At 43.3% G+C, this 142239-nt stretch overlaps 2 protein-coding genes across 12 annotated transcripts; both read left to right on the top strand.

The window, feature by feature from the left end:
* Positions 1-34931: 34931 nt before the first annotated feature.
* Positions 34932-98444, top strand: mef2aa (myocyte enhancer factor 2aa). Of its 8 annotated transcripts, none has more exons than XM_069685638.1 (12): positions 38769-38905; positions 41384-41457; positions 57878-58090; positions 66051-66254; positions 82425-82559; positions 83860-84073; positions 85276-85335; positions 91029-91213; positions 92712-92735; positions 94237-94366; positions 94528-94651; positions 94839-98444. In XM_069685638.1, exons 3-12 carry the CDS (start codon positions 58037-58039, stop codon positions 95173-95175), a joined length of 1467 nt encoding a protein of 488 aa, XP_069541739.1. In that variant the 5' UTR covers positions 38769-38905; positions 41384-41457; positions 57878-58036; the 3' UTR covers positions 95176-98444. The 8 variants fall into 8 exon arrangements, with proteins under 8 accessions (XP_069541736.1, XP_069541740.1, XP_069541743.1 ...); XM_069685637.1 differs by having other exon boundaries at positions 41384-41509; XM_069685635.1 differs by lacking the exons at positions 38769-38905; positions 41384-41457 and adding an exon at positions 34932-35169.
* A 2654-nt stretch (positions 98445-101098) lies between these two features.
* On the top strand, positions 101099-132639 carry mctp2a (multiple C2 domains, transmembrane 2a). 4 transcript variants are annotated; one of them, XM_069685889.1, is made up of 23 exons: positions 101099-101197; positions 101782-102777; positions 103166-103246; positions 104101-104266; positions 106624-106766; positions 106863-106939; positions 107034-107148; positions 107236-107259; positions 109546-109722; positions 110386-110513; positions 110621-110807; positions 110895-110988; positions 111076-111178; positions 111281-111383; positions 111471-111572; positions 112203-112277; positions 112576-112695; positions 122395-122514; positions 123564-123605; positions 128226-128335; positions 128418-128527; positions 129624-129721; positions 131849-132639. In XM_069685889.1, exons 2-23 carry the CDS (start codon positions 101782-101784, stop codon positions 131900-131902), a joined length of 3225 nt encoding a protein of 1074 aa, XP_069541990.1. In that variant the 5' UTR covers positions 101099-101197; the 3' UTR covers positions 131903-132639. The 4 variants fall into 4 exon arrangements, with proteins under 4 accessions (XP_069541990.1, XP_069541992.1, XP_069541989.1 ...); XM_069685891.1 differs by having other exon boundaries at positions 101777-102777; positions 109549-109722; XM_069685888.1 differs by having other exon boundaries at positions 101777-102777.
* The last annotated feature ends 9600 nt before the right edge of the window (positions 132640-142239 follow it).

Here is a 142239-nt window from a genome sequence, read left to right as displayed (position 1 = left end):
AAAAGCAGTGAAATGGCCCTTTTTTCAGTTTTCACAAAGAAAATAAAGGTTTTGATGTTAATATGAACAAAATCGCCAGAATTAAAGTGATCAAAATTCAGGATTGTATCAGATAATTACCATTCATATTCTCATTTCATCTTCCCCCTATTTGTTAGGCTTTTCAGTGCATTTATTAGTTTGAAAATGACTGAACCACGCCATCTACAGGTGTTATGTCGCTTTTAAGGTGGACCGTGAAATTCCAATCAGAAGCTGTGAATCGGAAGCCAACTTCAGCCTATGGCACGCAATTAATCAAACTTTTTCACAAGCTAAAGATATGAGCCAGCCTTCGTTCAGGTGGTAAGCCTTCTACCCCTCCAGCTAACATTAGTTGGCACTTCTTGTGATAGCTTGGCTGTTTGATATTGATCAGGACAGTATAGAGATACCTAAAAGCTCTGAATACTTTTTGATATCTCCATTGCATTTCATATGCATCTGGGGCTTTATTCCTTAAATTGATTGATTTAATGTAAAGCAGACAAGATTTAACCGTTTGTTTGTTTTTTAAAATGAAAATTAGGAGCAGTAGCGAAGCCAATGTAAAAGTCCATAAGTCTTATTTTCTACGCTTTTAACAGCACCAATAATTAACATAAACATCTCTTGATGAATGTACAATATTTAACCTACAGTGGGATTACAGAGCTGATTTTGTAAAGTCTTGAGTCTGTAGCTACTCACTGTAGGAACATTTTGGTTTGCATTGTTTAAACGTTGTGGGAAAACATTTTCTTTTTCTATCTGTTTCCCAAATGGAAACTTTACTGAAATACCAATGTTTGTGACACAGGACAGAAGCATCATGTGCAGTGTTTACCCTTTCATGAGGAGTATTGAACAGTTTATGTGAGAACATGTTTTGAACTAATGACTTGTAGTATGCTAATTTCTCCACAAGATGTCAGTGTAGTAATAAGAGTCATGACTCCACATACTGTATGCTGTATGTGTTGGAGTTGAGCTCAAGGGAGTTTTATAATATTGTTGTGTTCTCTTAAGAAGTGATGGCTAGGATTTTGTCCTCACCTTAGGGCCTGCTCACTTCAAAGTGTTAAACTGGGGATAAGTAAACCCTAAGGCCATTCAGGTTTTTTTTCAATAGTATCAAACTGCATCCTCAGCACTTATCACTTTTTTTATGTTTTCCTCAGACCTCAAAGATGTTACTTATTTTTAGTTAACCATATTTTTGTCACTTATAGATTCCAAGAGCCTGAAATATGTGCAGCGCTGTCAATCAAAGCCATCCTATAGAGAAACATACATTCTCTGTATCCTTATCAGTTGATATAATGTTTGGGAGTGGCAACATTGACCTTAGAGTAGGTCAAATTCAGCTGCTAATAGCTCATTAGTTTCAATGGGTGGGTGCTAAATGGACTGAAGTCGGGGTAGTGAACAGGTGAGAGGTGCCACTCAATGAAATTGGCGAACAATGAACCTGAAAGATTTCCTTCTATGGTTTCATAACCTTTTGTAAAAGAGCACATTATACAACAGTGTTTTCATTTTGTTTGCAGTTCCCTGATATTTCCTTGTTAGAGATTAAATGTTTGATTTAATGTTATTTGCTTTGCTTGGCTCTGTTTTTCATCCAAAGTAAGACAGATTAAATCTTCTACGTCGCAACATTTATTAATTTATTATAAAGCAAAGAGTATATCTCTGTGCTAGGCAGTTTTGTAGCAGTGTAAAACTCAATTGTAAATCAATTTAAGTCAAGTCTTGTTTAATTCTTGAAGCGTCAAATCACAAAAAAACTTTCCTTTTAGACCAGAACCAGACCGTAGTCTCTATAATATTGGCAATAATCGTAAGTGTATAACTGTAAAGCTTTTCAGAACTAAAATACATGGTAGATACCTGTGTTCCACATCATGCTGTACTTTCAGAGACATTAATGCTGTATGTCAATAGCGAGCAGAGGAAATGTACATTTCCCTGTGAAAATATCCTTTCTTACATCAGTAGCCAGAATCCGTGCCAAACAAACTAGTAGTAACGTCTCAGTGGCTGCTTTGAGAAATTGGTCTCCGGAGACGGCTTTCTAGGTTAATTTATTCAGTATGGGGCTTGGACGTGTGTGTACTGTCACCACTTTTAAACCTGGGGCAGGGCACATTTTGTGTGCAAGACTGCCTAAGATAACTTCTTATGGCTCCTTGGGATGGCTGCTGCCGGTTGATTCTGGCACGCCATGAGACAACCCGCTTATTTGTTTGTTTGTCCCGTGAGTTTTTGGCTGGCCGTTGAGGGCTCTGTTTGGCCCCGGTCCCTGTTGGGCTTCTATTTCTGAAGCCCAAGTGGCTCTTAATGAAGCTGGTAGGGTTGGCATGGGCCCTCAGCAAACCCAGGCCTGATCAGACCCTTCTTCTTCTGCCTTGGCAGCCACACTCCATTTGCTCCCTCTGGCTTCCTAATTTAGTAACGGTGGGTAAAAATATGTGCTAACGAACAAGGTCTGGTATGTCAGGCTGGCGTCCAGAGAAGAGGGAGAGAGAGGGGAGAGGGGTGAGGAGAGGAGGAGAAGGAGGAGGAGGGGGAGCTGTTTTCACAGCAGGCACTCAGTGACAGGGCTAGAGTCACTCAGACCTTGCTGACATCTGTGTGTTTGTGTGTATGTGTAGACATTGCAGGGAGTGTGTGGGGGTGGATGATGAGAGGTGGAGGGCGAGCACTTAAAATTTCTCACCCTTGCCAAACTGCGTTCAAACACTTCTAATCGTTTCTCTGTTTTATTCCAACAACACAGTGAGGCTGCAGAGTAAGCCGTAGTGAACGCTGCAGATTGGCAAATTATTGAGAGTGTTTCATTTTTAAAGTCCTATCTAAGGGTGTTTTCACACTGAGCTGAATTTTGGGCATCATAGCATACCACATAAGATAGTAATTTTGGTTATTTTAAGCCCCACTGATAAATTCTCTGAATGAAACATTAAACTCAAAGAGCAGCAGTCGTCTGTCACGCTAGCTTCACAGGTTTCAAATATCCACTCCACACACATGAAGTCACATCTGTAACTTTGGTACAAATGTGACCTCATTTATTTTCGTTTTTTTAATAACATAATTTCAAAGTTGAGTCTCATTAAGCATCCATAAAAATCAAAATAACTCATGGAAAATCGAGTTTAAAAACAGCTCATTTCAACCATTTTCAGAGCACTTTTCAGAACAAGCTTTGATTGACAGCTCTCTGGCTCTGCACACAACAATTGGCTCATGTGCCAATCCTTGTTGTGCAGCCCCTTAAAATTCTGTTTGAGCCCTCAGAGTCAGAATCTAATGAGGAAGCCCAAAATATTAATTTTAATTGGTGGCTGAATGGCCAGAAACAAAATGCTTCACTATCCATTGTTAGCATGTACATGCATCGATTTTCCTAACTGTTACGAAGCTATGAACGCAATGCTAAGTGATGGCTGTGAAGGGTAAACTAATGCCTTATTATTACTGAACTAAACTAAAACTCTGACAGCGAAACAAAGACTACATGCCTATGATCTACACCCATCTACACCCATTTAATAAGGCCTATGCTATGCTAACGCTGGATGTAAACAGTCAACCACTGTGTTACTTTTCATATTTGGTTTGCAGTTAATTGCGTGATTTTGTAATAAATAACCACACCTAATTCATAACCGTTAATATAAAGGCTGACATAAACTTACATGACAATATTTCACATTTATATTGAAACTAATTTCTATCATTTTTTATACTACAATGATCAAAAGACTACGTTTCATAGTAAGAAGACTATTGTGGATTTGGTTTTACAGGTGACCTCAAAGGCTAATTAACTAATTAAATAAATCTCATTTTAAGTCATCACAAGGGCCACTCCAATTTACGACCTCTACGCCACTTTCAGAAGAAAAAAACCCAGGTCAAACTATAACAGTAAACATTTTGGGTTTTATGGTTGTGAGTGGATAGTTTAAAGTCCGTAAATGCTCACTGGATGATGCCTCCAAGCTTCTCGGTGCGGCTCTCTGCCTGCTGTAGGTTTAGCAACACACCATGCAGGCAGCGGAAGAAAAACACGTTTTAATGTATGTTTACCCTTTACGCCTCAGACGTTCAAAGATCTCCATTTTCCACGCACCCATTCCAACAAACATTAACGGTGAATGACTTTATTGAGGCCGTTTGAGTGGAAGACACAGGAGAAGTGGCGCCACCAAACTCTCTTTTAATAACACAATGGCTCTAAATATTTGATCCTGATTTCTCTCTAAAATGCTACGCCTGATTTGAAATGATACCAAAGTGATTGCCCTTAAAAACATCTATCTGTTCATTCATTATTTTAAGTCCACTTCCGACATGCAATTACTCCATTTTCATCTGACAGGACACTCGACTGCAGAAATTTGGCCTGAAGCACTTTAGCACTTGCCTTTCCTGTTCACAGTTTAAGAGGCTCGTGCAAACGTGGTCAACTTCACTTGTAAACCCAAAGCTTTGGATGGAAACTTAGCAACAGAAAAACAGCTGATTGACGTACTGATACTGTGGATTCTCATTTAGAAAAAATAAACCTTACAAAAACCTGTGCTGCTTTACAGAGAGTTATCGTGAATATGCAGTCACAGACTAGGCTAGGAAACACAGCACACTGTCCCCAGCGTGTGCAGGAACTGTTATTGACATGCAGTATGATTCATGGACCTGGTGGCAAGATTTTCCTCTTTAAGCTGAATCAGACTGAAAAGAAGAGCACAGCAACATTAACATTTCTCTCCCCTTGTCTAATTTTCATGCATGCTATAATGTGCATAATGTGTTTTGTTCCTCATTAAAGTAACAGAAGATATCCTACATTAGCTTAAATATCTCTTTGGAACTATTATAGCAGTTTCATAAAGACATAATTTGTTGTTGTTTGTTTTGGTAATGGGTTAACAAGGCAATTGAGACTAGATGTTATTACGACTTAATGTACAACTTTACCAAGCTACCTGCAGGAGCCACAATATCATTTACCCAATTATCAGATAAATGAGCAAACTTTTTCCAGTCAATCATTTTCTGCTCGAGCTTGTCAGATGTGTCACAGTTATTTGTTAAAACCGCACACTAGCACCTAACTTTTAAACAGCTGTCCCCACTTCCTGTTAGTTTGCCCACAGACACCTACCCCTCAGCAGTGAACATTCGACCCTCTCAAAACATACAGTATGTTTGCTTGTAAAAACATCCGTTAAATAGCTTTCTGTTCTGGAGTAGCACTACCTGTATGAGAGTCTGTTTTACCTGAGAAGAACATGCATTTATTTTCTATCAACTTTGGAAAACCGGCGCAACTCTTCGGCTGTTACACTGCACGAGTTCTTCACCGCTTTAACAAAGTTATCCTATTCTGCCTCGCTGTAAATCTGCCAATGTCTCCGCAGCTGCTGCACTTCAGATAAAGCATGACGTTTGGACGTGGAATACGTAATGTGTTTCAGTGCTGTAATCAAAATGTTTGTGCGAGTAATGCCGCTGTTAGGAGGTAGAAACAAAAGCCAGGCACTTAAGCCGGGCACCCCTTTCCTTTCAACCGACCGAAGCTGTCCACAGCAAAGACACGATAGTCACAGTACGATAAGATAAGCTCCCTCTCCCATCCAGCGGCATCGTTCCATGCCAGTGCTTTGTTCAACAATAGTTTTGTATTCAAATGTGAATTGTTCCCCGCTATGGCAAAGTCTTAGAATGGCTTAAACTTGTGTTTATCCTCACCCAAACCTTGGCCTAATTTGAAGCATACGCAGCAAACAAATCTACTATTGTTTCACCACTAAAGCTTCTTCTCGCCTCTCTATTCTATGTCAAAATCAAAGATTACGCACAGCTTTGGAGGTGATATTGCCATTCTTTGGTTAGACAATGGTGCACTAAACCAATAACTGTGTTTTGTGTGCTGACGGCGTGTATATTCCTTTATAACTGCCGTTTTAGCTGCACTGTGACAGGGAGATATGTGTGTGTGGGGGTTTCATCTGTTTCCAATGGCCCTGCGATGGAGCTTTAGCTGCTAAAACATGGATCAGCAAACATTCGCCAGACACTTTAAAAATTATGTAGAGGGAGTTGTCTGTATCTCTGCACCCTCAAACCAAAACACACACACACACACACACACACACACACAGTGCACAGCACTGCCAAGGACATCCCTACAAATGATGAGAGGAGGCTGCGGCTCCTTGTCCTTGGTTCACTGTGGTCCAGCCTTGCACCTGCTATCACCCTGTTTGTAACAAGGGGGAAATCTTCAAGTTTCCCATCCACTCACTCAGAGTTCTGCAATTCACAGTAAATGCGAATGCTCCAGAGAGGTCCAGCAGAAACACGTTTCACCTGTTTCCCAACTACAGGTGTAAAATACGCAGCATCTCTCCAGTAGAAAAGACAAACAGAGAGCTGCTAGCTCCAGTTTGCATGTGGTAGCTCAGTGCCAGTTTTTACAGTTACACAAACATCTGATTTTTTTTTGCTCATTTTACGCAAAATAAAATCTATAATTTATATTTAATGATCATAAACATGGAGCTCTGGAAAGATCTCAAAAATTATAATGTTTATTTCTCAGCCTAAATATCAAACTGTAACTTCATAGGACAGGCTAAAGTAGATTTATTCCCTTAATTTAAGGGCTGCCCTACACATGCCGACCCTGCTCACTGCAATCAAGGTTAAGTGAATACACCTGCTGTTTTGGGCAGTAGTGCTGAGATCGAAAAGTGGCCGACGGCATGCCACGGCATGTGCCACTGTGTGTGGTGGTAGTTCAGCAACATATGCCGCTGCCTACGGCATGCCACTAGGGGGCCAGCGGCATGTGCCGATCGTTAGACTGGCATGCCTATCCCCTCAGTGATATGCTACTCGTCTTCCAAAGGCAGGTGGCGCTCGAAAGTGGAAGTGAATATGAAAATGTATACCAGTGGTCTTGCTTTACGACATTTACTGCCGTAAATATATACATTTTTTGTCTTTTTGACAGCGCAAGTGCAACATGTAAATAAAGGAATGTTTACGTTGCTATTATCTGTCTTTCCTGTGTATTGAAAGTACGGTTGGGGTTGGTTGTACAGACACTCCAGTCCTCGTTGCACTGATCGCAGGCACGACACCCGATCTGCCGATCCATTTGGTGCATGTCCTTCCCCACTCTTTACTCCTCACATTTCCTGTCTCTCTATAGCTGTCTTATCTAATAAAGGCAAAAAAAGGCAAAAAAATAATCTAAGCAAAAGCAAGTATGGTGATAACTACCTCCATGATGTAAATGTCGTAAAGCAAGACGACTGGTATACATTATCATGTCATATGCCCTTCCACTTTCGAGTGCCATCTCCCTTTGGAAGACGAGTGGCATATCCCTTAGGGTATCGGCATGCCAGTCCACCTGGCCCCCTAGTGGCATGCAATTGGCAACGGCACATGCCACTGAACTACCAGCATGTGCAATGGCACATGCCGCGGCATGCCATTGGCCACTTTTCGATCTCACCGTCTTATACGGTTTTTGGTCTGAAATTGACTATAGGCCTTATTTTTTTATAAATATTTTCATGAGTAAAACTTCACTAAATTCGAAACATTAAAAATATCCAAAATATGAATTAAGCTCTTCAACTTACATTCTTCAACATATAGTAATAATTACCGTATTTACTTTATAAGCCTTCATATTAACAAGCATTCATACCGATGTACAAGAAATGCTGACGTTAGTGTTAACTTTTGTTTGTGCATGTAGTGAACCAAACACTTCTGGTTTTTGTGGTTTTCTAGCTCAGTTTCATAAAATACACACTGGGCAGAGTTTCGGTGATGTTTCAACTTAAAATGAAGTCTCTGCCACTTCTCTGGCCTGTCTCTCCCTTTCTCCACTTTGCAATCTGAGCGTATCAAGTCTCCTCGCATCACGTGTCCAAACATAAACTCATTGTGCGCTGGCGATAATCCTCCGTGCAGAACACAGATCAAAGTATACACTTACATGGATTAAACAAGGCTTCAATGCAACAATGCAAATAAAAATGCTTCCATGATATTTAAGGATAGTTATTCATGCTCCTTGAGGAAGCCTACGCTTTGATCACTTTGAGCAGGATGCTGACTCAAAGGAACATCGATTCCTTCTGCTTAGAGCTTAAATGAATTGCTCACACTAAAGACATGATCAAACCATACATTTTACTCTCTAAATCTGATTCCAGTGAGTGGTAGGGAAAGGAGAATCAAAGGGAAGCAGGGAGGTCCCTTGCCTTTGCCTATGAACGTGAATGAGAGGCTAAATGTCCGCCTGTGGTTCTCTGACCTTTGTGGCTCCTCTGCTGACTTGGTTCAGGTAAATGCAGGGTGTGTGTGATGCAGTGGTATCAATAATGGAAGAAAGGCAGCCGCCTCTCTTTGGCTGCTATGTGGGTCAGAGGAGGCTCTCGGTGGATGGGAGAGATTGATGAAGAGCACCAGGGAGAGCGTCGGAGTGCCTACCTCACAGCGGTGCAACCCAAACCGCTCCCCTGCACTCGTTCAGAGGCCCCCCTCCTGAGCTGCACCGCCTGGTGCTCTTTAAATGACCTTCAAATTAGCCTTATTTTTCAGGGCCCCAAACCCTTCAGGGTCCTTCCTGGAAGCGTGGAGGGTCTCGTTCTCACTCTCTTTCTCTGCCTTTTCTTTTGTCATCCTCCTGTTAACCACAGATGGAGTAGAAAACAACAGAGGAGTGGAGCATGTGGAGCAGAGGTCACTGATTTTCACTCCTGTTGTGTCTCTGATGTAACCAGACAAGTGAGCTCTTATGTGTTCTTGATTATGCAATTACACACACGCGCATTTTCCCGTTTCATCACACCTTCTCTTTCTAATAAATCCTTTTGTCGTACATCTTCATTTTGGCGTCTGCAGACAGTGATACATGTGCTCTTTTGAGATGTTTGTGTGCGTGATGGTGGATGGGAGTCACAGTGGGAGCCTTCTTCCACTACATCACAGAGCAACACTCTGTCGAGCCAGCCATCCATCACTACAGCTGAGGTTTATGTACACACAGCAGGTCATGCTGGTCCTCTGTCCCGACCTGATGCAGAGCTCTTGATTATCTATTTGCATTAAGAGAAACAGCTCTCTCTAATGGAGCTAAATGACGCAGGCAGCTGCAGTTTGTAACATAATGTTTTACTTTCAATGGAACGGCTCAGCAACGTTTAATTTCTGAACTTTTTCAGCAATTTTCAGGATGATTTCCTTCTAATTTAAGTTAATTATGATTGAATTTATCTGATGGTCTGAATGTTCACAGTGACTTTATGCAATACAGGCATATGTTGCAAACTTTTGGAACATTAGTAAAATTTTTATTAAACAGTGAAGCCTTGTCAACCCCCAAGAAGACAACACACCTCCACACAGTACAAGCGTAATGCATTTTATTTATATTTGTCATCTTCAATCTTGGCAATCTTTTTAGCAACCTGTTGTTTGTTTCACTGACCTTGGCACAAAAGTGCACAGGAAGGTTTACTCGCCAAGTAAAGATAATGTAGTGACTGCACCAGAGGCGGCCTGTTTCAGGAGCTAACGCTAAGCTATACACCAATCAGCCATAACATTATGACCACCTACCTATAATCGTGTAGTTACACCTATTGTCGCCAAAACAGCCCTGAACCGTCGAGGCATTGACTACACTAGACTTCTGAAGGTGTGCTGAGGTATCTGGCACCAAGATGTTAGCAGCTGATCCTTTAAGTCCTGTAAGTTGGGAGGTGGGGCCTCCATTGATAAGACTTTGTTTGTCCGGCGCATCCCACAGGTGCCTGATTGGATTGAGAGCTGGAGGCCAAGTCAACACCTTGAACTCGTCGTGTTCCTCAAACCATTCCTGAACCATTTCTTCAGTGCGGCAGGGCGCATTATCCTGCTGAAAGAAGCCACTGCCATCAGGGAATACTGTTTCAATGAATGGGTGTACTTGATCTGCAACAAATGTTGAGGTAGGTGGTACGTGTCAAAGTAACAAGCTGGGATGTACTGTGTGTTCTGACACCTCTCTATCAGAACCAGCATTAACTTTTTCAGCTATGTGAGCTACAGTAGCTCTTCTGTTGGATCGGACCACCCGGGCCGTTCGTCGCGTAGAGCCGGAGGTTAACTTGCTTGTAACTACACGTTCACATGCACGCGATGACTGCCCCTGTTTGGAGCGTCGGCTGTCCTCAAAAATTAAAGCTGCGCATACGCAACATGCACATGAACGGTAGGGGCAGTGTAGAGGCAGAGGGGATGTGACAGGGTCAACAAGGCAGCTGGGACAACAATGTCAAAGTTTTGAAGACAAACCAAATCTGCAATATCCAGATCTGAACGATGCTTCATTACCACTGCAGAGTTTAGAAGTCGTCGTGGAAACCGTCCGTGCACGGAGGAAAATGTTGGAGAAACGAAGCAGGGACAAAAGCTGTCAGTTTGTCTGCCGTGATCTCAGAGTTAAAGTAACAGTAATATCCTCTTGTGTCGCCATGTCTGTTGTTTACATCCCGCACATACGGCCTGAGCTCTTAGGTGTGCTCTCTAGAGGTATAATCCAGTAACATGCATAGTGCATAGACATATGTGTACAAGTAGTACAGATGGACCACATGACAGCTCCCTAAAAGTGAAGCCAAACCCTCTCTATCGCCCACTGCTGACTGGCTGCAGTACAGGTCATAAAGCCCGCCTCCTCCATGTTAACAGATTGGATTATTTATTTGATGCTTTCAAAAGGATGATTGACAGCTCTGTTGACAAATACAGCTCCTGCAGCCGATCAGTTCCGGATTATCAGAGTAGTGGAGGACGATCGGCGAGAGTTTGTCTGCCGTGATCTCAGAGTTAATGTAACAGTAACGTCCTTGGGTGTCACCATGTCTGTTGTTTATATCCTGCACACACGGTAGCTGCATACAGCCTGAGCTCTTAGGTGTGCCCTCTAGAGGTATAATCCAGTAACACGCATAGTGAATAGACAAGTATGTGAACAATTGTGAACAACAGTAATAACAGATAGGTTCATGACGCAGCCGGTTGTGTACATGAACGCAAGGTTAAAAAGCAGATATATCTCTGGCCTGAAAGACATTACTGGTCGCCAACATAATTGTCATTAGTTGCCAAGAAGACACCTTTTAACCCCCAGCAAAAAGGTGGATTATTCGATTAGTTACTGCCTTTTGGACTACACAACAACAGATATTATTGATGAAAAGAAAATTAAGATAAGGCCACAAAGCAGTCTGTTTTTATTCCAGGTTTCTCCTGCTTGTTTCTGACCCTCTTCCAAACATTTGGAGCTAATCCTCCTGCTATCGTGATGGAAAAAACGACAGACGAGATTGTAACTCACAGGCAGCAGGAGAGTTGGAGAGCAAACATCAAGGGGAATCAAGTTGGAAAACATAATAAGTCATGGTGTTAGCAGTGGAGTGAAAGAGGTGGTGTGAAAATAGGAAAGAGGACAACCAGAGGTGGGCCATGACTGATGGAGGAGTAGGATGGGGGCTTGTTGCTCCAGAAGGGCAAACCTGCTCTGATTGATCGGCTTGTATTTCAGAGAGGCCCCCGTGCCCATTTGCTTATGATGCTGGAATGCTTTGGTAGCATTTTGTAAAAGGAGTACACACGAATGATGAAAAGCAGCCGATGTAAGATGAAAAATATTGAGAGGGGATTAGGAAAAAGGGGCGAGTCGGGCCAGGGGAGCAGGATCAGGATGATATTTATATTATTTAAGCAGAATGAGTGCTTCTTAACTCCTGAATGCTGCCTGTTAATGTTATCTTTCATTTGACGAGGGAAGGGTGAACATGCTGTTAGAGGTCGATTTCAATTTCTTTGGCAGTTTTGGTGCTTACACTGCAACAGTGTATTAGAGCCATTGTAAATAGAGCCATAGGAGAAGAGTAATATTCAGAAGAAAGACTCGAAAATGCAGAGATGAAATTTTTCCAGAAAAAAGTGACAAATTTAGAGAATAAACTAGCAAATTTATGAGATTATAAAGTCATAGATTTGCGCATGAATCCTCTCTGGACATTCACCCAAGCGTAGAAAACACTGGTGGTCAGCCACAACCATGCGCGCCTGTGTAAGTAGCATCAACAGGTCAGAGCGCCAAAGACATACCAGGAGGGGGCCGTGAACCCCAGCTTACTTTTTTCGGGGGGGGTGTTCCCATAAACAGTATATGTCTAGTATTTGTTTCTCGCAAATTTGTTACTTTTTAATCTCGTAAATGTACTAGTTTTTTTCTCAGAAATTGTCCTTTTTTTCTGGCAAATTTGCGTTTTCTTAGAATATGACTCTTCTCCAACAGCTCTTCTTTTTTTTAAAAACAATGGCGCTAATACGCCGTCATATTACACAGACGTAACTCACATATGGTACATTAATGTTGATCACACAAATGACAAAGAAAATGATCTGTATCAGGTTCCGGAAATTTTTAAACACCATACCCATTTTAATTTTTTTTTTCCATAAATAGCTCTAGCTCTAGCTCTGTGAGGCTGTACCAAAGACTGTATATATAGATGGACAACATGACAGCTCCCTAAAACTTCTCTATCGCCCCCTGCTGACTGGCTGCAGTACAGGTCATAAAGCCTGCCTCCTCCATGTTAACAGATGGGACATGAGTCAAACTATAAAATCAAACTACACGCCAAATACATTTTTCTCAAACATGGTTTCTGTCATTATAGTAAGTTCTTATCATGCTAATTTACGTCCAAGTGTTAATTTTTCTGACAAGTTTATTTTTAATTAGTTATTTGATGCTTTCAAAATGATGATTGACAGCTCTGTTGACAAATACGGCTCCTGCAGCTGATCTGTTCCAGATTAGCAGAGTGGAGGACTTACGGTGAGAGGAGACATAACAAAAACAATCACTACAGTCATTGAAGTTTACATATCTGTGAACGTTCACCTCAGACCAACACAGAGAAGCTGTTCTGCTGTTAAACACGCCGGCGAGCGGGATCCTTGCTGTTTTTTAAGTGTACGTTTTGGTTAGCGTAAGTGGCAAGATGGCAGCGCCTATCACAGGGGCTATTTTGGCATCACTTTCGTACAATGGGAGCAGATGGAGACGTGTTGTCCATCTATATATACAGTCATTGGGCTGTACTTGAGACGGAACTAGCTTAACTGCTAATGTCAGCATGCTAACGTTAGCATGATGCTGATTAATGTTTATTAAATTAACCCGCTTTCTTAAGCTAATGTCATGATTAGCGCTAACCGCAAAGTGCAGCTGAGGTTGCAGGTATTTAGTCCTAAACTTAGGTGTTTTACAGATTCAATTTTGACCTTTTGAAGGCACTTGATGAACATGAAGTAGTTCAACTCATTATGGTGAAGTTTTAATGGCCATCACTAATACATAATATTTCAGGCTAAACTAAAGTACTGTTAACTAATACACAGTGACATGGCGAGAAACCATGATTTTTGTCTCATGAACTTTTTACATTTGCCTTGTCAGCTTCATATTCTCTCACTGCACTCCTTCATTACAGTGTTATAATGAGAGGCTCGTGTACTTGGAGGGTTTTACAGCATTAAACTTCATATCTAATCTCCACAGTCTCTCCTGAATAGCGTATGGCTCTGTTCCACCAACTACACCAGAAAGAAACACTTACTTTTGGAATGTGCTTCACTGAAGAGCTTTTCTCCATCTGGATAGTGGGGTTGCTGTTTCCTGACTGTCTAATATCCATCCTGAGAGGTTATTACAGAGAGAGGGATATCGTGGGGGCATTATCCTCAGCCATGGTATAAAAACAATCATGGAAATGTACTGAGCACTTTGTAAGAACACGACCAGCTGTTTGGCTGTTGTGAAGGAGGAAAGAGGATACATGCTGCTTCCACGTTGCACTTTTCCTCTGCCTTTGCCTCTTTGAACTTACTTCAAACATTAGTCAGTGTGTGTTTAGTGTCATGCCAGCCATGTGGATGGCATATGCTAACATTGCAACGGGGCTGGCTGGTTTGGGGGTGTGTGCGGTGACCAGTAGCTCTTTGTTACGTCCCTGAGCTGTGACTTTGATGTGAGGTGGGTGGAAAGGTGGTGACTGAGGTAAACGTGTGTATTGAAACAATTCAGATGCGAGAGGTGTACACATGAAAGGCCCCTCCGTGGGGCCCTGCTCCTACCTTACAGATGGTCAGCTTCCCTCGTCCATTAAATAATAACAGTGCTGCGATTTCTCCCCGGGCCACATGTGCTGGATCTGTATGGCGCTAAATGGAAACAAATCAGGCCGGCTTTACTCTTTAATTGAGCGCTGGAGTGTTTATTTTCTTGAGACTGTCATAATCGACTCCAAAAAAACTCTTCTGCGAGGGCAGATTAGCCCATTTAGCACCTCTAGACAGTGTTTTCCACATGAGACGAGTCTTAAGTGCAGTTCTGCTGGTGGCAAGACTTCCACACGGGACCGGCCACATCTTTACTCACTCCTTATTTCTGCTCTGTGATCTTGCACTTAGAGGCACCCCTTGTAAAAGCAGCAGTCGCAGGGAGGTCGCCCTGACATCTTTATCATAATTGCCCTAAATACCCCCATTAGAGAAGCTAGCCACTACCCTCAATAACACTAGTCATCCCTGGTAGCACTGGTGCATCTAATTGCCTGGGCCCTTTTTTTGAAAGATTGCCTGACATCAGCACGGTTCCCTGTGGGCTGGCCCCTCTTCATTCTCTGCCCAGCAAAGCATATCGTTATCGCAGCCAGCAAAGAGACCCGGCCTCCCTGCTCCTGGATAATTAACTGTCGGGCTTAACTGCATAATGGAGAAAAGGAACATTGGAGGTATGGTACTTATTCAAGCAGGCCTTAGAGAGGAGAAGTATAAGACAATACTGGGGTCATCCATGCTCGCCATTTTTCAGAGGGATGGGTGATAATGTAGAGGGATAGGAAGTCATATCATACGCTGAGGCTGGTTATGGAGGATTGGTTTCATATGATAATTAGGCCCATATGCTAATTGCTTAGGAAGCTTGATGAATTCCTCCACTCAAGTGCTGGCTCTCCTATCAGCTGTCCCCAACGTCCCCCACTTCAAAGGCTCAAACCATCTTTACATAGCACTTCATTCACTCGGTGTCTTTCCGCTTCACAACAACAGCACCCCATCAGTGTGCACGCCCTCCTCCAAAATTATAACAAACAGCAACAACAACAGGAGGGGGAAGCAAAGGGGGCGTCTGCCTTTGTTTGACATTTACAAGTCTGTTAGCGAAATGCAAGATGCACATCCTTGCGAGCGTGTGCGCCCGAGTGTAATTAGAACACGGCAGGCATGTGTTTGTCTTTGTGTTTGTTGTATGGTGGAGGTATCAAGGACAAGTGCATTAATGAGCACCTGGAGAGGAACAGCTTGTGTCTCCTGGTTAGTGTGACCGCGAGCAGGGCGCAGACTCCTTCACTGACTCAGATGACGTGACTGATGGAGGGGGAGGCTTCTGTCAGATCTGGGGCGCTCCCAGGAGCTGCAGTTTGTCTCGGCTGACAACAGCGGCTCACCAAAGGGGCCCCCGTCCCAGACATCAGCTGGAGAGGTGAGAGAAGGAGTCGTCCTTCCCTTTTTACTTAAGACACCTCCTTCTTCTCAAAATCCTTATATTTTCTTTGAAATGTGCATCTTCTTTAACAGTTATTCCTTTAAAGCTTGCTTCTTGCTTGTCTTTGTGCTGTTGCAACAACCAAACTTCCCCTCTGAGGATCAATAAAGTACTTCCTTATCTTATCTTAAAATAGCAGCTGCAAGGTGTTCAAACGTGAATGCATCTAACGTGCTTTAAGTGCAAGTCTCCAGCAGTGAAAGTCGGACCATATTAGCATCCTAAGTTTGGTCAAATAAGGATGAAATAAATATCCCACAAGTGTCGTATTGATATTTGGTGAATGGCAAAAGAACAAAGAGCTGGAGTCACATCCTCACTTACATATGGATTGAACAGGATACATATGGGAGCATGGATCTGAAACAGCAGCTGGACTGTAGAGTTTGGCTTCGCTTGAAAGTAAATGGAAAGGCAATGATGGAATAAGAACTCATAAAGACCGTCATCCAGTCATCAAGGCCACTTTACAATCATAACACTGTGTTTGTGCAGTGACATTGATAATAACTGTCTTATTAGATTTGCTCTGTGGTATTACATTGCACTAATAGAATTACATTCACACTGCTAATAGCATTACATTCACTCAAGTATCTCGCAACCTCATCAGTACACACAACAATGCCGGGGCTTGTTCCCTGAAGTAGCTCTGATATAAAATACACAAATATAAAAGCATCTGGAGCATCATGTAATCACTGATAGCTTTATGCAGCATACAGTGAATGGACATACTACTCATTTAAAGCCCTAAGTAGTGCTACAACTGTCTTTCATTCAACGAAAACAGTTGCAGCTCTAAGGCCTGCGTCCGTTAACCGCGTTTATTGCGCTGACAACGCCCATTTTCTATTCAAATCCACTGCTTTTCAGCGCTCAACGTCCTCAGCACAAAAACATCAGATGGAAATAGTTCATCTTTAGGAACTCTGCCGTGCTCGTCGATGTCACTTTTCCCTCACCGACCAATCAAAATCAAGAATGGTTGGGACTTCAGATATGAACTTTGTCAACAACAATGGCGGAGGAGAAGCTGATCCTTTTGTTTTTTAAGGGTACAATTTCCAGGTCTAGAGCTGCTGCCATTGTTTTCTTTATTAAAGAGCAGCTCCAGTCATGTTTTAAGACATACAAAATGCTCTGCTTGAAATAATAAATTGTGTCTTACATGTTTTTATGTTTAATTACCTTAAAAATCCTCCCAAGACATCTCCTCCTTCTCCCTCATTAAAAAATTCCCCAATCTGCATAGTCCCCGCCCACGAAGCAAATTTCCAACCACCCCCTCCATCACGAAAACAAAACACGTCTCTGCCGTCATTTAGTGGCAACTTGTTGAAACTTAGCTAGCTTGAAATTTAGCAATTAGTGGTAGATGCTAACGTTAGTCGTCAGCAGTAAGTTTGCAAAAATTACGATGACGGTTACAGCTGGCTCGCGCATCACCTAAGTGGTTGCCATAGGTTGCACATAATGATATGCATAGCGTCACCCAATCCATTAACGGGATTGGCTCCTTAAGTTTGTGACTTCTCAAACCTGCCAATCTGAAAACATGTTGTTCAGCCTGTCCTTGGTACTCTGCAGTTTAAAAGCAGACAGGCCCAGCCATGGAGATGACTGCTTATGTTGTCTCTGATATGTCTCGTAGCACATGAAGAACACCGCATGGAGATGTTTACAGGGTTAAACACTTGATTTTCACTGGAAGGGGTCTTTGAATATCTGCAGATATTAAGCATACAGAGCAATTTAAAACAAGCGGAAGTGCCACCAAACAACTTTCTTAAATGCAAGTGAGAAGCCTTAAGGTTCATTATGTCCATTTTCTGGAGCTTTTGAACATAAAGCATGATCTTCAGCCGCAGTTTGTGGCTTCTTTATCATTTCTTTTATTTATCTCATATATTTTCTGACTGCCTTTCGTTAATGTCGACTAAAAAGTGCTCAGAAAAGGACAGTTATTATTCTATGGCAATAGGAGGCCCAGGCCCAGAACTACTACAAAATAGACCATGCCCTTATAGTGGGAGTAATCTGTCAACAACAACATATGTGCTTTTATTTTGTAAGTGGAGGGGACTTTAGAACAATGACCGACATGTGACAAGTACTTCTCTGTAGTCACATTGAAGTTTTACAAGTTGTATTCGGCGATGTGTTTCCCAGGTTCCAGTCTGCTGGAGTCAGAGCTGCTGGTTTTATAGCTACAATGGCCCTCTACAACAGCTTGAGACACATGATACTCATTACAGCTGAGCATCTCTTCAATTGAAGCTCGGAAAATTGGAGCAGCACACCACGCAGTCCTTCTCTTCTCTTCTGTGACTCCTTTATTGCCTGTTTTTATTCAGCACACTTGGCTTTGGTGCACTTAACGCTGGAGCAGGAAGAAAAGGCTTAAGGTGTAGAGATTGTGTTCTGTTTTAACCTGAGACGGGCCTTCTGAAGTGCGTTCTCCACCTAGTCAGACTCACTTAGCAGCTTGGATCTGCTCTGACTGCGATGTGTTGATAGTAGAATATGAAATATGCTCAAGACGTCCGCAGAAGGTTATCGATACTTTCTCCTCACAGATCCTCCGCTGGAAATCCCCTGACGAGTCGATGGGGACATTTGTGCTTGTGTTACAGCTGCCCATGTTTACCATCCTTCACCTCAGGCTCTTTCCACTGAGACAAAGATGCTGGCTAGGGTGCAAATCCCACCTGGATGTGGCATTTGTAATAAACAACCTAGGGGCATGGCTGCCACCCTTTCTCTTTCCACTCCCAGGGCTCCTCCTCGAGCCCCTTCAGCACGCTTCCCACACTCCCCACACAGCCTCTCGTGTGTGTCCTGATTAGTGCCATATAAACTGTTGTGTGTTATTTCACAGGTTACATTTGACATGGCTTTTTTAACGCTTCCACACACATGCAAGCTCTCTCTTCATTACTGTGATAGCACATGAGGGAGAAGATATAGTTATTCAGGGAATTATCTGCCTCATTGGTGCCATATCTCATCCCGTGCTTTTCTGCCAAATGGCCGTGTTTCCATGGAGCCTGCCTGTGTTTACTGTGACGTGCCATGGCAGAGCCCTTTCTGGTACGGAGGGACTTAGCACACAGCAGTGGAGGGTATTTCAGTCCCCCGTTTGGAGTTTTGGGGCTTACTTCTCCAGCTCTCCCCTCTCCGCCCACCTGCTCTCCTCGCTGTTCCTTCACTGGGTGCCCGTGTGGCTCCGTGCTGGCGCTCCTGGCCCCGTTCTTAGACAGACATGGCTAATTGAAAGGGAAGGCTGCTCTCTGCTGATCGGCTCTGACAGCAGTGTCTTGCCAGAGGTGGGTGTGCCACCCCATGCTGAGAGTTTTCACAGCAAAATAACAGCGCTGTCGCGAAAAACGCAGACCGTGCCACGATTACCCGGGCAGCTTGCCAAAAGAGCCAGATGAATTTTTACGGACTGAAGAAAGAGGGGAAACCCACTTTGTCTGCTTTACGACTTTAGGGAGGAGAGCGGTGCCAGCATTTAGTGAAAATCGAACAGGCGTCCTCCCATTTCACTCAGGGTTAGAATAAAATGATACCACATCTTTTTGAGAGAGTGCAACAGTTACTGATGGTGTTTGATCACAGATGTACAGTCTGACAGTTTGTGCTGCTTTCCAACAATACAGAATAAAAGAGATTGTTCAAACGGATTTTAATATTCAGCAGTTAACAACTCGCCCCCTTGTCATTAAAACGCCACTGAAGTAAGAACAAACATAAACATGAAACTAAAGGATGACGGGGATTACAATAGAAAAGCTTGGATCAACTGTCCATTATATACTTAACGATTACCTTTCATTTTTATGTGTATCTAATGACAAAGTGTGTGACTTTACGAGGCTTTACGATGGCAGAACGTTGATTAAGCATCCGTACATGCTGATATTTATGCATCACAACTGAATCCTTACTTTCAACTGTTCCTTTAAGTCCGACTTCTATCCCTTCATCCAGCGTATCATTTTCACTCGCTCCAGGTTCTCGCACAAACCGCACCTCCTCTTAAACTTTTCTGTCCGCTCTTCGCCCGCTCGCAGGTCCTGCCCTCTGCCCATGTCGGAGGTGCCGTGATCCACTGTGACTTGATGCACCAGGACAGGCTGGGACCCCTCAGCAGGCCCGCAGTGGACAGCTGTGATTACTGCTGACAATAATTTATGGTCCCCTCTGATTGAAAACATGAGAGCTGGAGATAGAAAGGCAGCACCTTAAGATATAAAACTGAGGCCGCAGCTGCTGTCAGAAGCAGGACTCCTGCCAAGCTCTGCAGGCCTTCTGCCCATCCAGACAAACACGAGCTCTGATTTCGCTCTCTTCTCTCTTCCTTTATATTCCCCTTGTTTAAGTCCTTCTTAACAACTCCGCTCTTCTTGCTGACACTTCTCTTATCTTCCTTCCTCTATCTCCAACTTCAAGTAAGACCCCCCTAAACGTCCATCATAATAAGGAGGTGCTGCATTTGTAATAGCTGTGTGAAATGAGAAGGCACCACATTTATCCGCCCTGGCTGATCAGGTGTCTCCGCAGTGAGCCTCTCCAGCCCTGAGATTACCATGCTAATCCTAACAATAGCAACGTGCAGCTGGTTTGAACAACTATCTGCGCCATTGTTTATGTTGTCATCCCCGGCTGGATTGCACTCGTGAGGAGTAACCATTTTACTGGATTTGCATTTACTCTTCCAATGCCACATCCAGGGATAAAACGATCTACGTTGCGGGTATTATGTTCTATTTCTAAAGGAGGCCTTTAACTAAAGAGAAGGGCTCGCAAAGCTCTTGTGGATATGAAACAGAAATTAAACAATCCCTAAATGGAATTGGAAAAAGATTTAAATTGAATCAGACGGGATGAAATCTCAAAGACACTTATAAAATAAAAAGATTAAAAAACAGGTTCTCAAATAGTCTCTTTTTTTTCTTGTGTGATTATGATCATGTTCTCAAAGTTTAATACATTTCAGTCTGAATTGTAGTTACATAGAACAATATTGGTAACATATCCATTACCCTGGATTTGTTTCTTACTAATTCCTGCAATTGGTGCCATATTTTAAACAGTTTAGTGTTCATTCAACTCGCCAGTCCCTCAAGTCTGTTGGCTACCTGTAAAATATTGTTCCTAAATTTAGAGACGGAATATGTTTCCTCTCAGAGCACAATGGTTTCAGGGTTGTGTCAACACGAGAGGAGCGAACGGAATCCCCCCAAAATTCAAGACCCACTACTTTGTTGGTAACAAAAAAAGGGTCTATTTAAGGGACTGTATGACTGGGCAGAAGAAATGGAAAAAAACAGCCCTCTCCTATTAATCACTAAACAAAGTGACAGTAAAAAAAAAAGGTTAATCAGTCCTGTGAAAGACCGTCCACCTGTGCTGTATACTTTCCCATTCATCCAGCGCTTGCTGTGACAGACCACATCCCAAAACAGGATAAACAAAAAGAAAAAGATGGATGATGAAGTGACACACACAACAAACTGTTTCCTTAAAGTTATGTTGGCTCCATTAAGTTGCCGATCCCTGATTAACACAGAGCAGTGATGTAACAAATAGCCCCATCAGTGCATGCTCCACCCTTACACTCATTTTCATTTAACTTTAGATTTTGATGATCCCTCAGAACAAGGACACAGCTCTGCATTCAGCCGTACCAACTCCTTACAATGGGACATTCAAAAAGCTGCTATTCTCCACTTTAAACAACATCTTGCTCTGATTTGGCAACACTGAATGTGACCTGATCTCTGGAGAGTGGGTGGAAAGCGTATGACTGTAGCCCAGATGAACACAGGAACTCTTAACAGAAAGAGACCAGGGTTCACAATGAATGTGACCCTGTAGCACCAGTGCCAGTTTGTGACCTCAGATAAATAAGACGTATTCCGGTTTAGCTCAGTTGGTAGAGTGGCAGAGTTAATTTTGTTAACGAAAATTATGACGATATATGTTCGCCAACGACCTTTTTTCCATGACGAGATGTTGACGAGTTAAAAGTAGATCTTTGATCCTAAAACTCTGACAACACTTGTGTTTTGTTTTCGTTAATGAAACGAGATGGGGCTAAAATGTAAGTGGTGGGTTAGTCTGTCCGTCAAAATACAAGCCATGCTTTCCTGCAACTTGAATTAGTTGTGGTGCGTGTGCAGATCCCCCTGAATCCGACCCAGCCATACAGGTCATGATGTCTCAAAGTGGCAGCTTAACAACAACATGACCGTATCCATATTTATGCATATTTTCTCAAGAGAGAAAACGTCTTGACTGAAAGGGACTTTTTATTGACTAAAACTGGAGTCAGTTGTTCTGAGTTGTCCTCAACTAAAATTTGACAAAACATATAAAGGGTAAAATGCGACTAAAACTACGAAGCATTTTTGTCTGAAGACTAAGACTAAACCTGAAATAGCTGCCAGAATTAACACTGTATAGCAGGCGCACCATGTGCAGTGGCAACGCCCTCGACGCATCGGCCGCGGGCTGTACTCCAACTCGCAGCCCCTTGGAGTACATCATTCCCCACTCTCTCTTTTCCATATTTCCTTTCACTGTCCTATCAAAAATCTTAGAAAAACTAACTCAAACATAAAATATTTTCTGCTAGGTCAATTAATAACCACTCACAAAAGTTCGTTATTTGGAAAATTGGCTATTTTTTCCAAGTATTTCCAGTATCGGTTCATGTATTTGGTCCATTGGCAGAAGCATGGACGTGACAGCAGGGGTCGTCCATCACTGTGAATGAGACACTTTGTTAATATAAAATTGTAGTTCGCAAAAATATCTGTATATTATAAGGTACAGTATACGATGGCATAAAATTCTGAATAAAAACAAACCAGGCAAATGGACCTCATGAAAAAACACAAGTAAGAGTCGCTTTTAAAGAATTTTGAATTATTTTAAGGTCTGTTTACAATCGGGGCGGGAATTGCAGTGTAACTCACGATGCGATACGTGGCCCACGATAACAATAATATCACGATACAGTGATTCTGCGATAACTGATATATTGCAAGACAATCATATGATGATACAACATGACATCTGATGAACTGAAGAATACAAAATGCCCTTAAAAATAAGGTAAAGTGCAGCATTAATGTATTTATTCACTGTAATTTGGTGTCAGTTTCACAGATTTTTACAAAAACTGAGATTAAACAATGTTTCAGTCTGTAAATTAAATCCTCACTATAGAACAAACAGATTAGGACTTAGGAAAGTGGCTGGCGCATCTCTTAACTTCTCTCACCATTATCCGACATTATCCCGCTGTCTTCTTCTTCTACTTTTATTTTGCTGTCAACTTTTTCTTCTGGCCAATTAATCTCCGTTCACGTTACATGTTGTAAGCGCCACCGCGAGGAGTCATGAAGTAGTAGCGCTGTGAGTCAAAATCGCAGGGAAATCAGGACGATGATATATTGTATCAATATTTTGTCCCAGCCCTAGTTTACGCAATCTTAGCAAAATGAATATATGCAGCATTATGCCACACTACATTTTTATATGCACTATATGAGGGCAGAATGGCTTCTGATTTGTTTCTCAATCTCAAATCATATGATTTTGTCTCACGGACGCCAGAACCATTCATCACTTTGTCACCTCTCACAAGAGACTCAACAATGTCTATTAATCCAGTGGAAATTAATCAGACTGTACCGTTTCAACAGTCGCCTGCTGTACCATGTCAGAGAAAAGCAAATGAAACTCCACAAAAGATAGAACTTAGGCCTGATAAAATGGTCTAACATGACTTTTTAATCACATTTAAAATATCCATTATACTATTAGAGGGAAAATGAAGAGGCAGAGAATGAATCCAGCATTATAGCAGAGTTGCAGGTTTTTCATGCTGGTTGTTACCGGTGGCTTGATGTTTTTTAGCTCACAGAAGCCTGATGCTATCAGACCTGCTATCTCTGTTTCTCTCTCATCTCCTTCTCCCCCCCCCGCCTTCCTCGCTCACATTCGCTCCCTGCCACCTGCACACCCTCACATACGCACACATCGATGACATAAAAAGACTGCTTTCTGATGAATAAATTTGTATATTTTAGAACCTATCCCTGTTTCTGCAAGTATTCTCCAGAGGCCCTGCCTTCTTCTCTCCTGAGTTCCCCTGCAACCCAGTGGAGTCATTAGTCTGCTTGCTGTGTTGAACTCTTTAATCATCTGTGTGTTACATAAAAAGAGGACTATTCCTCAGTGACACACAACGGCATGCTCGGCTTGGTCGGGGCTTGCTTTGATGTGTATAGGCTGTTGTGTTGTGTCTGCGCTATAGGCTTCTTCAGGCTCAGTTTTTCCATTTCTCTGTGGAGGTGAGATAAGATGTCAGTCTTCCTCTTGTTGCAGTAAAGATGTGACTGTGAGTGTATAGTTTGCTTCTAAATAGGAGCGTTGTGCCTTTGTAGACATACAAAGGTGTAGATCCAGGTTCGTTGATGTGCCTGTGGTGCTTGGATCATGTTAATGTTTCCTGTGTGACAGTGAACTTGCATGTTGCTCCGATTGCCCCTGAATGACATTTATGTGTTATCTACCCTATATTTTGTATCTGCCTCTGACATTTTGGCTTGGAATAGTACAAATGCACCTATGAAAAATGTAGAATCTGTAGGCAGGGGTGTGGAAGTGTTCTGTTTTCTGTTTGTAGTACGCTTGTAGTCCGAGTAGTATTGACCAATCATGTAATCGGAAGGCTGCGGCGTATGCAGGAAAACAGTCTATGTGGAGAGCAAAAGCAGGCGGAGCGTAATCTGCTGTAATGACATCCCAGCTCCCGTCAGCGTCATCTGACAACAATTTAGCTTCTTATTAATCTCTACATCTACAGCAAGTTCAGCTAACAATCTGTTCTAGATCAAAAATTCAACTTGAGACAAATTCCCTTGATGCTGTGTCACGAAGCCGTTCAGCGTTTAGATTTATGGATCTGAACACACGGTCGCTTCTCAAGTTGCTAACTGGACTGTAAACAATGCAGCACACAAGAAGAAATTCTGGGCTGGAAGTTGTTCATTGCTAACCGCTGGCTAAACAGGACAATCCCCACGTTTACTGTTGTCCCCAGATGCTATGTCGTCATCAGACGATAGCCGATGGGTTTCGAGACAAGTAAATCAAGCCATCTTTGAAATTATTAATCTCCACCTGTCACTAAATGGTAAGTTACAACATGCTCTGATATCCATAGTTAGCAGTTAGCACACGTGCAATGTTAGCTGAGATGCCCTGTTAGCTTTCACAGCTAGCTCTGTAACGTTAGCTAAAGCTATAGTGTTATGGAGCTAAACTCTCTTAGCTAACACTCTACACCTCCCACCGAAGATGGATCATCAATGGCCTGAACTTTACTCCCACAGCCAAAAATGGATACGCTCGGTGGACACTCAACACTCGCATCCGTAAACACTTGGCCCAAGGACGATGCTAACTCTGTAAGTAAACAAGCCGATAGTTGCTTGTGACTTCTTCCTGGGAAGGTGTCGTGGAATTAATAGCATAATTTCCTTAATATTTTCCCGCGCATGATGCACCAAATTCAAACACATTATCAGATAGTTCACAGAAACTTAAATGACAAAAGTTCGGTTTTGGATTGAAGCTAATTTCTTTTGATGCAAACTTTTATGTATACAAAATGACATAGCTAGGCTGTCGTGGATTTGGGTTTTCGGTGGCTTTAAAAAACATGTTAGAAGGACTTGAATTGGATGTAAATTACATCTATGGTATTAAGTTAAAATGTTTTGTGGAAGTTAAATTAAAACTAAATGTACACATACATACACACACGTGCACATAGACATTCTGCATCAGTGCTCCGCAGGGATGGATGCAGGCGCCTGCTGCCATGGTATCAGGTTGCAGGTCTGTCAGACACAATGGTGAGGAGTTGCCCCGCGGCTCGGCCTGAGAGGGCAGAACAATGGAGCCGCAGTGCAGACGGAGCAGCAGAGGGCACGACGAGCCGATCTGTCAGCCTGGCAGGGCTGCGCAGGCTACTCCGGCCCCAGACCCTCTCCTCGCACATACAATGGAGAGTGAGAGGTCAAGAGCAGGAGGAAATGGAGGGGAATTCCCAGCATGCTATAATAAAATGGAGTCCTCTATTTTGGTGACCGAAGGAAGAGGACAAAGTTAGGCTACACCCAGAATACATCATAACTTTTACAGTGAAATCATTTCAGTGGGTCAGCGTGCAGCTGGAGATAATCGATTTATGGGTCAGTGGTTCACTCTCTTGGACCTCTCCTCACTGCTTTTGCATACAAGTGAAAGGCTTCTCTGTCTGACAGCTGAACTTGTACCATGAGACCGTAACCATGCTCTCGTCATGGCTATCAGAACTTGTTACTGTAAAATCTGGTTAAGACATTTTGAGGGGAAAAAATGTTTTCAACACGAGTCACTCTCTGAACTTTATTGGAATAATGTTAAGGATGTTGTAGCGTGCATCTATAGTCAGAATTGAATCACATCAAGCCATGACATCCTATAAAGCAGAGTGTGTCTGATCTCCTACACCACTTACAGAAAGAAGCATATCACTTTAAACCAATTCTGCTCTGAGTTTATGCAGCGCAGCCGTAATATCTCCATTCTGGCCTTTTATCTATCCAGCACATGTACACTGGCTCGATCTGTTAAGGCGTTTAGACGGGGCTGTGTACAAACCAGGTCCTGAAGACGGCTGCCCTCACAGCGGTGGCTGAGGGGGGGCTAGTGAAAGCCAGATTTTGTTAAAGCTCTTAATAAGGCACAGTGTGATATATAAGCCCGCAGGCGGCAAAGCTCTGTGTGCAAACACTTCAACAACTCGTGAGATAGGGCAATCTGTGTATGGAGCAGCGGATGGCCTAACATCTCTGTTATTTCACACACGACCCTATTTGGCCTCTCTGATATCCTTAATTTGGGAGCAGAATTTGATATAGTGCTGCAAATATTTGCTCAGGCACACATTAAATCTGTTTGCCTGGTATGTTACGATAAACAAACCGCAATGGTGTACTGAATGTAATAAATGTTAAACAGTGCATGCAATTATATACTTCACATATCTGGCCCTGCACGCTGAAAGCATGCTTTGTGGGAGCGCGCTCTATTTTGACAGATCGTTATTCCCCTTCCTGACCACCTAGAGTTACATTTAGAAATTAACTGTTTATGAGATGCCCAGGGTGGAAGGCAGATTTAAGCCCATATTTCAGTGTGAAGAAAATACAGATTTTGATGCGAACATTTCACAGTTTGAGGGAGCAGAGGATATATTCAAATGCACAGAGAAAACGGGCACCAATGTGAATGAGCTCTCAGCCACTTTAGATAACTCTCTATATATAATGCTTTTTATGACCAATACTGTACGCTATAATGACCTTTATCTCCTTTTTGTGAAGGCTTTTCTTTTAATCTCTCTGAGGCTTCTTCCTACCCACTGTCACATCTAATTCTTACAACTGTATGTACATGACAACACTCATGAAGAATATACAGGTATAGTTTACATCCGTGGTTCTCAACTGGTGGGTCCGGACCCAAAAGTGGGTCGCTTTTGCATGTGCTTGGGAAATAAAAGTTGCAGCAAAAAGTCAATGCTGCACTTTTAATTTGAAGGTCATTGGTTTCCATTCTTGAACTTGGTGTTTTATTTTGAAATAACCAAATGCTGTATGCTGCTTTCGTGTGTGACTTCCTGTTTGGAACGATCTGCTCTGTTGAGGTTGATGCGTGTTTGAAGCGGCCTCTGTCAAAAATAGACCCGGCGCGTATCTTTAGCGGAGCAGAGCGGAGACACGCTTCTGGGACATGCCAGAGACGGACAGCAGCGCGTGCTGTGGAATCACGATCATCGACTCCAGAGGTCGCGGCGCAGACGGAACGTGCCGGAGACGGATCCTGTGGAATCGAAGGGTTATACTGTACTTTTGTGATGTCGACATACTGTGATGTTTTGCGCCGTCTCAGGTCCAAACTGCACCATCATTGTTATCGTCATTAAGGAGGTTGTAATCTTTAATGTAGAATCTGTAGGCAGGGACGTGGATTTTAGGGATGGCAACTGTTCTGGTTCGTTTGTAGTACCCTTGTAAGTCAGAGTAACATTGACCAATCACGGATCAGCAGGCCACAGCGGATGAAGGAAAAACAGTCCGTGTGGAGAGCATAAGCAGACGGAGCGTAATTCGCCGTAATGACATCCTGGCTCCCATCAGCATCTATCTGACGATGAGTTACCTTCTTATTAATCTCTATAAACAGACATCTGCACGCTAACAGCTAACAATCCATTCTGGATCAAAAAGTGAACTTGAGATGAATTCCCTTGAGTTGTTCAGTTCAGTGTTCAGATTTCCTGACTTCCTTAAATGCATCAGAAATTATCGATGTGACCTCTGTTAAACAAGCGAGCATTTTAAAAGCAGTTTTCTTCTCCTCTTGAGAACAGACCTGACAAAGCTTCATTTTTACTTTTTACTTAACTGCATCATGATGTTGAAATTTCAGCAAAGGTAAGACCCGATTATAAACGGAAAAGGACATCTTGACTGGAAGTCTTTTATCGCTAATCGCCGGCTACACAACCGGAATGTTCACCGTTGTCCCCAGAGGCTATATTATCGCCAGACTATAGCCGATGGGATCTGAGATTGAGGAGGATGTGGTGGTTCCTGTGGCGAGACCAGTAGAGAACCACTGGTTTACATATCACTCACAACTAACATACATGTAGTTGTTTGTTTGGAAGGGCCCTAGTGGCATCCTCAAGCGCTAAAAAGGAGGCCAACGTGGGACTGCCAAAAATTGCAGTTCCTTGAGTGGCCACTTGGGGCTAGCTCCAAAAGCGAGTTAACGTCCATCAGGCCTCATGTTAAAACTTCTATCTTTAGAGCAGAATTAAAAATGTTTACTGCAAGATACATAACAAGATTTGTGTCTCTATAGCTAATGTACAATACATGATAACTGTAACAGGGGGATCATTTTTTATAAAACTCACCCGTTTAAACTACACGAAGACTTAAACTGACAGGTGGCTTACTGTCTGATGTCTGGTGTCACCATAGCTGATTCAGTCACTGAACTTAACTGCTCTGTTGTGTTTGATGTGTTGTTTCTTGGCTAGCTTCAGGCTGTCCAAGAAGTCTGTACTGCCTAATATTATAGGTAACCCCTCGATACTCTCAAGATCCAACCCAACATCCAAAAATTGACACTTCTGGCTCCAGAAAACCAACATGGAGACAGCCAAACTGCCAAACTTGAGGCTATAAAAATCTTTATAAAACCACTGGTTATGTCTATGTATGAGATGCGCTTACAATTTTTGATGACAAGTATCAGACAAATGAACACAATGTTATTTAATGTACTGTCAACTTTTATTTTCTCATGATCCACTTCAAGTCAAAAAATTACCTAATCACCCTCAAAGAAGTTCCTTAATTTAATACCGCCGCTGTGATTAATGACCTCATACTGGAGCTGCGAGAGGAAGCAGTGTGTGTGTGTGAGATCAGTAGAAAGTGGGGCATCAGCGGTCAGCTGTACTTGGATTATAAGTCAACATGCTTTTAGCTGCACTGCTTGCTGAATCAGCTGTTTCTTGGTAAGGATAGTGAATGATCTTAATCCTGTATATCTAGGTAACCTTCTCTGAAGGAGAAGGAGTACTGGAATAGTGCAGACATTATAGTCTAGACAAAAACTAGAACACATAAAGGTTTCATGCAAGAGTTTAGCATCCATTTTTTCTTGAGTGAGAGATCCTGACACATGGCTTCTATATATCGTGAAGAGGAACTGTTTCAGTGTTGTGACTTTTTATCCGTCTCTGGGAAATACATACACACCTCGCAGTTTCAGAGAGGCACCGCCAGTGTTTCTTACTTCTCGATAGTTGTTCTGAAGTAAGCTTTTCTCAGGATGGTGACAGCTTGCAGCGCTGGTGTGAGAGGAGGAGAAGACAAAGCACTCTGTACTCTGAGGCTGTGTGTGATTAATGACAGAGGTGTGTGTTGCAGTGGGCACCCTCGGAGCAGCTACAGATCAGTCTTCCTGTAAGACAAATCTGACACTCACCAACCCACCCGCCCCACCTGCTACCCCCTCACCGCCATCAAACCCTCGGCTCCTCACAGCCAAGTGCACCCAGCACGACATCGCGCTCATAAATCATCCCAAACAAAGCATGTTTAATCTGTGACGCGCAGGCCTGACACGCAAATTTATTACCTGTTGTAGGAAAACTGCGTGTGCCCCACTGAGTCAAGCCTCTATTTACCTTTGAGAAACCAGTAAAATACTGGAAAGACAAAGTCTGCGACAAAGGAAGCTGATGATGGCAGTGTCTTTCAGGCTGAATTCAGGAGACAAAGCCCCGCTTTACTCAACCATCCTGCCGCCTTTTCATGCCGGATGACATGCTTGCACGACTTTTCTCGACTGCACTTGCCAAAAAGATTTAGGGATTTTTCTCAAGCACATTTGTAAAACATGAATACCAAATTATCTCTTGTGGATTAGAGTTGGATAGCTCCTCTATGCCTGCTATGAGTCATAATGCTTAGTGAGAACTGGGCAACCTTCTACCTACAATTGTGTGATAGGGAAGGTTTTTTAGAAATCGACCGTGCAGTAATGGAGCATTGTGAGGGAATATCCATGGAATAATGTGCTTGGTGTCGAGAGGTAGCAGGAAAGTGTAGTCGCAAAACAAAAGTTTACATGAGGGAGAATGTTCCAACGTGTGTACACTGTATACGTCACTATATTTCAGGCCTCATTAATGTGCTATCTATCTCTCTTAAAGAACACTGTCTTCTCTAAATGCTGCCTACAGGTAAACACTGACAGTACATTCAGATATCTTTAGCCTCCTCGCTATACAGTCTGACAAACTGAATTACAGTAGTGTTAGCTTGACGTGGAATCGTAGCTAAAATGCCAGGAAGAAGAAGCAGCTGAAAGGCAGAAATCAGAGTGGTCTCTCCCACACATTCCCTCTGGCAGACTCTTGATCCTGCTCGTCCTCAACACGTCTTTACACTGTACATGGTGGGAATGAGAAGTGATGGCACCTGCTGACTGGCTGTGGCGATGTCAGAAACTCGCACGTACAGACACACACAGGACGAGGTTTCTGCTTATGATGCAATCATCAAGTCAGACAATCTGTGAAATTAGCCGAAAGCTAAACGCTGAAGAATAAAATGATCTTTATGCCACGTAAAACATTAAAGTTTCATCCAAGCAGAGCCAGAAAATGCACCATCAAGTAGGGCTGCATTATTATGGGCAAAATGATAATCACGATTATTTTGATCAATAATGAGATCACCGTTATTAATTATTAATTTTAAAGTAATAATCAAGATTTTCCTTTAAATAAATGTCTGTTAAGTCTCTATCTATCGCTGAATGAGGTAACACAATGGTGGTTGAGCCTATGGCCCACTGATGAAAGCATTTGCATTTGCAGTACTATGGACTGAGTATCTGTGGCGACATTCGCGGAAAAAATCCTAAGCTGCACCCAGTTAGTGACGTGTTTTCCATGAGCCAGCAGTGGTTGGTCTGCCAGAGAGGGTAGGCTGAGCTAAGAGGCTGCTTTTCCGGTCTCTGCAAGTGCTGTGAGTAAACAGTAATCTACTATGGCTGAACAAACAAAGAAAAGATCAATGACTACAGATACAACTTCAAAAATAGGTGAAAATCCAAAGAAAAAGAAACAAATTTGACGCTCAGTTGAAGGCAAACAGTCTAAAAAGGAAAGCGACCATCAGCGAGGAAAATCAAGAGTTACAACCGGAGCCAAACGTGGACGTCACACATGCAACACTGTCTGGATATCTGGGAAGTGTGCTCCCGTAATTAGCGTTTATCGCCATAGGTGCCGCCAAAGAGAACGAAACTGAGATCTTTCAGATTACAACTTTAAGGAAAATATTTTTTTTAATGTACTTTCACATTTAAATGGAGCAATGCTTTCAGTTCCATTTTGTGCAACTTTCCAACTCATGTACAAATGTAGCATCAAGCTAAGACTTAAAAATTAGGTTATTTAGCTGAATGTGGTGCATCTTCTCGAGGCAAAATAAAACTAAAATTGTACCAAAAAACTTTTTACCCAAAATTAAATTGACAGAGCAAAATCTTTGCTACGACTTAAAAAACCCCGACTTAAAATAAGGTCCTTTACCTGAATTTGGTGCACTTTAGCATTGGTGCATCATGGGTCATTTCAGTGTGTCTTTGGGAGTTAGGTAGATAGGGTGCGGTGCTGTACAGTGTCGCTGTTATGAATGTCTGACTTGACGCTGGACAAGTACTGGGAGTAGCGACGTAATTCCTCTTGGCCTTCATACACTCTGCATACTGCACTTTGTTCTGTTTTTTAGGTGGTTGAACAAGTTAGTTGTTCTGCTTTGCGGCACTGACACAGGTTCATCAACATCACTTCCAAACAACTGATGACGAGCCATTTCTAGGGACCAGTGTTTCGGTTTAACGAGTGACTCGCTCTCTTCCTGTTTTAGCGTAACAACAAGCAGCGTTCAAAATGCGACTGAGCCTAGGAACCTACATGACACAAGCCTACATGTTTGCACAAACAACACTTCAAAGACGTAACAGAATATTTTGAGATCACACTGAAAACAACAAAAAGGCATGCACGAGGACGGCTACGTATTCTCTCCCCGTTTTCAACAGCTGCTGTAACTACGACAACCACAGACGCATTCGGCTTAAAGTCACCAGTTAACATCGTCACTCGAACCAGAAACCGGTCTCTGTTGTTTACACTTCCACTCTAAACTGCCTCTGCAAGGTATGCATCCATGACATATGACCTATAAGTGAAGACAAACCTCTTGATCACCCCCTGGGGGGGTGGCTGTTAGTTTAGGGAGCGCTTGATATGATATGAAGCAGAGTTTTCTACGGGCGGAGCACACATTTTAAACATCAACATCGCAGTTAATCAGTTATTTAATCATGAAGAACCCAAAATCATGACTGGGGTTAATATTCGAGTAATTGTGCAGTCCTACCATCAAGGTATCGTGGTAAGTATTTTTCTCTACAGCTGGTTCTTATTTTGAAAAGACATTCAAAAGTGTCTTGTTCCATTTAGCTAACACAAAGATGTATGTTTGTAAGTATTAAATTGGCTAATATCCCCCAGAAACATACGACATTGTAAATTATTCCAGTCATTCCAGGTGATTAATGAAACAATACTTGAAATTAGGGACAAAATGAATAATGGTAAGAGCAGTTTCATTCCTGACCTTGTTCAATTTTTAATGAGCTCAGTACAATGGAGACTACGTTTTATAAATGGAGCTATAGGCTCGTGTGAATATTAGAGATAATTAAACAGTGCTGGTATTATCTGGATCTTTGTACATCTGCAGGAAACAAAAAAAAAGACAACCCATCAAGCAAACAAGACAGGATGGATGTTCGGGGCTACTCCACCTTGCAGTTGAAAAGCTTTCAGCAGTGTGATAAACAGAGAGGAATACTTGAAGAAACCCAGGAGACGGGTAATCCCGAGAGAGATCATCAGCTCATCACAAGGACCTTTGTGTGCTGTTGTTCTCTGCCTTCGGGAAGAGCACAGACGTTCTGCAAAACCTACTGCGGCGTGTCAAAGTTGTACAGAAGTGAGATATAAACAAGAGGAAGGAACATCACAGGGTGGTGGGAGAAGTCGTTCCTGTCATTAAACCTGTATAAACACGCTGGAAATGCATTGATTCGCTAAAGAACAGTTAACAGTTGACCACAAACCTAAGTGGCCGCTTCACTACTGACCCACATTCACTGGAGATCTCGTAGCGCCGTGTTTTCTGCTCCACTTTCCTCTGCGAAAATGACACCATGACGGTTTCCATTTCAAGTGTCATTCCTCCACATTAGCAGTTGTGTGCTGTTCAATGCTATTTGCAGCCGGCAGGCCTTGGTTACTTTTAATTACAGCGGGTAATGAGAGAAGAGATCCAGACAGTGAGACACGGAGTATTTTTAGATCTTGATCTTGATTATCTAACACATCGTTGCGGTCTCCTCAGATACGACTTTGTTGGGAGAGTTTTGTAGCATCAATACGATTCTAATCAGTGTGGGTGGAGAGTTTTATCACTTTGAAACTATCAATTAAACCAATCAACACATTTTAAAGTACTTTACTGAAGTAGCCCTTTTTGATTTGAATACTTGTACTTTTTATTATTAAAAGTAGCTCCAGATTCGATTAATTATCCCAATAGGTGGTTACATAAGGAACTACAGAGCGTGTAACTTTATATTTCAGAGTCACCAGAGTCTCAAAAGTCAGTGAAACCTCAGTATAGCATGTGTTGGCAGAGTTGTTCCCATGACTGTAGTGTGCAGCGAGTGGATTGGTAAGAGCTTTTCAGAAAGGCTGCTTTAATGAGCCTCAGATAATTGAATGTTATTTCAGAGCTCGCCGGTCAGATCGCCGTCTCAGTGATCTGTTGCTTTTGTCATTTACAAAATAAACATCTATTTCTCCCTTCGTTATCGTATTGTACATCAAACTTGACTTATATAGCCTAATAAAGCTGCGCTGCATGAGACGGGTGTTTTAGTCCCTTTTTTTTAATTGGAGAGAAAGAGTGTCTGGGTCTATTTGTGGTCTGGTGCAATGTTGGAAATGCCAGCTGTCGCGCATCAAAGCCGTGCTGGAACAAACCGTTATTTGGCACGTCTCTGCAACTTGTTGAAATAAATCACTATGTCATGATAAAAGCAAGTTTTCCTCTTAATATAAAACCTTAACACGGACGTTTGATCAATCGTGTTTTAAAAATATGTCGACATGAAAAGCCGTATTTTACTTCAAGTGAAAAATCACAGATGCACATTTTCTCTAAAATGTTTCACTTTGTTGTGGAAGCATATGTTAAAAACGTTATTTTTATTATTTTCAGCCTTCTGTGAGAGCAAGAAGAAATCCTCAACACCTTCCCGAGCTGTGACTGACAGCTGTGGCTGCTCCAGAGAGCCGTGAGCCAAGCCCTGTCGCATAACGCATGCCCGGCATGTCTATGTCCATCTGGGGTCCTACCCTTCAAACCACTGCACCCTTTGCTCTCTGCCGGCAGAGAGACCGAGGGACAAGAAGAGGAAGAGGGTGTGAAGAAGACGGGCCTCTTAGGGCTCCGAGGGAAGCATCCAAAGCCAGCTGGTCTGGCTTTGAGGTAAATCAATGGGCAGAGAGAAACAAAGGCAGCAGAAAGAAGACGAAGAGTTGTAGACAGAAAAAAAAAGAAGAGATAAAGAAAGTTAAGACTTGTAGGGGGAAGAGTGGAGATTGGAACAGCAGGTCCTGTGAAGACAACAAACAGGTGAGACTCAGGTGTCATGATGGATGCTGATTGCTTGCATATAAATTAAATGTGATGCCACTTCACACTTTTATGATAGTTATAGTGAGTCTTTGACAATATCTTATCTTGCGTGTTATTGTGTGAATTTGAGAATGTGTCTTACCTCATACACTGCAGCCTCCTGTTCAGGTGAAACTTAATTAGCTGCTTTAAATCACTGTTGTTTGCACTTTCACTAACACAACTGTTTTGTGTTGCTGGCATCACTCTGGGAGGATGGGAGGGGATGCACGCCGACACAAAAGTGCTGCTAAAGGAGATGCTGAGAGCAATTTGGAGCCGCTCTGTTGTCACTTGGCATCAGCCTGAACTCACTAAGAATCAGTGAACAGCAGAAACTTTCCTGACTGAAAACACTCCAAGAAAACAGCTGGGGACTGTTTCTGTCTAATTCTCTATTGTCACGACTTTTGTCGCTGTCTAAGGCAGAGGAAAGAGCAGAATAACACGCACGTGTGAGATGATACACAGTGAACAGCAGTCAAGCTGTTTTACGAGAAACATTTCCAGGCTTTACCACTTTAATATAAAGTCTGTCACTTGTAGACAGAAGACAAGTTGACAGATGTTAATTATAAGAATACTTCACTCACATGATGTTGCAGCAGTTTTAATGATGACCTTTATCTTCATCTCTTCATAACATGAAAATGAGAGCGAGCGTGGTGTTTGTAGTGAGAGAATTCGATCCAAGTGTCAAAGAAAGCATGTAGCTGAATATACATATGTACACATGGGGTCCTATTGTGGGTCTATGTTTTTTTGCATTTTGCATTTAGTCATCAGTGCTTTTGTGCTGCATTTTGTGGTTGTTTATTTTGTACCATATTTTGTTTTGCCATGGAAAGCAGCTAACTATGGTACAAATTTAGCATCCCTTTTTTGGGGCCTTTTATGCCTTTATTGAGAGAGAGGACAGTGGATAGTGTTGGAAACAGAGGAAGACACGCGGCAATAGGCCTCTGTACATGGGACGTGCAATTTAACCACTGAGCTAAACTGGCGCCCCAGAATTTAGCATAAATGTATTAAAAGTAAAAGTATCGGAGTAAAAGTTTAACACATGGATTACATCGCTGATTAAACATCAAAACTTGCCAAAACTCTCATTTAGTACTGATGAATTCATCATGAGTTACATAGGGCAACACAGTTATATTCAAGAGTGTCCCAGCAAGCAAGAAAAAGTAGTGCATTGCTCTACAATGTAGCTGCAACCTTTTGGTGCAATATTAAAGTGGTGTGTGTGGGCAGTATAAATCAAGCATCACTGTGGCTACATTAAGAACAATAACAGTAGTTTACTATTTGATCTACAAGTTGTTTTTCTTTCTCTCTGTATGGGCATCATATTATTTTAAATGTGATGTGCATTTGTCCCTACCTGGCAGAGAATATTATGTACAAAGTGACTTTTATATCTCTACTGACCTGTGAAAACCTGGCAGGTGAAGCTCTTGGGTGCTTTAACAGTGTTCTGCTGCAGCCTGAGTTTGCACAGTCAAACAAAAGTGGACCAGAGCTCAAGTAAACTGCAGGGAGAGTCAGCCCACACGGCCTCATGTGGCCGTAAAGCACGACCTCATTTAACCTGGTCTGGTGCGTGGCCAAGAGCCAAGGGCAGGATAATGCAGACTACATTTAATCAACTTTAAGCACTTATCTTTTAAACTGCACCAGTTTGTGTTATCAACTACGATATACAGTGAGAAGAATAAAACCATTAATACTTTGACTAATGCATGTTGGTGTGAATTCAGAAACTCTGTTGTACGGCCAATTAAGTCACAATGGACGGTTGTGACTCCTCGGCCTACAGCACTGAGGAATCAGGAGGGATGAGGAAGACTTGACACAGCCTTTCCCTTTGCGACTGGACTAACTAGTAAAAAGGGACCAGGCTATACAAGACTAATAAAAATGAGCTACATACTGCAGCAGCCATACTTTACACAGTGTTATAAACAGGATGCAATTAGTAGAGGATGTCTACGCCTTGTTTTACTATTCAGCCAGAGTAATGGTGCCATCAAATCACTGATTCTGTTTGCCGAAATACCAGATTGCTTTGACTGATTAACACTGACAGAGATGTGAGTATATTCAAACTTCAAGTGAGTTAGTCTGCTGACTCTTTGTAGTATCAAATTTCAAGTGACAGTAATGTGTTAATAAAGTCCTGTCACTTCAATGATGCTGATTATGCCTAAATCTCTCTGTAGTTCGCAGTATGTCTGTAGCGGTGTTCCCGCGCTGGTGCCCCTGTAGTGATTTATCTTACACCGCAGGTAAAACAGTCACAGTACAACAATTGTAATATACTTACATATAATAAAAAGTCCTACATTAAGAACTTTAGCCCATAGTCCACTAACCAATGCAAATTATCAGCAAAATGTAGAATAGAAAGCAGTCCTTATGGGGCCACAATGACCCCTGTCACTGTCATTTTTAATAAACATGCAGGCAGCATGTTGAATTTTTAAGTGGTCAAGGTATAACTGGTCTTAACCAGTATGTGTATGTATTTTTTTTATGTACGTATAGGGGCCTTTACAATCTTGAAGGCCTTGCTGTTTGACAAAAGTACTATAATTACCTTTAAAATATTGTGCAGTAGAGGGATAAAGTAGCAGGAATTTGCTATTATGATTGCTAAATGTGCTATCACTATTAACTTGTAGGTTTATACTGCTGAATTACTTCATAATAGTCAAGTTGTGTGCTCATGTCCATGTAAAACCATACATACATCTGACCACAGTTTTATCAAATTAATATAAAATAAATGACAGAAACAGCAGTTGACAATTGCGCTAAATTTCAATCACACCTGCCTCCAATCGCCCGTAAATCCCGTCCACTGGGCCAGGCACCACACCTCCTCTGATCCTGCTCATACACGTGACGAGCTCATATGTGAGTCAAACAGGTACCCGCCCCCCTCCTCTAATTGGCTGCTCGACAGACGCTGCAGATTTTGATTGGCTGTGCGAGGTGCCCTTCAAACCAAATTCCATTGCTGTTGTCTTAGAGATATGACGTCAAATGTGTCTAATGTGATGAGGCTGAGCGGAGTAATTTGGGAAAGTATTTGTCCAAATCGAGTCAGTCTTAAAGAAAACAGATTTATTGTGTCTGCTTCAGAAAGTACTTTTTGTTTTTTTGCCTTTTAGTTCCGCAAAAGTTTCCATTAGTTAACTTTGTTTTAAGCTGTGAGTAAATCATTCCTGTTTGGAACTGAGTTGTTTTTATAAAGACTATGAATCAAATCAGTTATATGTCGAAATTACTGTAGCCTATAACAGTAATATTATGTAAAGTAGGCTGTGTGTTACCTCATGTATGAAACTATTTTCATGTTATTTGCGTTTTTAAAACTTACAGAGACTTAGACTACTTTTTCTAATGTTTTGACGGCAGAATCTGTCCGTGTGTGTGTGTGTGTGTGCGCGCGCGCGCGCGTGTTCCTGAGCGAGAGAGAGAGGGAGAGAGAGGGTGAGAGAGAGGGAGGGAGGCAATTCGTCAGATAAGGGGAGGAGTCTTTCACTGACAAGAGGGAGACTGGCTTTTCTGAGTTTGTCAGCTCCCCCTAAAATAGCAGTCAGCGTGTAAATGTGAACTGAAATTACGTTTATCCACTGGAGCCACCGATATAGAGTGTCTATACTCAGCGACTGACTTGGGAGTAAAGGTGAGTAACGGAAATAGAAACAATGTTACGGAGTGTGGCAGCGGTACTGTAGCTACAGTGAGTGAGAGTAGAAAAGCGCAAGAGGGAGACGTAGAGTGGATTTGGGAGACGGAGACGTTAACTGTGTATCTATCTGTTTGTCTATCTATTTTTACCGGGGTACATGAAGAATATGAGACGCAGAACTAAGATAAGAAGTCGTGCCTCTCTATATCAGTACTGTTGAATTCTCAGCGAGGTTTTCAAGCCGTTAATCGTCCAAGTGTCTGTTTAAAGGGTGCAACGAGACGCGCTCGCGCTGTTGATATCAGTCAATCGCGTGAAACTTTTACAGGATTCATCGTAAACAGAACACGCCGCCAATAGGCCTTATTATTGCCAATTTTACGATAGTCTATTTGAGAATTATGCTTCTTAAAACTCCCCGGCAGTTTATCGTGGGACCGAAAGAGTCAAATTTGAAGCAGTACTTTGTAAAGCAGTGGCATCGTTTGGAGCAAAATAGTAATCATTGTGTTTCTAATAACACTGTTGAATCATCACAACATCAGCAGGCTACAGTTCACACAGTGCACATAATAGAAGTTATGGTCTCATATTGAGTTTAAATCAACGTGTATGTTGGCACATAACTTCTAAAAAGCATGCGAAACAGCCTTGTATAAATTACCTTAAAATATAGGCAAGAAAGTCACTATTTAATAGGCTATGTTTTGAGTTTTGCACATGGGTTGCCAGTTTGGATAATTGCTTGACGTTAATGGTATTAAAAAGTAGATGGTGCTCGTCAGCCCGTGCACGATGACATCACTGCTCTTGCTTATTGCCATACATGTTGCAAGTGTTATCTGTACAACTACATCATAGTGTAGTCAACTAAACAAAAGGAGAGCAAGCACGAGTTGTGTGATATTAAGCCAGCAAATTTCAGTAGAAGTAAATCAATCATTTATTACTTTACAAAAAGTATGATAAGGGGGGTTAATGACCGATTAATGGCTAAAATAAGCTCAGCTCAAATGCGACTTAATGTGACAAGTTTTGGAGATAAGTGTTACCTTGACAACCTTCTTTCTTTAAAATCATCAAAACATAAAAATCCTACTTTTTGTCAGAACTTAAAGTAACAATAGCACAATGCAGTAAATGTTATATATAAGCTGTATGGGCAAGTTGGTATCAGAGCTCGTGAGAGAGGATCTTTGCTGTGTGACCGTACTTTGAATCTCTGGTTTGCTTGTGACCTTAAGCCCTCGCCGGAGTGGGCAATAGCCAACAGTAACCTGACCTTCTCAAATGTTTCTAGTGAATGTGTACACACCATACACGTCTCATTAATATTGTAGGGAAGGAGTAGTTTTTATTCAGTTGTAACAGAAAATGCCACAAGCATGACCTGAGGTTGGCTTCTTTTTAAATGACTTAATTAAATTTGGAAGTTATTGCAACTTGTTTTGTGACATTAGATACAATTCTGCATATTTGATCAATTTGCAAATTTAAAATATGCTTACTTGCATATTTAACAATGATTACTTTGCCTTAACTGCAAAAGTAAATATTTCATTACTAACAGTATATCCAGGTCGAAGCAATGACATATTTTATTGTAAGTAGTTCTTTAGGTTTTTGTTGCAGTATAACTGTCTGTTTTATGTTCTGACGGCATGTACATTAGCAGCTGGTTGCCAGTGATTTCGAAAGCAAAGCAGTAAAGCACCCTCCAATCTGCCGTCATTAGCTTCGGTGCTGCCCCGGGCCTCGCCTGTAATGGGCCTTGTTGCTCATGATCCACATCACGTGAGCTCTTATGTCTAATGTGTGGATGAGGGCTTCTTTCAGCGCAGCAGAAATGAATATCATTTTAACAATTTATGTTGTCTATTAGTCAAAGGAATGAATATGATGTCTGTGAAGGCACAGATAGAGCCAGCATTAATGTCTTTCTCATGCATGCGGTGAACTGTTGCTCTAACCTCAGAGGCCCCAAATGTTCCACCTTCGTCATTCTGCAAACACATGCAGAGGTTTGATTATTTATCTATTAGATTTCACCCTGTATCATTTAATCAACAACATTACGATGAGGTATTGCAAGCTGGATGGATCTTTTTCCGCGATGACTACCTCTGTTTATGAAGCACTGTAGCCTTGTTACATGTTCTGTTTGTGTGCCCCTGCATGTCTCTGTAAATGTGCGTAAGTGCTTGTTAGCGTCTTAGCACAAGTTCTCAGTGGAAAGGGAGAAATGAGAGGTGGTGACGGTGTGAGGAACGGGCAGCTGCAGCATCTTTTACTGCTCTCCTCATCCCACTTCAATCTCAGTGTCTCAGCTTCTCCTTCCAGGAGAAATGTGGAGTGTGTGGGCGAGTCGGATCTGCAATTAACGCTGGTTGTCAGAAAGAGAATGCTGGCGTTTACTCGATGCCTCTGAATCACTGAGTGAAAGTCTTTCTCCTCCACTCTTCCTCCTCCCAGGACATTTTCTTTTCCAAGAAGGACAAAACACCAGAAAGCTGAAAGCCAAGGATGCGTTGAATGAAAAATAAGAGGTAGATACTTGGGAGACGGAGACATGAACTGTGTGGTTTCTTTGATTGTTTGGTAAGCCAAGATGCTCTTTTTTACTGTAAATTTAAACAGTGTATTTTATCATTGCTTTACAGATGTTATTTTCTGCATGATTGTGAACCTAGTCTTGAATATTATTTGCTTAGTTTAAATACTATTTTTTGCAACATTGATTGGCTGTTAGCTTGAACTTAAAGTGCAGTTGTCTGCCGAAGAGTGTGAAACCCTAAACACATTTTTAGGTTGGATTTGTTGATGAAACTGGTGACAAAACGCTCCTGAAACATCAGAAAGTGTGTGTTAGTTCCCTGGCATATGCAATGGGGTTAAGGAGACACTTTCCCCCCTCTTTTATTAATATTAATCTGTCCTTTTTTCTCTTTTTTTACTCGTATTTTTCTTACTTGGCATGCTTGAACTTTTATATTATTCCAAGATCCTTCACAAATCAGAATGGCCCGACAAAAGTTCCACGATGTTAATATTCAGCCTGCTCTTCGCCTAACAAAAGCATCTTAGCAACATGATTCATTGTTTATTGGAGCTCTATCATCAATATGGAGATTCCAGCGTTTTCCTGTGAGACCTGGAGGTTGGATGCAGAATTTTGAGCCTTGCAGATAATGTTTTAGACCGCAGTTAACTGTGGACTGTCCCCTGTAGAGTAAAGAGGAAAGACTCGCTCTGCTTTAGTTGTACACTAATCAGACCTTTACTAACATTTAATAGTTTAAATCAAGGCAAGAGACGAGTGTTTTTTAAAAAAATTATTCTTCTCTTTGATGTTGTTATAAGGTTAAATAGGTCACGATGGGCCTTTGGTTAGACCTATGTTCTTTGCATGGAGGTTTTCGGTTCCGTTTCTGGCCATCTCTGTGGAGTGTCTACATTCGTTGCACGTATTAGACAGGACATTCATGTGGTGTGACCATGAGCCACTTGTATGGGTGTTAACTTGCATTGCACTTGCATCAAGTTGCTGTATGCTATACACTGTTCTACATTGAGTGGTTGAATTGTCATTGAGATGATTAAAATCCACTTTAATGAGTTTTAAAATGTCAATTGAAATATAAAACTTATCGTATTTTAAGTAACTTTCTGAATACACATTAAAAAAGGGCCACATTACTCTTTAAAAACATGAATCTCTTACATTTAATAACACAATCTCACTGCCTATTAGAAAACCTGGCGCCTGATGTAAGCTCAGAGAGTGAATGTATTACTCGCTGAGGCACTGTTTGTATAGCAGGACAGCGAGCAGTGACCTTTCAACTGTCCTGCCCTTGACTGAGACCTCTGCTGGTAAGCCACCTCTTTGGCTCACTCAGCACATGTGCTGCTGAGCGGGGCAGAGCAGCTTAAGGCCGCGCCGTCTTTTCCTGTCTCCCCTGCTCTTCCAAACGAGGCCTGACTGGAGGTCTCTTCACCTCCGCGACCCGGACCACACCGGAGAATCAGCGGGAAGATCCTGGAGCAGAGCCGCACTCTAAATCTGCTGCTAATCTGCTTTCGCCACTATGATCCCAGTCTGTTTCTCACTCTTCGTACATACTGGTCACTGACTGTGACTGAGCAGAAACAAACAGAATAGCTACTTTTTATCTTGTATTTTTTGTATCTAATTATTGCCTTTTATGCATTTATAAAAACAACAACACACATACAGTTACCGGCTATTGTGTGAAGAGTTGAGATGCCACTTTGCACACTGTGGTTTCGGGAGGGTAGACTGTGGAAGCAATGCGGTGGAGCAAAGGTTGATGACTTTGAGCAGTCAAGTCATTTAGCACCTTTCTAAGATGCCTGCTCCTGCTAGTTTGGTTTCTGGAGTGCAAGAAAACCACAGCATCACACCATGCATCATCTCAGAAGTGAGTGGGCCACACTTAAAGGACCTGTAACCCCCAAAGTGTGTGTCCTGTGGTCTGGTTAGTCATTTCTTCGCTTGTTTTCTTTTGAAAAACACATTTGCCTGAGTGAGGATGCGTTAATGTTGGAGGGACTTTGTTGCTGCACAATACTGTGCTGATATTAAGTTGAATCGTGCATAAAGCAAAACCGAAAAGAAAGTTAAGAAAGACGTCTCTTTGCTGAGTTGCATTTTAACTGAATTTTAATGAGACTGAAAAACATAAATCAAAGGAATACATTATAATCTAATTTACTAGATCAAAAGATCTCCCATGATTGCTAATATACCCCACTGTATAGAGTTCCTGATGTTCTACTGTAGATCTTAAAAAGCGTCTCTCACTGGAGATTTCACTTCTCTGCCTTTGTACAGACTCTTGGAGTTGAAGCATCCAAACAGACAAACAATTGAATTATGTGCAAAGTAAACTTTCTTCAAAGTCTGGTAAGCTCTGTGTGATGAAGCTGTTTATATTGATACAGAGTGCTAAAATAGACGGTTTGAAACAAGAGTTGTTCCGACACCGATTCCAGTATCTGAAATGCCCCCAATACTGCCTAAAATGTTGTATCTTTTATCGCCAGTCAATGCACCTATCCAATGCCATTATCTTCGACCTGTCTGCTTCTCCAAAACAGTAGCTTACACAGCAATAACATATAGCTGCCACTAACTACTAATGTTTTAGAGCGGCAAAGAAGAGCGCACTGCTAGCTAAGAGGGTAACTTATGTCAAAGCTAGCAACATATCTGCAACCAGTGCTTTCTGAACACTTTTTAAGGCACATTTTTTATTTAAAGGTAGGATAGTAAAAATAAATAAAACGATATCACAAAATAAAGCAGTTTTATTTTGAAGATCAGGGATTCTCTCAAACTCTTTGGCAGACAAGAGGTCAGGAGAGGCCTCAAGGCTTACGTTAACTTAGCGTGTTTTTAGGTGCATCGCTTGTTTTTGGGTTAAGTATCCTTTAATGAGGCAGGCTTTACAACAATTATAGCAGTCAATACATCTATACAGGGTTAGTAATATAGCCTCCAGCTCTTCTTCTCCAAAACAGTATCTTACACAGCATATAGCTGCCACTAACTGCTCATGTTTTAGAGCGGCAAAGAAGAAGAGCACACTGCTAGCTTAGAATGTAACTTAAGTCAAAGTTAGCTACATTTCTGCAATCAGGGTTTTCTTTACGCATATTTTAAGGCAGAATTTTTTTTTATTTAAAGATAATTTGAAAAAACGGTAAAATCACAAAATATAGCAGTTTTATGTTAAAAAACCAGGGATTCTGTCATTGCTCTGTGGCGGACAACGGAGGTCAGTAGAAGCAACAAGGCAGGCTGCTTCTAACGTTAGCTCAGCTTGTTGTTAGGTTCATCGCTTGTTTTTAGGTTAGCATTCCTTTAGTGTACTGAGACAGGCTTTACAACAATTACAGCAGTCATATGGGGTTTGTAATATAGCCTCCAACTCTTCTTCTCCAAAACAGTATCTTACACAGCATATAGCTGCCACCAACTACTAATGTTTTAGAGCGGCAAAGAAGAAGAGCACACTGCTAGCTTAGAATGTAACTAAGTCAAAGTTAGCAACATTTCTGCAATCACCGTTTTCTGAACGCAAATTTTAAGGCAGATTTTTTTAAAATTTAAAGATAGTTTGAAAAAACGGTAAAATCACAAAATATAGCAGATTTATGCTAAAAATCAGCGATTCTGTGATGCTCTGTGGCGATGTCAGGAGAGGCCACAAGGCAGGCTGCTGTTAGCTGAGCTTTGTTTTAGGTGCATTGCTTTTTTTTTCAGGTTTGCATTCCTTTAATGTACTGAGACAGGCTTTACTATTATAGCAGTCATATCACATACAGGGTTGGTAATATAGCCTCCAGCTGTAAATAAAAATAATCATAACATGTATTTTTTTATCACACTGGTATCGGAGTGGAACTCAAGTCTAGGTATGGGAATAGGTATCAGGAAGTAAAAAATTGTATCAGAAAATCTCTATTTGACACATGAGTTCAAGCCCTTTTCACCATTTAATATAGCCTTCTACATTGTGTTACCAAAGAAAGCAAGTGTTTGTCAATGGCTGGTGTAAATCCAGCTGTGAGACCCTTGTGTCAGCTCCTCCAGCTAGCACATTGACAGAAAGTCCAGTAGCTGCTGCAAGGCAGACTCAGATCTCCTGCAGCTGCCGGTCTGGCCCTGTGGCCTCCCGTGCTGCAGGAAGGAGGCCTTGTTTTTCTGTTTGTCTGAGGAGCCATGTGAACCAGGACAGCTGGGGGGGATGTGATTCCTCCCATTATTCTGCCGCACACATCGGCCACATGAACAGGGAAGGGAAGTGACCCAGCCCCCTCTGCTCACTGGAAGCTGCTCCAGTCCACCGCAGGGCTCTGACTGCTGGTTCAAAGTTGCCTTCCTCTCTGCTGTGAGGGCTGAACTGAAGCTGCATGAACACTGCAAGGCCTCATGCATGTTCTTTTTAGCTGGAGCACAAGTTTCTAACTTGTTATAAAGAAGTTACAATTTGGTTTGTAACACAATGTGTGCAGATTCAGGATGATAAGATTGTCTTTTGGCTCCGCCCATTTTTAGGGAACAGTAAGCCACATGAAGTATTAGTTTTACTAGAGATGTTCAAATGAAATTTTTTATCTTCCCAAAAACAATTCCGACTTTTAGTATTGGCCGAATTTTAATTCAGTTAAACCTACTCTCTTAAAATCAAGGGCATTCAGAGAGTACTGTCATTGCATCTCCAGGCTCCAGATCCCCGCTCTCTGTAGTGTGACTGTGATTGTGAGCGAGGTGTTGAGTCTGCCCGCTGTTTGTGCGTCTGCCCGTCTGTCCTCTCCCTTTCTCCCAGTCCACTTTCCATCTGTGTGCTGTGGGCTGCAAAACCTCGTACAAAACGGTGTAGTGTTTCCACCGGTGAGCTATTGCCAGCCTGTATTTATGTCAGACTGTGTTGTTCTTGATTTTGTTTCCCTCAACCTCTGTTGCTGGTCCGACTGCCGGGGGTGTTCTGAACATATGTGACTGGTTGAGGAGAAGAAGTGGGGGGGCTGGTGGCATCCATCATCAGGCGTTGGCCCCGGGACTCGGGACCAGAGGCTATCAGCAAACAGTTTGACTGAAAAGATTCCTGGAGAGGCGAGCAGCAGCGGGGCCTGTGGGGGTCTCTCTTTCTTTCCCTTTCTCTGTCTGTCTCCCTCTCTCTCTATCACACTGTTTGCACACAGTGTTCATGTGACAGCTAGCACACATCATCTGATTTGGGAGTAACTGTGGGCTGCAGAAAAACCCCTTCAGTGAACGTTGTTCAATGATGTCTAGAGGTTTCCTAATTGATTGAGATGGACGCGTTTACTGTTGAAACACATGGCTGACTCTGATTATTCAAAATGAAAACTGTCTCTTAGTTTGACATGAACTTAAAACCCCACATTCAGACGTTTTCCAGCCCCATTGATATTTGACATTAAATGTGTTAATAACAATCCTGTGTGAGATCATTAGCAGACTACTTCTATAACATAAAATTGTAAGAAAAAACAAAAAATCAATGCTACTTTAGCCAGCCCCTTTCACTGTTGTTATGACTCATGGCCATCCTCACTGCTCAGATTGCATAAACCTTTTATGTAATGGAACACTGTGGGAAAGAGGCATCGAGTGGAAGATAAAAATGGGAAGAGAAAATCAAATATTTATTCTGAGCTTTTTAATTTTTTTCCCATTAAAAGCAGACATTCTGTGAAGGCAGAGTAATCCCAAACAATATGGACTACATGTATATGTACGCCAAAACCCTTGTCTTATTTATATAGTTAAATCTTCCCGCTGATAATCAAACAGCGAGGGGGAGAATCGACTGTGTAGAATCTCAGTGTCTAATCTGGATCCACAGTACTTCCAAAGACGTGTTGAGATCCTGTAAATGCGCCGCTGCTGAGGCACATTATGCATGACGTCCCTAATATCCTTACACTCTGGATTCCCCCCGGAGGAAGATCTTGGTTCATCTTCGCTGTTTACCATTTCTGAGTTGCGGTCTGTGCAACATCAAAAGGCTGCCATGGCACTTAACACAGCTCGCAGGGTTCCTGGGAGGGTGGGGGACTGTTGCTCCCCACGGTGCTGGCATTATTATTGCTCCCCGGTGAGAAGTCCATCTGATGATAGACAACCATGCAAATGGGCACATGCCATCGCACAATATCAGACCACAGTACCACACTGAATTACTAAACACAATTATAAACCCCAAAAACCATGCATGTATTAATTTTACAGTATGTGTGCATGTGTGTTTGGGTTTGTGTCACCAATATAAAAGGGAAGTTTGCTTCAGCGGTTGCAGCCAAATAGTGAAAATGAAGTTAAAAAACCCACTCACATGTGTAACTTTATCAGGCGGAGTAAAGCGGTGACACAGGAAGTGTTCATCCATAAAGAGCGCTGAATACTGATGTTGTGCCATGTCAAGACATTGACTTGTTAAAGTGACACACTGTCATAAGGAATGTTGGTGATGGAGGGCTTTTGCTCAGAGACATAGTTTGTTACATCAACGGTGTTAATATGAAGTGAGTAGTTAGTCATTAGTGTGTCAATCGCATTTTACAGACACAGCATGACAAAGTGTAGATTGGCTGATTAGAAATCATATGTAAGGGTCAAAAGGTCAACCTGATGGAGACGGTTTTAATACTGTGAGAAAAACTTTTTGTTTTAGGGACTATTTTTTGGGTTTTTTTATGCCTTTATTGATAGAGTGGACAGTGGACAGTGTTGGAAACAGGGGAGGAGAGAATGGGGGGATAACACGCAGAAGGGGGTCGAGCCTGGGGCCGCCACATCGAGTGCCGTAGCCTCTGTACGTGGGCCACCGTATAATACACTGAGCTAAACCAGCGCCCCGACCCCGACAGTTTGATACTCTAACAGGACACTAGCCCAAGACAGAGCCTTTCTTGTACCACCATTACATTCGTACATGTGCAATAGTCACATTGCAGGACATGCCACAGCAAAGCATAGTGGCTGACACGCGTCAAGCTGCTACTTCTCTGTTGCTTGATGCAAAACGAATACTTGCCAATTTTCCCACGTCTAATCTACAAGAAAAGTTTGTCTGCTATCACATTACCAGAGCACAGAGTGAACTGACCGCTGTGCTGCAGAACCTGTGTTTCACCTGCCGTCACAGATGATGTCTGCGGCATAAACGAGGCAGACGCTCAGTTAAGCGAGGCAGCTTTTTGGTGAGTGTGTTCCCATCATCACCGGCACCCCGTCCTGTCGCTGGTTAACACTATGGCTACATATGCGAGTTGTGAACACAGCAGACGTGCCGCCGAGTGTTTCGTTTTAGCGGCTACATTTGCAGCGCACGCACTACGTGTGGTTGTATTTGCCGACTGGATGTACGAGACGGTGAGCTTTCGTTTCAAAACGTTACAGTTGCCGGGTTAGAGTATAACTAGCGCAACTGCAGCCCACAAGTCTATTTGTATTTTTTTATAAATAAACGAGCCCTCCACCTGAACTCTCTCTACCTTTTCATGTGGGTGAGAGAGTAGCTGAATGAAGTGTAGTAAAAAAAGGAGGTTGGTTTGGTTTTGCGAAAAGAAAATAGACGTAAAAGTTGCTAATAATAAAAAGTAGGGTAGTTAATTGCGTGTATGATAATTTTTTTATATTGCAATTAATAGCGCAGGAACAAAAAGCTATCGCAATGCCTGTTTTTTTCCCAATATCGTTCAGGCCTAATTTGTAGTTACATTGACAGTACTTAAGGAATTTTTACCTTTTTATTAAGTTGCAACTGTCCATATCTTGAGAGTCTGAAATGACATATGTCATGACCTCATGTGACCTGTAAAAACCCAAGACTTTAAAACCACGTCCTAAAACCGGAGGGGTTTTTGAAAAACGTTCACTTGAACCGTTACTTCTCCGCAACTACCAAATACAATATAAACTTCTTAGAGCTTAAAAATTTGCTTTCATAAAGCACTGAAACAAAAAAAAAATTCAAGTCACATGAGTAGAAAAGGATGACATCATTTAAAAGACCCTGACTTTGCACCTGGTCCTAAAGAGATACACATTCAAATGTTCTAATTGGTCTCAAAGGGATACACATGCAAATGCTGCATCTGGTCTTTATGAGTGTTAAGTAAAATATTTAAACCAATATTTATATAAAAGTGAAGAATAATATAAATAACTAATATAAACCAATATACAGTATACGATTACATAAGTGAGAATTGAGGTCATTTCCAGCTTTGTTTGTTTTAGATAAAAGAGGTGAAACTTTGCCAACGGATTAAATTTCTTTAAAGGTGTTTAAGAAATGTGGATAAACCTTCACAATAGTTATTAAATGACCTTGAAGGTTTTGCAAAGATTGCTGGGTAATTACTGTTCCCATGCTAAGCTCTATGACTCAAACATAATGGCAGTACTTTCAAGGCTCCAACTCGGGCTATAGTGTGACACTATAGCAACTGCACCGTACGTCTCTGAATTCTCAGTTGTCAAGCACATTCATTTTTAATGAGACATAATTCATCACCCTACCTCTGCATCAAGAAAAAGTTATAATTTCCTTTGTTCGTAAAAGTTTCACTCAAATGTGCATCAGGGGATTTACCTTGAGAAGGAGAGGAGCTTTTCTACATGAAATGGATATAACTGTTAGGAGAGGGTCATCTCTTTATCCTTGAGAAACTGAGAATCCACTCATTGGCTGGGCTCGAAAACCTGACTGACGCAAATGGATCATTGGGAATAGAAGTGTCCCAGCAGTAATTATGTTACAACGCCGCTGCCGCACACTACCACAGAGGTGGGATGGGATGGGCGCGGGGTGCTTCTTTTAGTCTTGTTTCCCTAACATCTTTCCACATAGTTAACACAGTCATACAGTCTTCTCTCTGTCTGACTCTCTTCCCCCTCTCTCTGTATCTCTTGTTTACTGTCTGTGTCTGTTTCATACACACCTGCTATCAAATCCAAACACACAGGAAGTCCAGTGGAAAGTTTCTGACGTACACTTATCCTCTTCTGTTGAGCGAATGACTCCTAAACTAAGGAAAAAGTTCCCCATCATGTCACCTATTTGTCTCTCTGTTGTCTTCTTGGCCTTTAGCTTCCCGCTGCCTTGAAGCTAAAGCAAAAAAAAAAAGTGTGTTTCATTTGTTCCCTTGCTATCCAGGGCTCCGTGGCTCTAAGTCAGTTAAAAAAGAGACATGAAATTAATGTAATGTCAATGGCGTTTTCTCATGAAACCCCAAGGCACTTAGTCAAAGTCACCTTGCATAGTCCTCTCATCCCCTGACAGTACTGCGAGAGTGAGATGGAGGATGTCTGTCTGGTAGTGCTGTCAGCATGTGATGTCCTTTGGTTGTTATATATCCACTCGTTCAGATTTTGCAGATTGGATACATGTCCGGTGTTTATCTGAACATCATTCCCATTCAGTCGTGTGTGTTTCTCGGCCTCGACAATGAACCATTTTCTCAGCGAGAGCAGGTTCATCCTGTGGGGGTTTCTTTCCTTTTGATGTCATTTTGGAGGTGATAAGTAGCTTTCCGTCTCCTGGTCCCTGTCTTACAACACCATCCCCCCCCCCCAGCCCAGGCAAGGTGCTAGCAGCGTGGAGGATTGTTTGAACTTGCATTGATCCAATGTGGGATTACAGCTGGGTCATTGGAGAGTTGGACTGAGCTACCAGTCATCAGGGCAGATTAACCACTCGCCGTCTGCCTGGCTGCCATTTCAGTGCAGGCGCTCGCTGCTGGCTTTGTGCGTGTCCCCACCGTGCAGGTCACTGTCTCCTTTTGAACACTGTGTTTTTATATCTTCAGTCACTTCTAGCTCATTTAATATGTAGAGGAAACTTTGAGAAAGATGACCTTCTTACTGGGCTTTAAATCTGTAAGCAATCTATGAAACATTTACCAATCTTAATTTAACAATGTCAAGATGTTGCCCTGCAGGGTGTTCCTTTGTGAGCGTATGTGTTTGATTTTCTTTCAACACCTTCAAGGTATTCCTATCATAATCAGTTTAACCTCTCCTTTAAATGTTATTCAAATCATACCTCCTGAAGAAATAATGTCACCCCGAGCTATGCTCTACAGAGGAAGGGGAAGTGCTGCAGAAAGTCCGTGTTTGCAGACTGCCCCACCTCTCGCTTCATTTCTCAAAGCCTCCTTTTTCCACTTTTTTTTTTGTTCGCATGCCCTTGCGATAGCTCTTATTAATTATATCTCATTAGTTGCCTTGGAAACTGAGGTGAGGGAATGTATAACATGAGTTCAAAGAAACAGAGAAAGAAAAGGGAAAGACAGAAATCATGAGAAAGAAAGGAAGAAAGAAGGGGGAGGGTTTGAAAAGAGGGGAAAGGAGAAAGTGGTTGTTGAAGGATCAGCCGTGTGTCAGATTAGCATCAGGAGACATTAACACTAGTGATGCTGCTGGGGCCACAATCCTGCCTTTCACTGCTGGAGAGGGAGATAAGCGCGCTCCCACAAAAGGGAAGCGGGAGAGAGGAGCGTGAGAGGGCTGGCTTGCCTCCACTCCCCTCAGGCCAACAGCCCCATTTACAGGTGCAGCACCTCCTGATGAAAGCAAGAACAAAGAGGTGGATGTTCATTTCCTGCTGCGCTGGTGTCAAGGCTCCATTGAAACAAATCGGTAAAACTGTGGATTTAGGCGGCCTCGCTTTGTGTCTCCAGCCTGCCAGGAGCTAATCGTAACTGAGCCACAGTGTTGACACTTTGAGTTCGATACACTTTAAAACGCTGTCATGGATTATTTCACAGAATCCCCGTCTCAGTGCGCATCAGATTACAGCGCGAGGCTGTATCAGAAATGTACTTCTGTCATTATCGTGAATGTACATTAAGAGAGCTGTGAATCACTCTTATGTAACGGTCGGACTGTTTGAGTAACACGGAAAGGTCTCTGCCTGCTAATTGTAAAGTAAGCGGCTGATGTGCACGTCGTCCAGCCTGCGTAATGACCCTTCCAGTAAACATAATAAGCACACGGAGCGAAGCCGCAAGAGATGAGCCTCTGTTGTTGTTTAGTCTCGGACTCACAGTCAGGAAGGTAATAAGGGGAAGGATCAGAGGGGAAGGGTGTCCCCAAGGTGGTCCCTCCCTTTCTTCCTCCTCCCCAGTGCTCTCTCTGACTCCCCCGCAGAGGGCATGTAGAAGGGTCCTGAATAACAGGAAGTGGAGGGGCAGGAAGTTGAGTCTCGTCTGCCCATGGCCTGTGGTAGGATACTGAGGCTAACGCTGGTTTGCACAGGAAGTACAACTGTCACGGCTGAGTTGAAAAAAGTTGAACACGTCGGATAACCTTTAATTTGTTAGATTTATTTTGCATACGGGGTGGGAAAGATAATAGTGGGTTATATTTTTTGCTAACAGTGGTTCAAAATATCACTGGCCTCGTTTTTTGCTCGTTAGGTAAACCCTGCAACATAAATCTACAATGTAATTTTATGTTACCTTTTAAATAGGACAACAGTTGAGGGAGTAATGCCTCAACTTTGTGAGGAGTGAACACAGGCTTACAAGGAGAGAAAGAGGAGGAGGAGGCCGTGCTGGATCCAGTAATTACACTGGGAATTGAGCATGTTTTATTGATTGTGAAAGGGCCAGGCCTGTCACCAAGCCTCCCTGTGTCTCCACGCTCCGTCTTAAGGGAGGAGGAGGAGGCAGACTGGCCCTCCTGTCACCTGACCAGTCTCACACCTCGTCACAGAGCATCAAAGTGGTCCTGGTGAGACAATTGCAGTGCTGAGTTTCTTCTATAGACGCTGCATGCTCCAAAAATGTTCAACAGAATGTACAGTAGGAGTAGGAGGAGACTTATGCTGTTAGACATGTCATATTGACTTTCTGTCAGGCTGATGTGGTCGTTCCTATGGCGACAAATTCTCCGCACATTGATTTATGTGTTACAAATGTTTGGTAAGCAACTTTCAGAAGCGCAGGGCTGGTTTATATCAAAGTGGAGCAGGTGGATCATATCAAGGTCTTTTACATGTGCGTGATGAGATGCTGTTATACAATGTGCTCTTTTCCATACAAAATGCTAACAACAAAAAACAGTGTCTGACTTGTTCAAACTTGACCAATTAAGTTTTTGTCTAATAGATATAACACACACACATTTGTGCTGTATAGCAATACATCTGTTGTGAACAGGTACAACCTCACAAACGCTAAAAGAATGGTCTGTCTGACAGCAGGGTGAAGCAGTGAAAATATTCAAAGTACAAATTTTATTGATATTGATTGTTTTGGGTGGAACTTTTTTTAGGTTGGCTAAAATACATTTAGCAGCTCAACCCATCCACAGAGCTACATTTACTATTTATACCATAGACTGTATAAAAAGATGGACGGCATGACAGCTCCCTAAACGTGAAGCCAAAACATCTCTATCGCCCCCTTCTGGCTGGCTGCAGTATAGGTCATAAAGCCCGCCTCCTCCATGTTAACAGATGGGACATGAGTCAAACTATAAAATCAAAATTCATGTCAAATTTTTTTCAAACATGTTTTCTGTCATTATAGTAAGTTCTTATCATACTGATTGACGTCTAAGTGTTTTCTGACATGTTTATTTTTAATTAGTTATTTGAATCTGTTAAAGGATGATTGACAGCTCTGTTGACAAATCTGGCTCCTGCAGCCGATCTGTTCCTGATTAGCAGGGTAGAGGAGGAACAGCGAGAGCGTAACTAAAACAATCACTACACTCATTGAAGTTTACATATCTGTGAACGTCTGCTTCAGACCAACACAAAGAAGCTGTTCTGCTGTTAAACACGCCGACATGCGTGATCTTTGCTAGGTTTTTTTGTAAAGTTCGTTAAGTTGGTTAGCTGAAGTGGCTACGGCAGCTCCCCCCGCCGATCTCTACTGCGCAACTCTGGCTCCAAATGACGTCACCATCGCGAGATGGCATCGCCTATCATGGGGGGTATTTTGGCTTCAATTTCGTACAATGAGAGCAGATGGAGACGCATTGTCCGTCTATATTGATAATATGTATTTCAAAGTACCAGCCCCAGTTAAAAACATCCGAACTATCCATTTAAACTCCAGTTTCTGATGGTGTTGATTACAATAGTCAGTCCTTGTTTCTTGAGCCAATTAAACCTTTCTTAAACTTGTAATAAAATGTATTACATCCATGTCTAAAGCGTAAGTAAACCTTTGCTAACATTAGCTTAGCACCCAGGTCACTTCTGTTTTCAAAGGAAAGGCCTACTACTGCCTTCTCATTAAAATTCATCTCTTGTGCAGCTCAATCAAGAGGTAGTAAAGTATCAGTGGTAGACTTCAGCATGTTAGCTTATTGCTAAAGTGCTGCTGTTAAAGTGTGATGTTACATAAGATGCTAAACAAGATCAGTTTCAGTGCCAATACTGATCTAACAAATCTGTTTGAAGCATAGCTACAACTTTTATTATTATGAATGACCCAATCAAATTTTCCACAGAATTATGACTTGTTACTGAGGTGGAACCTTTGGAGTTGGGTTCAAGCATGTGGCTGAACATATTTATTGGGGTGAAATCATCGCCTCGTGGCTGTTCTGCTCCTGCTTCCAGGCTCAGATTGCCCCCTCTCCCCTCCCCTTTTTATGATTATCTCTTTGTCTGCGTTTCTTACGAACACGCACACACACACAGATAGACGCACACACACACATAAGGAGCACATGATTTAGGCCATAAACAGATACTCTGTCCTGCTCTAACACTCAAGAGAAGCCAGAGTGTCATGCACAAACATGCTCTCTGCTACAGTACCGACGTTGTTCTCCTTTGTAATCTGGCCATCTTCTGACATGTCTATCTGGGCAGTGGTGCCAGCTGAAAATTTCCCACTTAGCTTTGGAAATTGAAATTTGTTATTTAATCTACAGTGAAATATGTTGTGTTATGATCAACTGCAGCATTAGATCAGAGTGATAACTGAAAGAATGCTTTTAGCTTTTGAATAACTTTCGATGAATTTGGAGTCTGTGTTTGGGGAGCGCGGCACACCTGCAGTCTGAAGGCGCTCTCAGCTTGTCATTTTCTATCCATGTAAAAGTCATGACACGGTCTTTTATGCCTCAAGACCTGAACTGTCCTGTTGTGACAGCTCGACTGTATGAAGACAGGGAAGGATGTGCACATGCGTGTGTATGTGTAAGAGTGTCTGGATTCAACAAAGAGCAGTGAATTTATTCGTAAACCCAAACCAAAATTAAGGAAAAAATATCAAGATTGTAGCAACTTTAAGGAGGGGGTATTTTGCTGTTTCACATTTTAAGACAAATATATATAATGTTACAATGTTGTATGTCCAAACTAAACGTGGGTGAAGTTTCAAATCTGTTGGTAAAAGTGACGTCACAAAGTGCAGTAGGCTTCGGAGAGCCGGCCAATCAGAAGAAAGCGGGCTTGTAGGGGGCGGGGTTAGGGACAGAGCTGACTGAGTCGTTTCAGGCAGAGGCTGTATGAGGGCCTGCACAGAGCATCAGTGTGAGGAAATTGATGAGTTTTTTTTACTGTAAGTGATGCTAAGCTTCTCCACAGTTATAGAGTGAAATATGAAGCTTGAAATTAGCATAATACCCCCCCTTTAAAAAAACAAGTAAAGTTCACCAGCCTAACCTCCATTCCTGTAAATTCACTAAAGTTTTCATTATTAATATGATTTGTTATGGAATTTTAACACCCTTTGCACCTTGCACTAATGCTGCTTTCAGGATGTCTCAGGTATGACGCTCAGAGAGCTGAACCCCCCCTGACCTCCCTCTAGGAGGAACACTGCTCTGTCAGTGTGTGTGTGAAATAGTGAATGAACAACATTTCTCCCTTGCCTGCTATGATGTGGTTTGGGGAAATTCTTTGTGGGGGTTCAGGCGGTTACTTTCCTGGCTCAGACAGCCGTGCGTGGGTAGTTAGCGAGGTGATCTCAGTCAAGTTTGCCTACAGTGGAGCCCCGATTCAGACAGCCAGACACCATAATGCCAGTCCATCTGTAACCCATAATGACTGTGTGCCACTGGAACTGGTCATTTTCGTTTTCACTGCCAATTCGGCCCCTGGCTTCCTCCCTTCACGACTGCTGACTGCATCTAATAGCTCGGGTTGTTAACCTTTCTACATTTATTCTCAGGGGAAATGTAGTTGTTTAGACATTTTCTATTTGCTGGGTGTAAGTGATGGATGCGCCTCCTGGGAGGGGGCTATATCTCTTCTTGCAGAGAAGCAGAGACAGGACAGAGTTAGATGTTCCCAGGGGCACAGTGCGGTCTGAACCACTGGCCAAGTTACAAGCTCATGAGGGAATACATCCCCCCCTACACACCTCCTCCTCTCCCCCCATGGCTTCTCGTCCTGCCCAGGAGATTTCAACTACTGTCACCCCAGACTGGGTGCTCTGTTAATCATCTTAAGGGCAAAGCTAGCATTAAGGTGGGTCAGCTCAGGAAGAGGAAGGAAATGTTGATTGTGTCTCTACAGCCAGGGTGAGGTAGACAAACTTTTTCTATTAAGGTGAACATAGCTTCATGAACTCTATCATAATGTGAAGTGATCAAATGAATCTAAATGAAAGCAAAATCGGCAAGTAGGCAGTTAGTTGAGCTTAACTCAAAGAAACAGAGGGAAACATCCATCCTGGATGTGGCCACAGATCAAAATCAACCTACTGTACCAGAATAAGTCTGTAAATAACACTTTTTATTAGAATTATCGTTTTGCACTGAGCTATTTCTTGGCGGGAAAAACTTGCCAGGAAGCCAGTGGCTAATCCAGGGCTAACTGTGCCTGATTCTGATCCTGCCACAGAAATAATCCACCACACAACCACCTGTAAAACTGGAAACTGACGTTTTTTTAAAACTTTATTTTGTTGAAGATGAAATGAAGAGATACAATATGTTAGTAAGCTAGCTTTACTGGTGCTAGCAAGTGTGCTTTGTTACTAATGGACAGAGCCAGGCTAGCTTTCTCCTCCTCTATTCAGTCTTCATGCTAAGCTAACCGGGTGCTGGCTTTATGCGATAGTGGTGTTCTCATCTAACTTCAATGGTCCCATTCAGAGGTGAAAGTATAACTTGCCCTTATTGCCATTCTTTGAATGTATGCATTAAATCATGAACTGTTCAGTACATGTAGGCATCTTGTCTTGTATGGGTGCCCTGTAAGTGTGAAGCCAACCTTCTCTGACTTGTGCTGTGGTTCAAGCGCAGAATCAGAGAAGATAAAGTTTACGCCATGTGGCTCTCATACTTTCTGAATGTGCTTGAGAACAGAAAACAGAGCCCACCGCCACTTTGAAGTGCGCAAGGAGTTGTTGTTGAGTGTCAAGTTAACTTTCTGACCCCCGTCTCTTTCTCTCTCTTTGTTTTTCTTTCTTTCTGCTTTCGTCCTCCTACAGATTGCGGTGTGGTCTGCTGAAGAGCGTGTTGTGAAGAAAGAAGAAAGAGCGTATATAAGAAGAGAGACCGTTGCACGATGTGCTAGGAGAGTGGGGGAAGAAATCGTGTTGTTTTTCTGATATTGTCGAGGTGTCAGAGAGACCTGAGAGGACCCAGCCATGGGGCGGAAGAAGATACAGATCACCCGGATCATGGATGAGAGGAACAGGCAGGTGAGTGTCGGAAAGCTTTCTTTCTATCCAACTATCAATTTATCAAGCTATCAAGCAATTTTTAAAAGTTCAAATAGTTTCAATTTCACGATAAAATTAGCTTCATCTTTTCTTTTCTGTACCTGTCTGAATGTTACTTTTCCTCCCTGCCTTGCCTTGCCTTGAGTTCAGCAGCTGTCATGGTGTGCATGGATCTAAACAGACATACCTCCCTCCCCAAAGTCCCCGCCAGCCGAACAGGGACCATGACATTTCTTTGTCAGTGCGGTCGTATTTACAGACATGATTCCCCTGCCACCCTGCAATTTCAGCCCGAGAAGTTGATGAGGCAGCAGGAGCGCCGGGCTGCAGCGGGGGCCTCATAGCGTGGGAGTGAGCTGAGGGTAGCGAGGAGCACAGCGGGCCGCCTGTGGCCTCCCCACACTGTAGGGCTTGTCCCCTGGCCTGGCAGTATGGCTGGGCCCCTTTTCGCTGTAGCCCTATGTGTTTGCAGCTGTTTGGTAGTAATTAGACGCAGCCACTGCACCACAGCACCCTCTCATTTGCAGGGTGGGTCAGCAGGACACATACTACCCTTCTCTGCGTTGGCTACACTGGTCCCGGCTAGCCGCAGAGAGGGAGAGAGCTGGAATTCACTCTGTCTGCTCACGTTAAATATAAACTCCTAAACAGCAAAACACTTTCAAAACAGCCCGAGTCTGTTACAAACAAGAATAACAGGATTGGGTATATATAGCACGAAGGTTTTGTCCATTTCTGTTTTGGCTATGCGTCCTTTGGTTTCAAGCTAAGTTGAGGAAGCGTTAGCAGAGTTTATGTTTAATTATACCAACTTATGTAGATGCATTGGTTTCCCATAGCCAAATATAACACATTTGTTACCACTGCCTTTAAATGTCGTTTGCATCTGTTCACAGATGTGGAACAACAAAGAAATATAATGGTGCGCTTCCTCTCCTGAAAGTTCTTGCATGAAACGGTACTCGCCAATCCGTACTCTGTGTCTGTGCCTGCAGCCAAGTGCAAAACAAAAATCCACACTGTGGGCCAATTATCAGCATCACACCTGGCTCTGGTTGGGATCCAAACAGGAGGGCAGCAGAGGAATCTCGCTGCTTATGGCTTGTATCCACGCTTAATGCAATGACCTGAGACATCAGGGGGAAAAAAGAGAGGAAATTACATTAAAACAGGTTGTCAACTGTTGAGATGATCAGTTTAACCCCGCAGATGATCCACTCTTTATACTGCGTAGATAAAGGGAGTGAGGGAAGACATGCTGCTGTATTGTCTCACTAAAAGTGGAGCTACAGAGAGACACGCTGCTTATTATTAATGTGTCTCCCAGACCTGAGTGTTTGCATCAGATTTTAAGTGTCTCGCTGTTTAATTTGTGAGAAAGTTTATCAGCAGAGCGCAGGCTTTTTTCTGCTCGCATTTAGTTGGTTTTAGCTGGCTCAGCAGAGAGTCTGCTCTGACAATAGGCCACCGTGCTGAAATACAGCTTTGGTGTAAAGTGATGTATGCCTGTGTATCTTCCTCTCTCTCTCCTTTTTTTGTGGGCCATGAAGCGCACTGTGCCATCTCCCTGGGGCGCGCTCCTAACCAAGGGGGAATAGCCATTAGCATATGCTCCCCATTGTCGAGAGACAATTTGAATCTTTATCTACGCCACTCCGCTGCTAGCTATCCATACTCATAGCACTAAAATGAAAGAAGTCCTTAAGTGGGCTAATTAGATAGAATTGCAATACAGGATGTTGTGTGGGGACAACGGGGGCTCCCTTGCATTATCACTGCAAGTGCTTCAGGAGGGCTGTTAACCTTTCAGGAGTTATAATACAGAGTGTGCCAAAGGCCGAAGAGGTCTGTAATTGCGCAATCTATCAGGAATTGTGAGTGCAGAGTTGAGACAGGCAGTGAAGTAAGCTGAGTTTTAAGTCATTACCTACAGAGTATTATGACACATTCATGATCTGGAATGATGAAGTATATTGTGCAAAAATAAAACAGCTGTTGCATCACCTTTAAGTCCAGCTGTATGCTTGCACGTAAGCGTGTCTGCTGTGTGAAGGTGTACAGTATGAGGAGTAAAGCACAGCATCCTGTCATGCATACTGTAGGATGGTAAAGAGCCAGTCCCTGAACCATGCACTGCATAAGTGATGATAGTCCTACAACACAGCAGCACAGTCATCAACCAGACTGACATGCTGATTGCGAATGAATGCCAGATAACCAGACAAACAGCACCGCCGGGTTGATTCTCCTCATTTACAGCATTCACAGCAATTATTACCTTCAGAGGCGCTGACAGATACACACACACACACACACACACACACACACACACACACACACATTAATCATACATTTTTATCATCTCTCGTCACGTACAGAGCCGTACAGTGGAAACGTTTGTGGTTTGAAACGTCCCAAAATAACAACAGCAGACTCAATGACCAGTTTTAAGGATGTTTCACCTGCTTTTCAGAGCAGATGTCATGTTGCGCGTGGATCTACAGGGAGTACGACGACACATTAGTCCTGTTAGTCAGCGCAGAGAAGAGGCTGGTGTAGCCCAGTGAGCAGTGTCTGGTGACGTCCTCTGGATGCCATTAAGCAGGCTCACTGGGGGTAATTGCCCAAGTCATTAAAAGTTTGATGATTTTGCTGCTGGGTGGAGGGTTGCCTGCCCTTGCTGTGGCTCATTTTGGATTTTTTTTTTGCTCCGGCACTTGAGTTGCCTGTAGGCACGGAGCTGCTCTCTGTCTCGCTTTCTCTCCAGGGAGCAACACCTCCCAATTTTTCAGCCTTCACCCGGTCCTGATGTTCTGAACGGTCGTCATTATTTTTGTGACAGGTAAAGAGCTCGCTGTTGGACCATGAACAGACCAGAGGAACAGTGTTAAATGTGACAGGAAGTGCATGTACTATCGTTGTTCGAGATGATGTGTAGTTTCCATAAAACTGCGCTGAAGCAGCAAAAGTTGAAGTTTGGTGATGGTGATTGTGTCTTTGCTATCGAGTGTTACAGAAAGGATGTACTGTGTAATATGTCCGTAAATTCTCACACTTTTAGATGACGCAGAATATTTTAATTTTTATCTACACAGTGTTTTATAAAAGTTTTCAATAAATTTAACCAGCCAGTTCTTCTGAAACTGGATCATTCTTAGAGATTCTTCGAGAAGACCTACCTTTGTTTGGCTAACTAGCATGTCACTCTCCCCACTAAACAGGATCAGTCACGGCTACTGTAGGTTTCAAGGTCAATCCCGCTCAGTGGACGAGGCCTTTCAGCCCTCACTTGTCCAAACAGGGATCCTGAGGCCGTCCTCTCTCCCAGTGAGAGCTGATCCAGGCAGACAGTCGCGGTGGCCTCGGCCTGTCTCCCAGGCCCGCACACTCTGGCTCCGCGTAGCCGGGGCAGCAGCCACAGGGCCCGGGTCACTCTGCCAGCTGGTGCCAGACCTCTCTGACTCTCCAGCCCGCACTCGTGTCTGCCACAGGGGTCGTCTGGGGTGACATGAGGTTCTAATAAGGCCGGCAGCTCCTCACCCCTCTGAAGGTGTTAGTGACTCAGACATCTCCTGCCATGAAGCAGTCACAGCTGCACTCTGAGTCCCAGATGTCTTGTTTGTCATCTTGGCACCTCTGCCTGTGGACAGACATTGATAGACCTTATGATTGACACTTGTACTCCATGTGGAAGTGTGAGTCGGGGTTTGTTGTAGCGTGTGTTATTATATACTTTACTGTGTCCTGTGGCGGGGCCTGTCTTGTGCAGGATGAAATAGATAAAACAAGAACTGAACATTAGACACTGACAGGCATTTATGCTTGTTTAATACATTTTAGATGCATTGTTCTTTGCTCGGCATGTTAAAGGGCCAGTTCACCAATTTTCAACCTCAGTCCTATCATGCTATTATGGGGAGCTAATGTCATTCTGGTAGGAAAAAAATGCAATTTCTCTCTGTGACTTTGGAGGACGCTATCCGCTTCTCCAATGAGCCCTGGAATACCTCCTCCAGACTACATAAAACATGTCAACTGGCGGAGGCCAGGGAGCTTGCTAAACTACACTTCCCCAATCTAGGGCGCCCGCCTCCGATGTCATGTGGTCAGGTTTGAAATGTAGACCGCAGACCTTAAGTCGTATAGTCTCGTCATATTTCGGATACTGTACCGCTCTGAGCCGTTGCCTGCAGCGGAAACGGTAGTATTTCACTCCAGCGTGTCTTGCTGGGCCGTTCCTTTCAGAGGGAGGGGCGCAATGCATGCTGGGTGTTGTAGGAATGTAGAATGGGCGAAACTACGAGCTGTTTGAACAACTTTCTGCACAGCTATGGCGCCAATTTGTAATATTATTGCTTCTTTTAATTACAGAGAACACCAGCTTTGACTGACAGCAGCTTTTTCCAGGGGAGAATCCTTTAAGCAACCAAGCTAGTTTAATTGAGAAAACAGCATCTCCACCTAGTGAGCCCAGATTCTCCTGAAGGCAAATATGCTTGATGTTATTATGCAAAATATTAGCAACTTCCACTTGAGCATCACTTTGCCAGTTCCTGTAAATGAAGACATCAGTCGGACTTTATTTAGTCAAATTGGTTGAAGCTACAATGTCTCTTAGGAGCAGATGGTACGCCATTCTATTGCTGCAGAACCACTCTGTGATTTGATTAGCAAAACACCCAAAGTAAAAAAAAAAATGCATATTAGACCTGCATTACCAAGCTTCATTAAAGCTCAGTATAACAGGTAATGGTGCCGGGGCACTGAATGCAGAAAGTGTGTATTTAGAGCAGAATTACCTCCTCATTTTGACATTGTGAAGCTTCTTAAAAGGTCAGGCTTTTCAGCATGGGCAGTCTGAATGAAACTCTTGTATAGTGACTGATGTATCTGGCATTGTGCGAGCTGTTATAGTGACCTTATCAAAAGCAGAAAAGTTTGAATCAGACCACTTTATTGAAAGTTATGCACCTTCTTTTTGATTAGATTTCTTAGAACAGCTGTAAGACGTTCTTGAACCTTGATCCAAACGCAGCTTTTCAGTACCGACGTTAATCCTGTCATTGTGAGTTACACAAATTAGTCATGGACCTACAGTACAAGTGTACCACAACCATCTATAGGAGCGACTCACATATTTAAGACCACATTGAGTGTCTTTGTGGGTGTCTTAGGCTCGGTGTACCATAGGACAGCTCCGCCAGTGAACCTCCCACTTGACCTCAAGCATGTCTGTGGTTTTCCACTGTCTCACCATCACCCAGAGTAGATATATCTGTGTATGTTGGTCTTTATGCATCGAGCGGTTTTGTGTCATGACTTTCCAAGTGAACTAAGCTGAACTTTTTATCAAACATAAGGAGAAAAATAGGGCAAAATAGCTCCCTTCTTTACCTCTTAAAGGTAACTGTGTAAGTACAGAAGAGTAATGTAGTTGTCACCTTTAATGGCAGTGAGAGCAGCAGCTGGCCATTGTAAAGGTACTGTGTTCTGGGGCCGGGGCAAGGACCGAGTCTCAGCGCTGCAGCTGAGGTTGAAATGAAGCGGTGGCTGGGTCAGCAGCCCTGCGCTCAGCACTCTGCCATGCATCCAGGTGGAACAAAGTCCTCGCTCAGCGTCTCATCCTGGGCTTCCTGCTGAAAGGTGACATCTCCATGGCTTAACAGCCACATTCATCTGCTAAAGAGCATACAATTTGTTAATCATTTTCCCACATGACAGTCCCCGCTTTCCAGTTGGTTAGGCAAACAAACAAATATGCAAGCGGGCGAATGAGGGAATGGTCAGCCCTGGTGTTTAAGTCAGAGGAGACTAGCTTTAGCTGGTTAGACATGCAGGTGCTCCACGTGAAACTGACCCGAGACTGGTCAGAGCATATCCCTGTGTCTGCCAGCATGCAGAAGATCCACCGAAATGACACGCACAAAACCACACAATGCTTTTACTGCCCCACCAAACCCACTCAAAGGCTTTATCTGTGTGGAAACATGTCATTTGATTCAGCTTCTCCTGCATTTAAACCTTGTCATTTCAAGGTTTGTCATATGAGCTCGAGTAACTTGGGTGCATTGAATAGAAAATGACACGATGGCAGGCTCCTCCGTGTCTCGAGCAGGAATAATGGTCCTGTGTAATTACCTGTAGTGTGAAAGATCTGAAATTCATTTATCACAGTTGGAGTGACCCCACTGCCTCGGCGGTTACACAGACACTATGCAACACATAGATTAGACTGCATTATACCAGTTAAAATGAGGGTATAGCCGCAAGCTGTGACCAATTAAAGTTGAACAAAGCCAGCTCATCTGCTCAACTCCTCTCTTTGTAGGTCAGTGAAACTGATGGAGAATACAGACACATGCGCTCCTCCGTGGCTCTAAGGACAGCCTCTACTCGCACACTCACAAGCCACGTCGTATAACACACATTTGACAAGACACATGCACTTAGGGACGACGTAAATCTGAAGCCAGGATTTCAAATACACACATTTTAAAACTATTTTCTGCAGATAACCATTACCAAACCAAAGGAGAAAACACCTTTATTTCTGTCCTCCCTGCTTGTGACTGATGTTTTGGGCTTGAGAAATGACTGTAGCGTGTACAGTAAAGAGCTGGTGTAACATAATGACATGTGTGCGTACGAGTCTGAAGCGACCACAGAGACAGAGCTGCAGAGATACAGGACAGAAAGTCACTTTGCAGAGAGGCTTGCGTTACCATCGGAGTGATGTATGACCCTAAGTCCCATCTGAGGGCTCGTGTTACAGGGCTTATGCTGCACTACACAGATAGCTTTCCGTATATGGAGTCAGGGGCTACAGTAATGTATGGACCCCTGTTGTTGCCAAAGCTCTGACTCAGCTGGCTGACTCGTGCCTCTGACCCTGACCTCTGTCCTGATAACTAGACTTGTCAGACATGCACTGTGTCATTGTGATCATTCCTAAAGGAGGAGTGATGTTGTTATCTGTCACCTTGGTTACGGTAACAATGTTATAATATAATGAGACTGTTAATAATGTTTTTCTCTGCCTTAGCCTTCATTGTACACTCCAGATGAATGAGTAGTGTTGCTTTTCCACACTAGTACATTGACCTGAAAGCTAATGTTCCTTTACTAGTCATACTTTTAGTATACTTTTACACTATGTTCTTAAAGGGGAAATTAGCCCCTGGAAAAGCCACTGTCAGTCAAAGCTGGTGTTCTCTGTAATCGATAGAAACAATAATATTTGTAATTGGCGCCATAGCTGTGGAGAAAGTTGTACAAACAGCTGGTGGTTTCGCCCATTCTACATTCCTACAACACCCAGCATGCATTGCGCCCCTCCCTCTGAAAGGAAAGACCCAGCGAGAGACGCTGGAGTGAAATACTACTATCGCTCAAGCAATGGCTCAGAGCGGTACAGAATCCGAAATATGACAAGAATATACAGGTGGTCTAAAAACTCTTCAGGTCTGCCGTCTACATTTCAAACCTGACGGTTTTGAACGACACATGACATCGGAGGCGGGCGTCCTAGAGTGAGGAAGTGGAGTTTAGCAAGCTCCCTGGCCTCCGCCAGATGACGCATTTTTACGTAGTCTGGTGGAGGTTTTCCAGGGCCCACTGGAGAAGCGGATAGCGTCCTCCAAAGGCACAGAGTACATTTTTTTCCTACCATAACGGCAGTAGCTCCCCATAATAGCATGATAGGACTGAGGTTGAAAATCGGCGGACTGGCCCTTTAACTAAAAGATGAAAACATTTCTTCCACAGCTACAATAAACATGTAGTTTGAGAACTAAACCACTATATGCTAAGTTAACATTTACACTTGTGCAAATTGCATGTTGATGTTTCTATAATGTTCACTTAGCATTGATCTTTTCTTTAATCTCGAGACACACTTTCCCTGTGTAATGGCTGGTTTTGTTTCCCGTGTGTCCCTCAGGTTACCTTCACAAAGAGGAAGTTCGGCCTGATGAAAAAGGCCTACGAGCTGAGCGTACTGTGCGACTGTGAGATAGCCCTCATCATTTTCAACAGCTCTAACAAACTGTTCCAGTACGCCAGCACAGACATGGACAAAGTGTTGCTGAAATACACAGAGTACAACGAACCCCATGAGAGCAGAACCAACTCTGACATTGTAGAGGTGAGTGAGCGTCGCCTCCTTACTTTAGGAGGAGAAACTTTCACATTGTGCCTTTTCCCCCCTCACTGTGATCAAGTATTTTTTCCTCTGTATGATGACCTATGTTCAGATCTGTTACATTAATTATTTTAGCGCTTGATTCAGATGATAAAACATATGAATTCAGTTGGCTTCAAAGCTGTGTAAATGCTCTAAGGGGAAAGCTTTAAACTAACAACAGTAAGGAACAAGTAACAGTTTCCTTCTTGTCACCAGTCAGATAGGACTAAGGAGGTCTGCACTCCGTGATAAGTTCAGCTCCTCTTGTGCCCGTCAACTGACGTGGAAAAGCTATCTCTTCACACACTAGCTGCCGACCACCACTGCTGCCTGTGTTTCCCATAGATAGAGTACCTGTAGGGCTCTGGCTGCTCCTCATCACAGATCATCAGCTCGCCTATTGCTGCAGTGAAAACACAGTGTTTAGTACATTCCATACCGCTCTATAAAACTCAATGAGCACTTGGGTTTCTTGGCAGCCTGCGCGTGCCCGGAGACTAGCGGAAGAGTACGCCACTTGTTATGCCAGTATACAAAAACTGTCAGCCAAAAGTGGGAAAGCCAAAGTAAATGAGAATGATTAGGGATACATCCTGTTCCAAACGTCTTTCACTGGCACACGTGTGGTTTCTCTGCCGTTTTAAGATCTGCTTTAAACGCCTCGTATCTTTATTCTGACTACATACAAGCATATACAATGTATGCTAATGCAGTGTCGCTGCTGGTGTTTGAAAACTGCCTAGCTTTTCTTTCTTTATAGTACTTTTTTTTTGTATACAATTCAGGCTGCTACATCACAATACTTTCACTGCCACTTGCACACAAAAACAAACAGCATTTCTATTACTTCTGGCCACTTAAAAGACATAAACTGTTCAAGATTGGTGGGATTGGAAATGTTCGAGAATCCTCCGCTTTGGAGAGACTTTCACTTGGAGGAATTAGTGAAATTACATGCAGCATAAAGGAGTCAGCTGTGGCCCATTATCTTTTATTCATGCTGCTGCTGCTTGTGAATTACCTGCTTGGCAGAGCTGCAGAAGAGTGCTCTGGCATCCAGTAGTCTCATGCAGTCACTTCTCCATCAGGGGCCCTCAGAGCCGAGCAGGGGCTCACCTGCATAAAAAATACATGGATGCATTCGTCGCTTACGTAACCGCGACCACAAATTTGTTTTTGCAGCGACTCTGGAAGTCTTATTTTACACAAGCAAACATAATAACAGAATCAAAGGTGGGGTTATACACCTCAGGCTCACATCAGTGGACTACACATGTATATTTATATTAACAGCACAGTGTAATTTGAATATACACTGTGCGTAATGTTGCACCAGTGGTCCTGTGCTGTTCTCCCATTTAGCCCTTCTGGGTACGACTCTCAAGGAAGCTGCCCCGCTGCACAAAAGGCGAGAACAAGCCGCTGTTGTCCCCGCTCACTCGGCCAGCATCTTTGCAGATATGCACAAACCCCCCCCCCCCCTGCCTGCTGGCTACGTGCTCAAGGTTCAGAAATGAAGAAGCCGAGCAGAAGTAACCAAGCCAGTCCACTTCACAGCACCACCGCACAGCCCTGCTTTTCACTTGGCCAGAAAGCAGCAGTTAGAGACCTGTTAAAGCTATGATTAGATTATAATCCTAATTTGGACTACTTTCCTGACAACCTCTCGTTAGCAGCACAGATCCTCGTACACTAAACGAAGGAGCCGATGCATCTGTATTGATGGGAAGAATCCAACCCCTCCCCCTTTAATTAAGTGAAATGGGCCTCACATGAGGACACTTACGCTGGACACTTATCTAAGTTATTAAATTGTGCTAAACCAATCTTTGCCATAAACAATCATGTGCTCATTTGTCCGCTTCGGGAGGCCAGAAAAACCCTCTCCTACTTTTCGTTCCGTGTGAAATCAAAGGTCACATTCCTGCTCAGTAGTACCATCTGTAGATAAAGGCAGAGCTGTGCAGTGTGGGAGAACAGGCTCCATGTTTTCCACAGATGGATGCATGCCTGGGCCACAGTTTGATAACCCAGTGGAGGGCTGTGGACTTTGTCTCAAACTTGGCTCGCAGTCCAAAGCAGAGCGGTGGGCTCCGATATTTCAGTCGGTGTGTGTGTTCGTTTGCAGGCGTTTATTGTCCTAAAGAGCAGCTCCAGTCATGTTTTAAGACATATAAAATGCTCTGCTTGAAATAATAAATTGTGTCTTACATGTTTTTACGTTTAATTACCTTGTAAAAATCCTCCCAAGGCATCTCCTCCTTCTCCCTCATTAAAAATTCCCCAATCTGCATAATCCCCGCCCACTATGCAAAATTTCCAACCGTCCCCTCCGTCATGAAAACAAAACACGTCTCTGCCATCGTTTAGTGACAACTTGTTGAAACTTAGCTAGCTTGCAATGTAGTAATTAGCAGTACTAATGTCGACGTTAGTAGTCAGTAGTGAGTTTGCAGACATTACAATGACGGTTACAGCTGGCTCGCACATCGCCGAAGTGGTTGCCATGGGTTGCGCATAATGATATGCATAGCGTCACCCCGTCCATTAACGGGATTGGCTCCTTAGGTTTGTGACGTCTCAAACCTGCCAATCTGAAAACGTGTTGTTCAGCCTGTCCTTGGTGCACCGCAGTTTAAAAGCAGACAGGCCCAGCCATGGAGATGACTGCTGATGTTGTCCCTGATATGTCTCGTAGCACATGAAGAACACCACATGGAGATGTTTACAGGGTTAAACACTTGATGTTCACTGGAGGGGGTCTTTAATCTTAGCAACACTTCAGGAGGCAGGTTAGCTGTTGTATTACGTATGTTTTTATGCATTCACCTGCGTTTGCCACATAAACCGTCTCAATTTTTAGAACCAAGCTCATTCTTGTTTGCAGCAATCTAAAATAGATGTAACCTTGTTCTCACACAGTGTATAAAAATGTCTTTTGAAAGCCACATTCACTGTATCTTTGATCTTTTATTACACCTAACAGTAAAACCACAAATATTTTAGGTAACGTCTCTTCTTGAGATCAAACTCATCGACTTACAGTCATTTCTGCTCGGAAATAAATGTGGTCTTTAATACATTTGTGTTATTATGAACCCAGCCGAGTGTTCACGACTGCTGGTTTTGTGGCCGTGCTCGTATTGTGCCTCGTATTGAGTTCTGTTTATACCACAAATGAAACTGCTGCCGTTAGTCATTAGATTAATCTAATAATATTTACTCTTCCTCCCCTCTCCGCTAGTGGAGCTAATGAGATTTCGCTCATGCTCCTCGATAACCTCACACCGTTCCCCGGCACACACAAACATCACTGTTCATCACATTACAGACTAACTTCACAGGCATCATTTGGCGTTTATGTGTCCTCTCTTTGAGCAATTGGACACAGTTTAGGTATTTTGTGTGGATTAGGATAAATCAGGTTTGCAGGCACACGGAATCGACATTAAGTCAACACTTAAGCTGTAATAAAATCATGGCTGTGATTTGTCGTTAACCTAATTTCAGGATGCGACTTCAGTGTCAAACTGTTGCTCTGTAATTGTGAAAAACGGCCCAATATGCAAAGCTTTGCCTTTTCACGGCTCCTTCTTCAAATGTCTTCTACCCTGATGATTTGTGAGAGTAAACAGCCGCCGATCATTCATAGGGAAATGCTGCTTATCTTCCTCATAATAAAGAGGGGCGGCCATTGTGAATGTGACTTCAGAAAACAGGCTCTTTATCCTCCATGTAAGAAGGAACAAACCCTCCTCTCACAAGAGCACCGCAGCGAGAGGAAATGAGCATAAAATTATCAGGTCATTTCCATTAGGTTTTATTTCATGATCACTATCAGCTGTTGTTATAAATTGAGCCGTATTAATAATTCAATAAGATATGAAAATTTTGACCATTCCTGAATGCCAGGTCATGTGACTGCCCTTTGCAGAGTGACAAAAGCTGTTTACCCAATCACGGCGGAGGGTGCATGGAAAGATGACTCCATCAAGGTGCGGTGATGCTCTCAAAGAAAAATAGTAATAACTCCCTTACTGTGTTTTGGACTGAATGGGCACCCGTACTTTCAGACAGGGGATGTTTATGTTGTCAATCAAAGGCTGAGCAGTGATTAAGACTCATTTCTATCTTAATGAATGCAAATTGGCACATCTGCTATGGTGGGCTTGCTGTCCAGACTCTTCAATTAGCATGATTGATCAATTATCCTCCTGCTGGTGGCTCACTGGAAATGGAGGATGGGGAAGGAGTGGGGGGTGGAAGAGAGATGAAAGAGCATGAGGAAAAAAATGAAGAGAAAAATTCTTTATTCGATTAGACGTAAGGAATAATGCAGTTTCAATGTACTCAGAAAGGAGGTCTCACTTTAATATATATTTTTAAACAAGACTGTAGCGTTTAAAAAGTACGTTCAGTTTACTGTCTGACAAAGATTAGTGCTTCCAGATGACACCTTAACATGCAGGCAAATACATCAAACACTGCAAATAACAATTGCTTTTACTTCTATTGTTGTGTGTTCTCATTCTCACAGGCCAACTATCCATAAACAACAACACAATTTGCATTTAAACCTGTATCTGATTCTCCGTCAGCACATCTCCTGATCGAATATTCCTGTGAGAAATGAGCTCCAGCCGCGCAAATATTTAGTCGCTCCGCGCTCTTTCAACTCTGAAGTCTCTGTTGAGGAACGTTGTGCTGCGCAGCTTGTTTGTGTTTGTTTTACGCTCAAATCCTCGAAGCACACTGGTGAGGCGACTCTGAGTATAAGTATTATTGTTGTGTGTTCATAATTGTCACCTACACCGGCTGGTATAAAGGCAATAGATTACTTGCATATTTATCATGTTGGTTACAGCGCATTAGCTGAATGTAACTGTTCAGCATTTATTACATTTTAAAACGATTATAACTTTAAACTGTTGGATAAAATATTGTTAATTAATAAATTAATTAGTATTAGTTGTGTGAGGTATGTTTTAGTGGTATATTATCATTGTGCACCGTTTGGATGATGTGATTTGGTTAATTTCAGGGTTCTTTTGTGAACTTTTGATGGGCTTTATTTGAACTCACTTTGGTGACATATTTAAAAACATATTTTTTTGTTTAAGTTTAGTTTTGATAAGGCCACTGATGAACATCTTACATCGTCCTGGTTTTGGAGAGCTGATAGATTCAGTGTTTGCTTTTTCCATTACAATGGATTCATGTATCACATGAGCTGATGTCCCAAATATTGGCTTTAGAAGTGCCAAAATTCCCGTTTATTATTGTAGGATTGGAGCTTTGGATTGATGAAAGTTGGCAGTCTAAATACAGTTGCATGTTTTTTTGTGCTGAGGTTTTTTTTTTTCTTTTTTCACATCCAAGACCAAACTCAGTATCTGTTTTTGGAGCCACCTTTCTTTGTGTTGATTTTCATGTGAAAATCTGAACAAGCCTGCCGCTTGGTCCAGGAGATAACGATGTAAAAACAACTTTTTGTAAAGCTTGAGAATAATGTTATCTAGTCTATATACGTTATGTCCTCCTTCTTTTAATTGTAACATAAGCCTGCAAGTCTGATGCACTGCCTGGGTCTAAACTGTAGTCTTAATGTCAAGTTAGCACAGAAGAAGGGACTGCAGAATGAGTTCAAGAGATTTTTTCAAATAACTTGTATTTTAAAAAGAAGCCATGAAAGCTAGCTACAAACACTTTTAGGCTTTTTTTGTCACCTTTTGTTACCTAATTAACTTTTTCCAGAAATGTAAAATATACCAAATGTATATATCTTATTTTCTGCTCATTCTTTGTATTTCTTCTTTGTAATTATTACCAGTTTACAAAGGCTCAGAAAGGAAGCGCAGCAGTCAAAATGTAATGATACAATCTGAATTCAGGGCATCATTTTTTTATTCATCAATTAAAAATCAGATTAAACTTGTTTGACTTTCACTAAATTTGGACTTTGAATGAGGTTAGAAGTGTCTGCCTCATAGGTGCAAAGTAAAGGCCATATAGGACAAATCTCACCAGTTAAAAAGTTTTCATTAATAACACACATGCATAGGTTCAGTGACTTCATTATCACGTCTCCATTACATTAATATCCACCTCTTTGCCTTTATTTTCCACTTCTCTCCACCTCACACTCCTCATATTACTTCTCTCCTCTCACCATAGTTCACCATCGAGCGGCGATGATGAGAAATCCCTTTTAAGCTAAATCAAATGTCATTGCTGTTGACTTAGACTTATTGGCTTGATGTTGATTTTTCAAGGCTTTTCAATATATGTGAATTTTTTTTCTGCAGCCCATTTTTATTATTACAGAAATAAAGTATGTGCACTCGTGCCCTCCTGCGATTTATTGGAGTGATATTGAAATTATTTTTAACATTTTCATTTGGACTTTAAGTCACGCAACGTCCTGTAGATTATCTTAAATCTTAAATTATCGTCCTGTTTGATCTTAAGTGTGATTGCTCTTATGAAACTAAATGGTTATATTTATTTTCTGCTTCATCATCAGGAAGATGTTTTCTCTGTTTGTTTCAGAATCCTGTCAATCAATCTCCAAAGAGAGGATGGTGATAACTCTTATTACTGCCTCTTCATTGGGGCCTTTGTGAACACACTGTATTGTTAAGATGAGCCACTTCCTGTTTCCTGTCTGCGCACAGTGTTGCGTATACCTGAGAGCAGCAGGTCAACCTTTGGGCCTGCGCTGGTCAGCTCGGAGATAACATGCGTCTCCAGTCAAAACAAACACTCACTGTTCAAACTGCAGCGGCTTCTATTTTCAGACTGGTGCAGTAGGACAGGTTAAAAATACATAAGTCACATATGTTCAAGTGAAAACAGCGGGAAGGGCTATCTTAGTTAGCTGCAGGGATACCGCTGATGATACTCACAGTAATGGCATGTGCTCTCTGCCCACAGGAGTTTAGTTTTACATAACTTATAGAACATAAAGGTTTAAAAAAAAATGCGTAAATATGTTTTAATTAAGATGGAAATTTAAACCGTGTATGAAGTGGTACTACTCTCACTGTTTTCACATTTATTTTATAGGGACAACTTAATTATTGCCTTGATTACGTCCAAAAACATTACATTTATTTACATGCTGGAGTTGCCAGAGGTGATTGGTTGGAAGTTGGGCGTCAAAGTCCTTCGATTGTTTAGGGTTCACTCTAATCTGCAGTTAGCTTTAGGCAACCGCAATGCTTTGGTTAATATGAGGACAAAACTGTGACTTTGGTTAGATGTTAAACAATTCCTGGGCGCTGGTGCTCTGTCGTTAGAGCAGGCGCCCCACATACAGAGGTCCTTCCATCCTCCCGACATTTTCTTCACTGTCCTATCAATAAAGGCAAAGGCCAAAAAAACAATCTAAGAACAAAAAACTAAAAGTGAATTCTGACTTTTTCTGTGTTTAATAAAACCATCCATTATCTATACCGCTTATCCTCTTCAGGGTTGCGGGTGGTTCTGGAGCCCATCCCAGCTGTCATTGGGCGAGAGGCGGGTTACACCCTGCACAGTCAATCACAGAACTGACAGATAGACACAAACAATCACACCTCTACGGGAATTTGGTAATTTTAGAGTCACCAGTGAACCTAACGAGCAAGTCCTTGGACTGTGGGAGGAAGCCGTAGTACCCGGAGGGAACCCGGGACTCGTCGCGTTGTCGTCGGCCCGCATCCGGCTCGTCATTTTTCGGATAAGCTAATAAAACTGTAACCTAATAAGTTGTTTATTAACCTAATCTTTGCCTTAACTCCAAGATTAAACCTACAAGAGACCTCACACCTAATTGTAACCTCAAACAGAGATGATTTATTTTATTTTTTTGTGATCATTGATGTAATGACGCGTGCACTGTTCCTTCCTGCATCCTGCAAAGCCACGCCCATCTGGGACCGTGGTTTTAGGGAGTCCCGAGGGAACCCACGGATGCATGAGGAGAAGCAAACTCCACACAGAGAGGCCCACTTCATCTAAACCGGGGTTTGAACTAGGAATCGTCTAACTGTGAGGCAACAGTGCTAACCACTGCACCACTGTGCAGCCCTAATATATCCATGATAATGTTAAATACATTTATAGTGACTTTATTTTGAAAACAAATATGACACGATGTGAGTGAACATTTTAACTGATTCATTTAGTGTTGACATTTTCGTGACTTTCCGGGCGCCGTAATGAACAACATTTTCTCAGTGTGTTAAAAGAAGACCTAATTCAGCTGGCGTTATGTTCCCTCAAACTGTGAATGAACAATGAATGAAAATAACACACTTTAGAAGATTTTGGAGCTGAGTGGTAAAACTTAATCATACCATCTTTCTTAAGTCGTGAATGTAGTAAATTCTGCTCTTCATTGATTCATTCTTCACTCGTGGAGCGGTGTGGCAAGACTTGTCTGCAAAGTCTTCTCTCTCCATGTGAGTGAAGCAGTATTAATGGTTCTGTTGCGAGCGACATGCTGGGTTTCAAAGTGCCCCTTTTTATAGGACAAGGACTCCTTTTCCTCTGGGCTTTTAGTGAAAAAGGGTCACCAGTCCTCTTTTGTAGTTTTCTCCGCGTAATGAAACAGTTGAGGTAATGTTCATGCTACTCTGTAATGTGTGTCCTCGCTTATGGAACAGACACAGTAATTGTTACCTGATGGCGGAGTAATGGCCTCTGAACATGTAGTTTGATTATTGGAATTGAAATAAGCAGCGTCCCTGCTCTTTATGTGATTTCAGTCATGTAACGCTGCTGCTGAATGGCTCAACTTCTGACTCAGATGATCAGCCTTCCTGTGCATTTTAAACCCATCATGTCTCACATCTCATTGTTTTATGAGGTCTCTGTCTGCACTGTGTGTGTGATGCTTGTTACCAGGTTACTGCTAAGAGATTTTTGCTTTTAGCAGTAACAGCAAGTCGTATTTCATTGACGTCAGAGCTCCTTTTTTCCGCCCTCTCAACGACGTTGCCAATGTCTCATTTGAAATCGGTGGCCTCTTCAGAGAGCAAATAATGAAAGGAAACATGACAACAAAAGACCACACGCCATTGCAAATATTGCTTGTTTCTTACTTTTACTTCTGCAGAGACTTTCTTGATACTTAGTTTACAGCTGCAATTAACTATAAACACTTAGTATACGCGTCCACAGAAATGAAGATATCTGACACTTCTGTTTTCCAATGTTCCTTTACAGAAGAAAACAGCTCAAATACGTCTGTACTCAGTAATTAGTGAATAGTTTACCAGCTATTAGCATTAATCTTATATTGACTTTGACATGAATAAAACAGGTTATTTATGGTGTTATCCAATTGAAACGCTTTCATATTTTTCATGGTTTTGATATTTTAAACGTGTAAACCCCTTAGGAAAAATATCTGAGTCTTGCTTATCAGTGCTAATATCTAACATGTAACATTATTTGTTAATGCATCACACTTTCTCTGGAAAAATACTGCCCTTTTGTTGGTAATACACTTATAATACTCAACTACCAAAAGCAGGCAAGCTACAAAGTAAAAAAAAAAAAGAAAGTTTAATGAAATCTAAAGAGGTAAAAATGAAACGCCAAAGTACGGTTTACATTTTCTACTTACCTTTGTAATTTCAAGTGCCTTCATCATTTCAAGTGTGATGAAGTGGCTACAAAGCCACAATGCCGCAACAACTTTACAAACATTTTGCGTGTTCAAAAAGTCTGAAAATGTTTAAATAAAGATGTTGCAGCCTGGGCTGCACGGTGGCGCAATGTCACCTCACAGCTAGAAGGTTCCCAGTTCGTTTCCCAGTTTGGACGTAGGGGGCCTTTGTGCGGCGTTTACATGGATTCTCTCTGGGTACTCCGGCTTCCTCCCACAGTCCAAAGACTGTGACTCTAAATTGCCCGTAGGTGTGAACGTGAGCGTGAAAGGTTGTCTGTCTCTGTGTGTCAGCCCTGTGATTGACTGACAATCAGTCCAGGGTGTAACCCCGCCTCTCACCCAATGACAGCTGGGATAGGCTCCAGCCCGCCCCGCGTCCCTGAACAGGATGAGCGGTATAGATAATGGATGGATGGATGCTGCGGCCATCTTTGTTTCCTGTTTTATTCAGTGAAGTAATAATGCTTAGATTTACTATATTAATATTATAGGCAAATTGACGAAGCAGTCTCAGGGTCAAACACAAGGTAAAGTAATGAGTATTGATTATTGTTATTAAGTCAGTGCCTTTCTTGGTGAAATATAAGACTAGTCACATCTTTGCTATTATAAAATGTAATGTTAGCATGATTTGCTACTTTTCTGCATTAGGGATGTGTTGGACGGGGTGCAACAATACGTTAGCTTCTCAAAAACTGCCATCTGAACCACATACCTGTCGTGAGCTGTGGTACCAACCATAGGTCACACACAGAAATAGGTCACACATTAGGCTGCCCTAATTTGGTTTGATCCAGTTACAAAGCGGCAGCGATGTGAGTTTATGTTAAAGACCACAGGCTGAGAGTCCTCCCTCTGTGTGCCCTTCAGTGACCTTGCGGGCTGAACGACTGAAACCATACCTCTCTTTCGCACAACGCGGCTTCTGTGAGTTAGCCCGTGCAACAATCAGCTTGCCCTTGTGCCCCCCTCCTCCCACTGTGCGTGCTGCGCGGCCAACCCCTCCTGCCCAGGGGCGAGGACAGAGCAAAGCCTGCTGGGATGGAGGGGTGGGATGGTGTGTGTGTGTGGGGGGGGGGTTAGCTGGCACTGTGCCACCTTCCCCTGGCTGCCTGGCCTGACTGGGGGCAAAGAGGGAGGCTGCTGTGTCTCAGATTGATGAGGACAGGTCTGTGGTCTGGGTATAGAGTGTTGCAGAACAGACGTCCTGCTGGCACATCCTGCCCTCTCTGCCGCTCGCCCCCCCGGCCCTCCGTACTCGCCTTATCGGAACTCCTAATTGTCCTTATGAATATTTTAGAGGCAAGCAGGAATGGGAGTTCAGGGTTGGGGGTATGGTTTCAAGGGCCCTGACAGCTAATGATCCACTCAATGACCAGAGAGGGAGAGAGAGAGAGAGCGGGAGACAGAGAGACAGGGAAAAGATGGTTGGAAAGATTTTCAATAACCTGTATTTGTTATTTTAACGTGTGCCACCTTTCCCTTGCGCCGCTCTCGTTCTCTTTAATGGGTAGATGATGGTGACATTGGTTTGTCTTTTTCCTCAATTTGTAGTTTAATTCCCTCTTGACTACACTGAAATACGCAGCCGGCTGATTGAGACTGTTCTCTCAGAGTGTGGCGGCTAATAGCTTTGTCACATCACTCATTCACCGCAGTCTCAGAGCTGAGAGCTGCGAGGGGACTGCTCACTTCAGATGGGATATATTTAAAAGTCATACCTATGATTTGCAGTTTACTACATAGAATCAGAGTTGTTTCTTCTCTCATGTGTCTATCACTGCTTAAGATTTCGCGAGCGTGACTCATTTGGATAAATAGGTCACTACCGGTATGACATTAAGGCCACGGTGCATCGTGGTCCGTCCTTTCGCATTGTAGTTTCAGGTGGGATTGAATCTCACGATGTCTTTTGTTTTTCCAGCAGCTACAAGACAACAACATCCAAATAAAATGCGGTCTGTTGAGTCGAGCGCTTTCCCCCTCCTGCTGCTCTTCCTGTCCAATGAGTGAGCAGACAATGGAGAGGGCCAAAGGAAGGACGTGAATCCAGCCTCATATCCTGATATCAGTCCACTCTGTAATGTGTAATGGTCATGAGATTAAACAAGATCTGTCTGGGAGTTACAGAAGTCTCCCTATCTAACCGCCCCCCCCCCCCCCCCCCCCCCCCCGCTCCCAACTCACAATATGCGGCAGGAAATGGAGAGAAAAGAAGGCTTCCTACATGGCAGTAAACTAGTGCAGCGCCATGGCATACAGTGCAACCAAAAGAGGCTTTTATTCACCTCAAGTGTAGACTACATCACCACAGGGGAAGGGGAACATGATGGTAGTGAAAGTCTCTTAAGATGTTATATAAGAGCAGAAATATTCCTCAGCAGATAAAAGCCTTCCTATCAGCCGCCTCCCCATGCTGATTTCCTAGTGCGTTCACACTCAAAGAAGCCCTTTGATAAGCACATTAGATGGAACGGCCTGGACACAATGGTGATGTCATGAGGATTAGCACGCTACCTTGCTTAGTGTAGCGGCGGGCACAAGGGCTAATTCACAGCACTGCGGGGCGAAAGGCTGCGAGACCCGGCTGAACCGAGGCAGAGAGAGAGAGAGAGAGAGAGGAGGCCCGCTCGCTGCACAGCAACCGGTTAAAATATAGCTCCTGTGTAGGACGGCTGGGATAAACACTACATGCATTAAACATTCATGTTGCACTCCACTTTTTGAACATTTTGTGTAATTTCCTGCTGTATTGCCATCACTCTATAAACTGTCTTGCCGCTGCGGTGCCTGTAATCAGAGCTGTGGTGCAGCAGTCAGAGGTCAGGTGGTGCTCTGCCAATAGTGAAAGCTACTGTAAGTGAAAGCTACTGTGATTCAGGCACAATGGAAGAGACTATAGAAACAGCCTCTTCATGCCTTCCTTTCAGCCATCTCCCCCACAGTTTTGAAGTTCAGCTTTTATACCGAGCCACTATCTTTCTCCTTTCACCCTGCCTTCTATTCACGTACAGTACTGTGCAGTACATGAATAAGTTAAATGCAGAAAGCTCTCTTGACACAAGAGAGGGAGAACATCAGAGCGAAATTGTTTTCCAAGACTCACAGCAGCAGAGTAAATTGCTTGGGCCCATTTCAGTGGAAGTACTTCTCAAGAAACAGGTGATGTAGGTGGCTTATGCAATGGTGGAGTTTTATTTTTAATCCAGGGAAGAGTGTTTGCTTCAATTTTGCAATAAAAATGGGAATATATTGCATTTTGTAGCCGTCAGTTTTTAGGCTTCTCTTACAGGGAGATTTACATTAAAAAAAACAATTGTAAGGTTGCCTTTTACTGAGCTATTTGACCTTTTGTGCGTACTTTAATTCTGGAGAGACGGTTACTATGCTGAATGTTCCCCATGGTTACCGCTAGGCTAATAGTCAGGGCTCAGGTGGAGCTCACATGTATTTCTCTTCAGGGTATGGAAGCCTCAAGGCCTCCTGCAATGGAAGACGTTTGAGAAAGACGCTGAAGTATCACAGGAGCCAACTGTCGGACACACATACACGCACGCACAGACAATAGTGCCCACTTGGTTTGACGTCAGCCACTCAGAGTCTCATTTTTATCTGAAGAGCCAAATATCTATCAATACAGGTTTGGACTGCTGTGAGAAAATAGCAGCTGGCCTTGTTCCCACTCATCTTTGTGAGCCTCTCAGGGCCTTGTGAATAGATTACACAAGTTCCCTTGTCTATACTCTCTGCAGCCCCCCTTCCGCTACAAACAGGCCATATCTTTCATTAGAAATGCTACTGACAATCCCAACCTCAGCTGTATTCACAATCAGCCAACTTAATTCTCCAAAGCACAAAAACCCGAACTTGACGCAAGATTCAGGAGGCATGTTGCTCCTTTCAAATTATTCGTAAATGCGAAAAAGAAGTTACCCTCTTGTTTTGCCTTTTTCTAGGTCAGCGCGCCGCAGAGTCGCGAGCCGTCTGCAGCATTGACATGTTAGAGCAAAGCTGATCTGGGGTCGGGTGGCCTTCAGGGCTCCATGTGGTCCCTTCTACGGCCATATCTGTGCGCGGCCGCCTCTGATTGGCCAGCATGGGGAGCCAGGCCCTGACAGGTGTTTGGAACAGGGACACCTGTTTGGCCATGTGCTGATTTAGTGATCCATTTACTGGGAGCTGTAGGAAGCGTCTGCGGGACGCCTAAAACATGCCAAGTCATTTAACAAAGAATTACAGCCATGCTTTCCCAAGCCGGCCTTAGAATGCCCAAGAGTGATGAACTCCAACGTCCAATTACCTCGCACCTTCAGTACCATTTTTTAAAAAGATAACATGCATTCATGTCATGTCTGCCTGTGTCCACTGCTATCTGGTTCCCGCTCACCCTCTGCTGCAACCCCTCCCTAAATGGCTTGGGCCAGTGGGTGCGGCGAACTGAAGACTGGCCAGGCTTGTTGTGAAAGTAGAGCAGCCCTGCCCATCTCGCACACAGCCGTGCCCGACCAGGCCGACCGAGATATTCCCATAATGAGCAGGTTTGGAACTTAAATTTGCAGGTTGAGATCAGATCTTTGGCTCTCTGGTGGAGAAAGTGCACAGTCTAACCCCAGTAAACACAGGCCTTTCAGGACCCTAACTAAAGAGGGTTCGTTCAGTAAACAGGAAATGAACCAGCAAGGCGTTTTCTTAGAATGAGAAGAATGCCACTGCTCTGTACCACACCAAACAGTAATCCATCTGTGGTACAGTGCTGGCCATTCATTATCCTGAGGACTTCTTTCTCTTTAGCTCTTCTGGGCACTTAAGTTTACAGACAAGTGGGTGCTTTTCTGCACTTCCTTATTTCCGTCTCAGTCGTGCACAGCGACACATTTCAGATTGTGCAATGCACATAAACATTGTTCTTGTGCCTGAAAATATACATCCCTCATATATTGTTTGCATGGGGAAGGAGTGAGCATGGAGGGGTTTAATATCTGCTTTAAATGCGCATTGATATTATGCAGGACTCTCATAAAGCCATGGCCCTGGTTTTAGGAAATGTAACTTGCACTGAGGTTGTGGTGAGCAGCGCCGGGTTAGCCGCATTGTCTGCACAGACCTAAACGTACTGTCACATATCTGTCAGAGGATGTAGCAGCTGTAGAAACCCCCCCCTCTCACCACACACATTGCACATATGCACCACACACACACACTGCTACCCATACATTTTCTCATTCTCTCCGTCTCACACACACATTTTCCACTTTGCGGGGCGATGAGGAGCAGAAACAAGAGAGCGAGGTCTCATTAGTGCGGGTAGGTTCCCCTCCTCTGGCTCGCACTCTGACCCCGGCATCCACAGGAGTCGGCGACCTTCCTGTAGACACGAGGCCTCCGAGGCAGCCCGCAGACAGGGCAGGGCGCTGCTGTGGACCTGCAGTAGCCTGATAGAGGAACCTTGAGAGCTACACATAAATCATGTTTTGATGTACACTGCCTTGATATCACAAGCTGTCACATGCTGTCAGCACGTCTTGTTAACACGGCTATTCAGAGCTGTAATGAGGAGCAGAGAACAGCCCGTATGAAAGTGAGCAAAAGAGCACAGTGTTGCGTTTATGTGTTTAGTTGTGCAGCAGTTTTCCCCCCTCTGAAGTTTGAATAGGCTTTTTTTTATTACGCCACAACTCCCCACCCCTATGTGCTTATGAGCTCTTTGCTTTTACAATAATTGCTCAATTTCATGCTCAAATAAGCATCTTTGACCACATTTGATTATCCGTTTTATTCCACCACATGCACTCATTTTGATAAGATCCCGCGAGTGACAACCATGCTGAATTGGGACAGTCTTAAAGTGCTCTGCTGTAGGATCTTCTTATGCTGAGGTTTCTTCCAGCTGGGTGGCTTATGATATCTGAAATATAATGAAAAATGCAAACACACACTTGCAGCAGGAGAAGGAGGAACAGAGAGGGAAGGAGGAGGAGGTGGGGGCGAGGAGGAGAAAGAAAGAGAGGAAAAGGGAGGATAGAATATTTTGTTTCTCTGAATGCTTGTGAAGGTTGGAAGGATATAGAGTGACATGTCATTGGAGCCTTGTATTGAGCTACAGTTTAGCCTAGCATTGGTGCAGCAACAAAAGACACAACTGAAGGACAAACATACAGTATATGCTTGATTCATATTTCTCTGGTAGGAATGTAATATATTAGGTAACAAGCAGCACAAACACAGAGCCACATCTTGTATTCTGTTTCTTCTCAACTGTGCAATTTCATTTCAGAAATTGAGAAACAAAGGCCATAATGACTGTGCTAGTCCCGAACCAGAGGACTGTTTTGGGCACAGCCCCCTCATGGACGACCATTTCGGCAAACTAAGCGAAGAGAGTGATTTAATGTACAAGCGCTGTGGTGTAAGTACTTCCTTTGTCCCCTACTGTTTTGTGTTGATTCCTGTCTTTATGTTGATGTTCACTACAGGCGCTAAACAAGAAAGAACACAGAGGTTGTGATAGCCCGGACCCCGATGCCTCATATGTCCTCACTCCTCACACAGAAGAAAAGTATAAAAAAATTAATGAGGAGTTTGATAATATGATGAGAAATCATAAAATCGTAAGTACTGTAAATGCAACATCTTTGCTTGGCTTTGTGGCACAAAAGGATTTTCACTCTTATTTCATTTAACTTCTTCCTCTTTTTGTTACCCCCCCACCCAGAACCTCTGTCGACTCCTTTCAGACCTACTCTAGCTTAAGATTAATACCCTCCTCACTGGGTGTGCATTTGTTTCTTACGTTGATTTTTAAAGCGACTGATATTTTGGCACACCCTGATAAGATCACATTTCATGTGAACAGGTGATTCGTTGCATGCTTCTGCTGGAAAGATTACACCGTGGTATCATGTTATCATAAATCAAACAGCAGCTATTTAAACACATCAGTTATGTAGAGTAATACGATTTTTTTCATCTTAAACCTGATTTTTAACTTATAACATGTCGAATTTATTTAAAGATATATGTTTACCACTCCTCGATAAAGTAATGTTTCTATTACCTCTCTCCTTCTAACATTAAACTACCCCCTGATCAGCTCCAGCAGTAAAGTGTTTCCACAGCACGCTAACACCACACTATCATTTAGCATCTTCCCTCTCCCTCATCAAATACCACACCGGCTCACCCTCTAAAATCCCACAAATCTTTTGTGATCTTATCATGCGTGACAATATTAGAATTGTGCAAGAACATAGTGCTTACTAAGCAGTCGTTGTCTCTATGTTCCTGACATGAAGAGCATCACTTTGCCATTAACAAACTAATGATAACACCCGACTGGCTCACTGGATAATGCTATGATGAAACGTTCTCACTGCCACCTGTCATTCTCACTTGCGCTTTGCACAGTCAGCACTTTGGAGGCAAACGAGTCACGACTCCTGCAGTCCCCGTTACCCCCTCTCAGCTGTGCTGAGAAGCACATTACACAGTGGTTACTCAAAAGACAAAAGTACGACTCTAGTGCTGACTGCTGCAATGCCGAAGTGATCACCTGAATGCATGTCTTTGGATTTTTGTTCTCTGTGTTTTCTCTGTGTTGCGGTAGCATTGAAGATGTGTGTATTCTGGATGTATGATGTTAAAAAGAATAAACTTTTGATGATCATATGGTGTCGCTCAACAGCCCTAAGAAATGTTATTAAAATATTCTGTTATAAAGACACTGCTGTGTTTGAAAATGTACAGTTTTCTAGTGTGTCTGCCAGATTATTTGTGATTTTTCTTGCTTAGTACAGCAAGCCTTCAAGGGTTGCTCATCATTAATACTGCCATAACAACCACTGACAAATCAGACCTTGGATTTCGGAGTGTGTTTGTATAAACCTCTGCGTGTTTGTCTCCTTCTTGTAGCCCACAGCATTGCCTCAGCAGAACTTCTCCATGCACGTGGCAGTGCCTGTATCCAACCCTAATGCCATGTACCAGCAAGGAGGGCCACTGGGCAGCCAGGCCCTGGCATCAGCCACAGCCTCCCTGAGTGACAGCGGGATGCTGTCCCTTCCCCAGGCCTCTCTGCACAGAAATGTGGGCTCAAGTGGAGGCCCCCAGAGGCCCACCAGTGCAGGTTAGTGGACAACGACCTTCAATTAGTCAGCGCAGTGTTCTGGATGAGCCAGGTCTCTCAGAGCAGGGTTATTTTTGTTTTCTTTGTTGAAAATTTTCAGTAATAGTGAAAACCGATGGTTGCCGTTAGCCTAGCTTAGCATAAAAACTGGAAGCAAGGGGGAAGAAGATAGCCTGGTTCTCACCAATGCTTAAAAAACAAGCTAATAACTAACAACTACTACTTCTACAAATTGCATTCATTCAGAGTGAGAGATTTTTAAATGTAGGATGGAGTGAGGCTAGCCATTTCCCCTTGATTTTTCTGTTTATGCTAAGCTAGGCTAACGGTCTTTTGACTCGACCTTTATACTTAGCACAAATACATGGGTATGCATAATTTCTCTCATCTGACCGTCTACAAGAAGAGAAAAAGCGTGTCTCAAATACATACACACGTTTTAAGGAAACCATTGGATGTAAGGGGGTTTAAGTCAAGCAGTCATGTCATCCTAACACTCTTCAACTGGTATTTGTGTGATCTATCTTTTTCACACCCCCTGATATGATCATCAACACACCATTTACTGTATCAGCATTGTGGAAAAATGATGTCAGGCTGTGCACGTACTTGTATGACTAGTCTGACTCAGTCGGTCCAGATGGCTTTTGCAAGAGTTGGTTTCACTGCATTCGACAGAAGAACAAGCACAAAGGTGTGAAATGCCTCATTCAAGATTAACCACATATCAGAATTGGCTAACACCTTCTCACGCAGGGGGTTTGCTTAATGTTTGTTTTTTACATTAACTACGTCTTCATTATTTATTGCACACATGTGGAATACAAGCTTAGCTTACTTTGATTTAAGCCTCTCTTCAAAGAGAGAGAGAGTGTCCGTATAACTTTAGAAAAGGTTTTTTTACAAGAAAATGACAAACGGCTTGTTTCAAGTGCGTCTTCTTAGTGAAATATTGCATTCCTCGTCTCTAACGTTATAAAAACAACAAACATGCTGAACACAGCTTGATGTTGCCCTCTTTAATCATGTATTGAAACTCCTCACCATGAGGACACTGGCGGGAGCACACGTCTCCCTTTCCTTTGCTGTGAAGATCGATCTGCGTGACATTTTCATGTCTGGTCAGGCATCTCCGTCACATGTTCTGCTAGCTTGCAGAAGGATGCAGATGGTTAATCATATCACTCTGTGCGTCTCATTAGGTGTCATTCTGGATACCACAGACCTTTCAGTGCCAAGTGTTGTGGGCTCCAGCCCAGCGGGTAAGTCCTCCCGGAGAGATTCATTAGCTCTCTGTAGCTCTGCCCAATAGGCCTCCTGCTTAGCACGCGAGCTGGATAGTTGTGTATCCATCTGTGATTGGTTCAAGACAGTGTCGTTATCTTTGACTGATAGTGCCTTTTCCCGGGTTTATTTTCCCTGCATGCAAAAGGAATCCATGTGTTGCTTCTCCGAGCAGAGTTAACGTAAGATCTGCTCGTTAAATGCATGTTTGAGAGATGGGAAATGGCTCAGCGGCATTCACACAGTGTGTGGCGTTTGTGCTTGAAACCAACCTGGTAACCAGGCAGGGCAATTAGCTGTCACACTGACTTTGGCAGGTAAATAAACGCAGCGTTTCCTTTAAACTTGTCACCTCTATGCAGCCCACCCTCGTCCTGTTTCCTTCCTTCTATTGACAGGTGCATCTGTTTACCCCCACTACTCTGGCAGCCCTTATAAGGCTGGAGAGGGTCTGTAAGATGCCTAGACCAGCATAACCCTGTAGGTATTCCAGCCATGACATCCCACTAAGTCCTCAGTACACAATGACCGGACAGCCTGTCATGGCTGCAATGTGCTGTGTGAGAGGCGGAGGCAGGTGGAGTTTAACCCTTTGCTTGCACTCCATATAGTATTTCTGATTAAATGCAATATGGCGTTACAACATGCTAAGATATTTGATGTTATGGCTTGTGGCACACTTTAGGAATATAGGCCTATAATGGGATACTAGCTACGTTAATGATGAGACCGTATACAGGCCAACTCAGATTGGTTTACAGTCCTCATCTTTAAAGAGAGTACAGGGTAAGTCTTAAGTTCAGGGTGTGGTAACGGCTCGGGGTAGAGTTAGGATCCTCTGCCAGGGGGGCGTCAGCGTTTGGCACACCGTGTGCATGCTGCAGCTGTTGTTTGTACCAAGTGTGTAGAACAGCAGAGACTACAGGGAGGAGAAACCTCTCCAGCCCTGCTGTCAGATGACCATTCCTGACATAGCTCTGATTTTTCACAAGTAGCAGCTATGACCGCAGCAGAAGCCTTTTCAAAGTGGCCAGATGGAAGATGTGCCGTGTGATATCTCCTCTCCTGTTCGATGGTGTCACCGCAGAGAGGAGAAATTACTTGCATGTACGGGAAGACATTTAATAGAAAAAGCAAATTAATTTCCACACAACCTCTGGGTCGCTGTTGCTAAGTGTAGGATCTGGAAGAGTTATATTTTACCTATTAGCTGATTGTTAAATTGCCTGACTTAGAAGTAGCATATGTTATCACGGTGAGCATTATTGGCAAGGTTTTTATAGCAAACAAATATCTCTTGTTCTTTCTTAAATAAGCCATCTGCTGTTCTTGTTTAAGGGTTTGGTTTAGATAATGGCTCTACAGCTTGACTACATCATCAAAAAACCCAAATCTCTTTAAGTCTTATTTTATACTCTTTCTGTGGTGTGCAGTTCTGGTGAAGATCTTTTCTCCCAACAACTCATACAATTACTCCTAATTACAACCTCTGGTCCTCGACTGCTGAGCATTAAGAAAGAAAGTTGTGGTGAACAGGGAGGCTTTAAGAATCCTCTCTTTCTCACTCTTGTGCAATATGTCTGCAAGCTGTACACGTCTCTTATTAATATTCGAGCACTACAAGCTCTTAAAACACAATTACAAAGCATGTTTGTATGTTTTCAAAGTTTGAGGATGATTATTTAAACCATGTTGTTTAAAGGAAAACAATAATGTGAACTGTTTAGTCAGTATCTGTGAAGCTGAAAATGAAGCTGGTGCAAAAGTGCCAAAATTTGCTTGCAGTTCCTCAAATGGCCACTTGAGGCTGGCCCCAAAAGCGAGTCAATCCCCATAGAACTTCATGTTAAAAAAGCCCAACTTTACAGCCGACATAAACATGCTACTAGCATGGTGCCGCTAGCTGTCTTTAAGGTGTCACCTTAGCTAATTCAAGTCGCCAAACTTGACCACTTGGCTATCCACCCTCCTGCGAAATATGGCCACTTTTGGCGCCAAAAGAACAAGATGGCATCAGCCCAAAAAGCCAAACTTGAGGCTTTAAAATAGTCCATAAATCAATAGGGGATGTCATGGTCGGTACGTCCACTTCTTATATAGTTTTTCTACAGGAAAAGAGTGGAGGGCAAGAACAAGCCTTTCCTCCTCTGCACATCCTGTCTGCTCTTAGTTTTTTTGAGTCACAACAATAGGACTGTGCGTAGCATCTATTATTAGACAGATGTTTTTGGAGGCCCTTATTCGCATCCACTATATCGTCTCATTCATCAAGACATTTTTGCCTGATCCTGACGCATTTGGGATGTTGGGCATAATAAGTCACTGTGTTTTCTTTCCCTGAACTCAAAATGAAAACTGAATGTTTCAGTTGTAAACACAAGGCCTTATGTAATGGCCCTCTCCCAGACCGTGTTAATAATTCAGGACAATGAACTGAAACCAAACAGCTTTCAACATGCACAGGTTCCTGCCAGAGAAGATTTATTGGCACAACCAGTCTGTTAGAGAAGTCTCAATATGGAAAGAGGGCCGACATCAGAAAAGCATATTGAAATGTCCCTGCTGAAAGGCTCGGCCTTAACTTGTGGCAGTTACCTTGGCTCGAATGTGTCTTTGTGGTCTAAGTTTGTTCAGACATGTGTTCCCTTTTTGGCTGTGACTTGAAAAATGTGTTGGATTTTCTCATCGTCAGACATCTGAAGTCATATTCAGAGGCGCTTTCCAAAGATATGCAAGTCAGATGGGTTAATCCTATTTAAAGTAGATAGTGAATTCAGCACTGAGTGTCTTTGCCCTGTGAAGCACTGGCAGTGTGTCCAGTGTGTCATACTGTTATGAGTCCACAGTATGTTGGTTTAAATGTTCAAAATACTGATACAGATACAGTATGACATTATTTTATAGCATTACAAAAACAGCCTTTACGCATAAGTTCATCTAATTTTTATAAAGCTAAAAAGGTATTGTGTCAGGGCCTGTGTTCACTTCCGGCATTTTTTGCGCTGGCACCGCCCACGACCTCAATTTCACGATTTCAGAGCGCTTCTTACTGCTGCTTACTGTTGCTAGGTTACGAAAGTTGTCTGGCGGCACTTCAGCTTCCCTCAGTAGTGACAGTTAAGTCTGTTTTAAATCGCTCTGTATGATTAATATTTGCTTTTATTCACATCAATTTTTACAAAGAAAACGTAAAAACAATGTGAAGGAATCGTGTTTTGGCATTAGCAGCAGCTCTACACCTGGAAATTGTACCCTGGAAAAAACGAGAGGATTACCTTTTCCTCCACAGTTGTTGTTAAAGTTGTTATCTGAAGTCCCGCCCCTTCTGGATTTCTATTGGTCGGTGAGGGGAAAGTGACATTGACGAGCGCGGCGGTGTTCCAAAAGTTGAACAATTTTAAACTGAGAGCGCAGTGACAACAAAACACTGAAGCTGAGGGTGTTTTTGCGCTGAGGACGCTGACAACACTGAACTGTATTGTCTTTGTATAGAAAAATAGGCTCTGCCAGCACAAAAAAACTTTTCAGTACACAATTTATATCATTTTGCATTGGAATAAATGATATATGTTAATGGATGGTTTATATTTTTTGTTGACTTTTATGTTTAGTTGTGTGTATGTGTTCTGTGAAGGTATCTTGTAATCCCATGTGGGATGTGCTGAATAACTAGCTAGTTGGCACACTAGCTTACCAACTAATGCCTGGTCCACGCTGCACGCCTGAGCTGCACATCTTTTCATTTTGGTGCCCATGTCAAAAGGTTAGAGACACACCACTGCCCGTGTGCGAAGCACAAAAATAGGATATTCATATTGACGTCATACCAGCAATATTACACCTTTTAGCACACTTGCTTCCTGCCTATGTGGACACTGCAACAGCAGTCATGCACCGCTCAGGCATGCAGTGTGAACCGGACCTAACTTTCCACCAAGACAGCGTTTTAATATGTCAAAGCAGTAAGAGCACAGGCGTCATTTATCATAATGATCACCTGTGCTTTCCCTGCCATGACAAGTGAACATGTCTGCTGTGTTGACATCTACTTTGTCTTGATCCCCTAAACAACAGCTCTCAGGAAACTCCTTACATGCCACGCTGCAGCATATTCCTTTACATGATATTGTATTTACTCTAACATCTCATTCCCGCTAAGTGACATCTTCACTATTAATCACGTTTGCTATTTTTAGGCGCCTTGGACGTTTACTCTGCTAATTCTGTAAACATTGTTTTCTTGCACTGGCCGAGTCTCGTGTGATCAAAGCTAAGAGCTGATGGCGATAGCTGCTTGTATATACTGTTGATTCAGCTGTGTGATACTATTGTCGGCTTCATAACTGTTTATTTGACCGTGAATTGTTGCTGTCCTTATCTGTAGTCAGAGGGGCTATTGTTCCATTATGTTCCTACGCAAGAGCCTACTCATTGTGCACACACTTTGTGTTTCACTGGGATACACTGAACACAATGGAGAGGTCCGCAACTTGTTGAAGTGTTAGTGATCTGTTGATGCAGTTTAAGATACCATTTAGATTTCTTTCCGCTGTTTTCAGGATTTAAACATGTATAGGTTTTTTTTTTTTTTACATAAAGTCAATGCAATTATAAATACAAGTTGAAGTTAGTCTTGTTATTATTTGTTTCTCATAGCTATTCATCACTACATTTTTATTGGAGTGGCTTTGTGTGCACTCAGACCTTGTTCAGATGAGTCACACAGTATATTGCAAATAAAGAAAGGTTCTGTAGGTCGACAAAACCTGGAAGAATTAATATATTTCAAAGACCTTTTCGAAATGCAGCCATTCTCAAAAGATAGGGTCATTTTGCTGCTGTAGATTTGCTACATAATTAATTATTTGATTGCTTAATTAAATCTTTATATGTGTGAGCTGAAGTTACAAATATTACAACAACACTTTGAAGCACTTGGGCGTCATTTCAGGGTACAAAAGCACATTATACTCTGAGGTAGTGAAACTGAAAGCTGTACCACCAATCTGTGCAGACATCAAAGTATGAAAGACTGTCACTGTAAACATGCAACACCAATATGTGACGCAAGAAAAAGTAGTTCTCAAGCAGAATATCTTATTATCTGATCAAATGTACACTTTGCATGCGATAGTTGTCCACCAACAGAGCGTGAGTGATGAGGGTGGGAGTTCCTGAAATAAGTTGGTGGGGACTCATACACACGTATTGAAAAAAGGAAATGACTAACGACCCTGCACATCAAGGTGTGAATGTAGGAGGGAGTGTCTCGCACTTTGCTAATGTTTGTGTGCACAGTGTAAAAACAACATGTAGACATCTTTATTGTTTCTGATTCGGCTGTAATGGCTTCAGCTATTTCTTTTAAGCAGTCATGGTACATTTGCCAGTGAACTGCTCCTCATCCCCAGATACAGAGACTTGACTTTGATCCAATCATTCACATAAAAATAAAAGGCTCATCAATTTTGAAATGGACATTTTATTTTTGTAAATGTGCAGGATAATTATCCAAGTCTATTAAAAGTTCCCAGAGGGTTGGAAACACTTAACGCTGCGTGCTGCAGCAGGAAAACAACGCTGTGCGAGAGAGGCTGCTTGATGACTGGGAGTGTTGTCAGTCACAGTCCGTGGTTTGATGATGTGTTTCTATCGCTGTGTACCTCTGCAGGGAACGGTTTTGTTAACCCCAGGGGCTCTCCGGGCGTCCTCAGCACACCCAGCGGCAACGGCCTGGGTAAAGTCATGCCCACCAAGTCTCCACCGCCCCCTGGAGGGAACATGGGAATGGGAAGCCGCAAGCCAGACCTAAGGGTCGTTATCCCTCCATCTAGCAAAGGGATGATGCCCCCACTGGTGAGTACAAAGCACACCACTGCACACAAGAATCAGCAGCTGAAGGACCTTCGTGTATCTCTGCTGCAGGGAAAACAAGCGCTTTGTTCAACTTCTTAATCCAGACATTCATCGCAGAATGTCTTGCAGGATTTTGCCACAAATTATCACATCAATGTAGCATCATGCCGTGCCAGTGAGGTTGTCACCTCACCGAGGACTATCTGCCAAGTGGGAATCACGCACAGAGTGCAGGCCACAGAGCTGAGCAGCGTCTCTGTTTTTCTAAGATCCCCTCCATTAAAGTGCGGACAGAGCCAAGAATCTGCAGCCCAGGTGTCATAACTCTCACTCTATTACTCACATTTAAATGGGAGGCTTTCTGTAATGATAATAACAAAGGTGCAGGGCGTTCTGACCACAGTGAGCTCCTGAGGCTAGACTACAATCCTCTGGTCATAAATCAAAACACACAGAAATATAGGCGGGGGATTTTCAGACTCTGGCCAGCAAATATACTGTTTGAAACTTTGCATGTTGCTGGTGTTGTCAGCAACAGGAGCCACTCCAGGAAAATGATTATGTTTGGTAAATAAACCTCGGGTTACTGTGGGTGCTCGTCTTTTGCCGAGCCCCAACCGGCCCCGGAGCTTTGTTGAAACGACTGCGTGTTGCCGTGTCGGCATGTGGAATCAGTAGAACATGGCAGGTTGTGTTGTAAGAGGTCTGGAAGAGGTTAAGCGTTGGCTGGAGGTAGATTCAGCTCTTTCTGAAAGCTCTTTCAAATGGTCGAGGCTGTGGAGGGTGCAGGCTGTGGCAGGTCTGCAGACAGCCTGTCATTAGGCCATAATGGTATTAAATTAATCACATCTCAGTGTGACAGAGTGTAGATGAAGACTTAATCAGGGGCCCAGGGTGTGAGCCAGATAATATCTTGTCGCCCTTGTCGTGTCTTCCTGCCGCTATTGATTGAGTGTGGGTATTAAGACAGACCCAGCCTGGTCGCAGTATGTCCCACAGCACAGGAAAGATGGAAGATGGGCGTCTGGTTCCTCTTTCGGCACAGACACACGGTACAAATTTTGCGAGCAAGCTTTATTGTTATTAGGATTATTTCAGGTTAACATTCAGAATTTTTCTGCTACCTTGCTGCACTTTTAACTTCACTGACTTATGTGCAGGATCTGAGCCCTGCTTTTCCATCATTTACAACATAACAACTTTATAACCCACCAAACTATAATGTCAAGATTCACATCCAAACATCGCTGGAAGATTGAATGTTAAATAAAAACTCATTTCGTGCCTTTCTTTAGAGAAAATAGTCACCAACAGACTATAGAAGCAGCTAAAAGCAGTGTGATTTCGCAATGACTGCAGGAGTCATCCCCACCGTATAACCCTTATTGTCCTTTTTACTGTAACATCTAGATAGCTGGCACTATTTTTCCAGGGCGATTCAGTCGCTCTGCTTCTTTCCTGTAACTCTGCCTCTCTTCTTTTCTTCTGTTGAGGGCAGTCGGAGGAGGAGGAAATGGATTTGGTGAGTTTTGACAAATGCCTGGGCAAATGGCTGAAATGTGAACATGCTTCCGGTAATCATACGAGCGAGATTAAAGGCGGTGCTGGAACCGGAGATTGGCTCTCAGAACTGCCAGCTATAATACGGGAAAAAAAAAATGTTTTGTCACTGCATGTTTTGGGTTTGGCCTGTGAAAATTGCCTCAGCCTGTTAAAATTGCTCAATGTTAGTCATAAACCACCAGGAGAGAGAGAGAGGGAAAGAGAAACAGAGAGAGAGAGCTAAAGCTAAGTGTATGTTACTTAAAACTATAACATTGTAGTGACTATGTGAAGCGTCTCCGTATGAAAAAGGTGTTAGTAGAAATCTAAATGATTCATATTTTCTCTAAGGAGGAGGAGATTACGTCACCTTTAATGATATCATTCTGTGTGATACTCGGGGTTTGGTGAAGTCATCTGGCAGGAGAGCGTTGGAACAATACAAGGAAGCCATCAACTAGATCATGATGCAATGCTGCTTCAAACGTAGCCGCTGGCAGCTGGTTCTTACATTATATTTGTATGATTTGTTATAGTATTGTTCTAAACTGTGTCTGCGTTTGATTAGTGTAGCTGGAGTGTGTGCGTTTGGAGCTCTCACAGCGAAGTCTGCTGCATGATGACACCGTGTGTAGGTGTGTTTGTCAGGACGGCATGTCAGTCACTTCACTAAAAACCACTGGAGCCTTACAGTTCGTCACTCTGGACGTGAAATGTGTCATTTATATGATCTTTTTTTGCACCTTCTCGGTTGAGAATTGTTTATTTGAATGTGAAACCTTGATTTGTTACACTCTAAATATGTAGCCAATACTTGCTGTTGGCTGGTGCTTGCCCATCACAGGCGTTCCTCACCTCACACACCTCCCAATAACAGAGTCTAACAAAGTAACTCATCAAGCAGATTGTAGTAGATCTGATTAATGGTATGTTGTGCCTGAACCTGCATGTAAGTCCTTGACTCTCTGCACTGACTTCACCCTCAGTTTCACCTTTAAACTGACAGAAAACAAAGAATTTATTAAGATTGTTAGTAAAATCAATTGAACTATTTTTATTTAATTTAAATTCGGGAAGTATTTCTGAACTTTTTTATATACATACACACACGTTTTGTGAAGATATCTGGATAAATCAGACAATCTCAGGGGAAAATATTGACTTGACCTAATAAAAATATATTTTTCTGTAATTTCCATCCTCATTGTTTACACATAATGTCAAAAAATACAGCCAAAAGTGACGTAGAGAGACCAGAGAACCAACTGACGTGAAGTTACACCACCACCTAGTGGCAGCTTGTAGTATTACACTTAAATTTCTGTTTACCACAACATGTAAATGTGTCAATTGTAATCTCTAAATCAAATGTCTTAAATAATAAGAGATGCACACATTTCTCCACCTACGCAAGAGAGCGTTATTTTTACAGTGCTATAATTAAGGCTTATGTATTTTCTGTTTTTGTGTGTGTTTTGCAGAACACCCAGAGGATAAGCAGCTCCCAGTCCACCCAGCAACTGGCCACTCCAGTAGTGTCTGTCACCACCCCCAGCTTACCCCCACAGGGCCTGGTCTACTCGGGCATGCCCACCTCCTACAACCCTGCTGGTGAGTGTGTCCCTGCTGCCCCCTCAGCCTGAAAACAACCACCTCTATATTGACTGTTTGTACTCCACGCTGTTGTTCCTGCTCTTTTCTCAGTAGCACACGGTGTTGTAGCTGAAATGTGAGTGAGCTCTCACTGTGTGTGGCTGCTTTTGTTTTTACAGAGTTCTCCCTGAGCAGTGCAGAGATCTCCTCCCTGCAGGGCTTCAGCTCTCCCGGGCTCTCGCTGGGCTCCATGTCGGCATGGCAACAGCATCAACTGGGCCAGGCAGCTCTTAATTCTTTGGTGTGAGTAACACACTTACAAACAAAGGCACACTCTCCAGACGCCCGCACATAAAAGCAACACCCACTGTGCTCTGTGATATCATGCTGAATCACACATCTACATGTTCCTGCCGTTGTTGCACCTCACATTTGTGGTCTGCTTTTTTTTCATACTGAACACAAAATGTCATGCTTTCATCCTCTGCAGTGGTGGAGGTCACCTACCTCAGGGCTCCAACCTCTCCATCAACACCAGCCAGAGCATAAACATCAAGTCTGAGCCCATTTCACCGCCGCGGGAGCGTGTCACCCCCTCCGGCTTCCCCCCTCAGCACCCGCAGCAAGGGTCCAGCCGACAGGAAGTGCTGGGACGTTCGCCCGCCGACAGCCTCAGCTCCTCTTGTAGTTCTTACGACGGCAGCGATCGCGAGGACCACCGGCCAGACTTCCACTCCCCGCTGGGGCTGGGCAGACCTCCCGCTGGCTCCGAGGACAGGGAGAGCCCCTCGGTCAAGCGCCTGCGCATGGACACGTGGGTGACATAAAGAGCCGCAATCAGGCCTCCAGTCACCAGCCAGGCAGAGAGAGGGAGGGAGGGGTTAGACATGGAGACAAAAGAAAGAGCAAGGGTCCTTAGAGCTATCATTATGATACTATTATTCAACTCCATTTCAATTTGTAACACTGAGTGGCAAATTTTTTAAGACGTGTCAGGACATATCTAAAGTAAACTCTCAAACTGAAACAGGAAGATTTAAAAAATCTCACTTAGCTGGACTGAATTTTATGCACAAGCAGGAGGGATCAGGTACTTGGTGCATTTCAGATTTGCAGGAGAAAGTTGTTAAACAATAAGCGGTAGATTATTGTAGTCACTGGTCTAGACAGACACGTACATGTAGTTGCTGCAATGCTGTTGTGCTCGCAAGTTGCAAACAATCAGAGAAAGTTGTGTTGCTTTCAGGCTGAGGACCCTTAAATATGACGTTCAGTGCAAAGAACTATCTTTTCAAACCGTGCTGTAACCATACAAGACCTTTATCTCAAGTGGCCTCGTCTAATTTATCGATTCAGTCCATCAGGAGACGCAGAAACATGGAGTTAATTAATACTTTGATTTTGATCACACAGTTAATAAATGCAGCAGTCGAGACTACTTTAGTGAATAAATGAAACAGTGCTGTTGGAGGTAAAAACAAAATAGCAACAGAATTTATTGCAATAATGACATACTATTCATTTTATAATTTAAAAGAGTAGGATATATAAATGTGCAATTAAGATAAATGCGAACCTGTCCAGTTGAACTGGTGAGAAAATCAACATGTTCACATGTAACAGTTCATCAGTAATATAAGCCAAAGCTGTTCTTTTGTGTTGTTTTGTACAGTTGCTACAGTTTCCTAACAGGTCACACAAACGCACCATTTCTCCTCATGGTAGTTTTATTTTTGATTGTGCTTCATCGCAAACAGTGTAAAGTCATGTAAAACCAGATCTTGAATCGATATCTTAAGCCATGAACATTTGCTGTTCTGTTTGTACAATTGAAAAAAAATTTGAGCCAAACATTTTCTTCTGTTGTGTAAATAAGGACTTTAATATATATCACCGGGGTGGGAGTACATGCTGAACGTACTGTACGATCACCGTTTTCAAGAAAAGTATATTTTTGTGGATTACAGCCAAGTTTACAAGAGTAGACCCTTAAAAAGTAGATCACTCACTGGTCAATATTTCCTTTGTTTCTCTCTGTAATCTCTTCTAAATTGAATATACAACATAACCTCCCATGTGTTTTAGTTCCAGATGGTCCATTTGTTTTCTCTGTCTGTATTAGTGGTGATTGTTTTGTCCTGAAGACATTGTATTAGCAATGCTGTGAGGTTGAAGTTCCACTGTTTTCATATTTGTGAAGGATGATCACAAGGCTAAGGGAAATAGGGTTTCTTCCCTCCTATTGTGTTCGCTCGTCTTAGTTGTATACCAGCAGCTGCTGAATACACTGCCAACATTCAAACCCAAGGTCCCATCCCACACTGAAGAATAATCTATTGTTATTGCATGCAGCTCATCTGAAAGACATGCCATCTCTAAAGCCCCTTTCACGATCCTGTTATTGGTTCATAGAATTTAAGCAGAGGACGTACACGAGGTAGAAGTGGCTGCTGACCTTCATACAAAAATGAACATGCCCGTGCCCATATGTGGTTGTAAATATCGCAGGCTACTTGAAATGTGAGTCATAATTCTGTACAAAAATACTGTCCCGAATTGGCACCAAGACTTGTATTTTACATCGATGCCCTGTTAGCAGTAAGAGCACCATAAACCGAGGAACCTGAGAGGTCAGAAAAATGTAAATCTGAAGGCATAGAAGGTGTTATCACGCCATGCAGGGACAGAAGAGGGGGCTGTGACTTGTTTTCTTCTCCGTCATTACAGAAGCAAATAACTCAGCAGCTAGTTCATAATAACAAAACAAAATTAATGTCATTGACTTCAATCTCACTGCTGGATTGCACACATTTGTATGAGAAGTTTGCTGTACGAGGAAGGTATCACTCTGCATTCGCCGCGACTCGCCCGTGTGTGTGTGTGTGCCTCTGAGGTTTCTGTTCCCTCCCCCCATCATCAGCTCCATGATAGTTCTCAGTACACACCCCTAATGATCTATGCAGCTTTAGCCCCACGATTCACGTAACATAATACAGACGATGATGTCATGACAGTCCACAGAGCATCAGGAAGAAGAGCATCTGAGGGTAGACTGTTAGCCTATTATCCTGAAGTGCCACAGCTGGACACTGCTGGACTACAAGTTCCATACTATATATTTTATTAAATAATTGATTTGGATACCCCCGGGGAAATCTCTTCATGTTCATATACATTGGTAGACATACTTTACATAATAGCAATCCATAATCCAGTTTAACGCGGCTGGTTAAAATAGCAATAATAAAAGACTACAACATAAATTGTCGGCCTGTTTTGGCGGCATCCACCTCGTAGTTGAGCACAGACTTTAGCACTTGATGACATATCAGGGAATTTTGTAGTTTCTCTATTGACAGTATATGCACAGTTAGGAAATGCCTTATCCCAAAGAAAAATTACACAATTTTTATTCTATTTTCTCTCTGTTAAAAACAGACATCACTCAAACCTGACCAGACCTGCCTCTCCTCAGAAAGGACCCGCACTCTAAGACGCACGGTGAATGCACTGTGATACTCTTTGCTCTCTTGGTCTTTGTCCAAAGTGTGCACAACTGATGAATGTGAAAGGAAAGGGTAATCAATGAACCTTTGTAGAGGACTTTTCTTCACTTTGCTGTGTAAGAGTACACCGCTTTGCTTCATGGCTTTTATAAACAGAACTATGTGTTTGGTAAGTGTTTGTAGTTGATAGTTCACTTAACTGAAGAAGCTGTTTTCGGTTTGAACGCTCAGACCGTTTGGCGGCACAAGCTGGACTTTGTTGCCAATAATGAAATTATTTGTTTCAAAATCGAAAGAGATTTTAAGTTAATCTACATTTTATTTCCCTTGAATGTGTTATTTTATTTTCATCATACAATAAATATTCAAGTGAACTTTTTATTAAACAATTAACATACTATGCTAGATATTGTTGTACAAATTTGTATTCTTCACAAAAAGTACAAATATTGGCTTTTAATGTGTAATTTAGGTTATCTCTCTTATTCTGTATAAAATGAAGTAAACAACTCTGACATAGAATTTGTTCTCCTGTGAAGTCCCAAACAGTAGAAACTGTCAACTTTATTAAACACCTCAGTGTATGCTCACTCCGAACTCGATGTCTATCAATCTGTGAATTTTGTCTGCAAACTGCATTTTATTGACCGCATGCATCAGCTGGTACACTGAGGCCACTTTCCTGTCACACGGTGATGCCAAGTATCTTCATCTTGAAGACTCAGATATCTTGTAATCCAGTAACACCACATATTCAAAATATTTAGTTACAAGGAAAAAGTATAGCATTAGAAATCTTAGTCATTTTAAAGTAAATAAGCAAAATGTAAAAAAGAAAAATGTATGTATGTTATGAGTTTAAAATTATAAAGATTATATTATTGGATTAGTATAACATTGCTTTAACACGTGTGTGTGCTACACATGAATTGATTGGGTACTTCAGTCTGTAACAGTCATATTTTATGAATCAATCAGATATTTTGAATGAAAAATCAGAATCTGCAAATTAATTTATAACTGTCAGATTAAAAACTAAAATGTCTTGTACTATGAATATTAAGTAGGCCTGCCATATAATGTAAATACTGTAGTGGAGTACCTCAAAATTGTAAACTAACTTTAGTTTTTTAATTTAATTAAATTTCTTTTCTCCACTAATGACGACAGAACTTGAAGTTGGAAGACTTATTTATAGCTTTTATCTGATCATGGTATTAATTTGAAGGCTGTTGAATTCGTATTAGATCTTATTTATTCTTTTTAGATTTTGAACTGATATTAATGCTATAGGTCGAATACAGGAAACAACACCAGAAAGAGCTTTACATGACTACCTCATGTATTTCCACAGTATCGCCAGCAGGAGGCACTGTAGTACAATGCATTACACAGCAGTGTCGGCCTGGAACTCAATTGGCCTGCTGCGTCTTGATTGCTGATACAGTCATGGCCGAGGTAAGTAGGTAAACCACTGAAGCTAACAGGTCACCACACCTGGAAATATAAGAACATTAGCTAAAACATTAGCTAGCTTTCTTAGCTAGCAGCTAGCTCACTCGGTTGAGCCTGTTTGGTTCTTTCAAAGGATGTGATAATTATCCGTAAGTGCTCGGACGTGTTTTTAAAATGAATAGGCTTTGTTTTAACGGTAACATTAACGTGTCAAAATGTACCTCGAAATAATTAAGAGTTGGTGCCTACGGGATTTTCAGCGGCTTTGGCCCCACGGTAAATAATTTAACTTTACACTCCATTTATCATAGTTAACTTTTTAAAAACATTAAATGCTTATCAAACATATGCATTGCTATAGCGAGACTCTCAGGCTACATTTTCCCACTTGCAGTTGTTAGCTTCAGTTGAATTTTGAATGCTGGATTTTATTAACATTTGTTTCCATTGTGTTAATGCTACTCTTATGGATACATACAAATGTAGCATAATTTACTTGAATTTAATAGCGAAACACAAACCACTGCAAGACAAACAGGGGTTTTAGGTCAGCTGTGTAGCTGACAACCTCACCCTTTCATGTTTATTTTCAGTGTGGAGACTTGCATGTGCATTACTCAGTATATTTGTCCCTCAGTGCATGTTCTTGGCTTCTCCTCCATCAGACCAGCTGTGCTGCAGGCTGGAACAGGGCCAGTGTGCATGTGTAGAGTAACCAAGCAGGGTTTTGGGCTGTTTGAGTTGTGTGAGAAGAAGGGCGACAGGCCACCTGCCATAGGGGCTTGCCCTGTTCGGATCCCCAGCTCTGCCTTTCAACTGGGAGCCAAGTTGGGGCGCTTTCATGTGGGCCTGATCTCCTTAAGACATCAGCAAATATTGAACAAGACTCAGTCCAGACTCAAACACATCTGTTGTCATATAGTCTCCACTGTTGTGCACCGACAAGGAGCGAGAGAGTGAACACCAGTGGGTCTGTCGCATTGGCTTCTCTGTGTGGACAGAAAGCTAGAGTTTATACTTTGCAAACACAAATGCTCACTTTTGACGAGCTTAGGCTAAACCGCGTTCCTCTGTAAACAAATATGTGGCTGTGTGAAGGAAATGGAGTTTGGTATGACAAGGCGGCCACCGAGCGCCAGATCCCCGCTGAAGATCAGGGATGAGATAAGATGAACAGATAGCCAACATTTCATATGCCTGAGCCGTGTTGTAGAATCCATCAGCAGTATTTTGGGTCTGTTTTGGACAGATATGAAGGACAGTTGTATTGCAGAATTAGGCTAGATTATGGCATTAAGTATTTTCTTTTCTAACACTCAGTCCTAAAAGAGAACACATATTAGAGGAAGTGTAATGCATGCAAGTCTTAAAACTAACAAATAGCCCACGCAAATGCAAATAAACAGTCAAATATTCAAATAAACAACAAACAGACTGTCCCAACTTGTTTTCCTGTGAGCAACTGTTTCATCACGGTTTCAGTGCTTCAGTGTGTTTAATCACTCAGTGTCTTAATAACTCAATATTTGTAGTCTGATTTTTTTCTGATCCAACCATACAGTCAAAGGATCTGAGATATCTTATCCTAAAGTCTTTACTGTATGTATGGAGCTTCATCCAGAAAGGAAGAACTGGGTAGGACTCAACGTTTGGATCTGCCACTCTCAAAGTCGTTGAAACTCACCCGGTGAAACAGGTATGGCTAGTTTCACCCAGTTTGGCCACTCCACCAATCGCCTGTCTTTGAGCAGGAAAGAGAACCGGCTACATTTTGAGTAGCTTGAAACACTTTCATCATAGTTAGGATGTTTCAGCTGCCTCTCTGGGAATCTACTGTTTCTCTCGGTTGATACTGATTCAGTGTGTGGCGAGGAAGCCGACTGGAGAGGTACAGTAAAATATCTTTTTTGTCTTAATTATACTGGGATAATAATAAGTGTTTAGTCTTTGTCCACAATGTTATGTTAGGCCTAATGGTTAGATATTTTCTTTAGAAATGTAGCCTTTAAGCTTCAGCTGATTTACATGTAGTTACAGGTAGGCATCGTTTGTGTTTATTACATAAGGTCTAGGCAGAAAGTTGGCAGACGTAGGTACAGTCTGGTGTGACAACAATTCAGATAGCAGTCTATGCTATCTTTGGTGTCTCAGTGAACAGACAACAGTCTTAATGGATTTGTTAGACAGGAAACCTAATGTAGTACACATAGGGAAATATGTTTAGAGGCGTTATTAAGTGTATATTTCATGACTAATTTATTTGTGTAATTGTGTAGCTGATATTTTTTTAAATAAGACTTTCTAACCATAGCCACCTCAAGTATGTTTTACATTTAGCTGTTGTAGTTCTTAAAGTGTATATGGTCTACATCTACCGTACATAGCAAACTGTTCATTGCTGCATTATGTTAGATCTGCACAGATGTAAAACAAAGTATCTTGATGTCGCAGTATTTTATTTTGAAAGGTAAGATGGAAGTCAAGAAGAAGACAATCTTGGAGAACTTGCGCCTGAAAACTAAGTGGGGCAACTTCAAGAAGCCGGGCAAGAAGGCTCTTGCCAAGCAGGGGAAGAAGCTGGCGCATCGGCGCAGTATCTCCGTACCAGACCTGAGGATGGTGCCAGGTGAAACATTTCCTACAGACAGCCCCTCGGGGTCCACGGTCTCTGATGCCAACTTCTTTGGCAACTCCCCTGGTGTGAGCGATACTGATTCGGTTTCAAGTGGTCAGATTGCTGATGGACCGATTTTTATGGACAAGCTGAACAGTTCTGCCCCAGAAGCTAGGCTCAAAGTTCCCAGAGATTACTCAGCGGCTGCTCTTAATAGAATGAGTGCACCAGTGGAGAATATGCCCCTTTATGAGGAGTTTGATGATATGATGAATTCATTCTCAGAGAACAAGGTGACCGTAGATGGCGTTTATGCACAAGCAGAGAAAAGAGCATCTACATTTTATTTTGACCCCATTCCTGCACCAAGATCTGTTTTCCCCAATTCCAACGTTCTTTCCCCGATACCGGACAAGGTGGAGAAAGAAAGTCTCTCTGGTGAAGAAACCTCAGCTGACGGGGTGCGTTCAGGTTCTGTTGCTGCAGCATTGATCAGAGCAAGCTCACTCGCAGAACAATCGAGCCCTTACATGGAAAGGAAGGCCGTATCGTTTGAGCAGAAAAGGGCATCATCTGAAAAAGGGACTCCGTCAACAAAGAGACAAAATGCTCCTGGAGAAAGGTTGTCTCTGATATTAGAACCTCAGGGTGCTGCTTTGGAAAACGCAGATGGGACCTCTCTGGACTCGGCCTGTGGCACTCCCAATGAGGAGCGAGTCAACTTGCCCTGGACGACAGACTCGGAGGAACTCGAGAGAGAACCATGCACTCCCCTTTATATTCAACAGTTCTCGATTGAAGAAGCGATGCTAAGAGAAGAGCAGTCTGAGGAGACCCTGGAAGAAATCGCAGAGGTACGTTTCATCACAAGTGTACTTAAATGCTTATACAGGATCTTATTAAGTCTGCATGTACTGTTATACTATTGTTCGTTCCTTCAGTGGTGATCAATGAAACGGATGGAAATCCAATCTGATCCAGTCCTGTGCTCATACAGTAACTTGTAGAACCCCTACTGTTCTCTTAGGAATAATACGAAAGATTGCGAGCTCTAGTGATTTAATGACATGTTGTGTTGACTAAGAGTAGTTTCATAAATAAATCATGTTAGTTTGTACTTATTTAAATAATAATGTCAAAGATTTAAATTACATAAATGTCTGTTAAGTCACTATCTATCGCCTATTGAAAACGATGGTGATTGAGCCGATGGCCCACTGATGAAAGCCTTTGCATTTGCAGTATTACGGACTGAGTAACGGTGGTGACTTTCAAGAAAAAAATCTCAAGCGACGCTCGGCTGTGGCTGGTCTGCCAGAGACGGTAAGCGAAGCTAACGCAACAAACACATTTGTGTAAAGCAGCTGTTTTTCCGCTCTCTGTAAGTGCAAGCGAGTAAACAGTAATCTACTATGGCTGAACAAACAAAGAAAAAATCGATGAATACAGATACAACTTCAAAAATAAGTGAAAATCCAAAGAAAAAGAAACTAATTCGTTACAACCGTGGACGTCACACACACACACACACGTCACCACATTAACCAAGTAAATAACATGTTATGTGTTCTCTCACAGGTCATATTTACATGCTTCATTTCACTTTCAAATGTTGTGGTCTGTTGTTCCCTCACCCTCTGACATGGTGCGTCATAAAAATAATTTCAAAGCCAAAGCTTGAGATTGTATAACGATATTTTACCACTTTTATTAATAAGTGTATTTTCTTTATATGCCCATTGTGACAGTAATGTCTCAGTCTACTTATGCAACAAGCATCCTCAGATGGTTGGTGTTAAATGTAAAGTGATCCACTGGGACTTGACTTGATACGGCCTTTGTGTAAAGCTGAAACCAAGACTATTGCGTTGTTTTTGTCAAGATGCCTGTAAGATACGGAAAGCAGTCAAAAACCTGTGTTACTAGTTACGGGAACAATGTGGCACGCATAGTTCTAGAAAATGTGCTCAAACCCACAGATAACATCTCAGTTGACAATTTTTACTGCTGTGCCAACAAGCATGAGGAAATGTAGTATGTCTTGAAGGGGAAAACTCTTTGTTAAACGAAAGCCATAAATATTAGGCACCCAGACACGTCAGCTTTTCTTTAACATGTTAAGTGTTTGCATCCAGATGTTTCACAAAGTGTCTTTAAAACCTTTTCTTCTCACGTAGCTGTCTAGTGAGCAGCATGATTTCTTTGATGAAAACATGCAAGATCCCCTGGAAAGCTCTTTCCCAGGAGGGCCGGACGTCCAAGTACCCGGCCCCTTCCAGAGATATCTCCTGAACATCAACCTGAAGCAGGGAAAGAACCTGGTCATCCGAGACAAGCGCTCCGGTAGGTCAACAACCTGTGGGTGATCCATGAGTCCCGACCTTTCACGTCCTGTGAGACTAAGCAGCTGTCTCACTTGGATCTTTAGTGGATAATTACTCTCTTTATAAGCTCACATCAAAACACTCTCTTAACTGTGGGGACTTTTTGAAACACCCTCGGGTGGATCAGCGCAGATCAAGAGATATCATATCAAATTTCCTGAAAAAGAACGCACTTCTTTGAGTGTTGGCTTAAGATTGAGCCTCAGATGAAGCGCTGCATGTACATACAATGCCTATACATCTCGTTAATCTCACTGTGCTTATGAACCAATCAGACAGTTGAAAGTTGTGAATGGGAAATGTGTTATTGTGTATAAAGGCAAGATGGGCTGTGTTCAGTTAATGCTTATGTGTACTTGTAAGGATGACGCCTCTTGTCGAGTGCCGTTTGTACAAAGAAAAAAAACAGTACAGAAGAATGCAGTCAGACCAGTGTGACAGAAGACAGACTGGCATCAAGCGATCAGTGCTAATTAAAGAGAACAGTGCGATCTGTACATGAAACCACGGCTTTTACAACCAAGTTGAGACACTGATTTTGAAATGGTATGCCAGATGCAATGGCAGTGGATTCTTTGCCAAATTTAATTGGCAATAACATGTTTATAATTCTTCACTCGTGGCTGATAGGCTGACTGGAAACAAAGCTTATGGCTCACAGATTTTTAATGAAAGTTTTTTTTTATCATCACAAATTATCATGTGGATTTTTTGTTGATGTATTCACGTTTGATGTTGAAAATTAGTTTTCAAATCTTCAGTGGTAGCTTGAATTTGCAAGACCTCTTATTAACGCAGTCATCTTAAAATAGAGCGTTTGGATCTGTTATTTGTTTCAATTTTAAATTGTCATATCAAATATAAAATCAAGCATTTGCCGCCAATTTAAATGACTTTATATTCATAACTGATGGAGTATTGATTACACATTGACAATGATGTTGATCTGAGAGAGAGAGAAAGACAGACACACGTCTTCCATTGGGAAAGCAGCGACCTCAGGTGGACTAAAATGGAACTACAGCACATCCATTATGGATGCATGTGTGGTCTCATTAAGTGTGGCTACTTTCTCACAAGGTTTTTGACAAATTATTTGCAGTTGTACAAGTTTTATTTTTTAACTATAGTAATATTACATCTCTACATTTGCTCTTTTTTAATTGAATATATATTTTTTTTATAGTTGAAAATTGTGATAATACAGTATTTAAGCTGCATCAATCTTAACTAATTGAACATTTAAACCTGTAGCCAATGCTGTTGTTTTAACAAATACATCAATTTGCAGCAGCTCCTGTATCATTGGGACATCACCTCTCAGAAAAATGACCTTCCCCTTTGAATGACGCCTCAATGTGTTTTTCCTGCCTGGTGGCCACAGTCCCTCGTAGCCCGGTGCCCTGCTCCCCGCTAGTTGAGACCTTACTTTCCCTGACAAGATGGCACCGTGATGATGCAATCCCCACACGCCCCCTGTCTCTCCACTGTTTGCCCAACAATCAACCCCGTGCCAAAGGCTCACAAATGGCATACATTGTCATTACATATTCTAAAAAGGACCCACGCCACCAGCCCCCACTCCTTGGTTTTTTGTTCTCCCCTTTTTTCCCATTAATTTCCATCGTCACCGTTCTCAGTCATGCCAGAGCTTTTCTCCTTGCTAGCTGCCACATTCTCCTCCTGTCAAGTTGCCTGGAGGTTTCCCTGTCACAGGCTGGCAGGGTGGAGCTGCTGTGGGTCCTGCCTGCCTTTGCGAGATGTTCATTTGGAGTGGGGAGCTGACAGGCCTGACAGCCCATCCCCACAGGGCCTTTGTCATGTGATTCAAGCCTCCCTGCAGGCTCTCTCAAGCACCCCTTTATTCCCCTATACAAATGAAGGCATGGGACTGGCTTTCATTTTTTGGCCAATCTGCATGCAATTGCAGAAACAAAGAAGTCCCATACCCCCACTCTCCTCGCAGACAGACTTTCTTAACAGGCTTGGGAGATTAACACTGGTTGCTTCTCCATTTCGGTTTCTGGTTGCCTCATGCTGGCGAGTGTTTCTACTCGTTCACAATTAAACAGCTACATCCCTCTGTTTTTGCCATGTGTGGGGCGTACCTCCTCCTCACATATTTCAGTCTCTCACACAAGCAGCATGGGGGAAGGGTGTGTAGGTGTGTGTGTGTGATCATAGATGGTGTATATTTTTCATATGACAATATGTTCCACATAAAGTAAACATAGTTTGCATTAATATTCTACTCTAACAGAACACTTGAGGTAATTACCACTTGTCTCAAACTTGTATGTTTTCTGTTCATTTCAGGAACCAGTGATCCTTATGTGAAGTTCAAACTTGAAGGAAAGCAGCTCTATAAAAGCAAGGTGGTTTATAAAAACCTGAATCCCCGCTGGAACGAGTCCTTCAGCATTCCTCTTCGAGACAGAGAGCATATCGTGGAAGTCCGGGTACGCGTCGTTTGTTTGAACAAAAATGCATCACCTCAAAATATAAGGGTGGCCTCTCACCAGAGCAAACACTTTCTGTTGGTTTAATTGTTGCAGGTGTACGATAAAAATCGGACCGCTGATGAATTCATGGGCTCCAGCTCTATTCCTCTAAAAAATATCAAACTATATGAGTGAGTGAAACATGAATTCATTATGTTTTACAGTATAGATTTTCATTAGGATATCATACCTCTTATTCCTCACTGCCTCTCCGTCCGTTCACAGAACCTATGAAATGGAGCTGCGTCTCGATGACCCTAAAAGTAAAGAAGACGACATGGGAATGATCGTCGTCGACGTCAGCTTAATGTTTAGAGACGCCACCATCAAAAGAAGCCCTGTGAGATTATTTATTAATAATATGAGAAGTTTTTGTCGATGCATTTTGAGGCGTCTGTACTGATTCATGTTATTCTTGTTTTTGTAGAGATGGCCACAGAGGAAGAACAAGGTATGGATTATTATATCATCATTTTAACTTTCCTAAAAGTTCCTACATTGCCATTAGTATTCCTGAATTGAACTTACTTCCTCCCCGATGTGAGGCACTAGGGGGCAGTAGCTCACTGTACTATGATGCAACAAAGAATGAGGTGTATGCTCAGCACTCGGGCTTTTGTGTGTAACCTTGGTTTCAGCTCAGTCTATTTCTTTTGTGGTTTTATAGAGAACCTTTTTTGCAATGCATATTATTTTCATCGGTATCATTTGCTGTGAAAAAGGTACGGTGTAATATTACATTCTGATCAAAACCACAATAATAATATTGACTGAATGCGTTGTTATGAAAGAGCCCTTAGATGTGTATTATAGAGCATTATTTGGTTCTGTAGTAAACAAAGTTCCATCTCCCCTCAAGTGGTTTTCAATATACTGCAGCTGTAATTAGATTCAGAGCGAAATAGGAGGGTTGCTGTTTGGGACTCACACCGCAGCGAGTGGGTTTATATTCACACCTATGTAGTCACTACATCTGCCACTGTTCAGTCTCTTGATGGTCCAGTAGACAATCTCAATTTGAAATGAGATGACAAAGGAATGAAGCCATTTTCATACACATTGTAGGTTATCCACTACAGATGGTTAAAGATACTCAAAGGGAGACAGAAATGTGTGATGGGACTCTTCACAATGTTCTGCTGCCTAAATCACAGTGCTAATTTAACAACGTAACAATGCCATTTTTTTCCCATTTCATTTTTGACAAACGTACAATATCTTATTGCATTTAACACCTATCCTGGAAGTGCTGAATACCCAGCTCTTACAGCTCCACTCCCCCTCTTTCAGAACATCGTTTTCTCCCTCTGTGTTACCACCACAGAGACAGGGAATGGCAAGTGCCTAAGTAAAACTCTGCTGTGTGATAGTGTTTCAAACAGGAGGGGGTGTATGGGAGAAGCGGGAGGCGGGTGGGGGGGGCTCTGCTGTTCGAGGCATGTTGCCAGTGCGGGATGCCTAAGATCTGCAACGCTGATAATTCCCAGGCATAGCGGGCAATAACCCAGATGTTAGGATGTAATATCACAGCTGTGGATGGACAGTGCTGAGGTACCAGCCAAATGGACCGGGGTCTGAGCTCATCGTGCTTGTCCCCATGCTGTCCCACCATATGGAAGCAATCGCACAGCCCTTTTAGGACCAGGAATAGATTCTCTTTAGGGGCCACTTACAGTTAAGTGGAATTGTTTTATTGGCCGCTGAGATAGAAATGTGTCCAAGATAAACACTTGGGATGACTTGGCTGAGGCCTGTTTTATATCGCTCCTCCACTCCCTCTGTTCCTCTTCTTTTGAAGGGGGCTGATATTTATAGGGCTGTGCCTGTGGTATTCCATGTTAATTCAGGTCCCTGAGATGTGCTTTGATCCCCTCCGGATTGGGTGGCAATGTGGGTTGTGACCCCGTAGTGAAGAGGAGGGGCCGGAGTGGCAGGGGAGTTGTAGCGGGGCCGTTTGAAGCAGCGTCGCCGGGGCAGTCGAAGGAGCTGGGCAATCAAAGAGGCTAGAGCAGATTACGGTCCTGCTCTTTAATTACAGTCAGCCCTACACAACCTCTCTGCTGTTTGTTTTTACAGCCCTGGCCTATCACCGCATGGCCTCCCGGGAACTCTAACATGGAAACATATCAAGGCCTCTCTCTCTCTCTCACTCCCTCTGTGACACACGGCAGGAAAAGTGGATTATTTGCAGGCTTGTCCTTCGTTTCCAAAGAGTTCTCCAATGCACGTCTTTTTTTAGCTTTTGCTGTTTAAATTAAAATTGGGTAAATTTGCCAACACGCAGTAAACTCTGATGCTGGCCATACATACTGCATGTATGCATAATTTGCTGATGAGAGAGCTGTGTGGTTTGCATCATTACTCACTGCTGCCTGCTGTCTCTGATGCAGTATGCCAAGTGTCCTGCCTCCCCACACTCAGTCTGGAAGCCAGTGATGAGTGGGACTGTCACAGCCGGGGACATCTGGCTGCTCGCTGACGTCCCTCTCTTCCTCTCTCTCCAGGAGCCTCCGTGGTGTGGCTCGCCTGTCAGTCGAGATGTGCTAATGTGCTCCAACAGAGCTGTGCCGTATAGTGTAAACCTTTGTCCTAGTTTAATGCACTCTTTGAACATGATGAGGTGCCAGGCCGAGGCAGGAGTAGGCAAACAGAGGGGAGGGCAGAGGGCTTCCTCACACATGGTGCTTTTATAAAAAAAAAATATATATAACTGTCTGTGTGTGTCTTTGCCCTGCAGCAGAACCAGGCCACACCGGGCCAGAGGCCTGCTGAAACACAGAAGAATCAGCTGAAGAACCAGATGTGGACTGGGATGCTCGGTATCACCTTGGTGGAGGGACTAGACCTGCCGCAGTACGGCAACGGGGACATTTACGCCCGCTTTCGCCTCGGTGATCAGAAGTACAAGAGCAAGGTTGGACTTGTTTTCTCTTTTCCCCGCTTCTCCTACGCTCCCTTTTCTCATGCTCCCGTGTCTTCTTAAAAGTCTTCTTCCCAGCCTCTATCAGTTACTTCCCCGCTTCCCTCTCTCAGCAGGTGCCTGTCAGTGACTCACCTCCACCTTGGCTCACTGGGCCATGGCAGAGGCAGCTCATTAGACTGGGCAAGGCTGCCACTCACTTCTCCCTGTGCTTCAGGCGCTGGGCTTCATTGCTTTCATTTGCATACCCAGCATGCCCTGTTCATCTACCTGTACTTGTTGGCCTCCCCCCTGATGATTCCGCGCTGCACTTGTCTTGTGTTGTCGTGTTATTTCTTTGTAAACCTTTCTGCTTTCCTCTCCGCTTGTTTGTTTGTTGGACAAAGCTGATTCTAATTGGAAGCTGTCAGTGTTTACAATCCCAGAGTGGCTACTGAGGTGTACACATACAAGCACACACAAATAGAGACACACACACACTCAACACTCCTCTCTTTCTCCTCTCCTGCTTCATTCTGCTTGGACTGAAAGAAGACTTAATCCACCTGTCATGCAGGAGCTGCTCTGTCTGATAATGCATTAAAGCTGACATTGCATCAAAGTGTGTCTGTTTCCACATTACTGTATGTGCTGAATCTGTGTCTTCACTGCTCCCAGAACCTTTGCATTCAGGCCAATCCCCAGTGGAGAGAGCAGTTTGACTTCAATCAGTTTGACGATAAGGAACCTCTGCAGGTGGAGGTGTTTTCAAAGAGAGGGAGGAAGTGTGAGGAATCATGGGGGATGTGAGTATTTCCAGGTGGATGGTGTTAATTTTGCTCACATCGGCTCCTCCACAGAACTAGTTGGCCTTATGTGTTTCAATGGAACTACTTTTCCTTTTGTGTCTCAGGTTTGAGGTTGACCTATCGAGACTTGCACTTAATGAGAGGCAGCTCTACACTCATGTGCTGGACCCTGGAAAGGGCAGGCTGGTGTTTCTGGTCACCCTGAGACCCTGCTGGGGAGTCTCCATCTCTGACATCGAAACAGCCACATTGGAGAAGCCTGATGAGCGAGACACAGTGGAGGAGAAATTTGTATGTTTTGTTTAAGCGTATTTTTATGTGATTGGCATAACATCGTACTGCAGTTCTGAATATTTTTTAATATGTTCCTTTTTTCAGAGCTTAAAGAACACGCACAAGAAAGTGGGGGAGGTTGGCTTCCTTCAGGTCAAGGTTATTAGGGCCAATGATCTTCCTGCAACAGACCTCAATGGTAATCCATAAAGACAGTTCACCTCTCTGTTTTCTGTTCTCTTAGTCGTGGCCTTTCCTAACATTAAGTTTGAACTCTCATTTTTAGGAAAAAGTAACCCCATATGTGTCGTTGAGCTTGGAAACGGCAAACTTCAAACTCACACAGTCTACAAAACCGTCAATCCGGAGTGGCACAAAGCTTTCACATTGTAAGTAAGACATCTGGAAAAAAAACAAGACATCTATATGAATCTTTGTTTATTTAGTTGTGTATATATAGCAACATGTTTGTCCTACCTCCTCTGTTGCAGCCCAATCAAGGACATTCATGACGTGATCGAGTTGACTGTCTTCGATGAAAACGGAGACAAAGCCCCAAACTTTATGGGGAAAGTTGCCATTCCATTACTGACTGTAAGTCTCTTTATTTCTTGTTCAGCCACTAAATAACTTGTGTTAAGTTTGTCTTACATAATAATATCTGATATCTTTTATCTAAAGGTTCAGAACGGGCAGGAGATTTCTCTGTTCTTGAAGAAGGAAAACTTGGGAAGCGTATCAAAAGGAACAATCACACTGGTTCTGGAGGTCATCTATAACAAAGTAAGGATCAAACTCAATATGTTCGTGCTTGCTGAAAAGGTGACAGTGTTCTGCATCATATACTGCAACGTCAAAAATAGAAGATATAATATGTAAGTTCTCAGTTTCGTTCTCTTTGGCGGCACCTACGTCCCACATAACCAGAGGTCTACGGTTGGCTCCCTTTGTTACAGCTGTAACTCTTGATTTTCCTCGCTGACGGTCGCTTTCCTTTGTAGACTGTTTTCCTTCATCTGAGCGTTGAATTTGTTTCTTTTTCTTTGGATTTTCACTTATTTCTGAAGTTGTATCTGTAGTCATCCATCTTTTCTTTGTTTGTTCAGCCATAGTAGATTACTGTTTACTCGCAACACTTGCAGAGACCGGAAAAGCAGCCGCTTAGCTCCGCCTACCCTCTCTGACAGACCAACCACTGCTGGGTGATGGAAAACACGTCACTAACTGGGCACTGCTTGTGATTTTTTTCTGCAGAAGTCACACCAGACACCCAGTCCATAATACTGCAAATGCAAAGGCTCAATCACCACTGTGTTCCTCTTTCGGCGATAGATAGTGACTAAATAGACATTTGTTTAAATGAAAATCTTTGCGATGATGCCTTTAAACTACACTTTTCTTCCCCCCCCCCAGGTCCGAGCTGGCATCAAAACCTTCCGACCAAAGGAGTCCAAAACAACGGAGGAAAACCAGAAGTTCTCCAAAAAGGTTATCTCTATTGACATTTTTAGCAGAATTAAGCAGATGGAGCAAAAAAAAAAAAACAAGCTTGCCAGTATGTTCCTCTCACATCCAAGTAATAAAAGTAGCCACAACAAAGCCACACATGGTCATAGTTTGGATCGGACATAGTCAAACTAATTTGTTTAATTGGCTTGAAACATTTAATCTCACAAGAAGCGAGTAAGGGATCTGCAGCTACTTCAACCTCATTGCGAAGTCATAAACATTATGTCCAGTATCACACGATACTAACCGTCGTTTTGTTCCAATTATTCCCCATTAGGTTCTCGCCCGGAATATATATCGGGTTCGAAAAATCACCACAGCAGTTCTGTACACGTTACAGTACATTAAAAGCTGTTTTCAATGGGAGAGCACGCAACGGAGTCTAATAGCCTTCCTGGTAAGTCATTGCCTCACGTTAATGAACTCCCTTTAAGCCTTGGGGCGAACAAGTTTTGTCCCATTTCACTGCAGCCCCGTTTTAACTCTTTCATTTTATGTGAATTAGATGTTGAGGAGAATCTTCGGTTTAGCCGCTTTCTCTCTGCTCGTCTTTTTCCCATGAAAAACAACGGCTGCCTTCTGTTTTTATCCCGCGCGTATGCGATGGATGTGCTTTATCCTTTAAATCAAACCCCACTTGGCTTTCCTTCACTTCTGATGACATTAGAGTGTATTTGAAGGGGTGGGGTTTGGGCGTTTGTACATCTGACTTCTTAGCAAAGCCTCGTAACCCGGGGGACGGTGTAAGGAGGATCACAGTCTCAGCTTCCTTGGGTGGAGGAGTGACAGTCTGCCTCCGAGATTTGAACCGTGTTTAAATGTCTCTGTTTAGCTGTTTTTAATGAGGGTATGTGATCTAAGGTCCTAAGCTTATATAATCTTAAATCACCCTGTGAATCCCCCTCAGTACAGCACATGTAATGTCATGATTAAGAGTGTACACTTGCCATGAAAGCCCTGCCAGCGCCGTGTCAGGGTGAGGAAGCGGTCACAGACAGGGTGTGTGAAGAACTCTCCTTTCACCGCCTTTCTTCTGCCGAGCTCTGTCTCAGAATGACATGCAATTCATACCTGGTGTATTCTATAAGCCCTTCTCACTGATCCTGAGGTGCAAATCCCCCCAGGCAATGGCCAGGCTCAACGTATCACAGCCTTTAGAACAGAAAGACAGGCAGGTAGACACACAGACAGGAAGACGGAGAACAATGCAGCCGATTGTATAAGGATAGAGTGGGAGGCAGGCGACTATCTGGGAAAGAAAGTTAGAGCGCAGAAAGAGGGAGACAGTTGGGTCTACGAAGGCAGATAGCGAAAGTCTTGGAGGCAGGGATATGGGCAGGAGAGCGGGAGGATAGGCAGGCTGACAGGTGACAGGTCAGCGGGATGGGGCCATCTTCCTCCACCTATAATTAGATCCTCCGCAGGCGATGGGAGTGTGTGGTGGCACACTCTAATCTTTCATTTCCACTTCTACTCCACCTGCTGTTTAGGAGTCCTGCACACAAATAGAGATCTTAAAATGACGGAGAAAGACTCTCACACTCACTGTTTTCATCACGTTGATCCTTATTCTCACTGCAGCGCTGCTTCCCGATCTTATTTTTGCCGATTGTGTGTCACCGGCCTCCCTGTCAGCGAGGATGGTAATTCTTGTGACATTCCCCTGTAGCTGCTTTGTCCTTTTTTCGAAACAACTGCTCCGTTTCCAGACACTAATACCAGCACACCGGTTGATTTATTTTTAAAAGCAGACAATAACAGAGTAGTCAGAGCAGAGCTTTTGTCTGCGACGAGGTGTGCTTCAAATAGTCTAAGTGTCGAAGGTGCGCACTGAGAATTGCCCAAACAGAGTGAATCCGCCGCTGTATATTCATCACCCACTCGTCAGCAGACTGAGAGTTCAACAAGTGAAAAGTTCTTTTTTTTTCAATGATTCATTATATCCTCGACGAGGAAGCGGCGCAGTACGACATGCAAATCACGTGTGTATATCGCATGTAATTGATAGAAACAGGAACAACTTTGAACTCAAGCTACCGTTTGACAGTCAGCGAGGGCAACAACGGGGTCTTCACCGACTGTCATTACGAGCCGAGTGCCGTGCCATCATCCACACTCGTGCCCCTGCCCACTCCAAGGCGAGCCACTGTGCAGCCACTCCTCCTCCTCCTCCAAGTCATCATTTGCAATTAAGTTAGTGTTTGGAGCTGTCTAAAGCAGCATGCCACCATGTGCCTTAATGAAAGCAGCTCCCACTCCTATCTTTATATCTTTAGGCAGTGGTAATAAGGTAACTGATTCAGACATTGACAGATGGCCTCTGCTTGCCTCTCAGATGTGCATAATTATACCACTAGTGCCTGCTCTTTTCCACAGTGGCAGGCAGCGCAGGGCTTCTCAGGGTACGCCGGTAGGAAACGCTGCAGTGGTGGGTCTAGCTTTAATATACATTACAATACATTATTTATCACGCAGGCAGACCAGTCCTACCCTTTTACACCATATACATCCTGTAATGCATTACCGCTGCTGTGGTTTCTACTGGGACTGCGGGACGCTCGCGTAGTGCTTTACCAGGAATACTCAGCCATTATATCACTCGGTCCCACAGGCCAATTTTCTGACCTCCACGCAGCATGCAGTCTACATTTGTATCCTGTTTATGCAGATTCATGTATGCATTATGAAGTGGTTGTTGGTGTGTGGTGTGTAAGGTATTCAGATTCTGCGTGAGGGATCACTGCTCGGGTTCACGTTAACCAAGCGAATGTGAAGAAAATAAACACCAAGTTTTTCCTTTTTTTTCAACACAAGTCTTTGTTCATATGAAGATAACTTTTCCCTCATGAGTGGCAATCAGAAAGCCGTCATCTAAGAACATGTGAAATGATCATTTACAGGTTGATGGTTTATTCAGTGTAAGCTGCTGCTGAGTGTTATTGTTGGAGAGGAAACCCTGTAAGGAATAGCTGCAGTATTGTCAGTGTTTTTCAGAGCAGGAGGTGACTTTTTTCTGATTGTGCAATCTCATCAGCGGAGTCCACACGCTTTGAAGTTGCCTTCGATTTCCAACCGATGTGACGCAGTTTAAAAATACTCTCTCTAATTAGGTAACATAAAAAGGGAAAAGAAGACTTTCTCACGCATTTAAACAAAGTTCTGGCAAATCCTCATAAACATTTTCATCAGTGAGCGGAAATCCAAACAAGAAATTTAGATTTTTTTTCCCCCCTCTCTTCTTGTTTATGCTACAGTAATGAGCCTCGGATCTGCGCTTTTCAAGAGTTTGACAACAGCATGTTCCTTTCTCTGAGAGAGAGGAAATGTGACAGCTAAAATCTTCATAAAATAACGGCCTTTAGATGTGCTTTTCACTAAGACTGAGCGAGATGAATGTGCTATACATCAGCAGTGACTGCAGAGGGGTCACCCAGAGTTCTTTGCTGCACGCAAGAGAGCGACCTGTAGATGGCGGTGCAGCACTGCTGGAAACGCGAATGCAGGCGCTGTGGAGATCGGTTACTTTTCCCAACAGGAGCCATTTGTGGGAAACAACTTGGGAGTGAAATCCTCCATTCTGCGCGTTTGACGAAGAGACACAAGTTTCCTCAACAAAAAAAGGAAGAGAAAAAAAAGAGCTAAATGAGCATGAATTAGGCGGCCAAATTAATCTGCTTCAGAAGTTTAGAGTTGAGAACAATTCTGATTTAGATGAAATGGATGAAAGTTTGAAAAAAAAAGAAAAAGGATCATTTACACTTGAAAGCTGATTTTGAGCTTTGCTGTCATTAGAGCGCTTTAAGTATTTAAGTAGAATTAATATTTTAACATATGAGCTACCTCATCTGTCAGGAGTTAGACTAGAAAGAAACCTGTATACCTTATGTGAGTATTTGAACCGTTTCCTTTTTCACACTGCCAGGTAGCAACCGCTTTAGACATCATTTGACAGCCTGTGAAATGCTGATTGCCTCACATCACACACTGTAAAGATGGCATTTGATGAATGTTTGATGCCGTGCAGCTGTAAACACACTTGGCAGCTGCAACGGGCACTTTTTTTTTTTGGGGAGGATGATAGAATCATCGTGTGCCCAGAGGAGGGCAGGACGGGGTCAGATCTGGCTCCAGAGGTCTCGGGAGACCACCTGTGCTGAGCCACGGCGGTCGGGGCCATTAACCAGAACACCAGCCCAGCCGAGATCAAAGCCGTAATCAGACTTGTCATAATTGTTCTTGTTAACACAGTTCCTGAAAACGAGATGCTTTGTGAGTCTTGGATCTGCCTGTTTGTGGTTTACTGCAATGCAGTGCGGCCGAGCTTTTTGTGAGAACAGCGAGCGGACCGAGCACGCCTGTGAATTCTCTCCTTGTTGCTGCTTTGCATCTGTTTTGTCTCTGTTGGAAAAAGTTAGAGGCCTTAAAGGAGTGGGTTTCTTCGGTCCCATGGGGGTTACGCTCTCCATCTCCCTGGCTGTGGGAGTTCTCACAGACTGCAGTGGGAATGTGTCGAGTAGGAAAAAAAAAAAAGATGGCAGTGATGGCGATGTGTGTGTTCATGGTTTTGAGTCTGAGATCTATTAATTATTAAATGATGGGCTATGACTGCTTGCAAACTGCTCAGCAGTGCCTCCTGATTTAACACAGTGTTATTATTTAGCTGCCCTGAGTGGCTATGTGTCAGTTGACAGCTCTGGTGGTTGGCTGAATGTGTGACCTTGAAACATGTCCTCTTATTAGTGGGATTAATAAGCCTTCTCTGCTAATATTCACTTCATTAGAGCTGTGAAAGTGTTTTCACTTGTTTTAGGACGTGGATTTTGGGTTTGAGAATAAACATGATTCAATTTAAGCTAACCACACTCATTATTATTTAGGGTTATTAAACAGCATGAAGTTACTTTTAAGTACAAACAAGTGAAGCGACTTTAGATTTATAATAGCTGACTAAATAAACGTGCGGCCTCCCGAGGAGAGCTTTTTATCTGTGCATCTGTTGTACTTGTACTCGCACTGATGCTTCATTTTATTCATGTTTCAGCCTCGATGAAGTATGCTCTGTGTTTAACCCCATTGTGTGTGCCATATCATAATGACTGCCTTTAACATACTCGCCACCTTCCCAGTCACAGAGGACACCTCTCCCAAGGCAGCTGAGGCGGCGACCTGTCCGCCCTTGTGCGTGGCTGTTCCAGGGCCCGGTCTTGGCCCCCGACGCGTTAACGTGCGTGTGAGCCGAGCTGACAGCGCGCGAGAGAGAGAGAGAGAGAGTCCATGCCACTCCCCTCCCCACCTCCTCAGGGGAAAAGGCTCGCATGGCAGATCTGTCACCCAGGAGGTCGCTCAGTGTTAACGCTCCCGACACGGATTAAACACTAGTGGCCAGTGCCGGAGTGCGGGGTCAGTGTAGCCACCACTGACAGGCACCACGGGGCCCCCGCTGACTGCCCCGCTCCGGTCTCATACTGGTGCTACTCTGGCCCTGGCATGTGTCAGACAGTTGGGGAGACAACGGCCAGAGCTGGCCCTGTGAGCAAATGCTAATGCTTCGCCTCGCACGGTTGCTTGAGCTTCGATCACTATTACACTGTACTGTGAAGGTATCCTGACACGCCGGGGCATTTACATCATTTCTCTAGGACATACCTTCTGATGACATTATTATTAAAATTGGTAAAAATTAAGTAAATTAGCTGATATAGCAACATTTTAAACACTTTATTTTTATTTTTTTCCTCTATCTTTTTTTAAAGCTTAAGTTTAGCTCAGCGTTTTTTACTAAAATCTCTACGTTTGGTGCTTTTTTATTTAAATTCCAAAGTAAATTTGTTTGTTATAATTGTAAAAACAAGGTGAGAAAACACTTCACTTACTACCTTAACTACAGTAAATATCAATGTTACTATATCCGCATTCGATTTCAGAATTGAAGCGTAAATTGCATCACACTCACAACTGTAACAACTGATTTCTCCCTCCTTAAGAGGGACACCAGATTCCCCATTTCATAGCTCTCACTCAATACAGCCTCTCTCTCTTTCTCCCCCTCTTCCTCTCTCTGTGTCTCTCTCCCTCTCTCTCCCCAGTCGATAAGACTTGAGCTGAGCATATGTGAAATATTTATTCAGCGTTCGCTCAGAGCGCCGTAGCTGCCCACACACTCTACCTGCCCCGAAGAGAAATCTTATCTGTGCTTCCTCTGCCTCCGACACCCCCTGAAAGCCTGTCCCCACACTGGCCCGAGCTCAACACAAATTACATGTCTCATTGCTCTGCGTTTACAGCTACTTTAAAGCCTGCCGCTCCTGTCCCCTACATAAGCCCTCAGCCAGACTCAGGAAGAAAAAAAAAGAGAGAAGACCTGCGCGAGCTGAGCTGCTACTTGTGCCTTTGATTCATTATTAATCCCTCTTTTTTTATTTTAATTGAGGAGGTAATGCAGATTAATTTTACTGCCCTTCATTTCAACCAGAAAATGACACATCTATCAGAGTAGAGACTTATTTTTTAAACTAATCGTAATATTTATTTGCTTAATTTCTGTACATCACAAGTCACAACCGCAGAGTCTGTCCTTAGTCTCTTTGACAAACACACACACACACATACACACACACAGACCCTGCAGCCTGTAGTCAGTCTTGTTAAACTCTCTCCGTATATGTTCACGTAATCTGGCACCCGTCCACAGCCCCCATGACTGACCCTCATAATGCTGGCTGGCGCTCTTCTCGCTTTGTTTAGCTTTCCAAGTGGAGTGCAACTGAAGAGAGGAGTGAAGATGCAGCCAAGATTAAATCTTGCGTGTTTTCAGATGGTACATACTCTTAAAAATACGGGTATATTTTACATTTATACCTTAAAAAATTGCGTGACGGGTGTTTTTAGCTTCGTTAAACGTCCCTATGCGCTGTGACATTACATTAATTTGCCTCATCAACAGTATTATGTGCTGATATTTATAGCTCGTCGTCGGATTTATTGTATAAGAAGAGCATTTGGCAGTCTTGCAGTCTGGTGGCACGTCTGCCAATCAGTCGTTTGAGTTGGTAGACTGGGCCACCACCTCCTCTGTTAATCAATTTACAGGATGGTAGAAACTCTTCTAGAGGGTGTCTTTGTCCCTTTGTTCCTGCTCCGATCCCTTCTCCCTCTCCTGGGAGAGTGTGGGTGGTTGGGAGCTGCCATGCTTGCTCAGCTTTAAGTTATTTTATTCACACTTTTAATCGCTGAGTGCTTTATTATTAGGTGCTGGATTGTGCTGGCCAGGGGATCTGCATGAGAAGGCGCAGAATGCATTTAGTGGAATCATATTAATGGCACTATAAAACAAATCTGTCAGGCTGTTCTTAACCCTGCTGGCAGAATTGCTCTGCCCGGGGTTGCCCCCTTCTCCAAGCGCTTACAGGTGGCTAAGGAGAGTGCATCTCCATCATCTACTCCACCGTGTGCTAATAGTTTTATTAATTCATTCTCTTTTTTCTCCCTAGGCGCCCCGTGCATAATCATACAGACATTTTTCAGCTAAATGGCGTTTGTCAAGGGAGGTTTCCTACATTAGAGACACTCCTCCAAGACATACATACTAACACTTGTTCAATTACAAGTCGTTCGTTATCCAATTCTGCTGTGTGTACACCTAAACGCTCAGGTATATCATTAATTATCACCTCCCCTTGTTTTTGTTTGTCGCTTTACGTCCTCTTTAGTTAAATAAATGAGTGTTTTAGCTCCAGTGCAACATATTAGCTTTGTCGCGTTCGCCAAGTTCAAGGTTTTACTTGTCACGAGTAATTTGTTGAAGGGTGGAAAAATACGCAGTCAGCCCCTTAAGACGGAAACGGAGCGCGTCTTTTTGCAGCAATTAAAACGTGGATTATTCTTTTTATACAAATTTACACTTCCGCCTGAAAGGTTGCACTTTGTCCAACATGTCCTTTAATCACTCGGCTGCTTGCTAATAAAACATAAACCACTTAGCGGGGAATTAGCTCTGTCTCCATTTCACAGAAACTCGGGAGAACGCGAGGAGACAAGGGGACGGTATAGTCCTGCCTCCGCTCATTACTGCGGGATATCTGACGGCAGAGTCTCAGTGTGTGTGCACCTGAGTGAAGGAATCTGAGAGCTTTTCCCAGATGTTTCCCTCCGCCGTTTTTATTAGTGTTAAAAAAGCATGTAAATCCTGAACACATGGGCTGACATACCATGAGGGAGGAATTGAGAAGATATTTCTGACAGTTTTGGTTTATACCCTCATTTAAGCACTCAGTTTAGACACAAGGCATTGTATTTCTGTAGGCTTTTATCTTGTCCACTGAGCCAGAACGCGGTGAGCAGAAATTTGCATTAGTGGGCGATTATGAATACCTGTGACAGATTCTCTCTGCCGGCTCCCTGGGTGGAAATGAATTGGCTCCCTCTGTTGACTTGCACAGGAAGACAGAGACCAAGCAATTAGACTTTAGTGGTTAATGTAGCAGCTTTTGCAGCGAGGGCAAGGAGGTTCAACATTCCTGCTGGGCTCATGTCAGTTTCCAGGCACATTTTCCCCTCTTTTCTTCTCCCTTTTTTATGAGAATACTGGGAATATGACAAGCTACCTGTCCACCAGCCAGCTGAATTCCTCTGGGGTGAGGGGAGCGTCGCTTTAGAAACCCCTCATGGGAGCTGAGGTGACAACACATGACGTAGGTTATTCATAACAGAGACGAGATGTACTGCAGCTTCCCCTGCGCATCATGCATATTCATTGTTTACCTTTTTTTACATCCCCCACCAGCTCCAGTTTGTTGCTGCATACCTGATCCAGACAAACTCTTATATGAAATAACAATTTATTGTGTTCATTTCATTACGTCTTCCTCATCTTGCTGTGTTTCGGCGTGACCCACCCTCTCCCAGGTTATGAGGGGATAACAGGCAGTACAGTGGTGAAGCCTAGGGCGGTTAGGCCAAAGTGTTGTCTGCATTACTCATGGTTCACGTTTCCCCGGTGGCCGTTTGAACCTACGCCTGGTGTGGCAGTAGGTAGACCGGCCCCCAGAGCAACATGCACAGACACTGTATGGCTGCTGTGACAGGAGCAGTCTGCTGTTTACAGGCCTGCTATTGAGGCCTGAAGGCCCCGGTGCTTCACATCCTGTCTCGGGCTTAACTCGAACATATTGTTCATACTCTAAGCAGCCTCTGGCTCTTTGAGCTAACACTGTGCTACCGTCACGTTTACAGCGTGGCAGTTAAATTTAATATGCAAAAAAAGAGCTTCTCAAGAAAGTAGGATGAATCTAATAGTTGGAAAGGATCAATTAATTATAGGAAATAAAAATGGACATATGTTGGGTGTATTGGCACATAATTACACTATAATAGATTTTAGGTTTCAACTTGCTGTGGGGGGACATTTTTATTTCATCCCTGTCAACCTGCCGGCGTGATCCTCCTCACTCATTCCCCATCATTTCAGCCGGAGACAGACTCATTAGGCTGTCACTAAATGGGTTTAAATGCAGCCGTCCAATTAGTCCTCTGCTGTGAAATGCAGTGGGTGTTGTGCAACGTGCTTAGCACCACTCCTTTACAGAATTATGAGGGATTACTCATTCAGTGTGATCCATCTTATTTCTACCAGGGGTCTTGGCTTTTCTCAGTATCATCGCCACGGAGGGGGTAAATGTTGCAACTGCTTCTCCGGTTGCCATATGCGCCTCGCCAGAGAGCCTCGCTGCCTCCGAATCTAAGAGGATTTGATGTGCTAGTTAAAAGACAGCATACCATGCCTATCCATGTCATACTTTCTGTTCTGCAGTGAGGCACCCTGCCAGCACGCTGTTATTGGTGTATATAAATAGGATTTCAAGATATTAAAAGTTGTCCCTGAATGTCTGTTACTTTCAAACCACTAAGAGTAAAATCTGTTGCCATCGGCTGTAAATCTCAGAGGATTTACAGTCCGTAGAGCTTTTCGTGAGATTTAGGATGTGGTTAAATCCATTATATATTTTGTTTTGGGAGCGGGCTCGCTGAGATTTGAAAGCTGGGTCCCGGCTATAGTGTGATGGGCTTTGCGTTCTACTGTCATGTCCTGTCTCCTCAGATCTTCCTCGTGACGGTGTGGCACTGCGAGCTCTTCATGCTGCCCCTCTTCCTGCTTCTGCTCATCGGATGGCAGTACTTCCAACTCTCAGCGGGGAAGGCCAGCTCCAACCAGGACCTGGTGAGTGACGAGGGCTCGAGCTCTTCATCCGTACACATCTGTAGACTCTCTAATCTGTATGTTAACCCAACTCTGGTTGACTGAAATCCTTTAGGCACTGTTTTACAGTCATGTCAATTAACAACTCTTCCACACTGTAAATTACAAGAGCTGTTCTATAAAGTGCACCTCACAGTACAGTCAGTTGTAGCAGTTTTATAGCTGGTTTAACTAGTTCCTACATTGTCTCCAGAGGCCCACTAAAACACCACGCAGTAAGAAGCACTTAAATTAAATCACCTTAAATCCGTGTGTACCCTTCATTCTGTTGCTATAGTCTCACCACATGTGAAAAATGCAGCTCTCCTCGCAGCACACCACTATCTCCCCTCCATCTACTGTTATGGAAATGCTGTTTGCCCTACACATGTCTGTGAAGGTTAATGCCGTTCACACTTCCGCCTGCCCCCCAATTTCACTGTGTTGTAAAGCCTCCTCACCGGCCAGCCAGGGGCCTGGCCTGCTCACACCCCCTCCCCGAAGCAACGTTCCCCGGCCCCGGTGATTGTGTTTATGGCTGTTGGCAAAGATGCCGTTCCCTTTGGCAATGTTAAAGCCCGAGCTCGCCCCCATATCCAGTGTGGAGACTCTGCCACCCCTTTGTGACCCTCTGGCCGGCAATGACACAGCTCTGTTCCCAGGCAATGTCACAGCGTGCACCACATTGGGGTCAGGGATGACTTGATATAAAGTGATCTAGGCAACAGCATCCAAATTAAATGTGTTATTTTTTTTTTTTTTATCCCCCTCTTTTCTGTTTTTCTGTGTGCTTATGTTGTGGAGAAATGAGATTGCTTTGGTGTGACAGTGCTCTTGTGAGGAAGGCCCTCTTTCACCTCTCCTTTTGTGTGAGGTCACCCCTGTGATGCAGTCTCTATGGAAACAAGCCTCTCCCAATAGGGGTGAATGTACTCAAAGAAAATTTCATTACTAGGTGTTTGTTAAAAATGCTCCAGTGCCCACATGTCCCGTCCGTTTGAAATCACCCACTACCCTTTATTTTCTCTTAGGTGAACATGAGCATGGGTGACGACGAGGAGGAGGACGAGAAGGTATTTTATCTTGTCTCTTTCTTACATTTTAGGGGATAATTTGTTTTGCTGTAGATTCTTACTCACAATATAAAAATGTACCTTAAACACTGACTGTTTTAACATTTCATCGTGACATTACACAGCAATGTTTCTGGGTTTGACAAAAGGATGAACCCCGCTAACATTTCTTTTCTAATAACCAAGGTTGAATCTTCTGCCGTGTACAAATTCCAGGTCCTGCAAATATATCTGTGGCTCTTAAACAAAAGAACGCTTGCTTCATAGAAAACAGAAAATATTTCACCAAAGTGTAATGCAGGATGGAGTCTTGTTTATTTAGCATATTAACAATGACCGCCTTCTCAGAAGCTCCTCTCTAACTAAGAATAGAAATATTTTCATGCATCCCAAATGAGGGCAGCATCTATGAAGCAGTTGTAGCATGTAGCTCTTTTTTGTGCTCCTCTGGGTATTCGGTGTCACTCTGCGAATGTTCTCCGCCGAGATGCCGCAGCCCTTTGAAAATCTATAAATCAAATTTAAAACGGCGCCGTCAATTAGATTTTGTACAGCTGAGGAAAAATCAGTCGATATTTTTGTATCATCATCGCCTAAATGGGATAGTTATGTTGAGAGTGACCTTTTCCCGACTAGAACAAATAAACAAAGTAGAGTAACAGAGCAGTAAACAGGATGCTTTGCCCCAAAGGTTATCAGTGGTTTGTGAGAAATCAGAAATGCTGATGTTTATTAATATGTCTCTCTGGTGTCTCTGGCAAAACAAAACAACAGGAAATCTTTAAGTAGCCTGAAAATTATACTTCCCCTCAGCACATAATATTCAATTAAACTCATCCCACTGTTTTCTGCAAAGAAGGAAGAGTTAACAGGGATGTGTATTATTGCTTTATGGCAATGAAGTGTGGAGCTAACGCAAAGCCTCCGAGCGATGACCCTTGTGCTGTGTGTCTAGGCCCAGGATTCATATCCATAATGCGCTCAATATATTCTGCTGTGATGACCTGGGGCTACGAAAGAAGCCAGATTCTTTTAAAAACACAGGCACATCCACCAAATCCTGTCTGAAAGGATGGGCTAATTCACAGATGAAACTCGCATGATATGTCTGCACACACAGAGTGGGGAAAACGCACTCGCTATCATTGCTCTGAACAGGCAAACGGGTGCTTAAACAAACAGCAGTGATACAGAAAATTCTGCCTATTTATGAATATCGAATCAGGCAGGATTAGCTTTATGCATTAAATATAACAGCACTGCTGCACACAATGCGTATTACACTTTCTTTACCTTGAATCTCGTATAAAAGAGGAATGTTTACAGTCAAAGAAGCGGCGGGGGCTTTGGAAAGGTTTAAGACTCTCTCGGTGCGTCGCATGTGTTTCTGAACCCTGAAAGCTGTTTGAAAGGTTTTCCATGAGCCGCCTAAGCCCTTTCACACTCCGAGGAAATGAAATATCTCCTTTCATTTACTAATTAAGCAGTCACCCATGTTTGTTTTAAGCTGTCAGCTTTAATTTAAAGTGGCTTATTTGAAAGTCTTGTTATGGTCTCGCTGTCACTTGAATGTGATATCATGCAGTCAGATCAAGCAGTGTAGCTTTACACCTCCTATCAAAGTCCTCTTTAAAAATATTTGGGGTTAAAGAGTGATCAGTGTTAAATTTGATGACTTCAAAGCCGTCACTTTTTTTCCCCCCTTAGTCTTTTCTAACATGTGAATAAAGGCTTTTCCCTCTGAGAAGGTTGTGATTACCACTCAAATATGTTTTTATCCCCCTTTTTCCCCCTTGAGGAAGGAAATATTCAAACCTCAGACAGAGCAGCAGGAATGTCAAGGCATGACGTTAAAGGGAGACGAAAGGCGAGGCAGTGTTACAGCAGGATAATACAGAACAGATTCTCTGCCTGTGAACAAATCTGTCCTCAGGGAGAGAGACAGCTTACAAATTATGTGTGGGCAAAGTGACTTCCCTTTGGCCTTAGGTATCAATTGTGCAGATAGACAATATTTAATCATAACATAAAGAAACAGAGAGGCAAAACAAGTCCATAGATCTCCGATAGAAACGAACAGGGAAGATGAAACAGCCCTTTCATTGCCCCCCGGCTGGCACTGCTGGTCTGGGGTTCACTTGCTCCACAGTGTAGCCCAGGGGAGTTAGGGGGGGGAGGGGTCTGGGGGGGGGGGGGGTGCGAGACTGGGCTGGCGGGGGGGTTACACCATCTCTCACCCGATAGTCCACAGTCACCGCTGGGTCTCCTTGAGCACACCAGTCAGACAGACTGCCCATGTCACGATCCGTGGCGTGCATTATGAGAGACACCGCACGTGGACCCACCGTGTAATTAAAGCCTCTGAGAGCTTCGCCGGTGTGTTTTTATCCCCGCAAATTGTTTGTTCGCTTATTTTAGCTGCGTGTGAGATAATTTGCCAGGAACACAGGTGTTTTTCATTTACATGCACTTCTTATCTTTGTCAGAAAAGTCACTGGAAAAATATGCAGTGCTAGAATTCAAATTTGGCACCGTTTATTCTAATTAAAGTGATGCTAAATGAGCTTTTTGCAGCCTTTGATAACACCCCACATGTCTGCGGGAGGATGTTTACCTTTGCGCAGGAGATCAAATTGGTTCTCCATTACTGCACCTTAAAAGGAAGCTTTTACAATTTTATCTGAAATGAGAATATGATTTCGCACAGGTTTTCTAATCAGGAGACATTTAGGATTCATTTAGTCCATCCCCAGTTTACCCATCCTCTTCCATTTCAGAAGGAGATCTTTTATTTATTTTTGTTTTCTCTGCGCTCGTGCACAAAGAGAAAGGAGAGATGAACAAAGATGAAGAATATCATCAAATGATTAATGTCGGGAAGGACCAGGATTTGGAGTTTTGGTCGCTAAGGAGATGGAGGATTTCAAGAATCTTAAATCACATGAATAATGATAATGATGAGAGCTGTGCCTCTCCATGCACACTTCAGAGGACATCTATTTGTCTGTTTTTCCTGTTAGAAATGAAAGCCAATATGGTTCCTCTTTTCTCCTGCCGGAGCTGCATCTCTGGGCTTATTTACCTTACATATGTATCTACAGCAGTTAAATAATCATTCATACCTCCTATTAGGTTTGAATTCTGAATCATGTAATTGGGCGGCTTAACAAGTTTCATTGAAAAACATGAAAAGGCGTATGAGTCTGTGATGAAGCTCCATAAAAAGCACTTCTTAATGTATGGCTCTCTGAGTCCAGCAGGAGCTCGACGACATGGATCGTAATGGCTTTTAGCAGACTCGAACAGTGTTCCTCGCTTTCTATATAAACATACAATAAAAGGCTCAATTAACACCTGATGTGGAGTAAATGACACACATGAAGTTTGCTCATTTCCCACAACACAGCACAGAGAGGGAAGATGCTGCATAGACTCAGATCGTTCCCCCCGATGAGACCACGAGATGTTAATCTCTAAGCGAGCATATTTGTGATACTTTTTCCTTTTTTGGACAATGCGGAGCCTCCAGTGTCTGTCCAGACCCGAGCGCAGTGGGGGAGGCTCTGCTAGTGTGGGAATTGCTCTCTTCCTGCGCCTTTCGTGGAGAAGAGCGGGCCTGACAGTGGGGAGTCTCTCTGTGCTGGCAGTGAGCGTGTTCCCAGGGGCGGCCTCGTGAAGCCCTGATAAAGGCATTCTGTCTGGACGCCGTCAATGCACACAGGCTGCGGCTTTGGCTGACTTGTAACATAAACATATAGACATCCTCAAGCCTCCTGTTAGGGTCCATCAGAGCGCCCCCTCCTCCCCCCAAAACACTCTCACTCCCCCTCTCGCTCTTCCTCTCCCGCCCTCTGTCATCATTCCTGTCATTATTTCCTCCTTTTGATGTGCGGCCCCTCGGCCCCCTTTAGCTTGTGTTTCTCGTGTTATCTTAGTCACTCCTCTGCGTCTGGAAGGCTTCATGCTCGCCGCCTTGATGTGATCACATTTATTTTATTTTGAGACGCACCCTTTTACCCCCTCACATGTTGACTTATTGCTTTGCCAGACTCATTATTATGTCAGTGCATTAAAAGCAAATTATATTTATGTGCTGTGTTACTTCTGAAGAGTGAACATGTACACAAGCAGCCGGTGCTCTAGACGGGGTGAAGTGTTTTTCTCATGCAGCGTTTGGATGTGACACATTAGTAGAAACATGTTCAAACTCGTCCCGCGCAGGCTGCTGGAATGAAATCTTTCCTGAGTTGTGAGGCCCCTGCACTTCTCTCATCTAGGTCGTCTCGTCCGCCTGATTGCAGATGGCCATTTTGTGTACTTTTCATCTACCAGAGAGTCTTGATTGTGCTGCACTTGTGCAGCAGCTCTATTGTACGCGCCGGACAAAAGCTGAAATCTCTCAGCCATCCACATAACAGTGTCTGAGCACCGAGTCTGTCTCATCTTCAAAAGCAGAGTCTGAAGACGTACACTGTTTGCTCATTACGGGCCATTCAATAGATAAATCACACATAATAGCATCGCAGAGATAAACTGCTCTTTGTCTACCCTGCCCAACAATTGACATACAGTGCACCTCATCAGTGTCTGTGCTACTTTTCTTCTCCTCTCGTTTTTTAGGAAGCCGGAAAAAAGGGTTTGATGGATAAGATACACATGGTGCAGGAAATCGTGCTGGTCGTCCAGAATGTTTTGGATGAAATCGCAAACATCGGAGAGCGAACCAAGAAGTAATTTCATCCTACAACTATCTTTATTTGAAATTAACTGTTTTTTTTTATGCAACTAACTTAATTATTCTTGTTTTTTCAGCATATTCAACTGGACCGTCCCGTTCATGTCATGCCTGGCCGGCTTGATGCTGTTTGTGGCAACAGCACTGTTGTATTTTATCCCTCTGCGATACATTGTGCTGTTATGGGGTAAGCTCTCCGACACAAAACACAATTTAATTCATCAAACTGAAAATACAGAAATAACATTTCTCATTACAAACAGTGTGCCGGGTTAATACCAAAAGCTTACAAACTATCTTTCTCCTGCTGCATCCTTCATTACAAGGACAAAAACATGCTGTCAAATTGTATAAAAATCAATGCACATTGCTGCAGAACACAACTGTTCCTAACTGGAAATCCATGATTTAATGAAGTACAGTAATTTAAGAACCCTGCCATCCCTACACCTCTGCAGATGCACAGAGATCAGACAGCTGCAGAGGTTCGCTCTGCTCAGTGTGGGCAGATGTAGCAGAGCCCAGCAGAGGCGAGGCCCAGGGTTTGTGTGAAAACAAAGCAGAGGTAGAGTAGCAAGCTGTATATAATACATGATGTCCTTGGGCAGTCTGTAGGCTCCTGGTCTAGCCTCTCATTATCTGCTGTAGTCATACAGAATAGACAGTCATCTCAGTGGTCAGGGAGATATGCTGCCCTTAACAGGCTCTCCTCCTCCAGCTGTAAGCCCACAAACACTGTACTTCCACACTGCCTTCAACACAATCAATACCAAAAAACCATCATATCAAACAAAAAACACACAGTCTGAGACACTCCTCTGCCTCCCCAGTTAACCCCCATCTCTGTGGTTTCAAGGCAAGCCTTTCAAGTTGCCTGCACATATTTAAGTCCTTAGGTTCTTTGTCTGCATGTTGAGGTACAGGCAGTAGCAAGCTGTGAATATAATGGTCCCTATTACAAGACCCCAGAGATGGTGTTTTCTCTGCGGTATGGAGCCATGTGCAAAGTAAATATAGCTGTGCTAGAAATGATCGGATTTAAGCAGAGAAAAGTGAGGAAAAGTTGTCGTGAATGTGCGCCTGTTTTTCACAGCAGAGTTATCATTATCATCTCCATTGTGTTACATTCACTTAGGCAGAAGCAGCATCACATAAAGCAGCGACTCACACACTGGTGGGGATTTTATAATGGACATAGATTGGGTTACTTACACTGTAAAACTATGTAAAATAAGCTGCTGGGTTTGACACCTTTATTTATTGATGTGTTCTTGTTTTCACAGGCATTAACAAATTTACCAAGAAGCTGCGCAACCCATATGCTATCGCCAATAATGAAATACTGGATTTCCTCAAGAGGGTGCCGTCTGATGTTCAAAAGGTAAGGGTCCATTTTTACATACAGATAGGGAGGGAATTCCCTAAAGATGTCTGCATTATTTGCTGTACCAGAATTCCCAAGTGTTGCAGAAATGTATCCTCTGGCTTTGTTTGATTATTAATGGACTCTCGCCTTTTAAAGCAGCCCCGGCCCAATTATTCCTCCGCGCAGCCCCACGTAGTCGCCGTAGTGCCTGAGTGAGGAGATGCTCAGATCCGTCCTCAGCCATATTGCCGCAGCCTCGTCCGTTATTAGCAATTTTGCCTGTCTTGATTGAAGCGCTGTGACATGAAAGTTGGTGATTGGCCGAGGGCCCGGCAGAGGGCTCCTGACGTCTCCGGCTGTTGTGTCAGCACAGAAACTCTGATGTGGCCTCAGTCACTTCAGGGTGGTGGAGTCAATTAATGTAGTCGTGAGCCCCAGTCGTCTTGCTGGGTGCCATATGTGATTACATATTAGCCATGGCTGATATGTCATTTGCATTTACATCACAGAGCTGAGGAGAGCTGTCAGGGTGTTGTAAGTGGTGCCGGGTGCTCGCCGTTCCCCGACTGAGAATTTTGCTCGGCCAGGAAATGAAGTGCCACACAGTGCCTTCATCTCGCAGGTAACTCGCCAGACGGAATTCAGCGAGAAATCCTGACAGTCTGGATCTGGAAAGACACTCTCACCCCAGTCTGTTTCTCTGCTGCACCCTTGATGTCCTCCTGCAGCAAGCCGCTCCTGACTTCTCTGTGATGTTGGAGGGAGCCTGTGTTGTTTGAGATTTGGCTGACTGAGTTGGCAAAACAAGGTGGTGAATACATTTTGATTCCGAATCCTTTGTATGTCTTCTTCCCCGTTGGGATACAATGTTTGAGCTTTGAAAACGACTCACTTTCAAATCTCATGGAAACAATACTTTTTAGCCGCGTTTAAAAGAGAAACTACATCTTGAAAATAGCTCCAATCATGAAAAACAAAACACCCTTAAGATTCATCACAAGTGTGTTTCATTGCTCAGTGTGAAAAATAACCTTAACATCATATACACAGGAGACCCAAAACAATAGACCACATATTTTGTTTTTGTTGACTTAGAACTTCAATCCTCAGATAGGTGCGGACACAAAAACACCACAAAGGCTGAAAATTGACTCCTGTCTTTCTTGCAAATGTGACTTGGCAATTAGTGCCTGCGCACATCTACAAAGTGTGCCTCAAACGGGGACTTCTGACAACACTGTGTCTGTCCTGAAATAAGAAGCATCTGTCAGTTCTGAGGACAGTTTCATGTTCTGATGCAGGAGGCAGTCACTTTGTTCCCACATTCCATCTCCCATTCTAATAATGGACACCAGCTAATTAGCATAGAGTTTTTACCTTTATTCAACAGATTCACCGTATTGTTTGAGCTCAGCAAGCGTGCTTCAAAAGCAACTTTGCAAATTCCAGCTCTTCTCCCTTTCACTCCACCCTATGATCAGCCGTCTTTGGATTACGGTGCTAGTTTCTGAATTAAAATATCCGGACAATTGAATCTCATTTTTTGGAATGTTAAAGAAAGCCTGATTGCACAACATAAATGTATTCTGTTAATCCATTTGAACATCAAAGAATATCTGGGAAAGGAAATCTATCTTAATTCTACCTGAGTAACAGGCAGAAAAAGAAAACGGTGGACATTCGAGTGTCACATTTAAAGCCTGAAAGAAATCACAAAAAGGGTCGCTCTGGAAAGCTACAAAGAAAGTTACAAATCAACCGATGCTGGCAACTTAAACAACACTTGCTTCTATTCTCAGCTCTAACAAAGTTTCCTTTAGGGGACATAACTTACACTGAGTGATTATGCAGTTTGCAACTCCCTCACTGGCCTGGCAGGTCATCTCCACAGTTGATGTCTGTTTCTAATATTGTGATTGTGCTGCAGAATGAGGGGGGCGTACACTGGTACGGAACCCTTGACTCTTCAAATCCTTCCTCCCTGTGATTAATCCCCTCTGCTCCTGTGTTTAAAAAATGATTCATTACAGGCGAGCCCGCCTCGCTTTCCCCTGCACCAGCTCTCCTCAGGGGAGCCATTACCGTGCGCTCCACTGAGCTCGGATTACCTGCCTCTGACCAAACTCCTGTTTGTTTTTACAGGTGCAGCACAGCGCGCTGAGAGCGCCCACCAGCCAGCCACGGAAGAAAAAGTAAGCTGCGCGGACACGCTGGATGAAAGGCTGCTCTCCGTTTGAATACGGTGCGCCGCTGTCCACCTGACAACAATGCTCCAGTGCCAGCAGAGCCCATGACCCCGCGCACCCCACCGTACCACCCTAACTCTGCCCCCTGCTGCTGAGGGGCAGCCGGCCGCTCTCTGGCTTGTGTGTTTGCCACCCCCCTGACAGAGGCTGTGAACTGCAGCGGCTAGCAGGGCAGCACATGGCGCTGTCAATCACGAGCCTGGAGGTAAAGAAAAGAGAGCACGGTGAGGCTCAGCCTTCATCTTTGGGTATCATTTAGAGAAGGAATGAAAAGCGCCGGGTTTGTTTTACCTGAGACCTCCAGTGATTCGTTTAGTTTTTCACTTTGGTGGAACTGAGAGAAATTAGCCTCACGGTGACGTTAAAGTGAACAGCTGATCAAAAACAAGCCATGTTTATCCACGTGTTCATATAATTAAAGGTCGAAAGGTTTATATGTCACTCTAGATTTATCAATAATAATCAAAATGATATATTTACTTTCACATTTGAAATATTACAACAGAGTACTGAATTCTTTTAACGCTAGGATTTAATGTATATATTATAATTCTGCTTTCCTAATTTTATAAACAACAAATATCTATATTTATACTGTTAGTATTATTTCCTGCTGACTTTATTTTAAAGTAAAGTTTCTGTCTGTAAGAGTTTTATTTTTACTTAGTATCTCGTCTGCATCATCAAACAGAGAATTTGCTCAAATCCTGAATAAAAAAATCATCAGTTTTAACCCTTTTCGTGCCGTGTTTTTTCAATAACTGCTCTCCAGTGAGGATGGATTACACCACTTCTTTACTTGAATACACAGTAAACACATCTGATTACACAACACAGCCATTGGAACAGAGCTCACACACCGGCCACCGCTGCGCCTTGGTTACCGAGCTCACATCAAAGCTGTGTGGCTCCACTGTGCTTCCTAATGCACTGCTTTGTTGCCTTCTCACAATAACAGGGTCCAGATGAGAGAGAGAAAGAGCTCATCTCACAGAGAGTACTCTCTCCATCCTCAGCACTTAGTGCTTAAAATTCCCACTAAAATCACCTGGCCTATCTAATGGCCACACACACACACTCTGCTTTTTCCATCTGTCTACTCACAATACTTCTTCCAAGTAGAGGGATGCAGTATATCCTCCATCAATCTTCTCATTCATGTTTATTTTATACAATCCAAAAACAACTAATGGCTCCCTTTGTCAGTTATATAACAGTTTTTTTCTATTTTTTTCACACAAATCTTAGAAAATATTTAGAATTCAAACGGATCTAAATGAATTTATGAAGCAGTTCAACTTTCCCTGTGCGAACGCACGTCTGCATGAAAAGCCAAGTTCCCAGCTTTACCTGCTGTCTGTCTTTCTGATAGCAGCCAAATGGCAAGTACTCTCTTTTAAAATATACATAGTTAGAACAGAAGTTGGGCTGAACTGAGGCTTGGACCCCACCGATGGGAGTTTGTTCTAACTGATTGGGGGACTGAGCATCGCGGCCGGGTCCCCCCCCCCCCCCACCCCTCCTCCTCAGCAGTAGCACGCTGGTGAAAGAGCATCCATCTGTGCTTTGTGAAGAGTTTGATTGGCTCAGGGGGACCTGGTGGAGCCCCGGGCTATCTCTTTTGACAGCCTGATAGAGACATCACTGGGCTCTCCCAGGAGCTGCCACCAGGGGTCCATTTCAAAGTGAGAGGGTGTGGAGGTGACCCTGAGCTTCTGACGAGCTAAATCCCACACACTGGCTGAAACCCTCCTACATTCTTGGCTCCATTGGGGCTGGAGGGGTGGGGGGGGCGGGGGGGGGGGGGAGTTGGCTGTGCTGGGAGGAAGGCAGAGCTAGGGCAGGAGGGGTGGAGGGTACAAGCGGATCACTGGCAAGACCCAATGAAGTGTCCCCAAGAGGTGAAACCAATTAAGCAAGACTCCCAGGGTGGTTTGAGTCGACATTACAGCAAACAAACTGCTGCAGACGGAGATCTGAATCTCTGACTGAAAGCACGACAATGAGGATCTGATCATTGATCGCTCATAAAAAACAATTTAAACCAACTTTGTTAGAATAATTTTATGTTATAGGCAGATATATTATCGAGGCAAGTGCTGCAGCCGTCATGTGGGAATACGGCTGTCTGCCTCCAAGCTGTCAAATCTTTGAATGTGTGGCACCGAGGTTGTGGACTTGGACGTCCCCTGTATCATTCACAGTCCGCGGATCACTCCGAGGAGTCTGACAGGGTTATAACAATTGTTGATTCGGCTCTGCATGCACCAGTGCACACCTATGTATACACACACTTTAAGTGGACACACATAAGCCCCTCTTCAAAGAGGTGTAATCATATTTAGGGAATTATTTATAATTGTATTTTCTCCTGGGAGGGCTGCTGCAGAGGAAGTCACCGTGCAATATGGTCCCAGAATGCAGTGGGGAAAATCCCTGGATGTTTTACAAGCCTGCTAATGAACATTTGAGCCACACAGCAGTTAACATTGTCTGATCACATTTTTTTTTCTCCAGTAGTTGTTGTTGTTGTGCATGGTGTGGCAGTGATGTCTTCATCAGGCTGTCAAAAAGGAAGTGCCTGCAGCTGTGGCGGATCCCCCCAGAGCCTGTCACACTCCTTGTTTCCATGGCAGTCCTTCAGGCAGCACCACAGGCAGGCTGTGTGCAAGGACCCATACAACCTGTTTTTTCAGCAGCCGCTCCTCTGATGTTCAGCCCCGGAGCGGGCGTCAAACTACCAGAGAGTGCAGAGAGAGAGAACACTGCAGCCTTTCTGTGTGTCGCAGTTCTGCGCTGCTTTACAAGGAGATGCACGGCGGAGAAAAAAAAAAAACGTCCTCATTTGAATAAGCCACTATTCTCTGTACCTCCTTAGTAATTGTTACATGTGCAATGCTGTTAAGGTTCTGTGACCTCCTCTCTGACAGACACACTGCGCACAGTGGGACAAAGTGAGAAAAGCACGACTCATAGTTGACTTACATGTGTTAGAGCTCTTATGCATGTGTTATTTGGTGTGCTTGTAACACCTGAGAGGCGGGTCACAGGGATCAGGGACTGCGCTCCAAGTCCCAAATGGCCTAAATGAAAGGTGCAGAGGTTATCGTCTGCCTCCAGACAGATCTCTGACACCAATAAGAGCAGAATTCGGCGGGCATCAGTGACAGAACAGGCTGAGTTTGCAACATTTACTGACATTATTTCGCCTGTATTTTTAAATCTACGCGAGGACGCACTGGGAGCTTTTAAAGACCCTGCAGCCCGTATTTGTGGTTTCTTCCTGATTGTAACTCAGCCAGACGGCACACTGCTTTAGTCTCTCCCTATGATAGAAGATGTAAATCACGATAACCAGGATTGATGTTGTCTCTGGGAGTCGGAGTGGGAATACGGCTGAGATAACAACGCAGAGAAAAATGGTCGCTAATAGCAGCTGTTTTCAGTTCTTCCAGTTTACTAATAATTCATTTTGTGGCCCAGAGTACACAGTGGTGTTAAGACATGGCAAAAGCCATAATTCTTTATAGCATCAAGAATAGGAGATGGCCTTTAAGAGCTGAAATTAAATCATTGGCCTTTAAAAGCATCCCTCTAAGGGGCAAGCTGCATTAATAAATTCAACTGATTCTGCTTTAATATTATTCAGAGTGCATTAAAATGAAGACAACAGCTGGGATCGTGCCCAGTCTCGGGAGTATTGCTTGGGCCAATGAGCGTCGGCGGGATGCAAAGCATGTCTGAGCGTAACCCTGCTTTGTGGAGGGGGGGAACACAAGGTCTCCGTGTTACAGGTGCAGGCCTGACAGTTGCTGTTCCAGGATCAGAGGTTGTCGGGTAGTGACACGCGGCCACAGGACAGCTACTGCCTGCCTCAAAAACAATGTCACATGGGAGCAGACACTCGGGCCACCCAGCCAATCAGGCCCGGCTCCTGCCGCGATCATGACAGAACTGCTTATGAGAACAAGAACCTTCAAACTATTAAATGCTTTGTTTAAGAGCAGCTGAGCGGAATAGTTATGGGCTTCCTTTGTTGTGTAGAAAAATGGATAAACTGAAGGAGAAAAAGGGGAAAGAAAGTGTTAAGCTTTCTAACACTCGGCGTTACATCAGTGCTCTATAGTTAGCACAAGCACACGCGCCGGGGAAACAATACAAAGAATAATTGAACTGCATATTTCATTCTAATTAACAGTGATATAACGCAATGTGACTCTCAGCCTCCAGAGGAAAGAGCACCATATTTTGTTTGATGAATCTGCTAAAGCCGCGGCTAGTCTCGCCGCTAACCCCCGGGGAATCAGGTATCATTAGAGATATGAACAGATCTGCTTTTTGTCTCGCTGAAAGAAGGGGAAAACACATTTCCTCCGTGCAGGCACGCGGGCAAACGGGAAAGTGTTCAATATTAATAACCTTTCATCAAGGACACAATTAGGACACCTCTATTTGACACATTCTATAGGTTCTGAATGAATATGGATATATGGTCCCAAGGAAGGAGCCACCGGCTGCATAACAAAGTGAAGTCTCCAGCAGACCCGGCAGAAGGAAGGATGCACAACATGACAATTGGGGAGATGATGTATTTTGATCCAATGTGAATTTAAAGGAAGCAAGACGCCGTGTGTGTATTATTATTAGCCCAATTTGTAATTCACAGCCAAGGGCAAGTTGTATCTAAATTAGCATACATGCTATACAAACACGTTTAAACACGCCACACGACTTTCTTCTGCTTGAAGTAGAACTCCTCTAACAGACTAAACTTGACAATATTTCCCCTCCTTTCCTCAGAATTAAAAGAACGTTTAAACCCCACCGCCGGTCACGGATCAGTCAGAGGTGCGCGCAAAGGGCCGATCTGATTAGTGAGAGCAGTTTAGGATGTGTAATTTTCCCCACCAGAGGCTTGTGTTGCTGACTGCTAAAGCTAAGGTGTGAAGAGGGCTGCGGTGAAGTGCGGAGACTAATCACATGTGTATCACCCCTGAGCACCGTCTCCTCCAAGCTCCGCCACGTTATGACACCGGAGAGTCATGTAGCACACGAGCACAGTTAGGCCCATTAACCAGAGCGGCTAATTATCGGCTCCTACAAGGTCTGCGAGCTCTCAGGCATCGCGCGCTCTCATTTCTGATTAAAAACATAAATGCATGCAGAAAAAAGAGGATCAATTACGGCGAGGCAGGAAAGATAACAGCCCCCGTACCAGAGTAATTAGGCCGGGTGTTTCATCGGAACCGCTCGCTCTGTGATGAAGGTTTAAAGAGTCCAGTGGCAGAAACACCACAACTGTGTTTGTTTTATTTATGATGCTGCAGTGTCACCCACCGGGGCCCAATTAGCCTGCGACTGATGCCTCGGAAAGCATCTCCCTGCTCCTCTTTGACAGGAAATGAAAGCCCTCTCGTGCTCATGTCCTTCTCGTGACCTGTGGGCTTCAACCTGTTCGGGGCAGACTGGCCGACGGCGACGACTCGGACGTGCCACCGCTACCTCCTTCCTGCTTCTCAGGCCGTTTGCCAGCAGATTTCATCCCGTTTAACTGTGTCAACAGAGGACGTCGTGGGGATGATGTGCTAGTTTGGGAGGTAATTTAGGCTACAGATTCACTTCCTCCTGTCTGCGTGCTCTGTAATGTACGTAACCGCCTTCCCAGCGTTCCTTACCCACATGAGGGAGCAGCACCATAAGGAATGAGCCTGATTGCAGTGTTGGCTTGAGCTCTTACGCCAGCTTCAAACCGTTTGTCAGAGTAATTTTCTTAATTAGCCGCGATGTGTTCTGATTAAAATAGTATTTACCAATTTACATCCTATCAGCCGGCGCTGGGTTTAAATTGGCTTTCATGGACGTAAAGCATATGTTTGACTAAAAGAGGGAGAAGTAAAGCAGCAAATGATCCAGTCGGGCTTTGATATTGTATTATAAATACTCTTAGATTTGTTTTTAAAGGACATGCTCATTTTAGCGAGCCGCTTCTCTTTCAGTCCACTGTAATAGCACTCCTTCACACCTTCTTCTTCTCTCCATTAGAAGTACACAGTGCGTCATGTAATCCTTGATTTACTACGCTCTCTCACACGCACACGCACAAACACAGACAGACATAGTTTATTAGTTTCAATAGGCAAATGAAAAAGAATGTCTATGGTCCTTTAAGCAAGCAGCAAGAGACCAATTAGCAAGTATCTCTATTCAATTTCTCCATATCTCTACTTAGAGAGTGTGAGGGAGAGCGAGGGAGAGAGAGAGAGGTCTGGGAGGGAAGGAGGGAGGGAGGAGGGAGGGGGGGAGGAGTTTGAGCGGCACAGACAGGAAGAGAGAGAAAACAAAGCCATCATCTCCCAGTGCTTGCCCTCCTCTCCCCTCTCCTCTGCAGCTCCAATTACTGGCTCCTCTCCCTGCCATCAGTATGCAGCAGGGCCGCTCCTCTCCTCCACTCGCCCCAGGCCATTGAATACGTTACCTCCGCTATGGGGCTCGGGGCTCAGGGGCACTGCGCCCCCTAACCCCCTGGATAATTTGGGATTCCTGCTCCTGCCTTGGAGAGCTGAAAACAAATAAAACAGGCGGATAAATAAAGAAATAAGGTTGCCTCACAAATATCCAGAGATCTACTGATTTATTGATTTGTTCATTCCTCTACTTATTATTTGTAAATCATTACTGATTCCCAGCCACCCACACCTCCGTCCGACACCGGCGCCAGAGGAGGAGGATGCGCTTCAGCTCGGGCCGGAGTTTAGAAGCTGGAGGAGAACGGGTTTAAAAGTTACGTTTATTCCTTCTTTTAAGACAAATGACCAAAACTAACATTTGTGGACATTGTCGAAGTCATTTAACAGATATCCAAATTTGAGTTATTTGTGACACATTTCAAAGCATCTCTTTTTAATCTCTTGTAATATTTTGCAGAAACCACATCCGTTGTGTTTGACGTCAACCCCGCTGTCAGGTGAGAATAACCACTTCCCTTCTCTTGCACCCCAAAAAATCTGCACCGTGCACTTGAGGCGAGTCTGCAAATCCGTTCAAACTAGACTGCCTTTGGCTTAGATTTCGTCTCCATCTCCCCGTCTTTGTCCAAGGTTTAAGGTTTAAGATAGCTCACAGCTACAGACCGTACAGTTCTTATTAAAGCTCTCCAGGTTTCAGGCACAAAACAGGAAGGTGTGTTTTACAATCCTGTTGGAAAAAAACGAACAATTGCCTATAACTATAAAAGCCCCATAATCCACCCCTCTACATCCCTACTTGTGTCGGCATCACAATGCTTAAGTGGAGCTGAATGTAGTGAGAATGCATGCAATCATGTGGAGGAATGAATAACAAAGCTCCGTGGTGGATCTAAATTTATTTTGAAAGAGTATCTGTGTCTGTCTAGAGGCTTTTATGTTGACAAACACCTACACTGTAGTTCTCATGCAGTGGTCCGAGTCCACAGCTGCTCGGCCCACTCGCCTGCGAGCGGATGCAGGAGAAGAGTCTCATGACTGACTGGATTGGGGTGGTTTTTTTAAAGGAGCTGGGGATAACAATGCAATGCAAAGAAATGGGGTGGAAATGGTGGCGTGAAAAAGGAGATCTTCCACTTCATTGTGCAGCCAGAGGAGGAAACTGAGAGCAGCACCCTTAACGTGCGCCGTCCAAGTCAGACAAGCTCGCACATCGCACCCAGAGCGCCTCACCCTCCTCGTAGTGACGTTAATGCCTGTTTAATATGCTTCCGTTTCTCCCAAAAACAGTTGGTGTAAATGATTACTAGATTACCTAATGTAGCGCTGAATCGATGCTCAAACGTGTCCGTCCCTGCGATGCGGTGCAGGCGGGCAGGGGGAGCGGAGAGAAGACAGTGAGGATGATAGAGCCATGGGGGGAATTATGAGACTATTAGCGAACACTGTTGTTACTCTTCTTGCAGGATTCTGTCAGCGGATGTTTCCACACTTTAATAGCTGGCGGCGACTGGTCAGGCGATGTTAAATCTGCCGGCCACATGACTTTAGATTGTCAAATAGTGTGTTCACAAATTCAAGTTAAGTGAGGTAATGCACCAACAATTATAAAGAGGCCCCGTTTGCTCCTTCGCTCCGTCACAGGTCCAACTTCAAGGCGCTCCATGATGGTCCACATGCAGCAAACTCATGCGTTTGAAACAAACCACATACAAGGTGGAATTTGACAAGCTCATAAAGTATCCTCTGCTTAAACGCCTTATGACAATGTTTGATTAATGACAGTCCATTGAGTGCTAAGCAGCAGAGGTAGAGGAGGCACCTGCTCCTCAAAGGCCACCTCTATAATCATTCTCATCTGGACTCCCCGCTGACACACTAACCTGCTGTTTCTGAGGGAAGGAGATCTGCCTCCCAGATCCTCAAACACTTCTCCGGGCCCGCCGTATTACTTTCCTAATTCAGCCCAGATGTGACGTCCCCACTCTGCCATCCTGTTTTTTCCCCCCTCGCTTTGCTTCATCTCATTCCCACCTGCTAGCTGACCTGCGGACCCCAGGCCCAGACTCTCATTTGGTTTGCCTCTCTCAAAGTAAAGTCCTGCGCTTTGAATTGCACCAATCTGTTTTTTTTTTTTTTGAGCTACAGCCTGGAGGGTCTGAAGTGAAGTCTGCATACTATAGAGAGTCCTGGAATCTTACTTCTGTCACATCCTTGCATGCCTTTTGTTGCATTAGCAAGAATCTGCTGGTTCAACCTGATTCCTCCGTGCAGATGGCTGACTATTTATGATGCCTACAGCGCAACCATTCATGCACACTGTAACAAACATCACAGCTACTCTTCTACACAAGTTTGATCAACATGTAGCAATGCATTTAGCTTTGTGTCTCCTTCTGTTCTGGCTACAAACAGATCAAAACTGTGCATGTTTTGCATCTTTAATTAAATGTTTTGCCTTTAAAAGACACATCAATGCATCCCAATGAGAAATTATGAAAGCAGTGTCATTGCGGGATGATGAACACCACCGGTTAGCACTGACCGCCTGAAAGATCTCTGCTTTAATTGGATTGCTCGGCTTCCCCAAGCTGATGGACATGCTTGTCTCTCAGGACCGCTGAGCGTCTGTCTCCACTGGATGGGCCCCAGTAAATAATCTCTCTCCCCTAAACGCTTACCGTTAATTGTGTTTTTTTTCTCCCTCCTCCTTGCTGAGATGTGGTGGGGGGGTGGTGGTGGTGGTATGGGGGGAGAAAGGGGGGATAATTAAGACAATGCCTTTGCGCTTCACTTTGGAGCGGGAGGATCCCACCAGGGCCGAGGCAGGTGCCTCTTACTGGAAGAGACTTACTGACAAGGCCTGCCAATCAAGCCTGCAGAGCTCTCCATTTCTCCAGCTCTTAGGTGCTCTATTCCCTTTAGCCCGTTTATTCCAAACACAGTTTTAAAATGCCCGGGATTAAGCAGGTAGCAAACAGGCGCAGGCTGTCGGAGGGAATCGGCGCTCCCCAGCCTACGTGTGCATCGTCTGTTTGAGCGCGGCTGCAGCTGCACTCGTGATGGAAGCTTTTATTTTGAAATTGATTAGAGAGCTCACGCAAAGTGGAATAATAACACTTAAGAAAGAGTGCAACAAAGTTTTGATTAAAGCTGCAGGGAATATTGAAGTCAAATATCTTTTCGCTTCTTTTATTCTCACCACAAAAGGTTAGCCGAGGCTTTAGCGCCAAATGAACTCCCCTGCTGAGCGTTTGCACTGAAGTACGCAGAAGAAGACTCCTCTATACCTGAACTGGAGGGCATTGTCAAGCTGTGCAGAACCATGTGGACGTAACATACAGTGTAATAACAAAATCAAGGCAAAATCCTAATGGTTGTGTTAAAAGAAAAAAAGGCAGTGTCTCTTTAAACTTGCTGCTCATCCAGTCGACAGGCTGGAGAGAGGTGCCAGCAGCTATTCACAGCGAGGCGGGAAAGCAGGTCATGGAGTCACGGCCACTAAGAGCCGCTGTGCTATAGAGTGCCACTGACAGGCTCGCACAAGGCCGGGGCCTCATCTGGATGCAATGCCAAAATGTAGGCACTGAATATGGTCGACTGTGGAGGCAGTGAAAGGATATCCCTGTAGAAGAAGAATAACTGTGTTCTTATAGAGCATTTGCACACTTTAGGGATAAATAAACGTCTTATAGGCGTCCAGAAGAAGAAGGCTGGACTCTGGAACATTTTCGTCTGATTCTCATGGAACATTTTTTGATGTTTTTGTGTTTCTGAAAAATGTGCAGCCTCTCGCTTTGTGCTAAATGCGATATGCGAGTTA

The sequence above is a fragment of the Semicossyphus pulcher genome, unplaced genomic scaffold, assembly GCF_022749685.1.
Source record: "Semicossyphus pulcher isolate SPU_LCO1_2020_fin unplaced genomic scaffold, fSemPul1.0.p SCAF_8, whole genome shotgun sequence".
NCBI classification, from domain to species: domain Eukaryota; kingdom Metazoa; phylum Chordata; class Actinopteri; order Labriformes; family Labridae; genus Semicossyphus; species Semicossyphus pulcher.
Note: the sequence above shows the minus strand (reverse complement) of the source record. Positions and strands in the feature narration are given on the sequence as shown.

What these genes read in the sequence shown, in the direction of transcription:
- mef2aa (XM_069685635.1), top strand. Translation starts at nt 58,037, where the DNA reads ATGGGGCGGAAGAAGATACAGATCACCCGGATCATGGATGAGAGGAAC. An exon ending in CCAACTCTGACATTGTAGAG is followed by an intron (nt 66,255 to 82,424) that starts GTGAGTGAGCGT and finishes TGTTCACTACAG; the next exon opens with GCGCTAAACAAGAAAGAACA. An exon ending in CCAGAGGCCCACCAGTGCAG is followed by an intron (nt 84,074 to 85,275) that starts GTTAGTGGACAA and finishes GCGTCTCATTAG; the next exon opens with GTGTCATTCTGGATACCACA.
- mctp2a (XM_069685889.1), top strand. Translation starts at nt 101,782, where the DNA reads ATGGAAGTCAAGAAGAAGACAATCTTGGAGAACTTGCGCCTGAAAACT. An exon ending in CATCCGAGACAAGCGCTCCG is followed by an intron (nt 104,267 to 106,623) that starts GTAGGTCAACAA and finishes TGTTCATTTCAG; the next exon opens with GAACCAGTGATCCTTATGTG. An exon ending in ACACAGTGGAGGAGAAATTT is followed by an intron (nt 110,808 to 110,894) that starts GTATGTTTTGTT and finishes TCCTTTTTTCAG; the next exon opens with AGCTTAAAGAACACGCACAA.